Source organism: Delphinus delphis, chromosome 10, assembly GCF_949987515.2.
Source record: "Delphinus delphis chromosome 10, mDelDel1.2, whole genome shotgun sequence".
Lineage (NCBI taxonomy): Eukaryota > Metazoa > Chordata > Mammalia > Artiodactyla > Delphinidae > Delphinus > Delphinus delphis.
The window spans coordinates 45,065,254-45,209,432 of NC_082692.2; the positions used below are offsets into that span (position 1 = coordinate 45,065,254).

Sequence of the window (144,179 nt, forward strand, 5' to 3'; positions counted from 1 at the left end):
CCTGGGAAGTCCAGTTTAGAGCTCAAAGGAGTCTCCCCAACCAGTGCCTACTGAGGTGAGGCTGAATGACTCAGGAACACTACTAGGCTCTGACCTAGAGAAAATAAACTACAACTTATATCTGCCATAGAGTCAGCTTTCAATGACAAAAGCGCCAACCATCTCCAGTCAGACAAAGGTTATGGTCCTTGACACCAGAGGGACCACAGTAAGATGTGATGCAAAGACTCCATGTGGATCCAAGGAGCATAACTAGCCCTAAAGCCAAGAGGTCTCAAGTTTCCCTTCACCCCCAAACACTTAGAGGCAAACTCAAAGAGAGAAGTAGGAGAGAAAGCCTCTGAGAAGCACTTTTGTCCAAAGGAAATTGAGTAATACTTAAAGGTACTAACTAAACTATAGGATCAGACCTCGAATCAACAGATTGGACATGTAGGTTATTTTTTTCTTGCTAAGCAGCTTGAGAGGAAAGCTGATTAATTAAAGACAAATAGAGAAATTACATTTTCTCTGCACATCTGAATTTATTTTGTGAGTTAAATATTTGCTACCCTGCTACTCTGCCTAATGAATTAAAATTAAAAGAAAATCTAAAAAGAAAACCATGTAAATTTTTTGTTGCATTTCAAACTCCCAGCTAATTGGAAAATATTTGTATTGTCCAAAATGCATATATATTTACATCCACTTATCTTGAAAGAATCAATTATAAAAAGTAAAAAGCACTTTTCTCAACATTTGGCAGAGATGTAAATTGGATGTTCTCTAAGCTTTATAATAATACACTTCATAAGCTGACTTTATATACACATAATAGTTTAACTTACCTCCAAAATCCAAATATGTCCTCAAAAATATATATTGTTATGGGAAAGTTTCTTTTCTTTTTATGCAATTGATAGCATCACAGAAAAACGCAAATCACTACACACTTGCCTGTGGTTAACATTGGCTGAAGTCACATGCCACTTTCCACCCTGAAGCTTCCTGCCTATTCTACAGGTAATTACTTTGTGCCCAAGATGGAAATTTATCAGAAAAAAATTCAATAAATATTAAAGAGGGGAAGCATTTTCACGTGAAGTGGGGACGAGGGGGGGCTCTAGGGGTGGGGTCTCCCTGGGGACCGGTTGAGGTTGTCGCTCGCCCCAGAGAAGGGGGCAGCCTGGAGCCCCCTCCCTCGCCACCGTGTCTCGGACCCACTGGATTGTGATTCAATAAAATTCAAATCTTTCGCTGCCTGGACTGGCCAGGCAGCAGGCCCAGAGACCCTTTCGAATCAGGGTTTTTACAGTTATTTTCATCCACAGAGATGCCCGCCTTTCTCTGCCTCACAAAGACAAACAAACCGGTACAAACACAAAGGCTGGTAAGATACAAAGTCTTGAGGAGAACGTGGAGGCAGATTCTCTTGTAGGGGAAAAAAATGAGACCGAATGCATGTATATTGTTCGTTGTGTGAATCTGCTGTGTATTTCAGTTCTCGAGGCCAGATGCAGGTAGCAATGACATAGCAAATAAACGATGGGAGAAGAGTGTAGGCAAAAACACAGCAGCGAGCCTGCAGCCAGCACACTGCTGATCAAGTGACCCTTAATCTACTTAAAGACTAGTTAGAGTCACTTTTTCTTCCTGTTGGACATGCTGGACGCAGGAGGGATGGTTGCCATGATTAGCTTATCTGTGACATCTGGATTCCGCTCAGCTCTGGGTGTCTAAGCATATATGCGGAAGAGCAGTAAGTACACGCATAGCCCTGGATGAGAAGGGCAGCCTGGTGGTTACAACAGCACAGACACTGGGATCAGTCTGCCTGGGTTCAAATCTTTCTTTGTCATGAACTAGTGATGAGAGTCTGGGCCCATTTGGAACCTCTCTGTGCCCTCTGAGATGAAAGAGATGGTAATGACCGTGCCTACAGTGAGGATTTAATGAATGAATATATGTGAAGAGCATAAAGCAGTATTTGGCACATAGCACTGTTCAGAGCGTGGCAGCATCAGCATCAGCTTATTTGAAATGCATGTTCCTAGGCCTTGTCCCTGACCTACAGCATCAGAATTGAATTTCAACAAAATTCCGATTGACATTAAACATTTGAGAAGACTTGCTATGTAAATGTTGGTGTTGGTATTTCTGGCTGGCTTTAACTAGCTGAAGTTATCAAGGTGAGAGGGGCATCCCTGATGGTTTGCCTTTCCCTGCCAGGCTCTGAGCCCCAGGAAGAGACTTTGTCCTCCCTGACACAAGCCCCTGATTATCCTGACTTCTTGGTGGCCAGTGGACTGCACTCCTGGGAGCCTGTGTTCTGTATCGTCCTCAGCCCGCAGGCCGACCTTGAATGTTTCCCTTAGGTCCATATCCTGATGTTTTTGACTCCATCAACTTATTTAACCCCCAGACTCTTTTAGTGCCTCTGCTTGTCAGCCTTGTTAGAGGTCTTAAATTATACACTGCATCCTGAGGCCATTCCAGTTCAGCTGGAAGTTTCTATGCCCACTTGCCCTCTTGAACAAAACAAAAATATTAGGAACATGTTAGGAGGAATAAGAAAGTTGGGATTATTTAACAGTTCCCTCCTAGGCTCCACACTGCACAGAGATATTTGGTTTTTATTGTTGGCTCCAAGACGCAATTTTCGAACTGATTTTATAGCAGAGAAGAGAGCTCGGCCTTTAAAGAATGCAAAGGCCAACAAAGCAAAATTTTCTCTATTTATGGTATCAATGTGACATTTGGACCTCCTAGCAGCCAGTATTCTTTTGGCTTTAGGAAACAGTTCAACGCCACACCTGCTTGCTTTATTTCACGTCAAATTGTCTTTAGTAAAGAGGTTTGGAAGCAGGGACTTTCCATTGGCATTCATGCCAAGCTTATCACAATTCCGTGATGCTTGGCCAATAGCGCAATGAGAACGGATGACACCAAGATGCCAGGGCCCTTGGTGTATGCGAATTGAAGGGATGTAATTGTATGGAAATGGGCAGAAGAAATTCTTCAAGGGTACACTGGCACTGATTCACAGTAGCAGAGCAGGAATTCACAGCAATAAGCTTCGTATCCTGCAGTGGGTCAAATTGGAAAAGAGGAGAGGTTAGTTACTTGTAGGTTGTGAGATTAATGTGACTCACAAATTATTTCACTCATGGATGTCTGATATGCTTGGAAGGATCGCTCGGCCACCCACAATTATGGATGGCACTAAGAAAGCAGCCAAGGGACAGAAAGGAAAAGTGTAACACTTAGATCCTCCCCCTGAAGAACTCAGCGTCACATGTGAAAAATACATATATGTATACGAGATGGAAATAAACTTTATCAGGGAGTAAGTTGAAGGTTCCAAACGAGTAACAGAGGAAAGGTTAATTCAGTCTAGTCTAGAGGGGTCCGGCAGCTTCGAGGAGGTGGGGTTGGAGCTGGGTTGGACTTTGGAGGATAAATTTAAATTTGTTGTGTGTTGCACTCACAATCTGGAAAAAGAAGCTGGATTCTAGGGGGCCACTAAATAACCTTTTTTTTTGACCTCCCAAACTCATATATATGAAGAGAAAAACAGGAGTCAGACTCTTCCAGAGAACATCAGCTTTATTACTGTTGGAAGCTCCGTCGGAGAACATGAGTGGTATGTGGCTGTGGGTGCCTTAAGGCTTTATTGCTGACATAGGCAGAATTAGCTGCCATTTGCTGGAAGATCTGGACAACCACAGCCCATACTCCACAGAGATAGGGTCCTACCGCATGGCAGAGAGTAGACAAGATGCACTCTCTCTCAGGCAGGCAGCCAGGAAAGAGAACCCAGAAGTGGGGTACCATGCTGGCTTAACACTTTCTCCAGGGCTCTCAAGTCAGAAAAGCCATTTCTCCTACCTAACATGTTGATTTTTTTCTTAGAGAGGTAGGAAATAAGCAATTAATAGATGACTAGATCTTTTCCCCCCAGCTTCTGCAGGCAGACTACGTGGGCAAGATAACATCTAAAGAAAGATCACAAGGAGTCAGCAAGTTTTCATGCAATGGAAAATGATGAAGAATCTAACCCTTACCCTAATGATGAACTGAGACTGTTTCCCCCTTTTCCCTTTAAAAACTCAGCGTTCAGCAGAATCTTCGGAGTTGGTTTTTGGATGAGTTCAACCTCTCCCCAGGTTGCCAGTCTCCTGAATAAAGCAGCCTTTCCTTTCTACCAACACTTGTCTCTGGATTATTGGCTTTCAAGTGGTGAGCAGCTGAACCTAAGTTCGGTAACGTTAGGGGTCCCCAGGACCACCCTCAAGGGAAAGCTGTTACACTCATGATTACAGTCTATTGTGATAGGACACAGATTAATATCAGCAAATGAAAAAGGCACAAAAGGCAAAGTTCAGGAGGAGCCAGGTGCCAGCGTTCTCTCCATGGAATTAGATGAGGATGCACTGAATTCTCTCAGCAATGATGAGTGACAATATGTGCAAAGTATTGCCAAATATTGCTTGGGGGGTAAGCTCCCCCAAGCCTTGGTGTCCAGGGTTTTAATTGGGGGTCAGTCAGGCATTTAGCACCTGAGTCACTGACCTTAGCTATTTAGTGTCTGGCCCCCCAGAGATCAAACTGATATAGCATGGCCCAAGTTCTCACTCTTATCAAGTAGGAAATTTCAGGGCTCAGAGGTTTTTTGTTTTTTTGTCCTTGAGTCTAAACTTTAATATGACTTCTGGCCATATACTGAAGTATAAACTTCTGACTACAAGTAAAAAAACACCTTAGAGCACATTAGAAATTAGAACTCATATTCCCGCCAATATAACCATTCACTCCTATGAGGCCTGCTGTCACTAAACGGTCTCCAGGGTGAACGTTCCTCTGGCTAACTTCAACCCTGTCCCCAACCCCATCTTCATGGGCTTTAATAAAGGGGTTCCTTGCTGTCCTGGCAGCTGAAAGATAATCCCAGCAACTTCATGATTCTGCTTCTACCATAATGTCCCTACTAAAATAACACCCAGGAGGAAGTCAAGGGCCAGTCCTTTCTTTGGCAAGCTCAGCGCTTGAGCAACCCAGGCTGCTGAGAAGACCCTTCACTGCACAGGGCTACTAGTGTGGCTTGAGATATCTGACTGACACCTTCAGCCCTCAGGAGGCCAGTGCCCCAGGCCAGGTGCCATCACCATGAACAGTCCCTTTGGGCCTCATCAGGGTCTGATGCAAGGGTTCTAGGAAAAAGTTGAGAAGAACTGGTGTATAAATAATTCTCCTGGTGATTCTGATAAGCAGTAAGGCTTGGGATCTTTGGGAATAGATGATTGTTAAGGATTTCAAACCATGGTTTCTATGATTCTTGGAGCTAAAATTCCTTGGAGATGCCTGCTAAGTGTCTTTTTCTTTCTCTGGTTACTTATTTGATTAAGTTTAGTTTCTGGCTAAAGATACTGCACTTTGGAGAAGTATTTCCAAATAGGAAATGAGGATGAGAAATAGATATGAGAAGAAAGTATCTCAACTATGTGCCCAGAAGAGGAGGTAATGGGAAATCACTGGGGTACTTAGGTTGAGAGGGAGTGGGGTGGGACTAGTTCCCTGATCAGCTTCTACAAAGAGCTCAGGATAAAAGATTCTCATCACTGAAAAATGATGTAATGAAGAGATGTGTAACAAAGTGTTGAACAGTGGAGTTTTTGATTTTGTGGGAACTCCAGCCTGTTATGTGTCTCTCGGTCCCACTTACCTTATTAGCTAAATAGGATTAAATAAAACCATCTTTGCATGATTGTAGTACTAAATATAAAGAATATGTTTGAGAAATTTGCAAATATAAATGTTAATTACTAGATTAAAATTTTGCTTCCCTAAAACTAGTTTATAGCAGATGATCTGCCCACATAGGTGAAATATGCTCTAGAAATGAATTAATTTGCATTTTGGTGTTGGCTTCCTTTGTAATTTGTTACCAGCACTAGATCGCTCTTATTTTGTTCCCCACACATTACTGTGTTCTCTCGCGGCTTCTAAGGTGTCTCTCTTTCCTGGGTTTCTCTCTTTTCTCTAATATTTTTCTTATTTTCGTGTCTGGAATCTGTACTTCTGCCTGCCCTTAAATATTAGTTGTGCCCCAACTATATTTATAAGGGTGTATTTTTAATGCCTTATCTTTTACTTTTATGCTAATTCCTTCAGAAGTATAATTAAATAATACAAGTTGATTGAGTGCCTACTATATGCTAGACAGTGTGCAAGGCACTGAGGATGAGGAAATAGAAGCAAAGACCCAGCTTCTCACACATTTGACCATCACTTACATTCAGCTCCTCTCCTCTGCTGTCCCAGGCCCAAATCATACTGAAACTGAGCAGAACCCTGAGCACTGCCCCCTACCCCCAAATACAAGGGCCCCTCCATGTCTCCTGCCTCTTGTTTGTAGAAAAGTTAAAGTCTTCCAGGCCTCCATGAGTCACAAAAGAGTGGGCTCAAGTAGTTAAGGATTAGAACAATAGAGTCAGAGATTCAGTAAATGGTGCACATTCCTGAGTTGTTTTACAGATACTATAACTGCATGATGACCAGACTGCAACCATGACATAAGCTTCTCCATCTTGAGCAGTACTGAGTCTATGGCTGCGACAGTTCCAAGAACTGGCCTCAAGAGAATGAGATTAACATTATTGCTCATAATAATCTGTATCTATGTGAGCACTAAAATAATTGTAGCTTGCTCTGCCCATATATGTAAGTGAGAACTAAAATTGTCAGCAAAGAGATGCTACAGACCCATGTCAACATCTTCTACTCAAGAATACGGCACCTATGTCAGCATGACAAAGTTACAGAAGATGGACCTTCACTCTTATTCCCACGGAAGTGGAATGATGTCTGTCAAGTGGAGATTTGTAAGCAGCTCTTTTGTCCCTTTTCTGTTTGTCTATTTCTGTTCTCCTTAAACCTTAATTATAATTTTTTTTTTTTTTTCTGCGGTATGCGGGCCTCTCACCGTTGTGGCCTCTCCTGCTGCGGAGCACAGGCTCCGGACATGCAGGCTCAGCGGCCATGGCTCACAGGCCTAGCCGTTCCGTGGCATGTGGGATCTTCCCAGACCGGGGCACAAACCCGCGTCCCCTGCATTGGCAGGGGGACTCTCAACCACTGCGCCACTAGGGAAGCCCAAACCTTAATTACAAAAATGATATCATTAACTAACATTTAACCTAACTCCTGACTTATGCTCTATTAAATGCACACAGTACTTTGACTAACCTGCTGATTCTTTCCCTAGATTAAAAGAAGTAGGAATGAAGAATGACTAGGTCTCTACCTGTAGCAACTCCCTTAGCAATCCTGTAGGCAGACCATGTGGGCAAGACAACATCTGAGGAAAGATCATGAAGAGTCAGCCAGCCTGCATGCAATGGAAAATGATGCAGAGCTTGACCTCCTGCATTGAAGATTCACTGAAATTCTTTCCCCCTTTAAAAAGTGTCATGGCTGAGCAGAATCTTTGGAGTTCATTTTGGGATGTGAGTCTGCCTTCTCCCCAGATTGCCAGCTTTTCTGATTAAAGAAACTTTCCTTTCTACGAACACTTGCCTCTCAAGCACTGGCTTTTGAGCACTGAGCAGCCAAACCTCAGTTCAGTAACAATACACTGAGCATCTCTGCTTGGAATCCTGTAGGCACTGCATACCCAATGTGGAAAGTTACTGAACTCATTATTTTTCCCTGTAAACCTATTCTTCTGGATTCCCTTTCTCTATTAAACAGCATTATCCCAAGCTTCCATTTTAGTAAGTCTTTCATCCTCTCTATATCCGCTCGGTTGCCAGTTCCTGACTACTCTGTCTCTGATGTGTCTCTCAGGTCCGTTTCCTTTTCTCTTTCCCTCATTGGCTCCCATCTGCATAGGTGGACCTGTGTCTTAAATGTGTCCATGTGTCCAGGTTATCACAAGGCTCCAGAGTTTCCTTCTGCTCTCACCTTTCTGCACCTTGTTCTCCTGCTTACTTTCAGTGTAGCCAATAATCATTCCTGCTGTGTGGTCCTGACTGCTTTCCCATCTCCTGCCATTTTCACTCAGGCACGCATGTCCTGGTGGCATCAGACTAGACAGAATTCCCCCCACATTCCTGTGTCTGCCATGCCTTGGTGCCTCTGTTGGCCCTGGGGCCAGGGATTTCCTTCCCTTCCAGCTTTGTTGGTGACTTCAACCTTCAAGGCTTAGATCCTTCTTCTGTGAAGAGCCTTCATCTGTGAAGATGTCTCCACACCTCCCAGTTATTTGTCCATATTTCTCTTAGAACATGTTTCACATGGTATTTTGTATTCCCATGAACTTGTTCAATATCTGGCAGAGGAGATGATCATTTATTTTTTTTGTGGCTGCTGAATAAGCAAAATGAAATTTTTTACACTTTTATATCTGTCTCTATGTGATCCTTAACAACTTATTTTAGCTTTAGCAAAAGACTGGATCATAAAACAGTTGATACATTTAATCGATGTAAATGCAATTGTGAAACATAAGTTTTGACTTGCTGAGTTCACATTTAGCTGGGAATTACATCTTAGTACAAACAGAGAATTAATTTTTTAATATCTTTAGGCTTTTCTTTCTTGAAATATATTCTGATAAATGCATTGCACCTGAAAAATTAAGATAGTACTGTTTGCCTCATGTATTTTCAGCAGAGGCGTTGAAGGAACTGAAAGCATAGCTTTTACAAAGTATAATTGCTTTATATTCCATGCCTACATTGTTCTTAATATTGTACTTTACACTTTAATGAAGAAAATACTGAATAGTGATATGATTTCCTTTTTGTCCTTCATTAGTTATTGGGAATATAAATGATAGGAAGGCATATAGTTAATTTTACTCATTCTATTTATATATTTATTCATAAGGTGGTTATATAACCCATTATCACTATTTTTCATGGTAGGATTATTTGGTCCAGTTGTTATGTGAAGATTTGGGTTTCCCTTTAGTTCTAGGTATTCTAGGGTGATGGCAGGTGAGTTTATTATTGCTGCAATCTGCTCCAGGAGATCATTCTTAGTAATCTGATTCTCTCAACAGGGTGGATTTTGCAGATATATTTCAACTCATTTACAGATCAGGATGACATGAGAGCTGGGGGAAATAAAGATTTAGTGATGCTATTGGCATGTCAGGCTGCATGTGGCTATTTTCCTGATTCTTCTCAAGATTTAATATTATTTCTGAGGGATTTTTCTTTTGCAGTGTTTAATCTAAGATTGTTAAGCGTAGCAAAACACCTGGGATTCTCTTGGACTAAGCATTTAAACATAGAACCACTCAGGATACAGTTAAAAAAAAAACAGAAATAAAAATTGGTGAAAGTGTTAAACTGACTCCAAACATTGACTGTCTTTGGTGGATTGGGTGATACAGAGGGATCTAACAAAAAGGGTACTGTTAAACCAAAAATTAGTTTTAAATATCTTTTTCTATGTTATGACACTTCAGCTACTACTCAGCTCAAACCTAGATCTGTAGCTGTCAGGGAAATGCTCCACCCCGCAGCAGCTTGCTGCACACATGAGGTGGTTTTAGTTCCTTTTTGTCTTTACTGACCCAGTCTCATCTGCTGGAATCTACATAATTCCTGCTCAGTCATTAAGGCTCATAGCAAGAGTTCCTGACTCCATCCAGCATGTTTCTTTGTTACCCTTGGGCTGGGTTACACATCTGTCTATTGCATATTTCTTTCACTGTATTTTTCATCCCATTTTTATAATGATCTGTTCATGTGTCAGTTTCCACCATTAGACTGTGTGCTCCTTGAGACCAGAGGTTGCTTCTTATCATTTGTGCCCAGCACTGTGTCTTCAGTGTAGTAGAGGATAATGTGGGAATGTTTGTATAATGAATTAATGAAGCCAGCTCTTGGGGACTGGAATTTTCTTTGCAGTGCAGCACCATTGAAAGATTTTACTTTGAAAAACTGAATTAAATAAAATATCACTTAAAATTTATGGACACATCTGAATTACTGCATTAAACTACTGTGTTTAATTTCATTCTAAAATAAAAGCAATATCTCTTGTCCTCTAGTTATTTAAAAGGTATAGTTTTAAAATAGAAAGTGGAGGTGAATTAATAAACATAGAGAAGGTCATAAGTGTAAATTGCTTCCCAATATAATCTCTTGAGTTCATATTTAATAAAGATAAGTTACTCAATCAACAGTTACTCCATGTGTGAGGGTATTTGTACATAAATCACTTAGTTGGCTTGGATCTAACATTGATAGGACATAATTGATCTTTAAAAGTTTTATGAAGAATCACAGACTGTGAAATTACAGGAGGTTGTACTGTATAACTTTGCCTTTCCATCAAGGAGACACCTGTTTTCTTGGTAGTGGAAACCTCATTTTATATGTATTATTGATCAGTCCATGAATTAATTCCCTCATGATAATTAGCATCATGTTACTTTCTAGTTTATATCAGGAAAAGCTACCAGAATTTTCTAACCTAATAAACTGCCAGCTAGGACTTTTTTTCTACCCACCATCCCCCCACAATGTTTAAAGCCAACACCAAAGCATGTATTTTATGTTTTCTGGCTCAAGATTTGGTAAACCAGTGTGTCATTTAACCTTGTGTATTGCACAGTGTTGGGATGTGTGATAAGAGTTGGAAAACGTCCAGGAAGCCAGTTTTACTCTGCTTTTCTTAATCTATAACAAGCTGTCCCCCGAAATTTTACTTTTTTTTCCTTTCTTTTTGTTTTATTTTTAGAAACATCATTTTCTGTCAATCTCATTTCCATTTTCTGTTTGGAAGTCTGTGGAAGAACAGCTTAAGACCACTCAGGGGTTGTCTCTCTCCATTCAGTAACCTGAGTCTCCTGAGGCTGGTGGGGGGCTGCCATCCTCAGAGGAGTTGCTGGACAGCACAGAGTGTCACCCCCCACCTCCCATCTAGACCAAGAAGAACACTGACCTCAGGAAATATTACCTAAATGAGTGAACAGTTTATCATTCTCTATTGACTGAAATGTCTGGCCAGCTAGTTCACCTCACAACTCAAAGAATTACATAAGTGCTTTTCCTCAAGACAAACACTGTACTTTGGTACAGAGAAAAAGGGCTTTGTGTATATTTTGTCACATGAAATACTAAGAAAGGAGTGAACTTAAGGATTGAAAGTTAATAAAATGAATACTTTTTACTGATTCATCAAGGACACCTTTAAGTGAAACAGCCTCAAAGCCCCAACTATGAGTTTCAGAGGAACAAGTGACTGATTCAGGCTGAGGTACCAGAAGTTGTTCTCACTAACTCATACTGTTTTGCATTGTAAGTGCAGTTGAGACAGGAGATAGATGGGCCCAAGTTTAGACATTTACAACTAGCCTCCTGTTTACACTTTAAAAATAAAGATAAATAACAGGAACAGGATAAGCAGCTGGACTTTGTCTCCTGTGGATACTTCTAGATAGTGGGAATGGCAGGAACAGAGAGGGGCTGAGCCCTGCTTGGGTAAAAGATAAGGAGACCACGTATTTCTCATTCTTGAGGTCAAGGTCAAGCTATGCATGCACAGAAAGGTTCCTCAGGGGAGGGGGCACCAGACCATAATAAGTTTTGTTAACTTCCCAGGGACCCTCACGCTGAAATCCATCTTGACTAAAAGATGTGTGCGCACACAGGGGAGGGCCCAGAGCCAGAACAGATATGGACTCAAATCCACACAAAGCAAGATGGTTGACCAGAGGAAATCAGGAAGAATTGCTTCCATATAAGTGATTTAATTCACTCCAAAATGCGATTTTATCTCTGAGTCTGCCCATGTGTCTATCTGCACGTAATTTTTCCTCCTAATAAACACTTTACTTGTTTCACTACTTTCCATCTCTTTGCTGAAATTCCTCTCTTCAAAGCAGACAAGAGCCAGGGCCTTATAGTCACCAGCCCTTGTGGTCTAGTGGTTAGGATTTGTTGCTTTCATTGTCTCAGCCTGGGTTCAATCCCTGGTCTGGGTACTGAGATCCTGCTTCAAGCTGCCAGAGCCCTGGCCACCCCACAGCACCCCTGAGATCACTATGTCAGTGCAATGAGAAAGGCAAAGAGCTGCTTCTTATTATTATGAAAATAGGGACCTGATGTTCCCTCTGAAAGGATCCTGGGGACTTCTAGTGGGTCTGTGGACCACGCTTTTGAGAACTGCTGTCCTAAGTGATGTAAAGTCACAGAAGCCCCAATAACAAGGGTCCAGAATGTGTTTACAGATTGCCCTAGTTCAGTCTTCCCATGGTATCTGAGAGGAATTGGTTCCAGGATTTGGTCCCCCCATACCAAAATCAATCCCTTATAGACAATGGTGTAGTATTTTCATGTAGCCTACCCACATCCTCCATACACTTTAAAACATCTCTAGACTACTTACCATAATTTATACAATGTAAATACTATGTAAATAGCTGTAAATGCAATATAAATGCTACGTAAATAGTTGTAAATACAATGTAATTGCTATGTAAATAATTGCCTGAGCATGGTGAATTCAAGTTTTGCTTTTTGGAACTTCCTGGAATTTTTTTTCTGAATATTTTCCATCCGTGGTTGGTTGAATCCACAGATGTGGAATCCCGGGATATGGAGGGCTGACTGTATTAAGTTTGCCCTAGTGGTTCTTGCTTCTAGGGTTGACAATTCAACCAAGTTGAAAATTATTTGTTCAAGTTTCTCCTTAATGTGTTACACTTCTAATTAAGGGGACAGCATTGCTAATTGTTAAATAATTAGCATTTTCTTGCTTTTCACTGTTGGTGGATGCATTAACAGCAATCACTTCATCCTTATTTTATTTTTAATTTTTATTTTCCTTTCTCTGTTCCCTTATCTAGAATAGTGAGATAAGGCAGCCATGGAAGAAGAGATGGAAGTTTGTGATAAATAACCTTCCATGGTCTAAGAAGTTCACAAAATTCTGAGCATCTTTTCCGGGATGCTTTCTGGATGCTTCATGGTGATAGATTGGAGATAGAGTCAAACATATTCTGGCTGCCCTAGATCTGGGAACTGAGAATCCAGCCACCAAATTCTTGATTTGCATTTAAAAGATGATATTCAGAGTTTTGTTGTGGGGTAGCTGGCTTCAGCCATGAATATCACCCAACAATGACAGAAGGGGAAACTGCCAAGCAATTCTGTAATTTGCATTAGGTTTTCAGACTGAATGTCTGTAACTTGTGACAACACTGAAATAATGTATCAGTGGCAGGTTAGAGTTTTGCATTGTCTTAATGTCATTGTCTTTGTTTAGTTTTTCACTGCACCTTCCTTTGGTGATCACTGAAATTCTTTTTTGTTGCAGAAGATTTCTCAGCATGATCAGGTGGCATTTAAAGAGCCTAATGAGAAAGATGACTTGGCTCTTAGTGACAATGTCAAAAAACACATGGCAGCTGCCCTGTCTGCAGGTATGGAATGAGACTGCCATTCTAGTTACTGCCCAGTGCTGCCTGGTCACTGCTGCCTTCCCAGCATCCCCTTCTTCATGCAGGATTCAGGCCCATCTTCATCTGTCCAGTGGGTGCTTTGGTTTGAAGCATTGCACTTTATCTTCCTAATGCATCTTGCTGTCTTTGGCATGTGTGTTTTTTGTTGGTGGTGATGTCAGGACTCAGCTGTTACATGACAGGCTTTGATAGAGTGAATCAATTCTTATTTTTCTTCTTGAAACACTTATCAGACTTTGTATTTCCCCTTTAAAAATGAAGGCTGCTTCATAATATTTACTATTGGGAATAAGAAAAAATATGACACCAGAAATTTATATCATTTCACATTTGATCATGTTGGATGAATTATCAGGAGAAAAATATCTTGATTTTTTCACAGTGTTCTTTGAGATGGGAACAAATTCTAGATGTCTCAGAAATCTTATTTTCTGGAAACACAGTATTAAGAGTATAATGATTTGGCCTTAGCTTTTACAACTCTTTATAAAGACAGAGAGAGAGCTAAAAGGAGAAAGGGAGAGTGTGCATGTTCATTATTTGCAGCTTTCCTCTGCCCCGGAAGAGCAATAGCCCTCCAAGGAGTACTTTCTTGGAGTCTAGGACGTTGCTTTTCACTTAAATGTTATTGGAAATTTCCCGTGGATGGTGGCTCTGAAAAACCTCAGAGTCAGGGCTGAGGATTCGTGATCTAAACATTCTTGACATTGCTTCCCGTAAAATCACAGATTAATATTGCTAGAATTCATTGCTACAGGATAGTTATCCAGCTGTCCAGATAAAATTGAGTAATAAATTCACAAAGTTGAATGTTTCTTGTTTTGAACATTCAAGTTAAACGTTTTATACCTGGTAATGTTATTCAAATCCAAACCCACTCTGTTAAAAAACTATCATAATCAAACTCCAACTCTGTAAGGTTTTTAGAATGATGTTTAAAATAAGGCTGACCCCAACCTCACTAATTATTAGAGAAATGCAAATCAAAACTACAATGAGGTATCACCTCACGTTGGTCAGAATGGCCATTATCAAAAAATCTAGAAACAATAAATGCTGGAAAGGGTGTGGTGAAAAGGAAACCCTGCTGCACTGTTGGTGGGAATGTAAATTGATACAACCACTATGGAAAACAGTAAGGAAGTTCCTTAAAAAACTTAAAATAGAACTACCATATGACCCAGCAATCCCACTACTGAGCATATACCCTGAGAAAACCATAATTCAAAAAGAGACATGTATCACAATGTTAATTGCAGCACTATTTACAATAGCCAGGACATGGAACCAACCTAAATGTGTATCGACTGCTGAATGGATAAAGAAGATGTGGCACTTATATACAATGGAATATTAGTCAACCATAAAAAGAAACGAAATTGAGTTATTTGTAGTGAGGTGGATTGACCTAGAGTGTGTCACGCAGAGTGAAGTGAGTCAGAAAGAAAAAAATGAATACGGTTTGCTAATGTATATATATGGAATCTAAAAAAAAATGGTATTGATGAACCTAGTTGCAGGGCAGGTAGACAAAGAGGTAGACATAGAAAATGGACTTGAGGACATGGGGTGGGAGGGCAAAGCTGCGGTGAAGTGAGAGTAGCATCGACATATATACGCTACCAAATGTAAAATAGCTGGCTGGTGGGAAGCAGCAGCATAGCACAGGGAGATGGCTTGGTGCTTTGTGATGACCTAGAGGGGTGGGATAGGGAGGATGGGAAGGAGGCTCAAGAGGGAGGGGATATGGGGACGTGTATGCATATGGCTGATTCTCTTTGTTGTGCAACAGAAACTAACACAGTATTGTGAAGCAATTATATTGCAATAAAAATCTATTAAAAAAATAACTTGAAGGAGAAAACTAGAACGTACTCATGTCTTACTCTTATCCATGGTTCTCATTCTGTGAGGAAGCTTCCACAACCTTTCGCTGCGTGAACAGGGGTGTGTTGGAAAACAGAAGCTTCTTGAGGTCAGGGGTTCCTATTATCTCTATCAAATGCCCGAATTAGCAATCAGCTAGTTTTACCAGTTATCTGACCTTGGACAAAGGTCATCTGTATGGGACAGATGAGTAAAGATACTAGAACATGAGAGCAGTGCCTGATGTGTAATAAACACTATCTAACTATTAGTTTTTGTTGTGTTGTATAATAGTTGTATAATTGTTGTAATTGAAATAAGATTATGTGTCCAAGAAAAATAAGGTGGGGGGGAAGGAGATAGAGAAAGTGGGAAGGCAAGAGAGAGAGGGTCTTCTCCTCATGAATGGGGGAGAGGAGGTGGGTCACAGTGGGGTGTTCCTTGCATCCTCCAGAACATGAACTCTTTGAGTGATGGATATTTTTTGAATGGGAAGAGTGTGTTGTTCACAAGGGGAGACCTCACCCTGGGCGCAGGTCTCCCCCAGCCTTGCTGAAGACACTGTGTCCAGTGAGAGGTGAGGTCAGCCAGGTATAAGAAGTGATTAGTGAAGATGAATGAGCCAGGACTGGGGGGCATGGAGTCCCACTGTGCCTTGGAGGTTGTAACACATGCAACCTCTGTGCATTCTGGAGGGAGGAAAAACTCAGTAGCCTGGGTATTTGGAGTTGGATTTAAGTATATTTAAAGATAATTTAAAAATTCAATGTTTTCTGTGCACCTGGATTATGGATTGAGCTTTATACCCACAACATTAATTGGTTCTTGTAATGGTATTATTTATAGATGTTTTCTTTGGATAATACACATATATCCTGTTTTCCAAAGTATATTATGTCTTTGATGGCAGGGACCATTCAAAACTAGAATAGAATCACCATCCTCCACCAAGCTTGGAATATCACTCTCTGGGCATAGTTAAGTGTTTAGTGACTATGGATGTGCTGCTTAGGGCCCAGGATGGTGGCTCTCGCCTGGTGTGCTGGGCAGAGGTGGACCAGGTTATTCACCCAATCATATGACATGAAATTTTTATCAGAGTATCACATTTTGTCTTTGCTCTGAGTACTGTCACTCAGGCGCTGTGAGATGTAACGTAGACTGAATCTACTGAATCTATGTAATGTAGACTGAATATCAAACAGGCATTAAGGAAAAAGCACATGCTTACAGAAACAGGTGAGATATTCTGCACAAGCAGGATGTGATAGGATAAGGTCAGGGCAGGAGATGGCTCTGTTCATCCAGCCCCACAGAAAGCTGTGTAGAAAGGGAATGAATGGCTCCATAACCAGGGAAACTGAGAGATGTTACACTCTGATAGAGATTTCTGTGTTATTGTTAGTGACCCTGATGGTGCTGATTTTGGTATTTACTTACTTCAACACTGCTGCCAAACTTCTGGAATTCAAGAGTGTGACAAATACCAAAAATCTGAGAACTACTGCTCTGGGATAACTATATCTTTTTTTTTTTTTTAAAAAGTGAGATGTACTTGAACGGTAGGTTCTTGATTCTTTTGACATCATCCTGTTGGACCAGAAAGAGGTGTCTCAGCTGGATTCCTAAATACCCCCTGTCTATAGTTGAGCGGTTGGGCAGACGCTATGCAGTTGCTGGGTGTACTTGCCTATTCCCACAGCTTCCTTCCTTAAAGAGACAACAAGCCCAAATGCATGTAGACAGTTCACACATCAGAGCTTAATGTTTATATCAGTTTCCTTGTCCCCCAGTCCCATGGGGGGTGCAGGTGTAGGCCCAGAAAGATGCTGTGCATGGGGGTATGTGTCACAGCTGGGTCACCCGAGCATAGGAAACCCTAAGCTTACTGAGATGCTGGCAAACCTGTCCAATCTTCGCTTCCAAGGAAGATATTATTTTTCTTACCTTGGAATGCAAGTGCATCTCCTCTGACGAGGGCAGGAAGACATTATTATCCTGGAATGAGTAAATAAACCTGCTCTCTGACAAAGACAGTGACACTCTCCCTAGCTTCTTTGACTGTCTGTTATGGAAACATCTTTGAACAAAACTGTTATTGAGCAGCCATCTATGTGCAATGCACTGGACTTAGCATCATGGAAGAAACAACAGAGACCATCAGATCTGGATTTGAGTTTGAGGTCCCTACTTCCTAGTTGAGTCATCTTGGGTGAGTTATCTAACCTTTTTGTGAAATGGGGAATAATGGTAGACCTATTGAGAAAATTAAATTCAATAGTGTATTTAAAGCACTAGTGCTTATAAACAAAATCAAAGTTCTGTTGGAGAGTAACAAGGTGGAACGGATGCTGGTGTCATCTGGAAGTGTCTGTGCCCCTGCATTCGAACCATTCATGTTGTAATATGGTCCTTCTGTGAACAACAGAAATTTCCATCCCTGGCAGTCACAGACATGAGTTGCTGTATGCTTTTTATTAGACATTTATATCTAAATTTGAAAAGGCTAATTCTACTTGATCCGGTGGTCAAAGGACAGATCTTCCAGATTTTAGATACTAAGTAGCATATTTGGGGAATTCTAAAATGGAGCCGAATGAACACATTACAGTTAATTAGGCCCTCTGGAAAGCCTTACTGCCCCTAACATAGGCAGCCTAATTACCTTATATTTTAATTTTCTCTTCTTCATTAACAGGTACTGAGGGGCATCATCAATGAAGTGGCTCTCAGCAGTTTGGCTTTCAGCTTCCATTTCCATCTTTATATGATCAAGAATTGGTCAACTGTGTATCAAGTTATTCTGTGTAGCCTAGTTTCTTGGATGTGGATTAAACTATTCAGTTCAGGATTATTTATTTCAGCCATTTCCTCTGGTATAAATGTGTCAAAAATGTATTTCTCACTCTTTAACAAGAGGATACTGAAAATAATTGATCCTGGTTTTGATGATTCAGAATCACCTTTCGAGCATTAGTCATTGTGACATTTCATAGTCATAGATGATGATATAAAACTTCTATCGTCAACTTACTCTTTACTTACTTACCTCCTTCTCATAGAATGAAGCTTGTTTAATTGTGAGACACTCCAAACCAGTGTAACAGGCCCCCTGCGAGAGCTGTCATTACCCTCCATGAAGTCATCAGTGCGGTTTCTCTGCCCTTGACTTCCCACCTCTGTCCAATGACTGCTTTGATGTCTGTCACACCCACAGTTGTACTGCAAGCACCAGGCCCCTGCCCCTTTTCATCTGTGCTCATCTCATTAACGAAGCGAGAAGGGAATCTCCCTTGCCTTTTCCAAGAATTTTGGAGACATTTTGAGTGGACTCACTCCAAAGCAGCGGTTGGCAAAGGTTTCCTGTGAAGGGCAGTTGGTAAACATTTCAGCCTTTGTGAGCCACATACAGTCTCTGCCATGCATTCTCACCTTTCTCTTCTCTCATCCTTAGCTTGGAGGGCCCTGCCAGAGCACACCTGGGGCAGAGCTGACCTGCAGCTCAAGTTTGCTTATCCTTGCTCCAGACACATGGTTCCTTATCATTAGAGCAGTGGTCTCCCAAAGAAAACAAACTTATGGTTACCAAAGGGGAAAGTGGGGAAGGGATAAAGTAAGAGTTTGTGATTAACATATGCACACTACTATATATAAAATAGATAACCAACAAGGACCTTCTGTATAGCACAGGGAACTATATTCAATACTTTGTAATAACCTAGAATGAAAAAAATAGAGCAGTGGTCTCCAAAATTTTCTAAAAGTGGGTACTCAGGGCTATATAAAATATTTCCATTTTTAAATCAAATGAATACATTATGTTCATCGTAAAACATGCATGAAAATAGAAATTTAAAAAGCATGAGATAAAAGGTGGGTATACATAGAAGCTCTAGAATTCTTTCTGTGCCCCAGGAGACAATGTTGTCCACTTTTTGGAGAAACCACAGTGCATCTCAGAGTTCTCTCTATTAGAGGAAAAAGATGACACTTCTCACATGACACCAACTTTACAATTTTCTAGAAATCTTAATATCAGCTTTTACCTTGAGTCTACTTAAACTCAAGAGAACTTGATTCATTGGGACTTGCCAAAATAAAGGTTGAAAAACATTACAAGAATAGACTTTAAAAAAAAATCAGTTCTTTAAAATATTCAGAGAACAGACTATGATCAAAAAGAAGACCATGAAATTCTCCTTCAGGATCTTGATTATTAACCTTTTATCGAGTTTACAGTCTTCTAATGTGATATCTCACTTGAAATGCCAGGGCCACCTTTCAGGAAACAGCACACAACACAGGTAACAACACAACCTTTACTTATAAGACTATTTGGAATTTTCCGTGAGCAATAACTTGGAACTCATGGCACATGCAAATTGTTTTCTAAGAACAGTTATTGAACATGTCCTGCATCAGACGTTAGATTCTTAACCTTGGGTTCAGAGGTTTCATAAATGCCTATAGATGAGTTTCAGTGTATCAGTGAACACGTTACAAGTTTCGTGCAAAATGGAATATGTGGATGTAATAAGTGCATATTTCTGGGAATATGTCCATACCTATCTATTTAGGAGACAGAAATCATACCAGCTATTTTACTAGAGAGTATTTAATAGAAAGAACTGTTAAATAAGTGTAAAATTATTAACAAGATAAGTGAAAAGGCAAAAAGAAAATTCAAAATTATCACAGAAGCAGCAATTGCAGGAGGCTGCCACTGCTCCGCAGAAAAGAAAGGGGCTGGAATCGTTAGCATTTAGAACCTGAAACTCAGATGGTGGAGGAGCAGCAGCCGGGGGTGCTGGGGCCCTGACCTCTCAGGGGGACACCAGGCAGTGGTGTGGGGTCTCTGAGGGGGTGCCCTAGGCTAACTGGGAGAGTGTTGGAATCTCTTTATACTGGACTCAACCGCAACTTCCAAACAAAGTGCTCCTGCTGGGGTGGAAAACCTCCTGGGGCGGTGCTCAGGGAACCCGCAGGCTGGTGGGATGAAGCAAGACCTTTTTTGGTCCTCCCATGTTGCCTCTCTGAGGAGCGCCCCCTATCGGTAGGCTCAGCCTTGCAAAGCTGGGTGGGTTGACTGATTGATTGATTGATGGTTAGGATTTTCTTTCTTTTCTTCCAGTTTTATTGAGATATAATTGACATACAGCACTGTACAACTTTAAGGTATACAGCATAATGATTTGACTTATATACGTCATGAAATGATGACCACAGTAAGTTTAGTGACCATCCATCATCTCATATAGACACAAAATCAAAGAAATAGTAAAAAATTATTTTTCCTTGAAAACTCTTAGTATTTACTCTCTTAACTTTCATAGATAAAGTACTGCAGTGTAAGTTATATTTATCGTGTTGTACCTTACATCCCTAGTACCTATTTATATTACTGGAAGTTTGTACCTTTTTGTTTTGGCTTAGCTGTGTGTCTTGCAGGATCTTAGTTCCCTGACCAGGGATTGAACCTTTGCCCTCGGCAATGAAAGCACAGAGCCCTAACCACTGGACTGCCAGGGAATTCCCAAGTTTGTACCATTTGACTGCCTTCATCCAATTCCCCCTCCCTCACTCCCTGCCACTGGTAATCACAAATCTGATATCTTTTTCTGAGTTTGTCTGTCTGAAGTATAACTGACCTGCAACACGATGTTAGTTCCTATTACACAACGTAGTGATTTGATATTTGTATACATTTCAAACTGATCACCATGATATGTCTAGTTACCACCCATTGTTACTGAACCCAGGTCTGGCTGCTCGCCACTTGAAAGCCATTTCTTGAGAGATAAGTGTTGGTAGAAAAGGAAAGGCTGCTTTATTTCAGAGGCTGGCAGCAGTGGGGGAGGGCAGAGGCCCCTCCAAAGGCCGACTCCCCCACTGACAATCAGGGCGCAAGAGGTCTTATAGACAGAGGGAGGGGGATACATGCAGAAACAATACAGTCAGCTCTGACAGTCATCTTGAAATTGGTCATTGGTGGTCTGACCAGAGTCATCTTGATTGTTTTAGATACAGTTAATCTTCAGTTCCAGGGTCGGTTTGTTTCCATTTCTTTGAGGCCAATTCTTTGGATTGTTGCAGTTTATGTCATGGCTACAGCCTGGTCATCATGTAGTTAACTTCTTCCACCTGGTGGGGGTTTCAGTATCTATAAGACAGTTCACAGAACATGGCTCAGAATATTATCTATAGCCCTTAAGGAGGAAATAAAAGTCTCTGACTATGCTTAACGATTGAACTATTATTCTTTGGTCTCCTTTGACTGCTTTCCTCTGTTTATGCATTTTCTCACTTCTCTGATTAAACTTATTCTTTGGTTAAATTTTTTCCACAGACGAAAGGCAGGCTGAGGACATGGTGGGGGGTGGGGGGTAAGGACCATAGGGTCCTGCTCTGTTTCACCATCACCATACAAAGATATTATTGTTATTGACTATATTCCCCACGCTGTACATTTCATACCTGTGACATATATTTTGCAACTGGAAGTTTGTACCTCTTAATCTCCCTCTCCTATTTCTTTCTGCCCCCTATGCCCTCCCTTCTGCCAAATACCTGTTTGTTTTCTGTATCTATAACTCTGTTTCTCTTTTTCTTATGTTTGTTCATTTGTTTTGTTTTGTTTTTTTAGATTCCACATATAAGTGAAATTGTATGATATTTGAAATAATCGACTTATTTCACTTAGCATAATACCTTCTAGGTCCAAGCATGTTGTCCCAAATGGCAAGATTTCATTCTTTTCTATGGCTGAGTAGTATTCCATTGTTTGTGTGTGTGTGTATGTATGTATGTATATATATCAGATCTTCTTTTTCCCTTCCTCTATTGATGGACATTTAGGTTGCTTCCATAGCTTGACTACTGTAAATAATGCTGCAATGAACAAGGGGATGTATATATCTCTTCGAATTAGTGGGTTTTGTTTTCTTCAGATAACTACACAAAGCTGGGTGGATTTAAAGCTTCAAGATAATAACTTCATCACTGGCCCATAGATTTAATCAAATTCTTAAAGGGGACTGGGACTCTAAATGTTAAAACTTCTACTCTTTATTTCTTTGTATTTGGGGAAGAAGATTATTTTATGTATGGAGGAGCTGCCTCACAGGTGAAGACAAATGAGAATCTGGATATTCTGAAGTGTTTCCTTTTCTAGGTTCTGGTATCATACAAAGCAGACACACCAGTGATTCATCTATTGTGAATGTTCTGGAACTAAACTTCTGAAGTTATATGGTCCCATTTCTTTTCTTTTAATGTCCTGCTTCTTCTCTTTGGCTTTGTCTGCAAAGTGATCTCGTTTCTAGGATGGAATCATGAAGGGGACCAGGCTCCCCCAGGGCCCTCTCTGTGTGGCTCCCTTGCCCTCCTGGCCGTGGTTGATGAAATGGTCAGGGACACCAGAAGACCTGAACTGATCTGAGCAGCCTACCCCGACCAGGTAAGTGGTCCAGGTGTAAGAAGAGGGCACCTCCCTCAGGTGGTGAAGGGGATCTATAGGAGCTGGGAGCTGCTGGCAGCTCCATTCCTTACAGTGAGAAGGAAGCCACTTTGAAGAAAGAGGGAACTGAGCCAACACAGTGAGAAAAGTGGAGAGGAGTGGCAGGGTGTTCAGTCCTTGTGCCAGTGCCCCTGAAATGGCCACCCCCTTGTGAGAACATAGTGCTTATACGAATCAGGTTAAATTTCTTTTTCTTCTTCAGCTTATTCAGGTTGGTTTCCTATCACTGGTACCCAGTAGAGGCCTGCCTGGAGCACCTCCATTGTGCTGCTTTTTGTTTATCCCAGTTAGACAATGAATCTCTCAGGAATTCTGCAGCCACAGCTGTGAAAGGGTGATGGAACTTAGCTCTTAACATTGTCTGAGGAGTGAGTGGGGAATATATGGAAAGCATTTAGCATGGTCCCCGTCATAAAATACACACTAGAAACAACTGTCGTTTACCCAGTATGGTAGCATCAGTAGCCTGACTTGCCCCTAGGCTGTGCTCCATACAGCAGATTCTCCCTGTGGTCTCGATGCTGCTCTGCCACACCGTTGGGCTTGCCCTTCTCACTTCACCCTGAGACTGTCAAGGATCAACAAGGTTGGGGAGACAGCTATTAATCCACAACAGCAATGCATCATTTCTTCAAAGATACTCACCTAAATTAAGTGCAGGTGTCTATGCAGCAACCTTCAGCCTTTTAAGTTATGCAGTTTTCTCTTTATCATCAGCTGTGCATCCCTGCTGGTTTCTTCCGCCCAGGTACCACCATCAGCTGCTGAATCCCTGACGCCATTGCTCATTGGTGATGTCAACGCTGCCCATTGAGCCTATATTATCAAGCTTTTCCTTTTGTTATGTTTCTTCCAAATCTTTTTTTAAAAAACATCTTTATTAGAGTATAATTGCTTTACAATGGTGTGTTAGTTTGTGCTCTATAACAAAGTGAATCAGCTATACATATACATATGTCCCCATATCTCCTCCCTCTTGCGTCTCCCTCCCTCCCACCCTCCGTTTCTTCCAAATCTTAATACATGTTTTTGCTTCTTGGCTCCTCATGTGAATAGTGTATGTATGTATTTCAGAAGATCAGTGTAATACTCTTCAATGAGAATTATAACTCTCATGAAGGCCAGTGTATTCTTACCAGTATGAGATAGGAAGCTAAGTCATAATCAGAAGGCTGCTTGGTGATCCAGGAATCAGTGTAAGAGATGTAAGATGACCCCCTCCCCCATCTCACACACATACAGCTGTTTGACTCAGCTGTCATTGCTGTAGGCTTGAGAGGATAAAAGTAATTTGTTGTTCAGAAATGATTTTTGAACTAATAACAAACCAGACAGCTAAAGGTTAGTATAATGAGTGCTACTTAGAATGAATAATTTAAAAATAAAACAAAATTGTTTTATGTGTCTGAACAACTATCTCTGCCTCATAAATACAAAGAAATAAGGATCGACTCAATCCCAAAACAAAACAGAAACCAACCAAACAAAAGCCCTTACAAAGCAAGTGGGAGCAAGGGTTGTTTGAGAAAGGTTCCTATAATAATCAATAAACACATTATTAATAGGGAAGCAAATGGTTTCATATACATTGTATCTGTGTCAGTCAAGTGTAGCATTATCAATTTTATCCTTTCAGCCATGTGGTCTCCTAGTTTAGAGGAGTTGATCTAAACTGACCTTCTTAGATGAGTGGAGTAACTGTGCTGACTGGTCAGCTGTTCCAATCCCCTAGTCACCATTCGTGACACATTTCAAGCTGCATCAGTGTGTGAGACAGTGTGGTGTCATAATAATACACCCAAGTTGCTCTCTTGTACCCCCACTCTCCCCTGTTTTCTAAGCTCACATATTCAACTGACCACTGGATAGTCCACATGGATGACCAGCTGGTACTTCAAGCATAACACATAAAAAACAGAATCCTTGATTTCTTCCTACAAAACCTACTCCTGCCTCTCTCTTTCCTAGTGCGCCAAATGACACCCATTAGCCACCGATTTCTCAGGCCAAAGTCCTGAGTTACTCCTGCTGTCTCTTTTTTGCTGACAGCCCACAATCTGCTGTACCTTTCCAGTACACCTCATTCCAGACGTCACATGTTAGCACCTACCATGCTTCCACCTGGTCCAAGCTTCCCTCGCCTCTTGGCTGCTCCTGCAGTAGCCCACAAGCTGGTCTCTCTTCTGCCTCTTGGGCCCTAACTACTCTCCTCAGAGCAGCCAGAGGGATAGATTAAAAACATAAATCACCTCTCATCTTTCCCATACTCAAAATACACAATAAATATCGAGTATACTCAAAATAGCATCCTGGTGACGTTTTCTCATTTACATTTTCTATAATTACCATGTGTAATTTTTATAACCTGAAAAACAATTTGGTTTTACACTTTGCTTTTATAAGGAATATAACATTTTGAATACAAATTAAAGAGAGCCTTTCTCGGTACAGTTTTCCTTTCTTTAATCACTTGATTTGATACACATAATCTGATCCTAATTTCAGAGGCTTACTTGTGTTTTGACCACTTCTATTAATAGTTAGATAAAAGATAACACACTAGGAAACAACAGAGTATAGTGAGAAAGGCATGGATTTTTAAACCATAATGTGTAGGATCTAGTTTATTGGACAATGGATTAGAAGAGTAGCTTTAGCCAGTTGACTTAAGTTTTCTGTCACTCATCATAAAAAAAAATGCAACTAACAATATCTGGTCTCCCTACCACACAGGATTTTTGTGAAGATCAAACTGATATTTGAAAGTGTTTGGTAAAGTGTAAAACACTCAGTGAATGTTAGTGAAAAATAATAGAATTACACAATCATCACATGGTGAGTGGTAAAATCTACAGATGGAGTGATGAATTGCCTTACAACACTCACTGAAGTAAATTAAGGATTCCATTGAGTACTGTATTTATCATATGCTATCTTAACCCAATATCCATATGCACAGAGGATGATTAGATTAGTGCATGTCAGATGCTAATTGAATAAAAATGGAAATGACAGATGTAGAGTTGGAGCTGCCCTGCTCACTGGAGGAGATAGTTGTATGAAGCTCAGAGAGAGACTCTGCCTGGTTCCGTCCATGGGATTTCTTATACACCTGGAGTGAGCGGCTAAGAGCACAGATGGAGGTGGGTGGAAACAGTGCCCAGAGCTGAATGGGGGGAGAAAGTGAGTGGGGAGAGAGGTTGTTGCACCTGTAGCCTCAATGGGGCAGCCGTGGGTTTGTTACTGAAAATGAGGGTCCAGCTGCTTGCTGCTCAGAAGCCATTAAAGAGGCAAGTTGGTGGAAAGGAAAGTTTGCTTTATTTTGGATGCCGGCAACCAGGGGTGGGGGAGGGGAGGGCGGACTGCTGTCCAAAGGCTGATCCCCCGCAACTGACAATCAGTGGACAAGAGCTTTTATAGACAGAGGGAGGGGGCTACATGCAGAAATAGTACAGTCAGCTCTGACGGTCATCTTGAAATTTGTCATGTGGTGGACCAATCAGCATCTTCTTGATTGTTTTAAGTACAGTTAGTCTTTAGTTCCAGGATCGATTTTTTCCCATTTCTCTGAGGCCAATTCTTGGAATTGTGGCAGCTTATGTCATGGCTACAGTCTGGTCATTACGTAGTTAACTTCTTCCACCTGGTGGGGGTTTCAGTCTCTACAAGACAGCTCACAGGATACGGCTCAGAATATTATCTATAGCCCTTGAGGAGGAACTAAAAGTCCTTGACTACACTTAATGACTCAACTATTATTATTTAGTCTTGTTGGACTGTTTTTCTTTGCTTCTGCATTTTCTCACTTCTCTGATTAAACTTATTCTTTGGCTAAAATTTTTCTACAGACAAAAAGCAGGCAGAGGACATGGGGAGGGGAAGCGGGAAGGACCATAGGGTCCTGCTTCATTTCAGGTTCACCTTGAGCAAAGGGCCCTGTGTTCAGAGGGTCTCACAGACACTGTGGGCCAGTCCTGGAAGCACAGCAGGTTATAGTGATGAGGCCTAAGGGAAAAGCCCTCAGCTCCCAGGAAAACTTCAAGTTGGAGCCTCAGAAGAAGGAACAATAGAAGTTTTGAGATCTTTATTCAGTTTAAAGCAACCAAAATTTCACCGAGTACCAGGCACATGGCTAGATCCATTTACATATGATCATATTTGATCCTTAAGCATACATTTTTAGGTAGGTATTCTCAATTTGCTGATGGGAAAACTCTAGACTCAGAGGAGTTAGAGAAGTTTTTCAAGATCATCCTACTAGTAGGTGAACAATCTGGGCTTGAAATTCAGTTCTGTTGGCTCCTTTATACCACATCCTCCTGAGCACCAGTGAGCTTCTGTGTAGCAGAGGCCTTGACTCTGGCCAATTAATGATTCTCAGAGACATACCTGTGGACCTTTCCAGGGGTGTTGGCAGAATCTTTGATACCAGGTGTGGTCATCTTGGAAGGAATGCCTCCCAGCAATATGTGGACCTGTGATCTGCTTTCTTTAATAAAAGACACTGAGATTTTGTGGCTCAGCATCTCTGAAAGATTATTGTGAATTTTTTCAAGTCACATATTTTATTGACAAATAAATATTTTGCTATTTTGAAGATAACCTTTACAATACCTCAAAGAACCTCATCAAGTCAGTGTGTATTAATGTAAGAAACTGAGATTTTTGGCTTCACTAAGAGCTTGTGTGATTTCATTCAGATGGAGGTAAATGGCATGTAATTCATGACCTGCTTCATGGACCCAGGGACGTGGTTTGACAAGGACACCACTTCATTATTGTATTTCTGCTCCAAGTCACAAAACAGAACTCATGAGTTCACTGAGATCTTTTCAGTCATGTGTGGCTTCTTTTCAAATGCTTCCAGAGAAGATTTTTGTACTGGGGCAAATCCACAAATCCAAGAGTTAGTAAAATCCCAGTCTTTCCAAATCTAGTTTTCTTTTCACAAAGATTCACATTGTCTGATGTACCAGGGATAGACATAAGGTACTGCTTTAAATATTTTTGGCTTCATATTTTTATTGGGAAAAAACTTTTAACACCTAAAGCACTGAGACTTTTTAATTTATCTTCAGGTATAGAAGTAAAATCTGAAAATATAGACATTTTATCATACTTTATTTTCTTTGGCATTTTATACCTAAACTCTTTAAAACAAATTTGTAAAAATTGTGTGTCCATAAAAATAATGACAGTTTAGGGTCTTAGTAATTCTTTTCAAAGGAAAACTATTCTGTATATCTTAGCAAGGAAATAATGATGGGTGTAAATTAACCAACCATGTACAGAACAGAGAGTGTACTGCTATTCTGTATTATCTAAAGTCAACAAGGCTTTAATAACTTAATTTGTTATAAATGGAATATTTATCACAAAATCATGTTTCAAAGCATCTAAAAGAAATTAAATTTAAAAATTTGGCATCTGTTTTATGTGGCCCCTGACGTCAATCCATGGATCTCATGCCACAGTTTAAGAAATGATGTTTTAGAGGCAAACCAAGCATTTGATTTATTATAGGAAAAGCTAATTTTCATGATCTCTAAGATGGACCCTTTCTACTGTAAGAACCCTTAATTGTGTGATTCATTTGTGTAAGTCAATTGCCTTATCTGATTGAAATCAAGGATAGCAGTTACTTTATTGTATGACAGCATGAGGAATGTCTTTATTTTAGACAATACTGTATAGTTTGCAGTGAGTTTACAGGTTATTTATTTTTATTATTATTTTGTACATGGTAAGGTTGGGTTTCAGTAATCTCTTCTGTGTAACAGAACATGACCACATTTGATGACTTTAAACAACACTGAATCTTTCTTGGGTTTCCTTGGTGATCTTTTGCCACACCTGGATCCATCACAGCCACCCGGGTGGCATTGGGGAGACCCTCTTCAGAGTGGAGTCAGGCCCCTTAGGAGGTAGGGGAGGGAGGAGAACACCCAGAGTGAGAGCCTTTGTCTCTGTCACGCTTGCTGATACCCCATTGGCCATGGCGAGTCACATGGCGGAGCGTAATTTACATGCTGCAAATACTGTGAGGTGAGGTTCGCTGGGGTCTGCAGTGTCAGAGCTCCCAGAGATCACTGTTTATCACCTAGCATCTGTTCACCTTTCCCCCATACCCTAGTAACAAGAGTCCTGGTTTTAAACAGGATACAAGGCCACATAGAATAAAGACTACTTTTGCTACCGTAGAAAAAGGTAGGGATTGTGGTTGGCAAGTTACACTTTTGGGCCATGGGATTCCAGCAAAAGTGTTGTGTGTGGCCTCAGAGGACTGAGGTCAAACATTCCTTTTCTCACAGATTCTGAGAGTCAGGATTTGGGAGCAGCTAAGGTAGATGACTTTGGCTTAGAGTGTCTCCTGTGGTTGCAGTCAAGGTATCAAGAAGGGCAGCCATCCTGTGGGAGTCAGCTGGGGCTGGAGCATCTCGCCCACAGGGGCTCCTGCACTTGGCTGTTGATGGAAGCCTCAGTTCCTCCTCAAATGGACTTTTCCATAGGGCTTCCTGAGTGGCCACTGGCTAGCCTCTTGTCATGGAAGCTAGTTCCCCCAGAGTGAGTGATACAAAGAAGAATCAAAGTGTCTTTTATGACCAAACCTTGTAAGCCATAGGTCATGAGTTCTGTCCTCAGTGGGTCACACAGACCAACCCTGAGGGTGGAGGGGAGCACACGAGGGTGTGACCACCAGGAGGCAGGGGTCACAGGCGGCCACCTTAAGGCTGCCGACCACAGTGTCCTTAGAGGAAAGGTGTATGTGTTCCTTCTTATTCAGAGCTTCTAGAATTCCTCAATACTGTATTCTAAGAAGTCATGTGAGAAAACGCTGAGCAAACTAATTCTATACAAAACATTCTCCACAGTGTAGGCAAGCTCCAATTTATATGTAGTCTTCATTCTCATTAGGGAAAAAAAACAGAAAAGAAATTATTTCCTGGGCTCTTTGGTGGGGCTAATGGCGGACTATGGGAGGGCCCATGTCAAGGAGTACTCCCCAGAACTTCTGCTGCCAGTGTCCTTGTCCCCACAGTAAGCCACAGACACCATGCGCCTCTGCAGGAGACCCTCCAACACTACCAGATTATCTCAAGGTGCGAGCCTCTGGGATTTTGTGATGGAACCCACATACTGGCTGGTCACAGTTCTCCCAATGACCAGCCTCTGTTAGCAAGTCCCACACCTGGGAACATTTGCCAAGCAGTGTGAAGTACAATTTGATTTAGTTGAAGATAAAATATTGGGAGTGGAGTCTCTCTACCCACCACCAGTCCCTCCCATCAGGAAACTTGAACAAGCCTCTTAGATAGCCTCATCAACCAGAAAGCAGACAGCAGAAGCAGGAAGAACTACAATCCTGCAGCCTGTGGAACAAAAACCACATTCACAGAAAGATAGACAAGATTAAAAGGCAGAGGGCTATGTACCAGATGAAGGACAAGATAAAACCCCAGAAAAACAACAAAATGAAGTGGAGACAGGCAACCTTCCAGAAAAAGAATTCTGAATAATGATAGTGAAGATGATCCAGGACCTCAGAAAAAGAATGGAGGCAAATATTAAGAAGATACAAGAAACGTTTAACAAAGACCTAGAAGAATTAAAGAACAAACAAGCAGAGATGAACAATACAATAACTGAAATGAAAACTACACTACAAGGAATCAATAGAATAACTGAGACAGAAGAACGGATAAGTGACCTGGAAGACAGAATGGTGGAATTCACTGCTGCAGAACAGAATAAAGAAAAAAGAATGAAAAGAAATGGAGACAGCCTAAGAGATCTCTGGGACAACATTAAATGCAACAACACTCACATTATAGGGGTCCCAGAAGGAGAAGAGGGAGAGAAAAGACTTGAGACAATATTTGAAGAGATTATAGTCAAAAACTTCCCTAACATGGGGAAAGAAATTACAACCCAAGTCCAGGAAGGGCAGAGAGTCCCATACAGGATAAACCCAAGGAGAAACACATGGAGACACATGGTAATCAAATTGGCAAAAATTAAAGACAAAGAAATATTATTGAAAGCAGCAAAGGAAAAACGACAAATAACATACAAGGGAACTCCCATAACGTTAACAGCTGATTTCTCAGAAGAAACTCTATAAGCCATAAGAGAGTGGCATGATATACTTAAAGTGATGAAAGGGAAGAACCTACAACCAAGATTACTCTACCTGGCAAGGATCTCATTCAGATTTGATGGAGAAATCAAAAGCTTTACAGACAAGCAAAAGCTAAGAGAATTCAGCACCACCAAACCAGCTCTACAACAAATGTTAAAGGAACTTCTCTAAGCGGGAAACACAAGAGAAGAAAAGGACCTACAAAAACAAACCCAAAACAATTAAGAAAATGTTAACAGGAACATACATATCGATAATTACCTTAAACGTGAATGGATTAAATGCTCCAACAAAAGACACAGGCTTGCTGAATGGATACAAAAACAAGACCCATATATATGCTGTCTACAAGAGACCTACTTCAGACCTAGGGAAACATACAGACTGAAAGTGAGGGGATGGAAAAAGATATTTCATGCAAATGGAAATAAAAGAAAGCTGGAGTAGCAATACTCATATTAGAAAAAGTAGACTTTAAAATAAAGAATGTTGCAAGAGACAAGGAAGGATACTACATAATGATGAAGGGATCAATCCAAGAAGAAGATATAACAATTGTAAATAAATATGCACCCAACATAGGAGCACTTCAATACATAAGGCAACTGCTAACAGCTATAAAAGAGGAAATTGAAAGTAACACAATAATAGTGGGGGACTTTAACACCTCACTTACACAATCGACATATCATCCAAACAGAAAATTAATAAGGAAATACAAGCTTTAAATGACACAGTAGACCAGGCAGATTTAACAGATATTTATAGGACATTTCATCCAATAACAGCAGATTACAATTTCTTCTCAAGTGTCCATGGAACATTCTCCAGGATAGATCATATCTTGGGTCACAAATCAAGCCTCAGTAAATTTAAGAAAATTGAAATCATATCAAGCATCTATTCTGACCAGAACTCTATGAGATTAGAAATGAATTACAGGGGAAAAAATGTAAAAAACACAAACACATGGAGGCTAAACAATACGTTACTAAATAAACAAGAGATCACTAAAGAAATCAAAGAGGAAATTAAAAAATACCTAGAGAAAAATGACAATGAAAACACGACAATCCAAAACCTATGGGATGCAGCAAAAGTAGTTCTAAGAGGGAAGTTTATAGCTATACAAGCCTATCTCAAGAAACAAGAAAAATTTCAAATAAACAATCTAACCTTACACCCAAAGGAACTAGAGAAAGAAGAACAAACAAAACCCAAAGTTAGCAGAAGGAAAGAAATCATAAAGATCAGAGCAGAAATAGATGAAATAGAAACAAAGAAAACAATAGCAAAGATCAATAAAATTAAAAGCTGGTTCTTTGAGAAGACAAACAAAATTGATAAACCATTAGCTAGACTCATCAAGAAAAAGAGGGAGGGCACAGTGGTTGAGAGTCCGCCTGCCGTTGCAGGGGACATGGGTTCGTGCCCCGGTCTGGGAAGATCCCACATGCCACAGAGAGGCTAGGCCCGTGAGCCATGGCCGCTAAGCCTGAGCATCTGGAGACTGTGCTCTGCAAAGAGAGAGGCCACAACGGTGAGAGGCCCACGTACCAGAAAAAAAAAAAAAAAAAAAGAAAAAGAAGGAGAGGACTCAAATCAATAAAATAGAAATGAAAAAGGAGAAGTTACAACAGACACCGCAGAAAAACAAAGCATCCTAAGAGACTAGTACAACCAACTCTATGTCAATAAAATGAACAACCTGGAAGAAACAGTCTAATTCTTAGAAAGGTATAACCTTCCAAGACTGAACCGAAAGAAATAGAAAATATGAACAGACCAATCACAAGTAATGAAATTGAAACTGTGATTAAAAATTTTCCAACAAACAAAAGTCCAGGACCAGATGGCTTCACAGGTGAATTTTATCAAACATTTAGAGAAGAGCTAACACTCATCCTTCTCAAACTGTTCCAAAAAAGTGCAGAGGAAGGAACACTTCCAAACTCATTCGATCAGGCCACTAACACCCTGACACCAAAACCAGAAAAAGATAGTACAAAAAAGGAAAATTACAGACCAATATCACTGATGAATATAGATGCAAACATCCTCAACAAAATACTAGCAAACAGAATCCAACTACATATTAAAAGGATCATACACTATGATCAAGTGGGATTTATCCCAGGGATGCAAGGATTCTTCAATATATGCAAATCAATCAATGTGATACACCATATTAACAACTGAAGAAGAAAAACCATATGATCATCTCAATAGATGCAGAAAAAGCTTTTGACAAAATTCAACATCAATTTATGATAAAAACTCTCCAGAAAGTGAGCATAGAGGGAACCTACCTCAATATGATAAAGGCCATATACGACAAACCCACAGCAAACATCATTCTCAATGGTGAAAAACTGAAAACATTTCCTCTAAGATCAGGAGCAAGACAAGGATGTCCACTCTCACCAATATTATTCAACATAGTTTTGGAAGTCCTAGCCATGGCAATCAGAGAAGAAAAAGAAATAAAAGGAATACAAATTGGAAAAGAAGAAGAAAAACTGTCACTGTCTGCAGATGACATGATACTATACATAGAGAATCCTAAAGATGCCACCAGAAAACTACTAGAGCTAATCAATGAATTTGGTAAAGTTGCAGGATACAAAATTAATGCATAGAAATCTCTTGCATTCCTATATATTAATGATGAAAAATCTGAAAGAGAAATTAAGGAAACACTCCCATTTACCACTGCAACAAAAAGAATAAAACACCTAGGAATAAACCTAACTAGGGAAACAAAAGACCTGCATGCAGAAAACTATAAGTCACTGATGAAAGAAATTAAAGATGATACTGACAGATGGAGAGATACACCATGTTCTTGTATTGGAAGAATCAATATTGTGAAAATGACTCTACTACCCAAAGCCATCTACAGATTCAATACAATCCCTATCAAATTACCAATGGAGGGCTTCCCAGGTGGCACAGTGGTTGAGAGTCTGCCTGCTGATGCAGGGGACATGGGTTCATGTCCTGGTCCAGGAGGATCCCACATGCCATAGAGCAGCTGGGTCTGTGAGCCATGGCCGCTGAGCCTGCTCATCTGGAGCCTGTGCTCTGCAACAGGAGAGGCCACAACAGTGAGACGCCCGTGTACCGCAAAAAAAAAAAAAAAAAAAAAAAATTACCAACGGCATTTTTTACAGAACTAGAACAAAAAATCTTAAAATTTGTATGGAGGCACAATAGACCCCGAATAGCCAAAGCAGTCTTGAGGGAAAAAAACGGAGCTGGAGCAATCAGACTCTCTGACTTCAGACTATACTACAAAGCTACATTCATCAAGACAATATGGTACTGGCCCAAAGACAGAAACATAGATCAATGGAACAAGATAGAAAGCCCAGAGATAAAACCACGCACCTATGGTCAACTAGTCTATGACAAAGGAGGCAAGGATATACAATGGAGAAAATACAGTCTCTTCAATAAGTTGTGTTGGGAAAACTGGGCAGCTACATGTAAAATAATGAAATTAGAACACTCCCTAACACCATACACAAAAATAAACTCAAAATCGAGTAGATACCTAAATGTAAGACCAGACACTATAAAACTCTTGGAGGAAAACTTAGGAAGAACACTCTTTGACATAAATTACAGCAAGATCTTTTTTGATCCATGTCCTAGAGTAATGGAAATAAAAACAAAAATAAACAAATGGAACCTAATGAAACTTCAAAGCTTTTGCACAGCAAAGGAAACCATAAACAAAACGAAAAGACAACCCTCCTTTGGGAGATGGGAGAAAATATTTGCAAATGCATCAATGGACAAAGGATTGATCTAGAAAATATATAAACAGCTTATGCAGCTCAATATTAAAAAAACAAACACCCAATCCATAAATGGGCAGAAGACCTAAATAGACATTTCTCCAAAGAAGACATACAGATGGCCAAGAAGCACATGAAAAGCTGCTCAACATCACTAATTATTAGAGAAATACAAATCAAAACTACCATGAGGTATCACCTCACACCAGTTAGAATGGGCATCATCAGAAAATCTACAAACAACAAAAGCTGGAGAGGGTGTGGAGAAAAGGGAACCCTCTTGCACTGTTGGTGGGAATGTAAATTGATAGAGCCACTGTGGAGAACAGTCTAGAGGTTCCTTAAAAAACTGAAAATAGAATTACCATATGATCCAGCAATCCCACTACTGGGCATATACCCAGAGAAAACCATAATTCAAAAAGACACATGCACCCCAGTGTTCATTGCGGCACTATTTACAATAGCCAGGTTATGGAAGCAACCTAAATGCCCAGTTACAGATGACTGGAGAAAGAAGATGTGAATCATATATACAATGGAATATTACTCAGCCATAAAAGGGAACGAAACTGGGTCATTTGTTGAGACGTGGATGGATCTAGAGACTGTAATATACAGTGAAGTAAGTCAGAAATATAAAAACAAATATTGTATATTAGTGCATATATGTGGAACCTAGAAAAATGGTACAGATGAACTGGTTGGCAGGACAGAAATTGAGACACAGATGTAGCGAACAAACATATGGACACCAAGTGGGGAAAGCACCAGGGGTTGGGGGTGGTGGTGTGACCAGTTGGGAGATTGGGATTGACATGTATACACTGATGTGTATAAAATGGATGACTAATAAGAACCTGCTGTATAAAAAAATAAAATTAAAAAATTAGAAAAAAATGTGCACTCTTTTGGGAATTAAAAAAAAATGAAATTATTTCCTAAAACTAGAAACAGTTATTTACTGTTTAGATCAAGACAATATTTACTGAGAAGTCATTCTCTAACCTGCTATGAGGGTTTTTGGATTGCTTGAAAACAATTTAAAGAACATGGCCTGAAACCAAAACATTGCTGTCTTATTCATACTCTTTGCAGAAATAATTACAGATTATTGTTGTCAAACTTGTCTTAAAAAAAAAAAAACTGGGGCAGTGTAAACTGTGTAGTATGAAAATGAATTTTCATATTGACCAGTCTGCTAGTGCTTTCCTGCTGTGCTCATGGTGCAGCTCTTGGGTAAATCCTATCTCTAACATGTCTAAGAAAATGCTGATACTGTTCCCATAATTATTAAAGAAAAAGTCACGTTCCATATTGGTGTTTTGCCCACTGTAAATTTTGATGATTTGATTCTAGCAGTGGATAAAAGCATTTCTTTCAGGTCAAGGATTCAGGGTTTCAGACCCCAGTTTGACCTTCTCCGAATCATGTGTCCTTACATGCTCACCCATAAGATGGGAGTAATACTGCATCAGAGGATTTTGTGTGTAATACAAGGTACATAGGATCATAGTAAACACTCAATAAATTGAACTATTATTAGCTCAATGCTCTTTAAATCTTTATGGATTAATGGCTTTGGTGAATGCTTAGCATATTTCCTATAATAAGATTTTTCCTTTAAGGCAATTTTGTGTGTGTGTGTGTGTGTTTAAAAAGAAGAGATTAAAGCACAAAATGAACTAGGATTAATAAAATGTGTTTCCTTTTAGATGGTCTCTTCTGTTGGAAAATTTAACAGTTTGAGTTATGTTAATACAAGCAAATAACTCAAAACCATCCATCTATCCATTTATCCAGCCAGCTAGTCATTTACCCAACATTTATAAAGTGTCCATTATGTGGTGAGCACTAAAAAAGTAAAGAATAAGATATTGCCCTTGCCTTCCAGGGTTGCACAAGCTAGTGAAGATTTATATCAAAGAGAGATACAAACAAATAATTAAAGCAGAGTGTCAGTCGCTGTATTTCTAACATATCTGGGCTGAGCTTCATCCCACAGAAGGTACTCACCCAGGAAGAAGCCTTAAGTGCCCAGGGGAGGCTTCCTGAGGGGTTAGTGCTTCATCTGGGTCTTGGAAGGTGAAGAATAGCTTCCCAGATGGCTAAGGAAGAGATAGGACTTTCTGGGCAGAAGCTGTAGCCTGTGAGGAGGCAAGAAGGAATGGAAGAACACAATATATTCCAAGGAGCTACCTGGTTTGGAATGGATGCCAGGACTGTGGAGGCTTGAAGGGTGGCAGCCAGGGTGCAGCTGGAGAGTAGAATGGCCAGATTACAAAAGAGCACATATGCCACGAGAAAGAAAGTGAACTTTACCTTGTAGGTGTTGGTGAACCATAAGAGATTTTTTAAGAGAGAGACATGATCAGATTAGTGGTGGCAGTGTGACAGATAGACCAGAGACCTCGACGGAGGCTACTGCAAGCATCCAGAGCAGCATAACCAGAAGCTGAGCTAAGATAGTCGTTGTGGATATAGAGGTGAGAAAACATGTCTGACTGTACTGTGGAGGGGTGAGGATACTGGAGGAAGAATTCTTCAAGGACACCTGGGTTTTGGTTCGGGATACAGAGCATGGCAGTGCCAGTCCCAAGACAGTAACATACAAAGAGGGTAGGGATGTGGGGGAAGAAGGGATGCTGTGTGTCATTTCGGACTTCAGTGACAGGTCTCATGTGCCAGGGCTGGTCCGAGTGGAGGTGTCCTGTACCAGTTGGATACAGGAATGTGACTCAGGGCTGGGCAGAGTCTCAGTTCAAACACCTTTTCAGCAAGCAGCAGCACACACATGGCACCGAACCTGGACACTGCTCCTAGCAGAACTGAAAGAGGAAAGGTCTGCTGATCTCCTGATCTTTACTGCACATAATTGGCTGCTATTTTTAACTGACCCATGTTTAACTTTTTAGCCCCACCTTCTACTACTTTTTCACATTCATCTTTTATACCTGTCACATAAAACCTTGTGCAGGTTTCTGGATACTTTATAACATTTTATGAATATATCATGCTATTCCAAGTTTAGTGTTCATGTCTGTCTTTTCTGAATTCTCTTCTTACTTTTTGCATCTAATCAAAATTCTACTCCATCATTACCTCCTCTAGGAAGCCTGCCTGGATTCCTCATCTTTTTTAGATAACTTCCTATGAACAGCTCTTAAGTCAAGGGCATGACCAACTTTATATCATTCCAGGACAATATTTATAAATATTACATTATAATTTTAATACTTTATATAAATAAAACATTTACTATTTACAATATCCCATGTAAATGATTTACCTGTAAATATTAGTGAGAGTATATTATACTTATTTTTTAGACCTACTTTCTTCAACAAACAATGTTTCATAAACATTTTCCATGTCAGTAAACACATGGCTTCACTCTTCTTTACAGCTATGTGGTGTTTTGTATATTGTGAGCATTTATTATACGCAATGGTTTTTTTTTTAATAGTACTTATTTCCCTATCCTTCTAATTTAAATTCACTTCTCCATCTTTTCCCACAGATGGTAGGGTCCTTGCTCACAGAGGCTAGGTTTCATTGGGAGGCAGTTCCCCATGGGTTGCTGTCTCCTGCACACATTGAGAGCAGCAGTGCTGACAGCCTTCTTCCTGGACTATTTCTGTAAAGAATATTTGCACAGCAGACAGCCTTGGAAGGTAGAGTGGCCCCCTCCGGAGCAGAGGGCAGGCCTGATCACTGCTGAGAATGATGAGGACAATGTTACCCTCCAGTACAAAGTCAGGCAGGCTTGCTTGCAGCTTATAAAAGATTTGGGTTTCCGAGGCTCCGAGTTTCTTTTTAAATTTAATTTATTTTTTATACAGCATGTTCTTATTAGTTGTCTATTTTATACATATTAGTGTATATATGTCAATCAAAATCTCACCCGAGTTTCTTGATTATGACCCAAGCCTAAAGGAAATTAGGGAGTGACTGGAACTGATGTAAGTAGAAAGCTCAGGCTGCCTGCTGTCCTTTAAGTAGCAAGGTCCATTGTCTCCAACTCAGTGGTCTCCTGGCTTCTGCTAGCAACTATGAAACTACCACAGGCTCACCTGTCAGCTTGCAAGTAGGATCATATCTCAGACCTTTCACAGTTTTTCTCTCAGTACTTACTTTTATTATTATTGTTAACAAAGCTAATGCTTACTAAATCTTTACTAGGGGCTAAATATTACATGTATTTTTCTCTCAGTTGTCACACAATTATGAGTAGAATGTTATTTCTCCATTTTATAGATAAGCAAACTGCATGGAGATGTAAAGGATAAAAGAAATGTTCACATATTGAGGTATGGGGAAGTCATTCTGGGTTATACATGAGTTAACTTGAATTGTTTGCTAACTAGAACAGCCGGTTTGTGGCCTATAAGGAATACATTGGACATCTGCTTTAATTATTATTTATTTATTTATCTGTCTATCTATCTATTTATTTATTTATTTTTGGCTGTGTTGGGTCTTCATTGCTGTGTTCTGGATTTCTCTAGTTGTGGCGAGCAGGGGCTACTCTTTGTTGCGGTGCGTGGGCTTCTCATTGCAGTGGCTTCTCTTGTTGCAGAGCACAGGCTCTAGGTGCATGGGCTTCAGTAGTTGTGGTACATGGGCTCAGTAGTTGTGGCTTGTGGGCTCTAGAGTGCAGGCTCAGTAGTGGTGGTGCATGGGCTTAGTTACTCTGAGGCATGTGGGATCTTCCTGGACCAGGGCTTGAACCCATGTCCCCTGCATTGGCAGACAGATTCTTAACTGCTGTGCCACCAGGGAAGCCTCTGCTTTAATTATTGAAGAAAAAGGCTCCTTGACCAGAAGTAAAGAATGTCCATGTTAAAAATAAAAATCAAATGCCTCCCTTCCTGGGATGCCAATGTTTGTCCTCCTTTGATGACAAGACTCCTTTCCAAGGTGCCAGGGCCATACTGACTCGCTGTGTACTTGCTGATCTGGTTTTTGAAATCTTGAAGAAATGTATCCCTGACTTGTTTGATGTTCTTTGTTCTGACAAGACATAAAACTGTGCTGAAAACCATGCTTTTCCAGAGCAGTTCCTCAGAGTAATCTGAGAGGCTGTCTTCCAGACTATAGTACTCAGTTTGGCTCAGATAAAACTCTTTTCTATTACTGTTATAGATTGTTTATTGATTATTTTCATTGACATAAATAACATGCCAAGGTCACATCATCAGGAAATGATGGAGTCCAGAGTCAAACCAGGTCTTTCGGGGCTTCCCAGGTGGCGCAGTGGTTGAGAATCCACCTGCCAATGCAGGGGATGCAGGTTCGTGCCCCGGTCTGGGAGGGTCCCACATGCCGTGGAGCGGCTGGGCCCGTGAGCCATGGCTGCTATGCCTGCACGTCTGGAGCCTGTGCTCCGCAATGGGAGAGGCCACAACAGTGAGAGGCCCATGTACTGCAAAAAAAAACCAAAAAACAAAAACAAAAAAACAGGTGTTTGGGATCCCAAGTATGACCTTGGCATATCACTACAGAATGTCTTAATGTATAAATCAGCCTGGGAAAAGTTACTACTGTAACTGGGCTGATTTCTTAACACAGATGAATGAATTCTTTGATTTAAAGAAAATAAGCAATAAGGTGAACATATGTGTGTGGGTTTATCTTTGGGCTTTCTATCCTGTTCCATTGATCTATATTTCTGTTTTTGTGCCAGTACCATACTCCCTTGATTACTGTAGCTTTGTAGTATAGTCTGAAGTTAGGGAGCCTGATTCCTCCAGCTCCATTTTTCTTTCTCAAGATTGCTTTGGCTATTCAGGATCTTTTGTGTTTCCATACAAATTGTAAAATTTTTTGTTCTAGTTCTGTGGAAAATGCCATTGGTAGTTTGATAGGGATTGCACTGAATCTGTAGATTGCTTTGGGTAGTATAGTCATTTTCACAATGTTGATTCTTCCAATCCAAGGACATGGTATATCTCTCCATCTGTTTGTATCGTCTTTGGAGGCAAGAATATAAAATGGAGAAAAGACAGCCTCTTCAATAAGTGGTGCTGGAAAAACTGGACAGCCATGTAAAAGAATGAAATTAGAACACTTCTTAACACCATACAAAAATATAAGCTCAAAATGGATTAAAGACCTAAATGTAAGGCCAGACACTATAAAACTCTTAGAGGAAAACAAAAGGCAGAACATTCTATGACATAAATCACAGCAAGATCCTTTTTGACCCACATCCTAGAGTAATGGAAATAAAAACAAAATTAAACAAATGCGACCTAATGAAACCTGAAAGCTTTTGCTCTGCAAAGGAAACCATAAACAAGACAAAAAGACAACCCTCAGAATGGGAGAAAATATTTGCAAATGGGGCAACTGTCAAAGGATTAATCTCCAAAATATACAAGCAGCTCATACAGCTCAATATCAGGAAACACCAAACAGCCCAATCCAAAAATGGGTGGAAGACCTGAATAGACATTTCTCCAAAGAAGATATACAGATTGCCAACAAACACATGAAAGGATGCTCAACATCACTAATCATTAGAGAAATGCAAATCAAAACCACAATGAGGTATCACCTCGCACCAGTCAGAATGGCCATCATCAAAAAAATCTACAAACAATAAATGCTGGAGAGGGTGTGGAGAAAAGGGAACCCTCTTGCACTATTGGTGGGAATGTAAATTGGTGCAGCCACTATGGAGAACAGTATGGAAGTTCCTTAAAAAACTAAAAATAGAACTACCATATGACCCAGCAATCCCACTACTGGGCATATACCCTGAGAAAGCCATAATTCAAAAAGACATGTACCAGAATGTTCTTTGCAGCACTATTTACAATAGCCAGGACATGGAAGCAACTAAGTGTCCATTGACAGATGAATGGATAAAAAAGATGTGGCACGTATATACAATGGAATATTACTGAGCCACAAAAGAAATGAAATTGAGTTATTTGTAGTGAGGTGGTTGGACCTAGAGCCTGTCATACAGAGTGAAGTAAGTCAGAAAGAGAAAAACAAATACCATGTGCTAACACATATATATGGAATCTAAAAAAAGAAATGGTTCTGAAGAACCTATGAGCAGGACAGTAATAAAGACGCAGACATAGAGAATGGACTTGAGGACATGGGGAGGGGGAAGGGTAAGCTGGGAAGAAGTGAGAGAATGGCATTGACATATATACACTACCAGATGTAAAATAGATAGCTAGTGGGAAGCAGCTGCATAGCACAGGGAGATCAGCTCTGTGTTTTGTGACCACCTAGAGGGTTGGGATAGGGAGGGTGGGAGGGAGACACAAGAGGGAAGGGATATGGTGACATATGTATTTATATAGCTGATTCACTTTGCTGTACAGCAGAAACTAACACACAAGTGTAAAGCAATTATACTCCAATAAAGATGTTAAAAAAATAAAGAAAATAAACACAGGGGAGGGAGATATGTTGGCATAAGGAGGCCTCCCTCACACTCGTCAAATCAGACCACAGATGCTCTGCATGTATCTTCAGCCCGGCTGAGGAGAATAGAGTGTGTGTTGGGCCTAATCCCTGCTCTCAAGAGTCTTGTAGTCTTGTTTGGAAGGTGAAATTTACCCACAGGGAACAATTAGAAGGTAAAACAGTATTTTTTTTTTTTTTTTTTTTGGTACGCGGGCCTCTCACTGCTGTGGCCTCTCCCGTTGCAGAACAGTCTCCGGACGCGCAGGCTCAGCGGCCATGGCTCACGGGCTCAGCCGCTCCGCGGCATGTGGGATCTTCCCGGACTGGGGCACGAACCCGTGTCCCCTGCATCGGCAGGCGGACTCTCAACCACTGCGCCACCAGGGAAGCCTGGTAAGACAGTATTTAATTAAGCTCCACATTGAATTCACGCAATAAGAAAATCATCACCTGAAAGAGGAGAGGTCACTGAGGGCTGGATTCATTCGGGAGAGATTCACAGAGGAGGCAGGGCCCGGAGAGGGACAGTCAGCGACAGTTGGGATCAAAACCTGAAGAAAAAACTCGAGGAGAAAGTCATGCACTTGCTGTGTGTTACAGGAAAAGTATGTTCTCTTCCTGCTTTTCTCCATATATGATAATAACTGTTTGCACTTTTGTGTCTTTCAAAAAATCACAACATACAAGCACCGGAGAAAAAAATCCCAAACATACTCACACAAAGAAACAAAACCCACCAAGATATTTTCTCATTTGCACTTAACTCAGAGTTTGGGAGCATTTTCTCCCAGTGTGGATGCCGCCACAGGCTCCTGACATTCTGAGCTTGATTGGATTCCTGCAGTGCCTTCTACTTCAGACTACCTTTTTTAGGCCACTTGAACGTTTTTCGATTTATTCAGCAGAATATATCAGCCTGTCAGCTGTGGAGAGTTGGTGCCCGCAGAAGATATATCTTTCTTCTCCAGGTGGCACTGGCTGCCAGTTTTTCTTTGGGATGAGCTCTTGTTCTGAAGAAGCCCTCCATGGTCTAAGCACAGTCACATTTGAGCCAATCTCCTTTCCTGCCCACTGCTCTCTGTGCATAATGACCCTACCTGCTGTGTATGAGGAGAGAGAGCCCATGGAGTTCTTTCTTTGCTTTGTGATTAGCAAATCACTTTTTGCTTAAACTGGGTCATCCCATCTCTTTTTACTTGCCTGAGAAGTTTATCTGCCTCTCTCATTCCCTAGATGTTGATATCAATGTCACTTTGTTTCAGATTGTGTCCCCTGAGTCCTTGAAGCTCCTGCTGTCTTCCCTTTGATGACTTGCCATCTACTCTGCAGAATGGCTTCGTTCTCCTGCTGTCAGTTCTCGTCACAGAGGCAGTCTGGTTCAGGTGAACTACCACGTGCCTTCCCCTCTGGGCTGCAGTGAGGAAGTGGGAAGATGTCCTCGGGGACAGTCAGAGACCTCTGGAAGGTGTCTCCATCACTCCTGGTAGCACATGACAGGGCCTGAAAGCAAAATATACCCACGGCTGTCAGTTTTACTAAGTGAACTTTATAAGGTGATACTGACATCAGAGTAGTAAATGGAAGAAGGAAAGGACTTCTCTTTTCTGGGTTTTCCTCTTCTGCTCTTCCTCCGCTCTTTCTGAATGTCAATTTCCTTTTTTTCTTCTGCACAGCACATTATGAAGAGATTAATTAATTTAAAAAAATCCCCAGATGGATGATAATTCCAGGCTGTTTTGAGGTTTACTAAATTCATTACTAAATTCTAGTAATGGAAAAGTCCAGAAGAGGCCATTGAGCCCCTTCCCCCTATTTGTGGGAGGGAGGGCCCTCAAGAATCCCAGACAGATGGGTTTTGAGGCTATTTATACATATCTTGTAAAACAGGCAACCGGAGGAGAATCTGGCTTATGGTGGATGAGACTGTATTTAACAAGTAACAGTTAGTAGTAATGAGGACTGTACACTATTAATAAAACAGCTAAGAAAAGGACTAGAGAATTATGGTAGCTAATGGTCTGAAGAACATTACTATAATCCTGATTTTATGATACATTTTAGAAGAGCAGTTTGATCATAAATATTCACTCTCTCGTGACACGTTGCACATAAAGTCCGATCCCTGGAACGTTTTTAAAATACCTTTTAAAATTGGAGGAGACAAGCAAAGATAGCTTTCATATGCAAGGGAAGTTCTCTTAGGTTTTTGAGCGTGAACCCTCAATTAAATTATTTCTACTAAAGATATACCCTTAGGGAAACTCATAGTAAAGTGAAAAGGTCAACTCACTGAGAATATTTAAACCTCTATAAAAGGATGAGATGGGGTAAGCAGCTCACAAGTGTCTTGTTTTTGGATTTCATTATAATCACAAGGAGTTTTTTTTGCTATTTCTAGAGTTAGTATTTGGTCTTTTTGTCATATCATCTTGTTTAACTTAAACACAGGTGAAGTTCTTTTCTTTCTTCTGCTCACAAGTGATAGCAACCATTAGCTCAATCTTCCTCGGAGGTGCTAATATTAGTGAAAACTCCTTCACCTACCCACCTCCCACAATATGGGCAGGGCCATAATTTCAAGCATGGCCAGTGAAACTAGCACAGAGGTATTTTCCTGCTAATGCTTTCTTAGTTCTTCAGGGCTTGTTTTAATATGGTATTAAATAACTCTGGCTTCCTTTAAACCAGAAACAGACAGGAGAAACTAATTGTATTGCACCTCAAGTTGCTGTTTTTCTTAGATCTCAAGAGCAATTCCTTATTCGATCTGAATTGGGCAGTGAAGAAACGTGTTAAAGAAGGGAAGATAAAAGGGATATTTAGAACTTTTAAGCTCTAAGTCATATCTTCGGTGTGGGATTTATTATTATTTTTTGCTTTGTGTGTATTCCCAAAACATCAAGCACACTTGTATTCAGAATAAACATGAAAATAAGAAAACACATCCCAACAGTATGTATACCTTATTTGTGGTTACTTGATATTTTCTAATATATTTCTACTTTCTGCCATTTTTGTGGGTCAAAGATCTATAAAATATTTAAATAATGAATCCATTGGTAAAATATTTTTAGTGTGCACTCCTCAAATATCTTTATATAGATTTATTTGCTTACATATTAAATACATTTATCATTATACTAATGTATTATGTACATTAAAAAAACACACAAAGAAATAAATTTAAAAAGTAAGCTAAGAAGAATAAATTATTTTAAATATCTTGCCAATCAATGATAGTATCATTTGTTAATAGCTTATGGCACTACATAGTGTTAAGACAAGGGTAATAGTTAACCTTAGTAAATGTATATACCCACATTTCATATGATCTTTTTGATGAACTCAATTTACTTTTGGTGGCCAGATTATGATTGTTTTCACTTTATAAGGAAAATTTCATGTAAGGAGGAGGAGAATTGGCAGCTCTGCCTTTTACTGTTCACTCATGTTTACATTATTGGTACTGCATTTGATCTGTTGTCTCTGCAGGAGTATTTTTAAACTACTTGTCAAGTTACAAGAGTTATTTAGCCAAAACTAGAAAAAAAATCCATAAATCTAAATAGTCACACTTCAAGTCTACTTCATCTGCTGCATTACAAGCCAACAAGCATGTGAGGCATGACTTTCAACCCGTCTACATTGGGAAACAACTCTCTGCCCTCAAGATACCCCGTATTCTATATGTCATGGTGATATTCTGATACATGGGTAGATGAGTGTGAGTGTTCATCTGAATACTAGGTGTTAGACAATTGGTAAAACTTAATTTTCTTTTTTATGAAAAAATAAATAGAAATTTTAGTATTTCTTCTCAACTCCTATGGATTGACTTGTGTACCTCCTGAAGTGGGTGAGGGGGTCACCATCTTGGAGATCACTCCTTGTGATAATGTAATAGAATTGATAACCTAAAAAGCTGTCTTTCCACTTAAGATGAGTCTTATTTTATTTTATGATAATGAACATAAAGCAAAGATGAGCATCATAGTCAAATCCCAGTAGGTCCTCAATAAGGTAGCTACAACTCCTGCTAACTGTTGAGAATCACCTCATTTAACTCTGCTACTCTATGAATTCCACTATGGACAACATTTTAGGGAAGATAAGTCCAGCAACTAAGTTCTAATTAATCTGCTTAAAGTATAGGTTAGCTCAAATATGCATTTGCTGAGGTAGAGTATAAACCTGTTAACACATAGTAACATCTATGAGAAATGCTGTGAGTCTCTTGTGGATATAATGTGTCAGAACCCAGCTTGTGAGCAGTAAAATGGTTCTAATGAATATACAGCTACGAATGCTCTGAGACTGTTGGAGAGCTGAAACATTTACTATCATAACTGATCTTAGAAGACGGGTTCAAGAAAAATGGGCATAAAAGAGATTAAGGATGTTATTTTTGAGAGAGAACATCTGAAAAAAACTTCTGATTATTTCTCCTTGATTTTAGATTGCTCAGAAGACTTATTTCTTATGTAAATTTGGAAATCACTCTTCTATGTAGCTATAAGGTTAGAATTCACTTCTTTTAAGCATTTTCTTAAAATCTTAGGGTATTATATGTTTAACTCTAGGAAAGATAGAAATGGCTTCCCCTAATCTAGGGATAAATAGGAAACAGTCTATTTTCTGTCTCTTTTCCTCTAAGTATTTTGTTCTTGCCTTCTAATTTTTGAACCATAAGACATAATAGAAGCAGTGGCTGTATGTTATAGAGACACCAAAATCACCCACCCTCTGTGTTATTTGCAGGAGCAATTGATTTAAAACTATCTTCAGATTATGATTTAGAATTTTTGAGATGTATATGAACTATTCAAGTTTATTTGTACAAAAGAAGCTAGCATTTTTTAAAAAATATTATTTATTTATTTATTTTTGGCTGTGTTGGGTCTTTGTTTCTCCTCACAGGCTTTCTCTAGCTGCGGCAAGTGGGGGCTACTCTTCGTTGCGGCGCGTGGACATCTCATTGCGGTGGCTTCTCTTGTTACGGAGCATGGGCTCTAGGCATGTGGGCTACAGCAGTTGTGACATGCAGGCTCAGTAGTTGTGGTTCGCAGGCTTAGTTGCTCTGTGGCATGTGGGATCTTCCCTGACCAGGCCTTGAACCCGTGTTCCCTGCATTAGGCAGGCGGATTCTTAACCACTGTGCCACCAGGGAAGCCTGTTAAGCTAGAAGTCTGTTAAATTATCCTAAGGCTCTTTTTGTGTCATTGTGTAAAATCAGCAAGTGGATTTGGAATAGGTACAATGAAGACTATCTCATACTCAAAAGCTTTTTGATAATAGCATTCTATTCTTTCTGACTTACGTTGTGAGGCTAAGGTATTAAAATGTTGGCTGTATTCCATTCTCACATATTATATATCCCTGGGACATCAAGCAGATTTTGAATTCTCTGGCAGTGTGAGAATCACATCTTTTTTTTTTTTTTCTGGTCAAAGTCTTATTCAGCTCTTGTTCCTTCAGCATTTTCAAAATTTTGTATCAAAATCTATTTGCACTTTCTATGACTTTCCCACAGATGAAGGTAAGGCAACAAAAAGTTTTCCCCCCAAATCAATTATTGCTATGAAACTACTGGGTGAACTACTTTACAACAGGAGCATGTGTTTGATTTTCCAGAAATGAAAGCTTAATTAATAGGCTTATATTGACTATTGATCAGTAGCAAAACTTTAGAAATGTCCATGAATCTTCATATTTTGGAAATTCCTGGGAATATGGAGGAAATTAAGATTAAAAGTCTTAAAAGAGGATTCTTATATACCTAAGATTTCTCTGTAGAGTAGTTTATAGTCTCTGTAGAGGCTTTTCTATTTTTTTTTTTTTTGCGGTACACGGGCCTCTCACTGTTGTGGCCTCTCCTGTTGCGGAGCACAGGCTCCGGACGCTCAGGCTCAGCGGCCATGGCTCATGGGCCTAGCCGCTCCACGGCATGTGGGACGTTCCCGGACCGGGGCATGAACCTGTGTCCCCTGCATCGGCAGGTGGACTCTCAACCACTGCGCCACCAGGGAAGCTGAGGCTTTTCTATTTTAATGGTTAAAAGAAAGTGGTTGTCAAGCATAGTGGGTGGGGAACAAGACCCCAGCCCATCCTCAGGAATTCTGACTCAGTCATGTACGAGGGTGGTTAGGAGGGCAGGAATCAGTAGTTTTAAACCCTCCCCAAGTGATTCTGATAATATACCATATTTGGATTTAAATATAAAGGTGGTCTATAGATTTCCCAGTTAGCAATTAGAAAGGGAAAAAAGAATATCAACTTCATGTCTTTAGAAGGGCAGAATTTCAGGCAATTACAGTATCAATACATGTAATAGAGGACTTTTTTCCCAGGTGACAAGAGCCTGGCGGACTTCACGAGAGGGTGTGAGGAGATGGAACCCCCAGGAGAACTAGAGAAAAGCCTACCCTTTCTGGTCCTAGTGGACGGAGGGCAGGTGGTCAGAGGGAGATGAGAAAGTCAGTCAACAGGGTATCTAATTCTTTCCCCCCTTTACCTTTCCATGTGGAGGAGCTGCTACTTTGGAGCAATCAGATAGTTGTGGGAAGCAGCCCAGGGTCGTTGAAGTGCATGGCTGCTTCTCCGGATGTATTAGGGACACTGCAGGAATAAGGGAAAACCAGCCTTCCTGTCAGTGCTTCAGATCAACACAGCAGCTGTGAGATGCATGAGTCAGAGAAGAACTGTTAGGTAACAGGAAGGTAAAATTCAAGTTTGGGGACTCACGCTATGTGAAATTCCAAAGTGAGGTACTAGACTACCATATATTGAATTTACAAAAGAAATGGAAAATACCAAATTTTTCACCTCACTATTTGACCCCTCACCTCTCATCTAGGGGTCAAGACCACAAAAGGCAGAGAAAGTCGACACAGGGAGAATATTGAGAAGGGGAAATTGGTGTGTATGGGGGGTGGGGGGCGGGAGGGTGTTTCTCCTTCATTCCACGCTGAGTTTGGGAGGTGGCTTCAGTGGAACTACTCAGAGTTTGAAATGCGTTTCCTCCCTTTGGGCAGCAGAGAACCTGCCTGTGGGTGACAGCAGATACAGGGGCAGTGTGAGGACCGGGTGACACTCCTAGAGGACAGAGGGTGTGTGAGGGTACATGGTGGTCCATGTGGGAAGGAGATCTTGCCCAGAGTTGGGAAGATGGAGGGTCTTTTAATTGCAAGAGTCCATATTGAGTGAGCTGCTGTAAAAGTTACGGATGCAGGGAGGGCAGTTGTCCATGTGGTTCTCAGTGAAGGCCACCTCCAAGGAGCCCGGGAGACCTCATGTGAGAATGTGTCCAGGTTAAACACCTTGCCCAGAAGGCCCTCTGACCAGATAACCATGGTGCCTGCCACCGTCTGTGCCCTTTACCTTAATCCTTTAACCTTCTGGGCCCAGCCTGGGAGAATTCAAAGTCTTGCTTACTAAACTGGTAGAAGAAAAGGAGGAGGATGAAACACAGAAAGAGAGGATTCTGCCTCTCCTTCCCCACTGCAAGTGGCCAGCTCAGGCCCCCACAAGAGGAAGGAGATGAGATTCCAGATAAATTCAGGCTTTGAGAGTTGATTATTACATATAACAGATTAATATACCAAATTAGACTGTTCCATGAGTTGTTAGGACTTAAAGATTGCTTATAAGTGCGAAAGAGTCAAGTGGAGGCGAAAAATAGTTTCTTAATCTAAAAAATGTGTAAAGGAAGGGGGATAAAAAATGTGTTTTCATCACACTGGGTTTGTTCAATATACCAGTTTCAATGAGCTGGTTCTTAAAGGGCTGTGGAAGCATCTGCGTGGAGGTGTGGGGAGGGTGGACACTGGAGGGTGCAGAGGTGGCAATGCTCTAACACTGCATGACTGGAGGCCAGTGGGTGAGTTCAAGGACTTTGGTGATGAGCGCCAGCAGGCATCCCTCCCACCAAAAAAATAAAGATAAAAGTGATCTAATACTGACCTGAATAGTCCAAGAAGAACAGACCTGGCCTCTGCAGAAATTACCTGTGGATTCAGACCCCTTTTCCCAATCTCTGATGCCTTGATGCCACCCCCCTCACTTGATGCCACCTTGAAGAGGAGGAGTGCAGGGGTGAAGGGAACACTGAAGATTTAGTGAAGTCATATAAATAGAGACTTGAGTTCCATAAAGAGTTAGGTTACTGGGTTAAACTAAGGTTATAGCACTGGCCTCAATTTTAGTTTTTCCATGTGGTGATGTTAGTAACAACAGTAGTAAAGAGTGGTGGTTATGAAAAACCATACATGGATTTTTTTCAATATCTATGCACTACAGTGTCACACGACCCATGGTGGTTGAATTCTCGGACGCAGAACTGGTGATGTGCAGAGCAGACTGAAAAGTTATTTTTGACTGCATGGGGGTCGGTGCCCCATCCCCACTTTGTTCAAGGCTCAGCTGTGTATACAATATGAAAGAAAGCTAAAGACTTGCTAAAAGCTTAGTGGAAAATTACTTCAAATAAAAATCTATGATAATATCATTAGGAAGTTCTTTCACCTTCTAAAACAAATGATGAAGCAGTACAGGTCCTCACTAATAGCAGAAGCCTCCCTTGGTTGCGGGGCTTGATATACTGTCAGGTTTTGTCCAGGACCAGTGGAAATGGTGAGGCTTTCTCCAGTTTCTTCCTCATCAAAACACTGGGATTCTGGTTTGTTTCCAAGTTATGTTTTAGATTCAAAGGGCACATTTAAATTTTTGTTTTCTTTTCACACACACCTTCCTTTGACCTTCCCTTCACAGGCCACACATCTGCTATTGGTGTCTTTAAAGGGAATTTAAAAAGAAAATTTAGAAACATTGTTCCTGATATAAATGTTAGTAATAATTATTTCAACTACAGTATTTGCCAGAAGATCAAGGCCAGTTTGAAAAATTAAAACAATGTATTGTTCTCCAAGGATTGTGAACTTATTTATGCCTTTACAATTATTCCAAACTCTCTCCTTATTCTTTGCAGGCTTATTCTCAGCCTTTGATAAACTGCTGGTACCATCTGTAGAAATACTACTGGTAATTTTCAGACATTACAACATTCGGATTTAGTTAGACCAGGGGTATTTAAAGAAAATCCACAGGATCATTTTCTGGTTCTTCTAGCTGTACTTTGATAAAAAGTTCAACAAAAAAAATTATGGACTCTATTAATAGCCAGAAGAGTGTTCCTATTAGTACACCCCACAGTTCAGAATGACATCTGCAAAGGAACTTCCAGCTTAAAGGTATAAGCCTCTCACTGTTGTGGCCTCTCCCATTGCGGAGCACAGGCTCCAGACATGCAGGCTCAGCGGCCATGGCTCATGGGCCCAGCCATTCCGCGGCCTGTGGGATCTTCCCGGACCGGGGCATGAACCCGTGTCCCCTGCATTGGCAGGCGAACTCTCAACAACTGCGCCACCAGGAAAGCCACCTTGAGATGTTTTATGACACTTTAGAGGCATGTTGGTGATAGAAATATCCAGGTGGTCATTCCCTTCTCGCTTTCCTTGGTAAGCAGATGGTGTTTAACCCTCAATCTGCTGCTATGCTCTCCTCTGCAGCTGTCTTCATTTAGTGCTGCTTCTACTTCTCCAGTTCTTCCCCAGTGGGAGAATTTGCCAATCATCCAGTTCAGGAGATATGTTTTCTTTTATTAGTCCTGTTATTGTCATCACCACCAGTGAACAAAATGACTGAATCCTGTGAAGCCAACAGATTTTGGAAGCAGGAGACAGGAACCTGATGTACCACAGTGATGCTTCTATTGCACTTTCCTCTTAATTTCAGGCTTCAGTCGCGATGGACTCTTGTTTTCTTTACTACAGGTACAATATGTTGGGGACACACTTATCTCATGGTATTAATTTCAACTGTTTAGACCCGAGGTGGGTATTCTTTCCTTCAGGTTGCTGATTTTACTACTGTGTCTATGCATTAGCATGGGGAAAACATCTTCCATGAACAATCTAGAACATAATGAGGCATTTTGTGTATTTTCACTTAATTTCTAATTATTGCTCAACACGTTATGTCTGATGACAGGGTCTTCCAAAGTATCAAAGCTTCCACCCTTATGTTGTCTTACACGTCTTCATGATGAAATCACCAGAACTAGTGACCCCAGCACATACTCTAAATGTTTGCAGAGGTGACGAGCACTTCAGGCCCCAGGGAGTGCTCCTCTGTGACTCTTGTCCACTACGTTGGATTGAAAGGCAGTGGGGTCCTAACACCATAAAAGTTTGTGGGTTGTGCTATTGCCAGTATAGGAGATACACACTGCTTTGCTATGCAGAAGGATTTGTGTGGCAGAAGCACTTAGGGAAGAGAAACACAAATTAATCAGTTTGTCTAAGCTGCCACCATTTCTCACTACTCTTTGGTAATCTCATCTGCCCCTTCCACTTCTGCCTCTATTTAATCCATCCTCCAAATCTTTATAAGTGTAAATACAGTCCTATCACTTACTTCATTAAAGCTATTTAATGGCTTCAGGTTTTTCCTAACACTCCTGCCCATGTCACCTTGTCTTGTAGGATGTCCCCATCCCCATGAGCACCATGCTTCTGCAGATTGCCCCTCTTTGCTCCTGAAGAAACCCAAGCTCCTTCCTGCCTGAGGGTCCTGAACATACGAGTCCTCTTCCTTGAGATGCTTCCTACTTAGCCCCTCCACTTCTCTGAACTAACTCCTTCCTATCTTTAGGTCTTAGCTTAAAGCTCGGTTCCATGAGATCAGGGTTCTTTCAAGTGTATCACCCATTCTTAGATTGATGTCTGGCACAGAGAATACACTTGGTTTTTCTTGAATGGAACAACAGTAAATTGTGTTGCTCGACCATGCCACTCTTAGACCCAGGCCAGGTGGCCTAGAGAAATGAATGCATGCAGAATGCCACTAAATATGTCATGTCTGGGTGTCTGTTACTTTATATTTTTATTGGAGATGATAATTCCTGTAAAATAGCTACTTTGTGGAATTGTTAGAAAGAACATTTGAAACTTCAAACACACACACAAAGATATTTTGATTAATGATAAATGTTTATACCTGTGCCATCAAATATGTAGGTATAGTTGTAGTTTGAAATGAGCATATGTATATATCAGGGTGAAATATCGCTAAACTGGATTCAACTGGGTTTTAAAAATACCAGGATTCTTATCTCTCTGAACAGGAAGTCCAGTGGTGGGGCAAGCTCCAGGTACAAGCTGTCACTACTTTGGTTCTGTCTCCTTGTCATTTGTCCGTTTCCTCCTTCTCTGTGGTTAAACCTTGCTTCCAGACTCAGCATGATGGTGGTAGCAGTTCTGGACATAGTATCCCGACATGACAGCATGCAGAGAAAGAACCTCTATTTCTGTGAATCTTAAAAAGGGAGGAAGGCTTTCCCAGATGCCCTCCAGCCCAGGATACTTCCTCTCTTTTCAAAATTGTTTCACATTCCTAGCTTAAACCAACCCTGGGCAGGGGAATAAGACCATTATGCTAGGCCTCAACTTTATAGTTGGCAATGGTGCCAACCTCCCCAAATCCTGTGGACCCATGCAGAAGGATGGATAATAGAACAACACTGCAATTGCTTCCAGAAGGAGGAAGGAGGGATGTGGTGGTGAATGTAGGGTAGGCAACTAACAGTACCTGCTATACAATATGTCAAATATATGAATTTAAATTATTTTTCTTGTTCATGAAAGTCAGAAGAGTGAGGTCCCATAGGTAGTGTGGAAAGATAAGGTATTGTAGTATTACATAGTGCTTTAGAGCAGGGGTCCCCAACCCCTGGGCCATGGACCAGTACCAGTCCGTGGCCTGTTATAAACCGAGCTGCACAGCAGGAGGTGAGCGACGGGTGAGTGAGTGAAGCTTCATCTGTATTTACAGCCACTCCCCATCGCTCACATTACTGCCTGAACTCCGCCTCAGATCAACGGTGGCATTAGATTCTCATAGGAGTGCGAATCCTACTGTTAACTGTGCATGCGAGGGATCGAGGTTGTGCGCTCCTTATGAGAATTTAATGCCTGATGATCTGAGGTGGAGCTGAGGCAGTGATGCTAGTGCTGGGGAGTGGCTGCAAATACAGATTATCATTAGCAGAGAGGTTTGACTGCACAGAGACCATAATAAATCAATTGCCTGCAGACTCATATCAAAACCCTATCAAGTAAGTGGCAAGTGAAAACAAGCTCAGGGCTCCCACTGACTCTGCATTATGGTGAGTTGTATAATTATATCATTATGTATTACAATGTAATAATAATAGAAATAAAGTGCACAATAAATGTAATGCGCTTGAATCATCCTGAAACCATCCCTACCCCCTGGTCTGTGGAAAAATGTGTCTTCCACAAAACCGGTCCTTGGTGCCAAAAAGGCTGGGGACCACTGCTTTAGAGTACACGGTGTTAGGATTATTAGCAAATGATATCACTAGCAAACCAGCCCACTCTGGTATGCAACAATGAAGAAAGTTTCTCTGCTGTGTAGGTTGAAATCACATCTGATTATAAGGCAGAGGGAAATACGAAATAACAAAGGGCTCCATGGCAGTGACAGCTGTCAGGGATGATGTGCATATTCTTCACCCCTCTTGTACTCATTGCACACATGGCTAATCAATCACAGCACATTCCTCACTGAGGGTGGACATGGTCTGGAGTCATTTTCAGACCAGTCCTGACTGTCAGCTGGCATTGTACCTCCAAAGAAATCCTGTCCACCATCTATGACACAGACATGTTACAGAACTATATTTTTATACAGAGAAGAAGAATGAAAAAAGTTCTATGTAATTTCAAAATAAAATCATTAAAAATATGAACCCAAAGCAGACGGAATAGAAGGATGAGTGGTAGTTATAAGCACCATGACTTCTGGTATAAGTGGCCTTTGCACCTGGCCCTGCAGGATGAAGAGGTTTTATGGATTGATGGATGGAAAAAGGAAGAAAAGAGGAGACAGGTCAGGGCATCAGCAAAGACAGGCAGGCAACAGACCAGTGTGGTTCAAATACTGAGGTGGAAATGGGTGTGTCCCCCACCTCCTTTGCTCTGTGCCCTCTTCGTGTGTCTTCTGGCACTTTATCCTCATTCTGTTTACCCTCAACAAATCCCTCTGTCAGCAAGAGATCTGACAAGTCATTCATACCAAACATCACACGATTGATAAATCTCAATGAGAAATCTTCCCCTGAGCTATTTTGAATATTTGTTAGAAGCAAAGCCTTAAACCAGAAGGTAAGAAGTTAAAGAGGTGGAATTCCACAAGCTAGTGAGACAGGAGTAGGGAAAGGGCAAGGGCAAAAGATATTTTGGACACACAGAGGCTTCCCCCAAGTCTGTGAAACCATACCAGGGAGAGAAATACGGATAAATATTGACAAAAAGTATAATGACAAAAAGACAAATATTGGGGTAAAGACAATTTATTTTGCCTATAGTGCCTAATGCTTTAAAAACTGGCTTTATTGAGATATAATTCATATGATCCAAACTTTTACAGTGTACATTTCAAAGGTTTTTAGTAGATTCACAGGAGTCTGCAACCATCACCACTATCTAATTTTAGAAAAAAAAGAAATACTTTGCCCATTAGCACAGGATTCTTCCTCCCTCCAGCCTGTGGCAACCATTAATTGGTTTTGTCTCCATGGATTTTCCTGTTCTGACCATTTCATGTAAATGGAATCATACAATAAGTGATCTTTTGTGACTGGCTTTTTTCACTTAGCTCAGTGTTTTTGAGGTTCATGCATGTTGTAGCATCTACCTGTACTTCATTCCTTTTTATTGTTAAATAAAATAAAATACAATATACAATAAATAAATAAAATACGATATTCCATTGTATAGGTATTGTACATTTTGTTTATCCATTCATCCATTGGTGGACATATGGGTTGTTTCCAACTTTTGGCTGTTTTGAATCATGTTGCTGTGAACATTTGTGCACAAGTGTTTGTGTCGACATATGTCTTCATTTCTCTTCGGTATACACCTAGGAATGAAATTGCTTGCTCCTATGGTAACTCTATGTTTATTAACCTTTTGAGGAACTGCCAGACCATTTTCCAAAGTATTGGCACCATTTAAAATTCCCACCAGCAACGTGTGAGGGTTCCAATTACTCCATGTCACAACACTGGGTTTTACCTGTCCTTTTTGAATATAGCCATGTTGGTGGCTCTGAAGTGGTGGCTCATCAGTGGTTTTGATCTGCATTTCCCTGAAGCCTTGCCAAACACTTTTGCATCTCATCCTTCAGCCACAAGATAGACATGCTTCCATTGTTTTTGTCATATGAAATTTCTTCTTTTTCCCTTTTCTATCTAACCATGAATAGGTATTAACATAGTGGATGGCAACTTCCCTTTAAGCGATAATAATCCTCTTCCTGATTTGGACAGTCGATGTTCAAGATATCTTCAGGTCAAGAACAGTACTGACCAAAAATAAAAACCTCACCTTGTGTGTGAGAGCAGATGCCAATGAACAGAAATTGAAAATCGCAGCTGTGCTCCACATGGCCTTCAACCTCGTATTAAATATATTTCTGAATGGCCCTTCTGTTATTTGAAATTGTAGCAGAGCCATGACTGTCCTAAAGCTCCTGTAGGATCTGAGAAAGATGAATAGTCTACTCAGTTTTCTTAGATCTTCAGAACATTAGTAGCATTTCAGCATTGCAGAAAATCATATTTCTTTCATTTTCATTTATCCCTAGTCGGAAGGCACTCAAGTGCAAAATGGTCCCAGAATCCCTGGTGCAGGAGAGTCTTTGTTTCCTGAAGTTTGCTTAGCTGATTTCATTGTGCCATTAGGCCTGAAGCTGTCCCTAAGCACTTTAGGCAAGTCTCAATTATATCTATTAACTTGGAGGAAGTTCATTTTCATCTTTATTATTGTTGTTATTGCTGGTTTTATATATTATGTGTATTATGTTTATTAATTATGTTATAATCTTCACAGTTATCCCAGAAGTATTAAGCTCCAGGCAGGAATCTTTGTTTTGCTGAAAAACATATCCCAATCCTCTAGAACATGTAAGTGCTCATAGATATTCGTTGAATGGATAAATTCATGAATTGAATGCTTCTTACACCTGGCACATAAGAAATGCTCGGTAGATGTTAGCTGTCATTTTCATGTTCAAGTTTCAGGTTAAGCACTTCACAATGGATACTTCACTTCATTCTCCTACCAACCAAGAAGGAGAAATATTATTATAATATTAATTTCACAGATGAGGAAAGAAGGAGCTCGGAGAGTTAAGGAATTCACTCAAGGTCACATGCAAGGCTGGTTGGTGGCAGTGCTATGGCTGGAACCAGCTGGGATGGACTCCTGAGCTGGTGCCCTTGTTCCCGTGCCCCTCGCTTTTGCTATTGAAGAGTAAAGGGAGGAGATATGGGAACATATATATATGTATAACTGATTCACTGTGTTATAAAGCAGAAACTAACACACCATTGTAACGCAATTATACTCCAATAAAGATGTTAAAAAAAAAAAGAGTAAACAATCAAAGCCTTGCCCTTTAATCGCCCGGCAGCCCCAGAACAGAAGAGGAGTGCCTTGTGTGTGAACCCCATCTCCTCGCTCACTAGCAATAGCCCTTTGAGATCAGATATTCCGGGAATAGAAAAAGGAAACGTCAGACTGCTTGAGTTTCATATGAAAAGTTGTCAGTTAGTGGTATTGATTCACCCCATGTGTAGCAGCTGGTAAAATGTTGGTTTTAACTTGCTTTTCTCCTGATGCTTGGAAGTTTTGCTGCACTATGGTCAGAATTGAGAGACTGCTTATGCTCAGACTAATCCTTCTGATGTGTTACTTGAAGAATTTATACTAATGCTCCCTTCTGATAATAATAGCTCTTCTCAAGGGGTGAAAAGAGGAAAGCTCATGGGGTGGCTTATTCCAGGAGAAAAAACCAAATACTTTTCCTGAGAATCAAGAAAAACATAAAAACAGAAATCAGTGTTGACTTGTCATCTAGAGTTTCTTGGAGCTACTCTTATGCTAATAAGCCTTAGTGACTAATTATAGCCAAGAAAAAATGTGCTATGCGCCAGTTTGAAGAAATGAGGCCGGACATTTAAAAAATATATGAGGCTGCTGGCAAATGAGATTTTTAATAAAGGTTGAGAACAGTTTCTGTCACAAAGGCTGATCTGTCTGGAAGTATGATTGAAAATTTGTGGGTTGGTACGAGTTTTTTTTAAAAGCTGAAAAACTTAAGGACATTCTGTAAGTCCAGATCTAGGCAGTGTTCTTTGAGTAATAGTTGATTATCTGCTATCTGCATTCCTCAGCTTCATGGATGCCAGGGTGAAGTTACAGTGAGGGCTGCATGGCTGAGGAAAAGCAGAGTATTTAGCAATTAGCAAGAGAAAAAAGAAGCCAAGCTGGGGTGATGCTTTTCTAAGTTCATTTCTTTATCTCAGTTCATTTTCCATATGGTTGTTCAAATGGGAAATCTGAGGGTAATGGAAATTCTCGTGGGTCTGCCAGGCCTCCATTCTTCTTCTTATTATTATCATTATTATTAATGCTGTCTGGATGTGGCTGAGCTTGGCATGCAGCCTGAGACAATCAGTAGAGCTTCTGTCCTCCTGGCCACAAGCATTGATTTAGGAATAGGTACAAGACCCAGTTTGGGCTTGGAATCAAGGTCCAGGACTTTTGTTCAGTCTGCCTGGTGAGAGAGCTCATCTTTTCTGTTTTGGTTGAGATGAGAAGAGTGTTGGTCTGAGACAGTATTTGTCCTTGCTAAATCGCCATGATGGGTGGAAACGCACAGAGGGAAGCAGAGCCAGGGCTGGGGAGAAACCGGGTCCTGGTGATGTGGTTTCAACACTTCGATCCAGCTGTGTTCTAATTCATCCTTGCCCTTTGACTCTTAAGTTCCAAGAGGCAATAAATGTCCCCACCCCACTACTTCTTAAAACAGTTTGACTTGGACATTCTGTTCCTTGCAACCAAAAGCATACTGACTGATCTGGTGAGATAACTTTTTGCAGAGTACAGGCTCTGGATGCGCAAGCTCAGTGGCCATGGCTCACAGTCCTAGCCACTCTGTGGCATGTGGGATCTTTCCGGACCGGAGCACGAACCCGTGTCCCCTGCATTGGCAGGCAGACTCTCAACCACTGCGCCACCAAAGAAGCCCATAACTTTTAATTTAATTGACCCCTATACTCTCCCCAACCAAAGAGTCACACACATGCTTACACACTAAGGCTATTTATGATGGATTTTATAGCACAATCCTGGTCTTTTGTAAAGGGTGCATTTTTTTACTGCTAGGTTTCTAATTAGATAAATTATTTCATCTGAGTATTTGGGTGTGGGTCTCTTTTTTGGAAAAATGACACAGTGCCTTGTTAATAGTATCCCAACATAACTATTCTGTATAGGTTTTCATTTAGTGGCAAATTAAGTAAGAGCAGTCTTTATTTTGGGGTCTCAGACAAAATCAGGATGTTCTTATGTCTCATCTTAGGGTCTATCATAGCCTTGTAGATAGTTAGTGTTATGGACTAAATGTTTGTGTCCCTCGTAAATTCCTATGTTGAAATCTTAACTTCTAATATGATGATGTTAGGAGGTGGGGCCTTTGGGAGGTGATGAGGTCATGAGAGTGGAGCTCTCATGACTGGGATTAGTGCCCTTGTAAGAGAGACCCCCGAGAGCTCTCTTGTCCCTTCTGCTTTGTGAGGACACAGTGAGAAGACAGTCATTTATGAACCAGGAAGTGGATCCTCACCACTTAGTCGATCTGCTAGCACCTTGATCTTGGACTCTCCAGCCTCCAGAACTATGAGAAATAAATGATTGCTGCTTAAGCCACACAGTCTATTGTATTATTGTTATAACCACCCAATTGGACTAACACAGGAAGAAATCCATAAATATATGAGTAAGTATTCATTTGTTCCTGTCAATTAAAGTAAGACATATTTTCTTCTCTCTGTTTGGGAAGAAATGTCTTATTATCGAAAGAAAGTCCATTTTAGCATTGTCAGAATACTTTTCTGTTTGTGCTTTGGACGAAACAAAAGACCAGAAGACTTACCTTCCTTAGCATTTACTTATTCCTTAGGTCAAAATTGTTTATTAGGGTTTATACCCTGCATGCTCTATTTTGTCTTTGAAAATATATTTAATTTAAAATACTTTAATAAATTTATATTTTATTTAAAAATTTATTCTTGCTGTATTGGTGGGGCTTCAATCATAGAAGCAGAACCACTGTGGGTGATGGAATAAGGAATTTATTATGGGAATTAGAACCTACACCCTTGTGGGAAGAGCTGGAAGAAAGAAGGTCAAAAAGAAATTGAAGGATCAGAGAAAAAAAATCATCATCCAGTTAATATGGAAAGACAAAGGTGTCCAGCTACCAAAATGAGGCTGTGAGGGGGAGGATCACGAAGAACTTGTAGGGAGAGTGGGGAGCTGTGACTGGCTAACATTTCTGTGCATCCACCACCAAATGTCAGGGGAGTGGGTAGGGGGCTGGGGCTGCTGTTGAGAAGAGGTGAATGCAGGGCAGAGGAGAGCAGAACAAACTTACATTCATTGGTTATAGCCTTTTCTCCCTAGAAATGCCATTGTGTGGTCAGTAAATATTACAAAGGAAAGGTTTCTGGCCAGCCTAGTGTTATTCCTTGATAGAGAAGCCAGTTTGCTTGTTTTTCCAGCCTAGAGACCTTGGACTTTGTGTTAGCTTGTTAATTGGGCACTTTAAAAGAATATGTACATGTTTGGTCTGTTGGTTGAGATTTACCTGGAATATAGTTGGGCTTTTATACTGAATTATAAGATCTTTTCTCAACTTTTGCAAATCTCCTTCAATTCTATCTCTATTGTTTCTGTTACATGTTTTCAGGTTGCAACTTTGGGAAAAACTATGATTCTTAACTTTGTTTCTTCACTGATTGGGCTCCACATCTATCATATTTTCATTTTTTAAAATCTCATCATTTTTTTGTGAGTTTCAGGCCTCCTTTTTGATCAAGTCTGTGGTCAAACCTAGCACAAGCTAGGGTTTAAGAGTCAAAGTCTTCCTCCTTTTTTGGTATTTTATATTTACTTTTTAAGAAAAGTTATTTTATTAAAAATTTTTTTTAAATTAATTTGTATTGGAGTATAGTTGCTTTACAATCTTGTATTAGTTTCTACTGTACAGCAAAATGAATCAGCCATAAATATACATATATCTCCTCCCTTTTGGACTTCCTTCCCATTCAGGTCACCACAGTGCATTAAGTAGAGTTCCCTGTGCTATACAGTACATTCTCATTAGTTATCTACTTTATACATAGTATCAATAGTGTATATGTGTCAATCCCAATCTCCCAATTCTCCCCCCACCCCTTTCCCCCTTGGTATCCATACATTTGTTCTCTACCTCTGTGTTTCTATTTCTGTTTTGCAAATAGGATCATCTGTACCATTTTTCTAGATTCCACATATATGCATTAATATACAATATTTGTTTTTCTCTTTCTGACTTACTTCACTCTGTATGACAGTCTCTAGGTCCATCCATGTCTCTACAAATTACCCAATTTTGTTCCTATTTATGGCTGAGTAATATTCCATTGTATATATGTACCACATCTTTATCCATTCCTCTGTTGGACATTTAGGTTGCTTCCACGTCCTGGCTATTGTAAATAGTGCTGCTATGAACATTGGGGTGCATGTATATTTTTGAATTATGGTTTTCTGTGGGTATATGCCTAGTAGTGAGATTGATGGGTGATATGGTAGTTCTATTATTAGTTTCTTAAGGAAACTCTATACCGTTTTCCATAGTGGCTGTATCAATTTATACTCCCACCAACAGTGCATGAGGGTTCCTTTTTCTCCACACCCTCTCCAGCACTTATTGTTTGTAGATTTTATGATGATGGCCATTCTGACTGGTGTGAGGTGATACCTCTTTGTAGTTTTGACTTGCATTTCTCTAATAATTGGTGATGTGCATCGTTTCATGTGTTTGTTGGCCATATGTATGTCTTCTTTGGAGAAATGTCTATTTAGGTCTTCTGCCCATTTTTTGATTAGGTTGTTTGTTTTTTGATATTGAGCTGTGTGAGCTGCTTATATATTTTGGAGATTAAACCTGTATCAGTTGCTTTGTTTACAAATATTTTCTCCCATTCCTTTCATCTTGTTTGTGGTTTCCTTTGCTGTGCAAAAGCTTTTAAGTTTAATTAGTCCCGCTTGTTTATTTTTGTTTTTATTTTCATTACTCTATGATGTGGGTCAGAAAAGATCTTGGTGCAATTTATGTCATAGAGTGTTCTGCCTATGTTTTCCTCCAAGGTTTTATAGTGTCTGGTCTTACATTCAGGTCGTTAATACATTTTGAGTTTATTTTTGTGTATGGTGTTAGGGAGTGTTCTAATTTTATTCTTTTACATGTAGCTGTCCAGTTTTCCCAGCACCACTTATTGAAGAGGCTTTCTTTTCCCTATTGTATATTTTTGCCTCCTTTGGCATAGATTAGGTGCCTATAGGTGCGTGGGTTTATCTCTGGGCTTTCTATCCTGTTCCATTTATCTATATTTCTGTTTTTGTTCCAGTACCATACTGTCTTGATTACTGTAGCTTTGTAGTGTAGTCTGAAGTCCAGGAGCCTGATTCCTCCAGCTCCATTTTCCTTTCTCAAGATTGCTTTGCCTATTCAGGGTCTTTTGTGTTTCCATACAAATTGTAAAACTTTTTGTTCTAGTTCTGTGAAAAATGCCATTGGTAATTTGATAGGGATTGCACTGAATCTGTAGATTGCTTTGGGTAGTAGAGTCATTTTCACAATGTTGATTCTCCCAATCCAAGAACATGGTATATCTCTCCATCTGTTAGTGTCATCTTGGATTTCTTTCATCATTGTCTTATAGTTTTCTGCATACAGGTCTTTTGCCTCCTTAGGTAGGTTTATTCCTAGGTATTTTATTCTTTTTTTTACAATGGTAAATGGGATTGTTTCCTTAATTTCTCTTTCTGATCTTTCATTGTTAGTGTATAGAAAAGCAAGAGATTTCTGTGTATTAATGTTGTACCCTGAGACTTTACTAAATTCATTGATTAGCTCTGGTCGTTTTCAGGCGGCATCTTTAGGGTTTCCTATGTGTAGTGTCATGTTGCCTGCAATCGGTGACAGTTTTACTTCTTCTTTTCCAATTTGGATTCCTTTTATTACTTTCTCTTCTCTGATTGCCAAGGCTAGGACTTCCAAGACTATGTTGAATAATAGTGGCAAGGGTGGACACCCTTGTCTTGTTCCTGATCTTAAAGGAAATGCTTTCAGTTTTTCACCATTGAGAATAATGTTTGCTGTGGGTTTGTCATATATGGTTTTTATTTTGTTGAGGTAGGTTCTCTCTATGCCCACTTTCTGGAGGGTTTTTATCATAAATTGGTGTTGAATTTTGTCAAAAGCTTTTTCTGTATCTATTGAGGTGATCATATGGTTTTTATTCTTCAATTTGTTAATATGGTGTATCACACTGATTGATTTGCATGTATTGAAGAATCCTTGCATCCCTAGGATAAATCCCACTTGATCATGGTGTATGACTCTTCTAATGTGTTGTTGGTTTTGAAATTTGCTAGTATTGTGTTGAGGATTTTTGCACCTATGTTCATCAGTGATATTGGCCTGTAATTTTTGTTTGTGTGTGACATCTTTATCTGGTTTTGGTGTCAGAGTGATGGTGGTCTCGTAGAATGAGTTTGGGAGTGTTCCACCCTCTGCAATTTTTTGGAAGAGTTTGAGAATGATAGGTGTTAGCTCTTCTCTAAATGTCTGATAGAATTCTAGTGTAAAGCCATCTGGTCCTGGACTTTTGTTTGTTGGAAGATTTTTAATCACAGTTTCAATTTCAGTGCTTGTGATTGGTCTGTTCATATTTTCTATTTCTTCCTGGTTCAGTCTTGGAAAATTGTACCTTTCCAAGAATTTGTCCATTTCTTCCAGGTTGTCTATTTTGTTGGCATATAGTTGCTTGTAGTAATCTCTTATGATCCTTTGTATTTCTGCGATGCATGTGGTAACTTCTCCTTTTTCATTTCGAATTCTATTGATTTGAGTCTTCTCCCTTTTATTTCTTGATGAGTCTGCCTAAAGGTTTATCAATGTTTTTATCTTCTCAAAGAGCCAGCTTTTAGTTGTATTAATCTTTGCTATTGTTTCCTTTGTTTCTATTTCATTTATTTCTGCTCTGATCTTTATGATTTCTTTCCTTCTGCTAACTTTGTGTTTTGTTTGTTCTTCTTTCTCTAGTTGCTTTAGGTGTAGGTTAGGTTGCTTATTTGAGATTTTTGTTGTTTCTTGAGGTAGAATTGTATTGCTATATACTTTCCTCTTAGAATTGCTTTTGCTGCATCCCATAGGTTTTGGGTCGTCATGGTTTTGTTGTCATTTTTTTCTAGGTATTTTTTGCTTTCCTCTTTGATTTCTTCAGTGATCTCTTGGTTATTTAGTAGTGTATTGTTTAGACTTTATGTGTTTGTATTTTTTACAGTTTTTTTCCTGTAATTTATTTCTAATTTCATAGCACTGTGGTCAGAAAAAGCATTGTGGTCAAAAGCTTGTTATGATTTCAGTTTAAAAACTTATCGAGGCTTGACTGCTGACTCAAGATGTGATCTATCCTGGAGAATGTTCCGTGAGCACTTCAGAAGAAAGTGTGTTCTGCCACTTTTAGGTGGAATGTTCTATAAATATCAATTAAGTCTATTTAGTCTATTGTGTCATTTAAATTATGTTTTTTTTATTTTCTGTCTGGGTGATCTTTCCATTGGTGTAAGTGAGGTGTTAAAGTTCCCTACTATTAATGTTTTACAGTCAGTTTCCTCTTTTATGACTGTTAACATTTGCCTTATGTACTGAGGTGTTCCTAGGTTGGGTGCCTGAATATTTATAATTGTTATATCTTTTTCTTGGATTGATCCCTTGATTATTATGTAGTGTCTTTCCTTGTCTCTTGTAATAGTCTTTATTTTAAAGTCTATCTTGTCTGATATGTGTATTGCTACTCCAGCTTTCTTTTGGTTTCCATTTGCATGGAATATCTTTTTCCATCCCCTCACTTTCAGACTGTATGTGTCCCTAGGTCTGAAGTGGGTCTCTTGTAGAGAGCATACATACAGGTCTTGTTTTTGTATCCATTCAGCCAGTCTGTGTCTTTTGGTCGGAACATTTAATCCATTTATACTTAAGGTAATTATCGATACATATGTTCCTATTACCATTTTCCTAATTGTTTTGGGTTTGTTCTGGTAGGTCTTTTTCTTCTCTTGTATTTCCTGCCTAGAGAAGTTCCTTTAGCATTTGTTGTAAAGCTGGTTTGGTGGTGCTGAATTCTCTTAGTTTTTGCTTCTCTGTAAAGCTTTTGCTTTCTCCTTTGAATCTTAATGAGATTCTTGCTGTGTAGAGTAATCTTGGTTTTAGGTTTTTCCCTTTCATCACTTTAAATTTGTCCTGCCACCCCTTCTGGCCTGCAGAGTTTAAAAATGAGCTGTTAACTTTATGGGGGTTCCATTGTCAGTTATTTGTTCATATTCCCTTTCTGCTTTTAATATTTTTTCTTCATATTTAATTTTTGTTAGTTTGAATAATATGTGTCTCAGCATGTTTCTCTTTGGGATTATACTGTATGGTACTCTCTGTGCTTCCTAGACTTGACTATTTCCTTTCCCATGTTAGGGAAGTTTTTGACTATAATCTCTTCAAATATTTTCTCAGACACTTTCTTTTTCTCTTCTTTTTCTGGGACCCTATAATTCGAATGTTTATGCATTTAATGTTGTCCCAGAGGTTTCTGAGACTGTCATCGTTTGTTTTTATTCTTTATTCTGCTCCTTGGCAGTTATTTCCACCATTTTGTCTTCCAGCTCACTTATCCGTTCTTCTGCTTCAGTTATTATGCTATTTATTCCTTGTAGTGTATTCTTCATTTCAGTTATTGTGTTGTTCATCACTGATTGTCTGTTCTTTAGTTATTCTAGGTCTTTGTTAAACATTTCTTGTATCCTCTCAATCCATGCCTCTATTCTATTTCTGAGATCTTGGATCATCTTTATTATCATTACTCTGATTTTTTTTCAGGTATATTGCCTATTTCTTCTTCATTTATTTGGTCTTGTGGGGTTTTACCTTGCTCCTTCATCTGAAACGTATTTATCTGTTGTCTCATTTTGTCTAACCTGCTGTGTTTATGGTCTCCTTTCTGCAGGCTGCAGAGTTGTAATCCCTCTTGCTTCTGCTTTCTGACCCCTGGTGAGTAAGGTTGATTCAGGGGCTTGTGTAGGCTTCCTTGTGGGAGGGACTGGTGTCTGGCACTCTGAGTCTTTTCCTTTTGAAGGGCAGGGCTGCATCAGATTGTGTATTTTGGGGTGTCTGTGAGCTTAGTACAACTTTGGGCAGCCTGTCTGCTGATGGATGAGGCTGTGTTCCTATCTTGCTGGTTGTTTGGTGTGAGGTGTCCAGCACTGGAGCCTGCAGACAGTTGTGTGGGGCTGGGTCTCGGTGTGTGCATGCTGATTAATATTCCCTGAGCCTGGAAATTCTCTGTTGGTCCCATGTCCTTGACTCGGTGCTCCCACCCCGGAGGCCCAGGCCCAACCCCTGGCCAGGGAACCAAGAGCCTGCAAGCTGTACCATGTGACCAGAGTAAAAGAAAAGAAAAGAAAAAAAGAAGAAAAGAGACAGACTAACAACACCCAGGACAAATGTCAAAAACAAGAGTAAAGAAACAAAACAGCAGCAACAACAACACAACACACACACGCGAAGAGAAAAAAATAAAAAAATAAAGAAGAAAAACAAACAAAAAGCACAAAAGGACAAACAAGCAAAGAATTCAATAATGAGAACAGTCAATAAGAACTAAAGTAACAATAACAAAATGAAATTAAAACTGAATGCAAACAAACAATAAAAGAAGTGAAGAAAACACAAAATATACACATAAAAACCAAGAAAAAAATAAAGTAAAATAAAATAAAATACAAGAAAATCCCATAAAACCACAAAAAAGTAAAAACAGAATAAAAAGATAAATAAAAATATAATATATATATATATAAAGAATAAAAATAAAAGATAAAAAATAATAAAAGCAACAACACCAACAACTGAACAAAATGAAACAAAAAAAGAATAACAGTAATAAGAATATTTTCCTGGGACTCTGCTGTCAGTGTCCTTGTCCCACAGTGAGCCAGAGCTAAACCCTGCCTTCCAAGGAGGCCTTCAAATACCTCTAAGTAGGTCTCTGGACTTGCTGTGGGGACTGTGGGGTCAGCTCAGACTCTGACCTGGCCCAATTCCCACGTGTATTTGTCCTCTACGTCCACTGTTGCAAAGGTTAGACTGGTCTCAATTGTGGGAACACTCACTGTCTATTCAGATATTCCACAGACACAAGATTTATCCAGACAATCTTGGAGATTTAATCTGTGGCTTGTGCAGCTGCATGCAACGATTTCTGTTCCTCTTCCTTAGTCATACAGACCATGGGGCTCAGCTTTTGTTTTGACCCCACCTCTGCATGTGTGTCACCCTCAGGCCTTTGTCCCCTACCCAGGCAAGAGGGAGTGAAAGCAGCAGCTGCTTGGGGCACACTTAGACTGGGGTGTGCACGAGTTGCCTGCAGTGGTGGGGACTGGCAGGCAGTTGTAACCAAGTGTAGCATCTTGCTCTGCTGGGAGTCCCTCCCAGTGCTGGCAGAGGCAAGAGCTGGCATGTGGTGGTGGTGGCGGCCACACCCCCTGCATGCCTCTCAACAATGGCACCTCACTTTCCAGGCAGAACACACTTTCTCTAGGGGCGTTTCCAGCCATGCATCCCCTCCCTCTTGTCCCCCCATGCAGCCAACAGTGTTCTCTCCCCAGATCAGTTCTCCCAACTCCATGCTTTAGCACTCAGCCCCTGCCAACATCAGCAGATTCTCGTCCCAGGCAAGTGTGCCCAGGGCTGTTTCCCAGGAAGGCTTTGGGATGTGTGGCACTCAGGCCCCCACAGCCCTTGCAGGTGGAGGATACTGAGGATCAGGGCTGCCCCACCCAGAAATGAGCCCCTCCCAGTGTCCACAGATGCTGAAGAAGCTGGCAGGTGGGTGAAGGAGTTGTAATGGTAACTCTGTCCCTTGTGCACCACTCAAAAATGACACCTTGCCTCTATGGTGTCTTGGGCTTTTTCCTCAGACCTTCTGGGTTGTGGAGCTCATTACTCCTGTCCCTTCAGGCTGTGTTTTCACAGCCAATAGCTGTCTCCTCCCTGGGTCCTGCTCCAAACCCCACTTTCCAACACCCAACCCCCAAAGAACCCAAAGGTTCTTTTCTGTCCTAGTTGACTTCCCCACCATGAGGGAGTTTTTCTGAGTGTGGGGACCTCCCTTCACCTTCAGCTTCCTGCCAGGGTTGCTGGTCCCTTTTTAATTTCTCTTTTCTTTTTTTCTTCTTTCTTTCATCCTACCCAGTTTTGAGGGGATTTTTCTTGTCCTTTCAGGTGTCAGAAGTCTTCTACTAATGTTCAGCTGGTGCTCTTTGAGAATTGTTCCATTTGTAGATGCATTCTTGATGTACTTGTGAGAAGCAACAAATTCTACGTACTCCTATTCTGCCATCTTGACTCCTTTCTTTATTTACTTAAATATTTTTTAAATAAGGTATTAATTACACATAAGAGAAAACATAGGAGAAAATATTAGTAACCTGGTATTTAGCAAATATTTCTTAAACGTAACATAAAAGCACAAGCTACAGAAGAAAAAAATTAATAAATTGGACTTTATCAAAGTTAAGCATTTGCTCTTCAAAAGACACTATTAAAAAATGAAAAGGAAAACTACAGACTAGGAGAAAATATTTGCAAACATATCTGATTATATATGACATATATCCATTGTGTGATATACATGATATGTCCACAAAACCACATACTAATCTCCAACTTAAGGACAAGAAGACAAATAACCAAACTAAAAGATGCACCAAAGATTTGATTCATCCCTAAAGAAGATATGAAGATAGAAAAAGAGCACATGAAAAACACTCAGCATCATTACTCATAGGGAAATGCAAATTAAAGCACAATGAAATGTTACAACACTCATTCTTGAATGGGTAAAATTTAAAAGCCAGATGGTACCAAGTGTTGGCAAGGATGTGGAAGAACTAGAACTCTTGGATTTTGCTGGTGTGATATAAAAGGGCAGTAATGTTTGGAAACACTTTGGAGAAGAGTTTGGCAGTTTTTTAAAAAAAGTTAAACATACACCTACTGTATGACCCAACTGTTTTATTCCTAGATATTTACCCAAGAGACATGAAAGCATATGTCCATTTAAAGACTTGTACATGACTATTCATAAAAGGTTAATTGGTAATAGCCCCAAATGGGAAAAATCCAATGTCCACTATCTATTTACCTGCTATCTATTTAACAGGTAAATAGATAAACAACATAAAATGGAGTACTATTCAATGATAAAGAGGAATGAACTATTGCTACATAAACTTGGATGAACCCCAAATTAATTAGGTGGAGTGAAGAGAGACAGACAAAATAGTATGTAATCTATGCTTTCATTTACATAAAATTCTAGAATATGCCAAATAATCTGTTGTGATAGAAATCAGATCAGTGCTTGCCTGAGGATGAGATAAGGACAGAGATGTGAGAGGAAGGGGTTATGAAGGGACATGAAGAAACTTTGGGAGCTGATGGATATGTTCATTGTCTTGCTGTGTGGCGATAGCTTCAAAGGTGTATGCTTATGTCAAAACTTATCAGACTGTATATTTTAAATATGTGCACTTTGTTGTATGTCAATTATAGTTCAATAAAGCTCTAAAAAGAAAAAAATAGGTAAGAGCAGTTAAAAGTAAATGAATAAAATAGCTATAAATCTGATATAACAGATACTCAACATTAATCATTAGAGAAATACAAATCAAAACCACAATGAAATATTACTTTACAGCCACTAGGATACCTGCTATCAAAAGAACAGAAGACAAGAAGTGTTAGTGAGGATGTGGAGAAATTGGAACCCTTGGGCATTGCTGGTGGGAATGTAAAATGGTGCAGCAACTGTGGAAACAGTATGATGGTTCCTCAGTAAATTAAACACAGAATTATATGATCTGGCAATTCCAGTTATGGTGGATGCACAAAGAAATTGAAAGCAGGGACTTGAACACGTATTTGTACACCAGTGTTTATATCAGCATTATTCACAATAGTCCAAAGGTGGAAACAACCCAAATGCCAATCAAAAGATGAATGGATAAACAAAATGTGATATTTACACACACAGAATGGAATATTATTTAGCCTTAAAAAAGGAATGAAATTCTAGTACATGCTGCAAAATGGAGGAACTTTGAGGCCATTAAGTGAAATAAGACACAAAAGGACAAATATTGTGATTCCATTTATATGAAGTAGCTGGAGTAGTCAAAATCATAGAGAAAGTGAGTAGAGTATTGGTTACTGGGGGCTGGGAAGAGAGGAATGGGGACCTATTGTTTAATGGGTACAGAATTTTTTTGGGGAATGGACAGTGGTGATGGTTATACAAGAATATGAACATACCTAATGCCACTCAACTCTGCACTCACAAATGAGGAATGGGAAATTTTATGTTATGTATATGTTATCACAATAAAATTTTAAAAAATCTGATATATCAACTAGGATCCCTAAGGGGCAAGCAAATTTTTGTGTCTAAACTGAATGAGTTTTGTAAGAATTATTAGAAGATGCCCTGGGCAAACAAGCTACATTCCTTTGGGGAAGAATTTTCTGGGAGGCTGGCTTATAGACACACCAAAGTTGAAGAGGTGAGCACACACCCTTTTAGGAATCATCTTAGGCCAAAGGCATTTGATGCTAAAGTGGGAACAGGAGATTCTTCTTGAAAGGAAGCCTTTCTTAACAGTTGGCCCTGCCAGTGGGGTGCATCTGAAAGCAGCAGCATCCTGTTCTGGTCTGGAGCATCGCTGAATTCTTGGTACCTCGGCCTGCAAATGACTTCATTCACTCTGCTGCTCCCAAGCCTCATTTTTCCCTATTTGTCATGCTATGATGATGCAAGGTGTGCTTCCCTACAACTTTATAGTATCATGTGAAGATCGGCTAAAGTTAAATCCACCTATAAATTCCCTTTAGTCCCTCTGAGACTAAGTGGTGTGATTTCTGTCTGCTGCTTGGCCCATGTGAGTTCAGCAGCCATCACTGGAGTCCCACTGCCTTTCAGTTCACAGTGTGTCAAGATGACAGTGACAAATGACCCAGAGGACATTTATCAGGGGTTAGGGCTAAAGACTTTCATTTAGAGCACCTCTCATCTCTACAATCTTTTAAAGATGCATCCTAAAAGCAAAGTACTTAGTGGAAGGAAATATAGTAAAGACGCCACAGCTAAGACAGTCTTAAAACTGTTCATAATTTCCTTCTTCCTTGCATCATGTCATTACTATAAAAGAAAAATGCCCATTTTCTGGGGCATTTTGTTAGTTTTTCCTGAAGAATAAACATATGACTGTTATTGTGGTTAATAGTGTAGGAGAGTAAAAAACTTTTCCTAATACTCTCCTAAGTTCAGAAGTGGGGCCTGTGAATTAAACTGACAAAAGACAAATTAACAAGAGAAAAATTTTGTTATACATGCACGCAGGAGCTTCACAGAAAAGAAGTGATTAGGCTCAGGGACTTATATACCACTTTTTTTTTTCTTTTGCGGTACACGGGCCTCTCACTGTTGTGGCCTCTCCCGTTGCAGAGCACAGGCTCCAGATGCGCAGGCTCAGCGGCCATAGCTCACGGGCCCAGCCACTCCGCGGCATGTGGGATCTTCCCAGACCGGGGCACGAACCCGTGTCCCCTGCATTGGCAGGTGGACTCTCAACCACTGTGCCACCAGGGAAGCCCTATACCATTTTAACACAGGGTGATACATTGTGGAGAAGTGACAAAGGGAAAGGGATTTGGGATTCTAGGGGGAGTAAATTGTGGGAAGGTGAATCTATGGGAAACTAGTGGCAGATAAGGGTTATTTTAGTCAGGTTAGGTTCCTTTATGCAAACTCAAGTCAGTGCCACCTCCCTTGTAAAGGAGAGGGGAGGGAGATACCTTCACAAAGGGAAATTTATGCCCTGCTTTTAGGCAGGAAGGGGGAGGGTAGAAGTTCCTCCTGTGTCTGCTATGTCTTAGTTGCATTCAACTCAACATAATTGCTCTGCCAAAGTGACATATTTTGTGGGCTATATTCTGATCCCTCTCATAAAAAAAAGAGAAGATGTTTTTCCTAACTAGTTTACTTTTTCTCATATTTGTAACAGAGGCTAATTTTGGATTATCCATAATTTGAGGAATATTATCCCAGATATCTGTATGTCCTTTGTTTGGACATTGGTCTCCTGTGGTGTAACTTAGATCCTTTGTGGTCATCATTTACTCAAATGTTAGAGAATGCACACTTAGGACTTATAACTCCTTGGGGGGCAGGCAGCTCTGCTCCCCATGTGGCTGGGTGGTTTCACAGCAGGGGTAGAGAGGTAAACAGGGAGCACCAGAAGTCAGAGTTTAGAACTGTTAATCCTCCTGGGGGTCTTCTGGGAAGGTAGGGCTTTGTTTCTCTCTAAACTGGGGTTTCTGCAGAGAGTCTGCTGCATCCTGTAGAGAATGAGAATTAGAAAGATGTGCTCAATCAAATCAGGGGTTGGCTGGGGTGGATCCATGACCTGAAACTCCCCTGCTGGGAGGATGGCCTTGGAAGATGTGAGCTTGATTCAGGAAGCAGTTAACAGTCAGGGATGGTGAAGTATCATGGCAAATGAGCTGAACAGCATCGGAATAGTTTAGAAGAAAAGAACAGTGGTGTCAAGGAAAGCAGCAACTGGAAAGCAAAATTCAGGAGTGTGTGCACTAGTCACTAGATAGAGGTGCTACAGATTAGAACAGGCAGCTTGCAGGAGAAAAGGAAAGCAAGCCCTGGGATGTATGGGTGAGAAAGCAAAGGTTCTGTGTTGTAAAAAATAGTGAACATTACCTATCTCTGAAGGTGCTTGTAAACCTGTAATAATAGAAAAGAAGGTCTAAGTGAGGAGGAAAGTTATTTGATAAAGATGGGGGAGGGGGGAGGGATTGAACCAATGACTTTGTCAGATCCAATTTGGAGCATACTTTTCCCTTTATTTGAGGAAGGCTTGGGAGGTCAAAGGTAAATTGAAACAGTAAAATATATTTGCTACTAGATTAAAGTTTCTTGAACCATTTAGTAATCTCAGTCATTCATGAGACTGTCATTCTCACGCATATTATTCAAGTGACAAGTTGATGTTCAAGGGTCCTAACGAAGCAATGATTATACAAACACATCTTTAACCCTGTAGTCCTTGTCACCCATTGGCCCAGTCTCTAACGGTCTTTCTCTATTTGAGTTACTGAGCTGGCAGTCCAAGGAATGTGCATTTATCTTGTCTTCATAAGGAAAAAACCATGGTTAAGTAATTTCTTTAAAAACATTCTTGATACTTCCTTTCTACCAAATTAGCAACTTTGAAAGTTGTCTCAACTGGACGTTTGCTATTGAAGGGCACATAGGCCCTGGAATAGAGATTCATGCTGAGTATAAGCTTTCCTGTCCTTGAAGATCTTGTGCATCTACTTTATACCATATGGTCTCTGAAAATATGATGCACTTTCATGTGAAGGATATTTCCAACTGATTTGGTTCACAAAACTGTCAGTTGACTTCATACATCTAATTGAAATGTTTCCCATCTAAAATAGGGCAATTTATAGAAGTGTCTCTCTGGTTAACTTACGTTGCCTATTCTCCATAAAGCAGGAGGTTTGCAATAAAACATTTGACACCCCCATGGTATTTTGAAAAAACAATATGCAATCTGGCACAAGTTAACCCTGGTGTGAGATGGCAGATTAGGTAGATAGTGTAAACAGTAGCAACTCTAAAGACTAAATGAAGTGTCATCTTAAGGAGTCTGCTGTTAATGCAATTTAAATTACTCACCTGAAATTAATATTCTGCTGAGAGAAATAAAGCAATTTAAAGGGCCACATAATTTCTGATCACTGTAATGACATTATGTGGTCATGGACTGTTCCTTTATCTAATATGGTAACATTTCAATTTCTTTGAACACTAAACACATTTTTCCATTTTAATTATTGGCTTCTGGAAAAAAAAGATCCACTTATTCCCTGTAGATGGTTAACAATTTGAGATTTATGTTTTGCTTCATTAGAGTTAGGTAAACATGACCTTGACATACTGAATATTGTACCTAATATTCACTCCTATGGAGGAGGGTGGAAATCAAAGAACTGTGGTCTATGGTGTGCTTTCTCCAGAGGTTAGTTTCATTTCCCCTCTCTAGTGAGAAGCAGTTGGGAACATGCCCCATCTCACTTTTCCCATTTGGGCCCTAAACGTGCTAAAGAAAGAACCCAGTTTTTATAAATAAAGGCCTAGTTCTCTGGAGGAAAGAAGAAGACCTGCTGGATTCTTTCTAGGTGAGGAAGAAACTTGAGGTGTCCAGGTTTCTAGGTTGTTGGATTGCTTGGATGGGATAACAAGAGGACAAGTGTGTTGATGGTTTACACACGCTGGAGTATTCTAGTTGAGCAAGGATTAAAAAGAAAAAGAGCAGCCCTCATTGCAGAGTTGGTTTGAAAAAGAAAGAGTGAAACATAGCTAAACATTCTAAGCCTAATGAACCCCCCATTTGTTCCTGTTTTCCTAATATTCTTTGCTTTTAGCCCTATGATCATGAAAGTTTATGCCCCCAGCAGGATGTAAAGGCTATGAGGCCATTGGGTCCTGGTCGTGGTTCTCAAAATTGGCTGCACATAGAAGCACGTAGGAGCTTCTCATCCCGACGTCCAAGATGCACCAAAAACAATGAGATCCGTAACTCTGAGGGCAGGATTTGCTATTTTATATGCATTTTTAATGCTCTGCATGGTGATTGCAATTGCAACCAAGATTGAGAACTGCTGCGGTAGAAAAACTCTTATGAGGGCAAAGATGTTTGTGTTGGCATTATTACCTTGTGAAGAATTCGATTATCTGTTTAATCTTACTATTGACTTCTAGTTCAAAGAGAGAAGAGATTCTATTTATTTAGATTTGGTCAAAACGACAGTGAAATTCTCTAGGACAAGCGTTCTTCAGATTTTTTTTTAGCTCAGTCTTTAACAAAATGACTGGCATCTAGGGGTTGTCTATATAAATAAATGCTTAGCCTGCCTGTTTAAGTTTATTTGATGGAAATTATTTCTTGTCATTCAGGGACCTTGTTAACAGACATAAATATTTAGGAAGAATACCTTTCTCACTTAGCACATCACTGCCTGCGGTGAATAAATAAACTTCTTCAGTAAAAATATATAGAAATATTTTCCCCCAAAGAACTTCAGCATTAGGTAGAATAAATCTTCTTTATGGGAAGAGGTGAGTTCTATGTCCTACTACTCTGCCATCTTGATTCCTCTTTCAGGATAAATCTTCTTTAAATGACTTGAATAGAGTTAACTTTTGCATTTGGAAGCTGATTATATTAAAAACTAATCAGTAATCTAAGCTTATAGTAGGCATTGGTCACATGTTTGAATGAGTGAAAGAATCAGTGGTTGACAGATAATTCTATAGAGAATTAATATTGCTTCTGGACACTGTGATTTATGGTATCCAGGCTTCACAGAGACTGACCCATTTAATGAATGATGTCAGCCTATGCTTATCAGGGAAAAATAATTTCCAGGCACCTCAAATAAACCCTTATGATAGAATAAGGCTTTTTCCTCTCTCTCTCTCCCTACCTACACATCCATCCATCCCTCCACCTATTTACCTACCTATCTAGCTGCCTACTGTTACCAGAATTTTTCCTTCCTCTTTTAAATCTACATCTCTGCTTTCATTAAAAGTAGAAAAGCATTCTACTTTTATCTTATTCATTAGACTGAGATCTTGGATCATCTAGCTACAGATATCCCTGATTTCTGCCACACAGATTTCTGTGAAAACCAGACACATAAGAAATAAATACTGTGCATGTTCTGATAATTTTTATGATGCCATTGTCAGTAAATATTGGGTAACATTAGTGGAAACTATTAAATATTCTACTATGTATTAATAGATTAAGCCAATAATGATTTTTTTCTCTTAAAATTTAACAGAGGGATTGAAATTACATTGTACCTTAAGTTAAAATGAAAACTTTAAGGAAGAATGTTTAAATCATAATAAAATGTGGAGAAAATAAATATATATCACTGAAATTAAACATATATTAACAATTTACCCCTATTTGTCCTTTCATTCACCCTCTCCCTTCCTCTCGCTCCCTCTTCATCACCATTAATAAAAAATTTGCAACCATAACTAAAGCTTCATCCATTTCTCCTGCTCCTTTTTTACCCCCTTGGGGTCACCATACTTCTGAAGTTGATGTGTTGTGTTCCTGTGCATGTTTTCTACTGTCTACATATGCATGTACACATGAATGAAATAGACACTATTGTTTGGGTATTTATTAAAATGCATAGAAATTTGTTTGCCGTACTGTTAACATTGGTTTTTGAAATTTATTCGTGATATGCAGAGAGCTAGTTATTTGTTTTAATGGCTGTGTAATATTCCATTCTCTCTAACAATTTGCAATTTAGTTTATTCATTCTCTAATGGGGGTCTCTTAGGATTAGAGATAGACATGGAAATGTTACCTGGAGTTGATATTTGCATTAAATCCTGATCAGTTCCTTTTGTGGTTCCATACAAACTTTAGGATTCCAGTTCTGTGAAAAATGCCACTGGTCTTTTGATAGGGATTGCATTGAATCTGTAGATTTCTTTGGGTAGTATAGATATTTTAACAATATTAATTCTTCCAATCTATGAACATGGTATAGCTTTCTATTTATTTCTTTCTTCTTCAATTTTTTTCATAAAAGTCTTACAGTTTTCAGAGTATACATCTTTCACCTCCTTAAATTATTCCTAGGTATTTTATTCTTTTTGATGCAATTGTAAATGAACTTGTTTCTTAATTTCCCTTTCTGATAGTTTGGTATTAGTGTATAGATATGCAACAGATTTCTATATATTGATTTTGTATCCTGCAAGTTTACTAAATTCAGTATTACTTCTAATAGCTTTTTGGTGGCATCTTTAGTGTTTTTAATATACTGTACCATGTCATCTACAAACAGTAACAGTTTTACTTTTTGGTCTCCAATTTGGATGCCTCTTATCTCTTTTTCATTTCTGATTGCTGGGGCTAAGACTTCCAATACTATGTTGAATAAAAGTGGTGATAGTAAGTATCCTTTTCTTCTTCCTGATATTGGAGGAAAGATTTCAGCTTTTCATCATTGAATATGATGTTAGGTGTGGACTAGTCATTTTTGGCCTTTATTACATTGAGATATATTGTCTGTATACCCAGTTTGTTGAGAATTTTTATCTTGAATGTATGTTGAGTTTTGTCTAATGCTTTTTCTGCATCTATTGAGATGATCAAATAATTTTTATCCTTTGTTTTGTTAATGCAGTGTATCACATTGATTGTGGATATTGAGCCATCCTTGCATCCCTGGACTAAATCCCACTTGACCATGGTGTACGATCCTTTCAATGTATTATTGAATTCAGTCTACTACTATTTTTTTGAGAATTTTTGCATCTATGTTCATCAGAAATATTGGCCTATAATTTTCTTTTTTGGTAATGTCTTTGTCTGGTTTTGGTATCAGGTTATGGTGACTTTGTAGAGTGTGTTGGGGAAGTGTTCCCATCTCTTCAATTTTTGAAATAGTTTGAAAAGAATAGATATTAGCTCCTCTTTAAATGTTCTGTAGAATTCACCTGTGAAGCTGTCTGGTTCTGGACTTTTGTTTACTCAAAATTTTTTGATTACTGATTCAATTTCATTACTAGTGATCTGTCTGTTCATATTTTTTATTTCTTCCTGATTCAGTCTTGGGAAATTGTACATTTCTAAGAATTTATCCATTTTTGGGGTGTCCATTTTATTGACATATCATTGTTCATTGTAATCTCTTATGATCCTTTGTATTTCTGTGATATTGGTTGTAACTTCTCTTTCATTTCTGAATTTACTTATATGGGTCCTCTCTTTTTCTTGATGAATCTGGCTATAAGGGTTATCAATTTTCTTAATCTTTTCAGAGAACCAGCTCTGAGATTCACTGATCTTTTCTATTGTATTTTTAGTCTCTATCTTATTTATTTCTGTTCTGATATTTATTATTTCTTTCCTTCTACTAAATGTGGGCTTTGTTTCTTTTTTTTATAGTAAGGATAGGTTTTTTATTTAAGATTTTTCTTATTTCTGAGGTAGACCTGTGTCACTATAAACTTTCCTTTTAGAAGTGCTTTTGCTGCATCCCATAGATTTTGGAACACTGTGTTTCCTTTTTCATTTGTCTCAAGGTATTTTTTTCTTTTTTTCTTTGATTTCTTTGTTGACCCATTTGTTGTTTAGTAGCGTGTTGTTTAGCCTTCATGTGTTTGTATTTTTTCAAGTTTTATTCCTGTAATTGATTTCTAGTTTCATATCATTGTGGTCAGAAATTTGCTTGATATAATTTCAATCTTTTTAAATTTATTGAGACGATTTATGGCCTACTGTATGATCTAACATGGAGAATGTTGCATGCTGCTGTTTTGGGATGGAATAATCTGCATATATCTGTTTGATCTAATGTGTCATTTAAAGCCAAAATTTGATTATAGATTTTCTGTGTGGACGATCTGTTCATTGATGTAAGTGACGTGTATAACTTGTCCCCTACTGTTATAGTATTACTGTCAATATCTCCCTTTTATATCTGTTAATGTTTGCTTTATGTATTAAGTGCTCCTATGTTGACTGCATAGATATTTACAAGTGTTATATCCTCTAGTTGGATTGATTCCTTTATCATTATAGAACATTTTTCTTTGTCTCTACTTACAGTCTTTATTTTAAAGTCTATTTTGTCTGAAACAAGTATTGCTACCCCCACTTTCTTTTCCTCTGTTTGCATGGAATGCTTTTACCATCCCCTCACTTTCAGTCTGTGTGTGTCTCTAGATCTGAAGTGAGTCTCTTGTAGGCAGCATACATGAAGACTTATTTTTTAATCTATTCATCCAACTTTTGTTTTTTGATTGGAGCATTTACCCACTTACATTCAAAGCAATTATTGATACATATGTGCTTATTACCATCTTGTTAATTGTTTTTTGGTTGTAGCTTTGTTCCATTATTCTTCCCTTCCTCTCTTTCCTGGTGATTTGATATCTATCTTCACTATTGTATTTGGATTCCTTTCTCTCTCTCTCTCTCTCTCTCTCTCTCTCTTTTTTTTTGGTAACAAAGGTTTTTGATTTGTGGTTACTCTGAGGTTCATATATAATAACATATATATTGATGACCTTTTAAGCTCAAGCACATTTTTACAGCCATACATTTTTAGTGATTTCCCTATGTTTTATTTATTTATTTATTTATTTATTTATTATTTATAATAATAAATATTATTTATTTATTTTCCCTAGTTTTTGACTCATATTTTACATCTTTTTATTTTTGTGTCCCTTAACTACCTATTGTAGGTATGGATGATTTTGCTACTTTTGTCTTTAACCTTCCTATTCACTATATAAGTGGTTAATCCATTACCTTTATTTTATGTTTGCCTTTCCCAGTGACATTTTTCTTTTCATAATTTTCTTATATCAAGTTGTGGCCTTTCCTGATTAGAGATGTTCTTTTTACATTTCTTATAAGGCCAGCTTAGTGGTGATGAAATATTTAACTTTTGCTTGTTTTGTAAAACTCTTTATCCTTCCTTCAATTCTGAATGATAACCTTGCTGGGTAGAGTACCCTTGGTTGTAGGTTTTTTTCCTTTTATCACTTCAAATAAATTGTGCACCTTGCTTCTGGCCCACAAAACCTCTGCTGAAAAGTCAGGTGAGACTCTATGGGAGTTCCCTGATATGTAACTAGTTGTTTTTTTCTTGCTGCTCTTAATATTCTCTCTTTATCTTTAATTTTTACCATTTTAATTATAATGTATCTTGGATATGGACCTCTTTGGATTCATCTTGTTTGGGACTCTCTGTGTTTTCTGGATGTGGATGTCTGTTTCCTTTCCCAGATTAGGGAAGTTTCAGCTATTACATCTTCAAATATGTTCTCTGTCCCTTTCTCTCTCTCTCTTCTTTTTCTGGGACCCCTTTAGTGAGAATATTAGTAGAAATGTTGCTCCAGAGTTCCCTTAAACTATCCTCACTTTTAAGAGTTCTTTTTTCTTTTTGCTATTCTGATTGCTGTTCTGATAGGGTGATTTCCACTACCCTATTTTCCTGATCACTGATCCATTTCTCTGTATTTTCCAAACTATTTATTCCCTGTAGTGTATTTTTTATTTCAATTATTATATTGTTCTGTATAATTGGTTCTTTTTTATATTTTCTATCTCTTTGTTGAAGTTCTCACTTCATCCATTCTTCAAGAGTTCATCCATTCTTTCCTGATTTTGGTGAGCATTTTTATGATTATACTTTAAGACTCTTTATGTGGTAAACTGCTTATTTTCATTTTGTTTAGTTCATTTTCTGAGGTTTTGTCTTGTTCTTTTACTTGGAAGGTGTTCCTTTGTATCATCATTTTGCCTTTTTGTGTGTTTGTTTTTAATGTATTAGGTATATAATCTACATGTCCTGGTCTTGAAGGAGTGGCCTATGTCAAAGGTGTCCTGTAGGACCCAGTGGTACAATCCCCTCTGGTCACCAGAGCCAGGCGTTCCTGGGGTATCCTCTGTGTGGGCTGCATGTTCCCTCTGGTTGTGGTTGAGCTGTGATTGCTGTGGGCATGCTGGTGTTCAAGGCTGGCTCCCAGGATGGGAAGCACTTTGAAGGGGTGCTGATGGGGGCCATCCACTGTGTGAGATGGGGCAGAAACCAAATTTGGAAGACAGGAATGTTGGCTGGGGCTGGTCCTCAGGGGAATGACAGGGACCAATAGTGAGAGCTATGCTGATGGAAAGTGACAGAAATGGCACCTACCAGCTAGGTGGAAGAAGAGTTAAAACAATGGTGCCCACAAGTGCTTCCTTTCCTGGAGTAAGTTCCACCAGATCCCTGTCCCTCCAGTACAAGCCCTGACATTGGTGAATGAATCTCCTTTTTATATGACTTAGGTGCTTTTCAAGCTGCTGCCTCTGTGCTGGGACTTGGAGTGAGAAAATTTGTGTGTGAGCCCTTTAAGAGTGGAATCTTGGTTTCCCACAACCCTCTAGTTCTACTTGTTGTAAGACCTTCTGGTTTTCAAAGCCAGACGTTATGAGGGCTCATCTTCCTGGTGCAGGTCCCCGGGCTGGGGATCCTGACGTTGGTCTCATACCCCTCTCCTCCTCATAGGGGGCTTCCACATTAGTGATATCCCTCCCACTGTAGGTTCTGACTAGATCATGTCTCTATCCCTCCTACCCATATGATGTGTGGCCTTTTAAAAATATCTTTAGTTGTAGAAAGTCTGTATTGCTAGTCTTCATGTTGTTCTCAGAGATATGTTTTATATGCAGTTGTGGTTTTGATGTGTCCGTGGGAAGAGGTGAGTTCAGGATGTTCCTACTCTGCCATGTTGATCTGGATTCCTAAAATGGTGGTCAGTCTTATTATATGTTAACTATGTATATAGATTATCTGATTTTTTTATCATACACATATGTAACACAGATAAATTTGAATTTGTTATAGTTGTAGCAAAATTTTAATTTATATATTCTGCAAAATTATTCCTTTTTGGATTTGGAATTTTTAAGATCTTTTTCATGACTTGTTGATATACAGAAACATTATTAAATTTATTATGTTTAGGTCTCTTAAATCTTAGAATATGACAATAATTTTCATATGTTCTTTCATATATTACCATTTAAAGTGAAAATTCAATTCTTTTAAAAAACAATTTATACAAATGCACTTTTTTTTGAGAAAAAAATTAATTGTTTTTTCTTAAGCATATTGATAATTTCCTTGTAGAGAACATAATGCCAAATATGTGTTCATAACAGAGTGCTTGTGGAGTGACAAATCAGGGAATGAAATTGACTTCACAATGCATGTTATATGCCATTTTTTTGTCTTTATTTTTGTCTCATAATCAATTTTAACTTTTATAAATTAACTTACTGTAAAAAATAGAACATGTCATTTAAAAATCTTTTTTTGAAGATAGTAAAGTTATTTCCCCTGCATTCAATAGGCAAGAGAACAAACATGAAACTGAACTGATAGATAATATTCGAGCTCTATCCTTGTATATATTATGAACATATGTAATTATGCATTTAAAAAAGCCATTGAGCTTTTAATGGGCAGTCCATAATCTTGAAATGTTAGTCCATGTAATCCAAAGAACTAAGCTTAATTTATTGAAATGTTATAACAAGGGTTAATGATGTACATGTTTTTATACACTCTTAAAAAGGAATGATATTGCTAAGTTTTTTGTAATAGTCATTTCCTATTTCTAATCTTTATTTTCTTCCTTTGAAAAAAATGATTGCTGAAATCTTCCACACTAGTAATTATCAATCTCATTATGGGGTGGAATAAAATAAATCATAGAATTGATGTCCAAAGGAAAAGTTTAGCTAACCTTCCTCAAGGAAGGTTATGTGGTTATATATACATATATACGGTCTCATTAGGTAATGCAAGATTTAATAAGGGCACAACACATGCTTAATGCATTATTAGAAATTTCTAAGAGCATGTAGGAGAGGCATACATTAGACAAAGATGAATTGCTGAATTTTTGTCTTACTATACTTGATTTAGGAATTTTCAAATTCTGAAATATTGTTCTAGATATTGACTTTCAGGGATGACATTGGAAATGAATTCAATTAGATCCGGTTTTATTCTGATACCCAATGTTTCCAGCTATATTTTTATTCTGCTTTAAATTTTTTAAATATTATTTTGAATTTTCTTATATTGTGACACTGTTATGAACCCCTCATTAGGTTTACTAAGAAATATCTGCAAATTTCTTCATTCCCTAGGGCTGATTTTTTTTTTTTTTGGTAACATCTTTATTGGAGTATAATTGCTTAACAATGTTGTGTTAGTGTCTGCTTTATAAAAAAGTGAATCAGTTATACATATACATATATTCCCATATCTCTACCATCTTGCATCTCCCTCCCTCCCATTCTCCCTATACCACCCCTCTAGGTGGTCACAAAGCACTGAGCTGATCTCCCTGTGCTATGTGACTGTTTCCCAATAGCTATCAATTTTACATTTAGTAGTGTATATATGTCTATTCCACTCTCTCACTTTGTCCCAGCTTACCCTTCCCCCTCCCTGTGTCCTTAAGTCCATTTTCTAGTAGGTCTGGGTCTTTATTCCCATCCTGCCCCTAAGTTCTTCACAACAATTTTTTTCCATTTTTTTAGATTCCATATATATGTGTTAGCATATGGTATTTGTCTTTCTCTTTCTGACTTACTTCACTCTGTATGACAGAATCTAGGTCCATTCGCCTCACTACAAATAACTCAATTTCTTTTCTTTTTATGGCTGAGTAATATTCCATTGTATATGTGTGCCACATCTTCTTTATCCATTCATCTGTCAATGGACACTTAGGTTGGTTCCATGTCCTGGCTATTATAAATAGAGCTGCAATGAACACTGTGGTACATGACTCTTTTTGAGTTATGGTTTTCTCAGGGTATATGCCCAGTAGTGGGATTGCTGGGCTGTATGGTAGTTATATTTTTAGTTTTTTAAGGAACTTCCATACTGTTCTCCATAGCGACTGTATCAATTTACATACCCGCCAGCAGTGCAAGAGGATTTCCCTTTCTCCACACCCTCTCCAGCATTTATTGTTTGTAGATATTTTAATGATGGCCATTAAATGATGGTGTGAGGTGATACCTCATTGTAGTTTTGATTTGCATTTCTCTAATAATTAGTGATGTCGAGCATCCTTTCATGAGTTTGCTGGCAATCTGTATATCTTCTTTGGAGAAATGTCTATTTAGGTCTTCTGCCCATTTTTGGATTGGGTTGTTTGTTTTTTTGATATTGAGCTGCATGAGCTGCTTGTAAATTTTGGAGATTAATCCTTTATCAGTTGCTTCATTTGTAAATATTTTCTCCCATTCTGAGGGTTGTCTTTTCATCTTGTTTATGGTTTCCCTTGCTGTACAAAAGCTTTTACATTTCATTAGGTCCCATTTGTTTATTTTTGTTTTTATTTCCATTTCTTAGAAGGTGGGTCAAAAAGGATCTTGCTGTAATTTATGTCATAGAGTGATCTACCTATGTTTTCCTCTAAGTGTTATATAGTGTCTGGCCTGACATTTAGGTCTTTAATTCATTTTAAGTTTTTGTGTATGGTGTTAGGGAGTGTTCTAATTTCATACTTTTACATGTAGCTGTCCAGTTTTCCCAGCACCACTTATTGAAGAGGCTGTCTTTTCTCCATTGTATGTTCTTGCTTCCTTTATCAAAAGTAAGGTGACCATATGTACGTGGGTTTACCTCTGGGCTTTCTATCTTGTTCCATTGATCTATATTTCTGTTTCATACTATCTTAATTACTGTAGCTTTGTAGTATAGTCTGAAGTCCGGGAACATGATTCCTTCAGATCTGTTTTTCTTTCTCAAGATCGCTTTGGCTATTCAGGGTCTTTTGTGTTTCCATACAAATTGTGAAATTTTTTGTTCTAGTTCTGTGAAAAATGCCATTGGTGTTTGATAGAGATTGCAATGAATCTGTAGATTGCTTTGGGTAAGATAGCCATTTTCACAATGTTGATTCTTCCAATCCAAGAACTTGGTATATCTCTCCATCTGTTTGTATCATCTTTAATTTCTTTCATCAGTGTCTAACAATTTTCTGCATACAGGTCTTTTGTCTCCTTAGGTAGGTTTATTCCTAGGTATTTTATTCTTTTTGTTGCAATGGTAAATGGGAGTGTTTCCTTAATTTCTCTTTCAGATTTTTCATCATTAGTGTATAGGAATGCAAGAGATTTCTGTGCATTAATTTTGTATCCTGCTACTTTACCAAATTCATTGATTAGCTCTAGTAGTTTTCTGGTAGCATCTTTAGGATTCTCTATGTATAGTATCGTGTCACCTGGAAATAGTAACAGATTTACTTTTTCTTTTCCAATTTGGATTCCTTTTATTTCTTTTTCATCTCTTATTGCTGTAACCAAATCTTCCATAACAATGTTGAATAATAGTGGTGAAGTTGGGCAACCTTGTCTTGTTCCTGATCTTAGTGGAAATGCTTTCAGTTTTTCACCATTGAGCATGATGTTGGCTGTGGCTTTTTTATGTATGGCCTTTATTATGTTGAGAAAAGTTCCCTCTATGCCTACTTTCTGGATGGTTTTTATCATAAATGGGTGTTGAATATTGTCAAGAGCTTCTTCTGCGTCTATTGAGGTGATCATATGGTTTTTATCCTTCAATTTGTTATTAGGATGTATCACATTGATTGATTTGTGTATATTGAGGAATCCTTGTATTCCTCGGATAAACCCCACTTGATCATGGTGTATGATCCGTTTAATGTGCTGTTCGATTCTGTTTGCTAGTATTTTGTTGAGGATTTTTGCATCTATGTTCATCAGTGACATTGGCCTGTAGCTTTCTTTCTTTGTGACATCTTTGTCTGGTTTTGGTATCAGGGTGATGGTGGCCTCGTAGAATGAGTTTGGGAGTGTTCCTCCCTCTGCTATATTTTGGAAGAGTTTGAGAAGGATAAGTGTTAGCTCTTCTCTAAATGTTTGATAGAATTCACCTGTGAGGCCATCTGGTCCTGGGCTTTTGTTTGTTGCAAGATTTATAATCACAGTTTCCATTTCAGATCTTGTGCTTTTCTATTTATTCCTCATTCATTCTCAGAAGGTTATGCTTTTCTATGAATTTGTCCATTTCTTCCAGGTTGTCCATTTTATTGGCATATAGATGCTTGTAGTAATCTCTCATGATCCTTTGTATTTCTGCAGTGTCAGTTGCTACTTCTCCTTTTTCCTTTTTCCTATTGATTTGAGTCTTCTCCCTTTTGTTATTCATGAGTCAGGCTAATGGTTTATCAATTTTGTTTATCTTCTCAAAGAACCAGCATTTAGTATTATTGATATTTACATTCACTTCCTTCATTTCTTTTTCATTTATGTCTGCTCTGATCTTTATGGTTTCTTTCCTTCTGCTAACTTGGGGATTTTTTGGTCTTTTTTCTCTAATTGCTTTAGGTGTAAGGTTAGGTTGTTTATTTGAGATGTATCTTGCTGCTTAAGGTGGGATTGTATTGCTATAAACTTGCCTCTTAGAACGGTTTTTGCTGCATCCCATAGGTTACCAGTCATCGTGTTTTCATTGTCATTTGTTTCTTGGTATCTTTTGATTTCCTCTTTGATTTCTTCAGTGATCACTTCATTATTAAGTAGTGTATTGTTTAGCCTCCATGTGTTTGTATTTTTTACAGGTTTTTACCTGTAATTGAAATCTAGTCTCATAGCCTTGTGGTCAGAAAAGATACTTGATACAATTTCAATTTTCTTAAATTTACCAAGGCCGGATTTGTGACCCAAGATATGGTCTATCCTGGAGAATGTTCCATGAGCACTTGAGAAGAAAGTGTATTCTGTTGTTTTTGGATGGAATGTCCTATATCAATTAAGTGCATCTTGTTTAATGTATCATTTAAAGCTTGTGTTTCCTTATTTGTTTTCATTTTGTATGATCTGTCCATTGGTCAAAATGTGTTATTAAAGTCCCCTACTATTATTGTGTTACTGTCAATTTCCCGTTTTATGGCTGTTAGCATTTGCCTTATGTACTGAGGTGCTCCTATGTTGGGTGCATAAATATTTACAATTGTTATATCTTCTTCTTGGATTGATCCCTCAATAATTATGTAGTGTCATCTTTTGTCTCTTTTAGTAGTCTTTATTTTAAAGTCTATCTTCTCTGATATGAGAAATGCTACTCCAGCCTTCTTTTGATTTCCATTTGCATGGAATATCTTTTTCCATCCTCTCACTTTCAGTCTGTATGTGCCCCTAGGTCTGAAGTGGCTCTCTTGTAGACAGCATATATATGGGTCTTGTTTTTGTATCCATTCAGCCAGTCTATGTCCTTTGGTTGGAGCATTTAATCCATTTACATTTAAGGTAATTATCAATATGTCTGTTCTTATTACCATTTTCTTAAGTGTTTTGAGTTTGTTATCGTAGGTCTTTTCCTTCTCTTGTGTTTCCTGCCTAGAGAAGTTCCTTTAGCATTTGTTGTAAAGTTGATTTGGTGATGCTGAATTCTCTCAGCTTTTGCTTGTTTGTAAAGTTTTAATTTCTCCGTCAAATCTGAATGAGGTTCTTGCTGGGTACAGTAATCTTGGTTGTAGTTTTTTTCCCTTTCATCTCTTTAAATATGTCTTGCCAGTGCCTTCTGGCTTGCAGATTTTCTGCTGAAAGGTCAGCTGTTAACTTCATGGGGTTTCCCTTGTATGTTATTTGTTGTTTTTTCCTTGCTGCTTTTAATATATTTTCTTTTTTAAATTTTTGATAATTTGATGAATATGTGTCTTGGCGTGTTTCTCCTTGGTTTTATCCTGTATGAGACTCTCTGCACTTCCTGGACTGGAGTAAATATTTCCTTTCCCATGTTAGCGAAGTTTTCAACTGTAGTTTCATCAAATATTTTCTCAGGCCCTTTCTTTTTCTCTTCTTCTTCTGGGACTCTTATAATTCGAATGTTGGTGTGTTTAATGGTGTCCCAGAGGTCTCTATGACTGTTCTCAATTCTTTTCATTCTTTTTTCTTTATTCTGCTCTGTGGCAGTTATTTCCACTATTTTATCTTCCAGGCCACTTCTCTGTTTTCTGCCTCAGTTATTCTGCTATTGATTCCTTCTAAAGAATTTTAAATTTCGTTTATTGTGTTGTTCATCATTTGTTTGCTCTTTAGTTCTTCTATGTCCTTGTTAAACATTTCTTGTATTTTCTGCATTCTATTTCCAAGATTTTGTATCATCTTTACTATCATTACTCTGAATTCTTTTTCAGGTAGACTGTCTCTTTCCTCTTCATCTGTTTGGTCTGGTGGGTTTTTACCTTGCTCCCTCATCTGCTGCATATTTCTCTGTCTTCTCATTTTGCATATCTTACTGTGTTTGTGGTCTCCTTTTTGCAGGCTGCAGGTTCGTAGTTCCTGTTTTTGGTGTCTGCCCCCAGTGGGTAAGGTTGGTTTAGTGGGTTGTGTAGGCTTCCTGTTGGAGGGGACTGGTTCCTGTGTTCTGGTGGATGAGGCTGTATCTTGTCTTTCTGGTGGGCAAGTCCGTGTCTGGTGGTGTGTTTTGTGGTGTCTGTGACCTTATTCTCATTTTAGGCAGCCTTTCTGCTAGTAAGCGGGGTTGTGTTCCTGTCTTGCTAGTTGTTTGTCATAGGGTTTCCAGCACTGTAACTTGCTTGTCATTGAGTGGAGCTGGGTTTTGGCATTAAGATAGAGATCTCTGGGAGATTTTTGATGTTTGATATTACGTGGAGCTGGGAGGTCTCTCATGGACGATTGTCTTGTGCTCAGCTCTCCCACCTCAGAGGCACAGGCCTGACACCCTGCCTGATCACCAAGATCCTGTCATCCACATGGCTCAGAATGAAATGGAGAAAAAAAGAAAGAAAGAAAGAATAAAATAAATTTATTAAAATAAAAAATGAAAAATAATTATTAAAAAGTAATGTAAAAAAACAAAGAAAGAAAGAAAAGAGCAACCAAACCAAAAAACAAATCCATCAATCATAAGAAGCACTAAAAACTATAACATAAAACAAAAAGAACCCCAAAACGGGCATGCAGAACCCTAGGACAAATGTAAAAGCAAAGCTATACAGACTAAATTACACACAGAAGCATACACATACGTACTCACAAAAAGAGAAAAAGGAAAATAAATATATATATCATTGCTCCCAAAGTCCACTGCCTCAATTTGGGTTGATTCGTTGTCTATTCAGGTATTCCACAGATGCAATGTACATCAACTTGATTGTGAAGATTTAATCCGCTGCTCCTGAGGCTGTTGGGAGAGATTTCTTTTTCTCTTCTTTGTTCATACACAGCTTTGGATTTGGCCCCGCCTCTGTGTGTAGGCGGCCTGAGGGCATCTGTTCTTCACTCAGACAGGATGAGGTTAAAGTAGCAGCTGATTGGGGGCTCTCCCTCACTCAGGACGGGAGGGAGGGAGTGGTATGGAATGCAGGGCGATCCTACAGCAGCAGAGGCCAGCTTGACATTGCACCAGCCTGATTCGTGCTGTGTGCTCTCCCGGGGAAGTTTTCCCTGGATCACGGGACCCTGGAAGTGGCTGGCTGCACAGCCTCCTGGGAGGGGAGGTGTCAACAGTGACCTGTCCTTGCACACAGGCTTCTTGGTGGCTGCAGCAGCAGCCTTAGCATCTGATGCCTGTCTCTGGTGTCCGTGCTGAGAGCCGCAGCTCACACCCATCTCTGGAGCTCATTTAAGCGGCACTGTGAATCCCCTCTCCTTGCGCACCACAAAACAAAGAGGCAAGAAGTGTCTTGCCTCTTCGGCAGTTCCAGGCTTTTTCCCAGACTCCTTCCAGGCTAGCTGTGGCACACTAGCCCCCTTTAGGCTGTGTCCATGCAGCGAACCTCAGTCCTCTCCCTGGGGTCTCTGAAGCTGGAGCCTCCGAAGCCCAAACCTCAGCTCCCAGCCCCCATCTGTCTGATGGGTGAGCAGATAAGCCTCTCAGGCTGGTGACTTCTGGTTGGCACTGATATTCTGTGTGGGAATCTCTCTGCTTTCCCCTCTGCAACCCCGTTGCTGCTCTCTCCTCCATGACTCCAAAGCTTCCCCTCCCCACCCCCCTTTTCTGCCTGTGAAGAGGCTTCCTAGTGTGTGGAAATTTTTCCTCCTTCACAGCTCCCCCCCACCCAGTGGTGCAGGTCCCATTCCTATTCTTTTGTCTCCATTTTTTCTTTTTTATTTTGCCCTACCCAGATACGTGGGGAGTTTCTTGCCTTTTGGGAGGTCTGAGGTCTTCTGCCAGCATTCAGTAGTTGTTCTGTAGGAGTTGTTCTACATGTAGATGTATTTCTGATGTATTTGTGGGGAGCAAGGTGATCTCCACTTCTTACTGTTCTGCCATCTTGAATGTCCCCCCCCCCCCCCCGAGGGCTGATTTAACAAAGTGCCACAAACTGGGTTGCTTAGAACAACAAAAATTTTATTGACTTAGTTCTGGAGGCTAGAAGCCCTAAATCAAGATGCTGGCAAGGCCATGCTCCCTCTGGAGTTAGCAGGGGAACCTTTCTTTTCCTCTTCCTGGCTTCTGGTGGTTTGCTGGCCATCTTTGGTGTTCCTTGGTTTGTGGATATATCACTCCAATTCTTCGTCTTCACATGGCATTCTTCCTGTGTCTCTGTCTCTTCACATCATCTTCTTTTTTTTGTAAGGGCCCCTGTCATGTTGGATTAGGGGCCCACCCTATTCCAGTATGACCTCATCCTAACTTAACTAATTACATTTCAATGCTCCTTTTCCAAATAAGGTCATATTCTGAGGTACTGGGGGTTAGGATTTCAGCATATGAATTTTGAGTGGACACAATTTAACCCATAACAATCTCCCACTCAGGTAAAAACCTGAATGTCTTATTTCTGAAACCAAGTACAGGCCCCTGTCCTTGTCTTTTGGAGTAAAAGACTGACTCAAGAGTTAATGATTGGGAAGTATGAAGATGTAGAAACAAAGAATAGCTATTGGGCTGGGGAACTGGTAACAATTTAGACTATAAATCTGCCACATAGCAGAATTACAAAACTCCCAGTTCCCTGAAAGATATAGATAAAGGCCTGACATGGATTCTTAAGTTGTTTTTACAGGAAGCACCCCTCCACCAGATGAAAACTGCTGACTGCAAGAATATAGAAACCAGAAGGTTGATGATGCTTGAAACTTCACCTTGATGCCAACCAATCTGAGAATCATGCGTGAGCTGATCATGCACCCTACAGCTCCTTCCCTTGCATGGTCTTTAAATTCCCTTCCCTGAAAGCCATCAGGGAGTTTGGGTCTATTGAGTATGAGATGACAATTCTCCTTGCTTGGCACCTGCAATAAATGCTGTACTTACCTTCACCACAACCTGGTGTCAGTTGATTGGCTTTTCTGTGCATGGGGAGAACAGACCCAAGTTTGGTTTGGTAACATTTCCAAATGAACTTTTTAAATGCAGGATGGTGCTTCCAGCTGACAATGATCAGTGCAGAAACCCTGCTTCTTTGGGAGAGACAGCAGTCACTACAAGTGTATCAGAACTTGACCTATCTCTTCATGCTTTTAGGAAGCTGGTCTCATCAGTTATCTAATACTGTTAATATATATGTAGACAGCTCATCATTTAATTGTCTATCCATGAAAGCCTGGACTGGCTGACAGGACATTTGCTTCTCACTAAGCACAACTTGAAATTATTTAAAAACTTCTGTTTTTTCCAGATACAAAATATTAATATTTATTAGAAAAGATAGTGTACAGAGTTTTTATTTTTAGAATCTGGTCTAATTGTATTGTAGGAGAGGATTTTAGTTATTGGGAACATCTACCAGACTTAGAAAATCATAAGTCCTCTTCTGCAGCCTGTAATCACCAGGCTGACTCTGTGTCTGGAAACCAAGTTTGTCTGGACTATGGTCTAATTTTCCTGTTCATTATTATGGGTATGGGATTTTGTAATTTTTCTGCTTTATGTATCTCTGGATTGGGTGTATGTCAATAATACTGATCTAAGATAAATCACAAAAATCATGTACACAAGGAAAAAAATATTCTTTTAAAGTATACATTGATGACATATTGATTCACAAGTAATGTCAACAAATTTCAAAAAATAGGCATCATATGGAACATTTTCCCTCATCTTAAAACAATCTGATTAGAAATTAACAATAAAAGATGTGTTTGAAAACCAAAAAACAAATTCCCAAACTCCTGGCTTACAAATTTTTTAGAATGGAACAGTAATGAAAGTACATATCAAAACCTCTGGGATGCAGATAAAGTGGTATTCAGAAAATGACCACATTTATGATCTTAAATAAGTTTATTAGGAAATAATATTTTATAGGTTTTGTGTTGGTTGTTTTCTACTTATTCATCTTTTGAAAGAGACGCTATGTATTCAGACTATATTTTTCAATAGACAAGATGTTAGATGGTCTTTTTCTATCATCTCTTTGTCCATTGAGTCAAGACTGAATCCACTTCTCAGATTTACTTGGAGGACAGGCTGAGATAAAGCAGACTCAGTCTTCCATTTCAGGGCAAACTGAATTAATCCCTTCTATGCTTTGTGGAGAGTCTTTCCAGATGTTTGCTTTAAGTTGTCTGTCAATCTTAATTTTGGGTGATGGTATGTTTTTACCTTTTCCTATAGCTTGATAAGTACCTTAGTGAAAAATAGGAAAGACCATATTAAAGGGTGTTAACAAACACCATTTTAAAAAAGAATCCTGCTGTTTGTTCCTTTGCTTTTGAAGCAATGAAGTTATGAGCAAGTTAAATTAGTTTACCTATGCCATACTTTGATCAAATTCAGGCAGAATTCAAGCAGATGTCAGGTTAGTTCAAGTCTATAATCACTGCTTTGCTGTTTCTGTGCTGGTTTTGTAATTTGCTTAGAGAAGGAGCCCTCCTTATTCTTTGTGTTCCTGAGTGACATATACACCAATGATATAATTTTCTTCTCCATTTTACCTTAAACAGATATCCCTTATCTGCTTTCATTCTGAAGTTTGCAGATTTCTTAACAGGTTTATTCACTAAAAGCCCCAGTAGACTCTAAGATAATTGTAAATAACACACTAAATAAAAGCTGAAAGTTTAAGCCAGAATGAAAATAGATACAGATGCACAAATCCTGTCTCAGACTTTTGAATCAGAGTTTTGGTACTGGGATTTTGTATCTATGGTTTTAAAAAGTGGTTCTAATTCCTGCCCCTGGTGGCAAAACACTCAAACGAATGAACAAACAAAAAATAAAAAACTCCCTCTGCTTTAATTTGTTATATGCAAATTAACTAATTACTTATATGGTGGGTAGGTTCTAAATTGTATTCCACCTGGCTTCATTTCTTAAGCATGAATCGCTACAGTGCAGTTCAAACAGATCAGGGGTTCAACTGGACTTGGGCCAAATCCCACTCTGCCTCTTGTGAGCAAATCACATCCTGTTGCTCTGTGCCTTGGGCAAGTCATTTACTCTCTTTGAGCCTGTTTTCTTATTTGGAAAATGGGGAGAATATCATCTATAACAAAGGATTCATTTAATGGGTAAGATCTTATTTTCTAGAAGTCTCGTTGGAAACTCAATACTGAAAACAATAGGTGACAAGATCCTGGACATTCTAAATGGAATGATTTGCTAAAAAGTGTCCGAAGCTGCCTTGAGACAGAAAGGCCACATATAAGAGAAAAGATGCAGGGTAGACTGATCAGAAAGGGGATTTATTTGAAGAGATTTGTTAGCCTGGAAGGCATGACCAACACTCCCCATACAGATTCTCCCTGATGCTGTGGCCTCACCCTGCAGGCATCCTCCAAGGACAGGTTCCTACTAAGATGGCTCTGTCTGTAGTCCTTCACGGCAACCCTGGCCAATAGGAAACACTCTGTTCCCACGGTTGTGAAGTAGGAGCTTGTCTCCACCACAACCCGCCAACAGGGATGGGGGATACAATGGAACAGATTGAGAAACAATGGTACAAAGAAAAAAAGACAGTTTTTAGGTTGCGCTTTACTTCACAAGCTTCATTATTTACATATATTTAACCCACATGACTCCCTCTATCAACTCTGAGTACATTTTTGATAATCTCATTGGGGTACCATTTGCTGAGTTACCAAAACCTAGCATCTTCTCCTTGAGCCTTCCTCACCCTAAAACTGCCAAAACTCTGGGATCTGTTTGGTTCAGGGTAGGAGATCGGAGGAGTGTCTCCTCTAAGCTGAAGATCTGGAGTCCAACACCCCTGACAGAAATTCTTTGGGACTAGTTAGGTAGAACTGGTTATTTGTGCACAGACTTTTAATGTTGAGGTCACCAGGGTTCCATCTTGTTTTCTTTGGCCACACGCTTTCCTTTGTAATCTCATGCATTGCCACAGCTTTCAGGACCACTGTTAGGCAAACAACTCAAATTCCTATCTGTAGCTCCATCCATGGTTCCATGCTCCTGATACTTATATTACTCTCTATATTTTTGTATTTCTCACAAGCATCTCACATGTAATATGTTCAAGACTGAACTCCTGAAATTCATCCCTCTGCTGTATTTCCATTTAGTAATTGGTACCATCTCCCTTCCCAGCTTCCTACACAAGAAGCACCCTTATAAAACCTCCAGCATCCCTTGCCTAGAACACCCATCTCATTTCATACCTTAACTACCTCCATCCATCTTCCACACAGGAACTGGAGTGATCACTATTGTTTTCTGTGTCTTTTAATCTTTCAGCTAAGCTTTAAAATCATTTTGTTAAGTTCTAAGTTTACACATTAATTTAGGGAGATTTGAAACCTTTGTAATATTCATGCAAGAACATGATTATGTGTGTCCATCTGTTCAAGGCTCACCTACTTCTCCCAACAAAGTTTTGTAGTTTTCTTTATATAGGTCCTGGAGATTTCTTCCTGTTAGAAGGATTTTTTTTTCTATCTTGTTTTCTAATTAGTTATTGCAACAATATATGAAAGCTATTGTATTTTGTGTATTTGTATAAAATAATTTATGAGTTGATCTGTCAGTTAATTCACATATATTTTCCAAGCAGAACACCAAAATATTTTAAAATAATGATCATTTTATTAATATTTCAAATAGTGCTTCTCTCTTAATGTTCTTGTCTTTTATTTCTCAGAATCTAACTACATGTATGTTAGATCTTTTACATGTAGTACATGCCCTTTTAGGCTTTTCTATTCAAAAAATTTGAAAAAAATAGTGATCATTTTGTCTTTTTCAAAAGTGGAGAGTTTCCATTTATGTTGCATTGACTGGAATTGCTGAAATAAAATAAGGATTATTTTTCCAATGATTATACCACTCATTTCTATCTCCTACTTTGTTGTATTGGTTAAAATATTCTCAGAGTGCATTGCATCAAAATTTATCTTCCTTTCCTGAAGTAGATGCATTTAGGGACATTTTTCAACTGTGCTAGTGAGGCCTCTACTTATTTTTTTTTTTTTGCCTCTACCTATTTTATCTCACTTTACATTGCTCAAAATTACTTGAATTATTATTATTATTGCCATTGTTATTGTTACTCACAAAACAGTAAGATGACAGAAAGTTAAGTTTGGAAAAGAGAACAAACCAACTAGAATTCCATTACTCTTACTGTTAACAATTAGAGTTGGAGAGATTATTTTCTGTTTTTAATTGAATGCATACTTATTTTATTTTTATATACTGCATTGTTGAAATTTGAATGTTCTTAACATTTGATAATTTATTTAATTTTTATAATTACAAAAAATGTCTTACAAATACCAAACTTCTTGTGTTAGACAAGGGTATTTAATTTGGAAAACTTTAGCTCATTTGGGTTACACAAAAAAGGGATAATATAGTGATATTAAATTTTTATTTAAAATTAATTGATATATGGTTAGGGATAGTAACACCTAAGTTATACTTAATAAAATCACATTACTTAGTGTAAATAAAATAATTTAAAGGATCTTGGATTTATTTTAAAATATGCTATTCCTAAAGCTTATATTTTCATAAAAGGATCACAATTGATAAATTACAGTAGAGAAATGAATGTAAATGTTCTCGGTTTTTGTATGATGTGCCCAGACAGACTGACATTTTGATTGTTACTTCAGAAATCTTGTGTGTTTGTATGTCATTGGCTCAGGTTAGAGGTTGAATGCTGGTCTAAGTTTTTATCTGTAAACATACACATTATAGGATAATGCTGTACATACAATAATGATGTCTCAAGCATACATGAATGACGAAATCCACTTACGTTAAATCTCAAGAGATGGGGAGAAACTGGGATTTTTGTTTCCTTCTTGACAGACACATTCATCCTATTCATCTTGGCAACCCCTGGTTCCTGCAGTGTCTCCAGGCCAGCAGTGCTGGATGTGCAGAATTCAACCATGGATGGCAAAACATGGGTAATATCAGTTTTGATGTAATGGTATGAGCTCACGAATAAGGAAGATAAGGGATGTTTCTGGGTACTGAAAGACAATTATCTGCTTATTTTAACCTCATATACCAGATATTTCCAGATATTTTTCCTTGATGGATATTCGGTTTCCCCTTAATAATTTTTCCTGACTCTTCCTTTTCATTAGTCTTGTCTGGGAAGTTTAGATAAATCTGTCAACATAGCAGCTGACTTTATGTTGTATGTTGTGTCTGATATATGCTTGCTTTTGTGATCACTCTGATTGCTATTATTGCCGCCAAATAATTTTAATACTAGATTCTCCTTGCTCTGTAAAACTAATTATTTTTATATCAGTTCTGCCTAGGAAGTTGGGTTACAACCCGCAGAACACACATGAATAATAGAACTGCAGGTTTACCCTTACAAAATAAATAGTTTCTATATAGGGAAGAAACGGTCATAGCACACAGAGAGTATGAGTTTTGAGGGTGTTCAGATGTTTATGGAAAGCAGGGAAGTTCCCCTCACTCTGTCCTCTTTAATCGTTGGTTGATAGCTTCAAAAAATTCTTTAAATCTTCATCTCTTTTGTTTTAAGGTGATAGTTTATGTAAAAATCAATTCCCGGGCTTCCCTGGTGGTGCAGTTGTTGAGAGTCCGCCTGCCGATGCAGGGGACACAGGTTCGTGCCCCGGTCTGGGAAGATCCCACATGCCGCGGAGCGGCTGAGTCCGTGAGCCATGGCCGCTGAGCCTGCGTGTCCGGAGCCTGTGCTCTGGAACGGGAGAGGCCACAACAGTGAGAGGCCCACGTACCGCAAAAAAAAAAAAAAAAAATCAATTCCCGTGCCATCATATGACTAGGACAAATTTAATTCAGCAGAGCAGTTCTGTTATAAAATAACATTTGTTGATCACCCCTGTGTCTTATGAACCAGAAGTACTATGTCCTGGACATATCCCAGTAAACTAACTGATATCCAAGCACTTGAGAGAATCTGGTGGTTTCAAATACTGGACAATAAAAATTCTCATATGTAATGTAATAACTGTATACACGAGGGAAAGGACGCTTAATAATATTTAAAGTTTACTATAACAAAGAGATGCTCTGTAAATATTAATTGTAATATTAGCCGTATTTGTCTTTAGATCAGATAAGCTGCTTTTCATTAAAGAGAGAAATGATTACTCCATTTTAATATTATATTTAATGTTTTAAAATAGCAACAACTTATTGATTTGTTTTTCTATGCCCAGTACTTTACATAAAATCTTTGTACTTTTTCCCCTATTACATCAGTTAATGCATTCTTATTGTAATAATTCTGGAAATTTCTTGAAAATATAGTGAAGACCACAAAAATCACCAATAACTCCATCACTGAAAGAGACTCATGATAAAAATTTTGGTATAGCTCTTTCAGGTACTTTTTCCATGCATAGTCTACACATATATTGGCAATTTAAATGAAATTAGTAACACAGTGTACTGTATTCTACTGTTTTTCATTGAATCAATTAATCATTTTTTCCATTAATTTACTAAGTATTTTTTGAAAATGCTCCTGGGTTTAAATATTCTGCCACATTTTTAGTGGCTGCATGGTGTACTATTTTCCGGAGGCATGGTAATCTGTTCAATCAGGTACTGTTGGTCTTCTCTGGTGATCACACTTTGAGTCACTATGAACAATGCTGGGTGATTTTCTAAAATTGGAATTGCTCTGTTAAGTGTGTACATATTTTAAAGATAGTAGAATATGTTTCCAAAAAGCTTTCCAAGAAGGTTGTGTCAAGTTAAATTGCATGAAATTGTCTATGAAAGTATCCATTTCCCAGTAGTCTAGTAAATATTGTCAATAAAAAGTATTTCCATTAGTCTTAATTCATAGTTTTATGCTTAAAAGCAGGGTTGATTATTTTTCATGTTTAGCACACTTAAGATTTTCTGTTAGTGCTTACTTGATTATATGTTTTACCCATTTTAATTGAATTCATCTTTTTCACAGTACTGTGAGAAATATCCTGATGTATTAAGTATCATATTAAGCCCTCTAGCACTCTTATATATGGGTTTAATATTTTCAGTTTATTTGCTTTTAGCTCTTGATTTTTAATCCATTTGGGGGTTATTTTTGAGTATGGTGTTAGGGAGTGTTCTAATTTCATTCTTTTACATGTATCTGTCCAGTTTTCCCAGCACAACTTATTGAAGAGACTGTCTTTTCTCCATTGTTTATCCTTGCCTCCTTTGTTATAGATTAGTTGACCATAGGTGTGTGGTTTATCTCTGGGCTTTCTATCCTGTTCCATTGATCTGTTTCTGTTTTTTGTGCCAGTATCATATTGTCTTGATTACTGTAGCTTTGTAGTATAGTCTGAAGTCAGGGAGTCTGATTCCTCCAGCTCCGTTTTTTTACTTCAAGGTTGCTTTGACTATTCAGGGTCTTTTTTGTCTCCATACAAATTTTAAGATTTTTAGTTCTAGTTCTATAAAAAATGCCATTGGTAATTTGATAGGGATTGCATTGACACTCCCTTCTGGCTTGTAGACTTTCTGCTGAGAAATCAGCTGTTAACCTTATGGGAGTTCCCTTGTATGTTATTTATTGTTTTTCCCTTATTGCTTTTAATACTTTTTCCTTGTCTTTAATTTTCGTCAGTTTGATTACTATGTGTTTCAGCATGTTTCTCCTTGGGTTTATCCTGCCTGGGATTCTCTGTGCTTCCTGGACTTGCGTGGCTATTTCCTTTCCCACGTTAGGGCAGTTTTCGACTATAATCTCTTCAAATATTTTCTCAGGTCCTTTCTCTCTTCTCCTTCAGGGACCCCATAATGCAAATGTTGGTGCATTTAATGTTGTCCCAGAGGTCTCTTAAGTTGTTTTCATTTCTTTTCATTCTTTATTCTTTATTCTGTTGTGAAGCAGTAAATTCCACCACCTGTCTTCCCGGTCACTTATCCATTCTTCTGCCTCAGTTATTCTGCTATTGATTCCTTCTAGTGTATTTTTCATTTTAGTTATTGTATTCTTCATCCCTGTTTGTGCTTCAATTCTTCTAGGTGTTTGTTCTTAATTCTTCTAGGTCTTTGTTAAACATTTCTTGCATCTCTTCAATCATTGCCTCCATTCGTTTTCCAAGGTCCTGGATCATCTTCACTATCATTATTCTGAATTCTTTTTCTGGAAGGTTGCCTATGTCCACTTCATTTAGTTGTTTTTCTGGGGTTTTATCTTGTTCCTTCATCTGGTACATAGTCCTCTACCTTTTCATTCTGTCTATCTTTCTGTGAATGTGAGTTTTGTTCCACAGGCTGCAGGATTGTAGTTCTTATTGCTTCTGCTGTCTGCCCTCTGGTGGATGAGGCTATCTAAGAGGTTTGTGCAAAGCTTCCTGATGGGAGGGACTGGTGGTGGGTAGAGCTGGTTGTTGTTCTGGTGGGCAGAACTCAGTAAAACTTTAATCTGCTTGTCTGCTGTTGGGTGGGGCTGAGTCCCGTCCCTGTTGGTTTTTTGGCCTGAGGTGACCCAACCCTGGAGCCTACAGGCTCTTTGGTGGGGTTAATGGTGGACTCTGGGAGAGGGCTCACGCCAAGGAGTACTTCCCAGAACTTCTGCTGCCAGTGTCCTTGTCCCCGTGGTGAGCCACAGCTGCCCCCCGCCTCAGCAGGATACCCTCCAACACTAGCAGCTAGGTCTGGTTCAGTCTCCTATGGGGTCATTGCTCCTTCCCCCTGGCTCCTGATATGCACACTACTTTGTGTGTGCCCTCCAAGAGTGGAGTCTCTGTTTTCCCCAGTCCTGTCAAATTCCTGCAATCAAATCCTGCTAGCTTTCAAAGTCTGATTCTCTAGGAATTCCTCCTCCCATTGCCAGACCCCCAGGTTGAACTCCAGGTTCTGAGCCTGGTGTGGGGCTCAGAACCTTCACTCCAGTGGGTGGACTTCTGTGGTATAATTGTTCTCCAGTTTGTGAGTCACCCACCCAGCAATTATGGGATTTGATTTTATTGTGATTGCACCCCTCCTACCATCTCATTGTGGCTTCTCCTTTGTCTTTGTATGTGGGGTATCTTTTTTGGTGAGTTCCAGTATCTTCCTGTCGATGATTGTTCAGCAATTAGTTGTGATTCCAGTGCTCTCACAAGAGGGAGTAAGCACATGTCCTTCTACTCTGCCATCTTAAACCAATCTCCCCTTATGTTGGCTCTTGATTTTTAAATATACAAGTTAATTTTTGTAAGTAAAGTCTATCAACCTCTTTTGTTATGCTTTCTGTTTCTGTGTCTATGCTTAAAATGTCTTCCTTATCAGATCAGAATAATAGAAATTAACACTTTCTTTTAGTACTTTTTGATTTCATGGTTGTACTTTTTAATATATTGGAAATTGATTTTAGTGTGGGTGGTAGAGTATTTTCTGAGTTCACAGTAGGGGACTGAAGAATACATTTCTGTTGACATCATTTGTGAATGTCAGCAGGACTAAGTACAGACTGCCTGGGTTCAATTTTTTTCACTCAAAATTCTGTAGATGCTTCTCCATTATGTCCTACTCTTTAATGAAGATAGCTTGATTTTCCTTCTTTTTTTTTTAACATGAAATCTATTTCCTCATTGGATACATATGAATCATCATTTATTTTTAAAGTTGAAAAATTTACCAAGATATCTTCATGTGCTGGCCTATTTTCATTATTTTTGCTTTAATTATGATAAGTTCTTTTTAATATGTAGATTCATATATATTTTCTAGGTTCAGGAAAGTTTTCTTGTATTATAAATTTTTGTACTATTTTGGTTCCATTTGTTCTTTTCCCCTCCAATTATATGTAATGGTGAATCACTTTCCTACATATCTACTACTTTCTTTTATAGTTTTTATCTCTTAATTATTTTTTCTGAATTATAGGTAAAATTCTAAAGTTTTTTCCAATTAGATTTTTTGCTCTGTTTATTCTGATCTTCAGTACTTCTAGGACCTTCAATTTAAATTCAATGACTATTTTTTTATGTCTTTAAAATCTTGCTTTAACTTATCCAGCTACTTTACCTCTCAGCAAGATGGCCTTGCAGTTTAGACTGTTTTCTTATCAGTTCATCTTTGGTCTCCTCTCTTTTTGCACACATTTACATTAAAAAAAATTGAGGACATAAAGACAACACATACCTCTGTTTCCAGTGACATGGTTATGCTTTTATTTTATGCTATCAAATATTTTTATTTGTTCCCCTTTTTTTCCCTTTTCTTTAAGAAAGAGCAATACTATTTACAATAGCCAGGACGTGGAAGCAACCTAAGTGTCCATCAACAGATGAATGGATAAAGAAAATGCAGCACATATATACAGTGGAATATTACTCAGTCATAAAAAGAAATGAAATTGAGTTATTTGTAATGAGGTGGATGGACTTCGAGTCTGTCATACAGAGTGAAGTAAGTCAGAAAGAGAAAAACAAATACCATATGCAAACACATATATGGAATCTAAAAAAAAAAAAAAGGTTCTGAAGAACCTAGGGGCAGGACAGGAATAAAGACATAGAGAATGGACTTGAGGACACGGGGAGGGGCAAGTGTAAGCTGGGATGAAGTGAAAGAGTGGTATGGACATATATACACTACCAAATGTAAAATAGATAGCTAGTGGGAAGAAGCTGCATAGCTCAGGGAGATCAGCTCAGTGCTTTGTGTCCACCTAGAGGGGTGGGATATGGCGGGTAGGAGGGAGGCTCAAGAAGGAGGGTTATGGGGATATATGTATATGTATAGCTGATTCACTTTGCTATATAGAAGAAACTAACACACCATTGTAAAGAAATTGTACTCCAATAAAGATGTTACAAAAAAAAAAGGAGCGATATATCTAGGGCCACCCTGTACTCCAAATGGTCAGTGATAACACAATATGTATACCAGAGATATCTCCAGTTCAGACTGAAGAAGAGATGCCTCTGAGTTATGTACATCTCAGAGAACATGGAGAAGCTGAGGTTTGTCTCTTTCATTGACCATCCATCTTGGCATATCCTGGAATGGGATCACTAATCTCAGATTCTTCAAAGGCCAATGGTTCAGACTGTACAACCCCAAGGCTGGATTGATTAGATTATACCAGTATTGTCATAAGTCCTTGAATCTGGTATAAACCCAGCAGCATCATGTCACATATTTTAGAAAAGGGTATACAGTTTACCTGTGAACAACACAGGTTTGAACTGCATGGGTTTACTTAATATGAATTTTTTCAAAAAATACGCACCATGGTACCACATGGCAGATCTGTGGGTGGTTGAATCCTGTGATGCAGAAACAGGATATAGAGGGCTGACTGTAAAGTCATACTCAGATTTTTGAGACTACATGCGTGTTGGTAGACCTAATCCCTGCATTGTTCAAGGGTCAACTTTACTTGCACATTTGAGACCTAACTTCTAAGTTAGGTCTTCTAGGACCTAAAACTTCTAAGTTTTAATGAGATTACTTAGCACTTTCAGTGACTTACTATGGTCTTTCAATTTAATTATTATATTGTTATATTTTGTTATTATATAATAACATATTATATAATATTGTTATATAAATTATATTATATATTTTTGTTATATTGTCATATTATATGGTTATATTATACAATGAATCATTATATAATATATTATACTATTGTTATATTATACTATATATATTGTTATATATCCCCCTTTCTATTGTTTCCTCTGCTTCTCATCTTCCCCTGTCTTGAAGTACCTATCTGATTTGGGTTTGGTTTACCTCATATTGTAAGGTAAGGAGGTTGTAAGATTTTTTTCCTTCATTCTTGAAAATCAGTAATTTTACCACAGTGTGCTTAAGTATGTGTCAAATATTTTTGGAATTTGATGAGCCTTCTTAATTAGGGGACTCAAGTTTGTCTTCAGCTCAGAGAAATTTTGTCTATTTTCTATGTCATTATTATATTTCATTTTCCCCCTCTGAGCCACCTATTTTTGTGATCTGCACTTGAAGTCCCTTGTCTTTCACTGAAGATATTTAGATATTTGTCTTTTCGGGATCTGCATTAGTGGCCCAAGAGATTAAAAAAAAAGTCCATCATTTTCTTAAATTTATTTCCTGAATTTTTAATTTGAAAATGATGTTGTTTGTTGTTTTCATGCTGAATTTCAATCTTCTATGTCTGTTTATTGTTTTTGGTTCAATAGCCATCTCTTCCTCTGGGGTTCTGCTTGACAAGGTTACAGTGGGCCTGTTCGGTTTCTCTGGCTGCTCGCAATGGGTGGTATAAAGAGAGGAAGGAGGAGATGCTCTGCTGGGATATGCAATTAGTAGTTGCATTGGCCTCAGGAGGAGGAAAACAGCAGCTCCCACCTTCAGAGAATTTCACATAGTCTTAGCATTGGACATCTCTGTCTGTAATTGGTAACATATCTTGTAGATTTTATGTTAGAAATCATGGGCTACTTCTTAATCATAAAAATTCTGTATTATTTTCAAGACAACAACAACAAAGTAGATCAATTTAACCTCTTGATATTTTTCTTCTCCTCTTTACTAGGGCTGTTTTGCAGGATTTTGTCACCCAAAATTTATTTGGAATAATGTCAGAATTTAATAACATTACATACTCTGACAGGTTGTATTTTTGGCAGTAAAGGTTTATAGTATAATTCTAAACAACATGCTGTTGTCCAAATATTAATGATGTGTGAAGAAAAATACACATTTTACTTAAAATTACTTTTTATCATCTTAATTTCTACATTTTATTTTGTTCACTCTGTTCCATGGCTGAGTGTCAGAGGAGCACTGTTTGGGGGCATTTCAGAAACTTTAGGACCATGTTTCACTTCTTGTACATAAAAGTATATGTCTGTGTGAGCATTTTGACTACTTGGTGCACAATTACGTATAATCTTCCAATACAGGTCCTTTTTCTCCTCTCATTCCTTCCTTTCCTGCTGCTTCCTGATATCTGTTTGATGTCAGTTCAGTGTACATTCATTGAGTAACCTGATACATAGTAAATGAACACTGTAGGTGTTGGGATACATAAATAAGTATAGCATGGTTCCTGGGTGCACACATAATTTGTTTGTAACCACACAGCAGATAAATCCTGTTAAAATATTTAGTATGCTTATCAGGTCACAATACTTTTTAGAAAAACCAAATAAAAATCTAACATTTATTAAGCCTTTAGCAAGGTAGCATGGTATTACATTTGGGCCACATGTAGGTAAATTATATAGAACTCTGGACAGGTGAGGAAATGGGAATTATTCTCTTTTATTTTATCCTTTAATCCTGACCCAGGCACAAAAATCAGTTGTCTATTTCCTGGACAGGTTAAAAACTATCCTAAGGCCCTAAAAATAGTCATCAGCTTTGTTACATAAAATTATATCTGACTTACAAAAATTATAGACTAATGGAAAGCATATTATGGTGGGAAAGAAATGTACGAATTTAGGATCTTTGTTTATTGAACCCAGTAATAGCTCAAAATTTATTTCAATGATATGATGTAAAATACATCTCAAACTTTAAATCAATGGATGGACTTCCTGGTGGCCCAATGGTTAAGAATCCGCCTGCAAGTGCAGGGGACACAGTTTCAAGCCCTGGTCAGGGAAGGTCCCGCATGCCACGGAGCAACTAAGCCCATGTGCCACAACTACTGAGCCTGTGCTCTAGAGCCTGTGAGCCAAAACTACTGAGCCCGAATGCCACAACTACTGAAGCCTGCGTGCCTAGAGCCCATGCTCTGCAGCAAAGAGAAGCCACCCAATGAGAAGCCCGCGAATTGCAATGAAGAATAGCTCCTGCTCGTTGCAACTAGAGAAAAAAGCCCGCACGCAGCAACAAAGACCCAAGACAGCCAAAAATAAAAATAAATAAATAAAAACAAAAAAATAAACTTTAATTCAATGGAATGGAAAATCTGTTTTTTGAATTAGTTTAATCACAGGAAAACTTTCAAGAAATTTATCATCTTTTGTAGAAATCAGTACATAAACTATAATTTGGCTGTATCTAAAAAGATACAAATGGATGATATTTGAGTTTAATATATATGTCCATATGTTTGTAGGAAAAGCTTAGTTTCAGAATCACTAACATGTGTAATAGATTTTCTAGACATACACTCATTTGAAGGATTCACTTGTAATCTAAAATAATATGTAATTGAAGGAGTTAAGTAATTTTAGAAACAATAATTTGAGTAATCTTTGTTAAAAGTGATATTATTCAGCCTTGATGAAGCAAAGTAGATAATGAGTCAAAGTAGAGCCATATTTAGAGATAAAACATTTTTCAGGAGAATCGTTTATAAGCTAAGGTAAATATTTTCGAAGATTCTTATACTGTCAAAGTGACAAAGAGAGCTGGAGCCCCTTACACAAGAAATCTGGTTAAAGACACATGTGTCAGGGGCCTATTCTGAGGACGTCTGTGCTGACAGAGGGCTGAGGCAGAGCCAGACCATCAGGGAGACCCTGGCCCCTTGGGGCTTGTATCTAACTAACATATCTGATTATAAAACCCAAGATTCTTCATTCTGTGTGAAAAGCTCATAGCAGGAGAGGCAGGAAGTGTACTTGAGCCTTTTATAGGGACAGAGCCACATGAACCTCTGTGTGTGTGTGTTTGTGTGTGTCTGTGTATGTCTGTGTGTCTATGTGTGTCCATGTGCATGTGTGTCTGTCTGTGTGTTTGTGTGTGAGTGTGTTTTTGTGTGTATTTGGGTATGTCTGTATGTGTTTATGTGTGTGTGTGAGTGAGTGTGAGTCTGTATGTGTCTGTGTATGTGTGAGTGTGTTTGTGTGCCTGTGTGTGTGTGTGTGTGTAGAGGAGGGTGTCTCAGATTGGGAGTGGTTACAACACAAAGCCCCTGTCATGGTGTGTCCTGGGTAAGCGGCTGTAGCTCAGGGAACAGGAAGTGGGGAGTCTTCCCTAGTGCTCTCAAGCAGCAGCCAGTCCAGAGGCTGAAGGAGCCCTGACTCCCTGGGGAGGTAAATTGTTTGCACTTGTTGTTGAGGCCAATGATGTCACAGTTTGCTTAGGTCAAGTTAAAAGCAACTGATTGGACTGGAAATGGATAGTTGGTCATTTGCAAAACACTTTGCTTTTAGTATTTATCTTAGAAATTTATTTTAAATTTAATCAGTATGATTTTTCCAAGCTTATGTATATAAATGGCATAATCTCAGCCAAAATTACTTCAGATTTGTGAAAATAACTTTGACTTAGTTAAAGAGGGGAAAAAGAATATGCAGTAATGTATATTGTTAGAGTTCTTTAAAAGAAATCTCACAAGCTATCCATAATAAAATATTTTCAGAATTTGGGCATTAAACCATTTATCTGAAATCTTCCTTCATAAGTTACGTTTTGGCCTAAAGAATGAAATGATTTATCTCAACTTAAAGCCAAATAATTGAGCCATATTTGACTTAAACCAACTATATATTGTTCCTATTACCTAGGAATTGAGAGTGATTAAAATATTTGAATCAGAAAAGTGTAGTGTTTTGCATATTAATTTGGTGAATGGCAGCCAAGTACTTGTCTCTCTGTCTTTTTTTTTCCTTTTTCTTTTTCTCCCTTCCTTGGTTCTTTGTCAATGGACCAAGTCATGCCTTCCTCATAGATCTAGAGAGTTGTTTGCCTTTGAACAAGAACATACAGAAAAGACATCGGGCATTTCCTTTCTTAGATTTTACAATACAGAGTCCCAATATTTTCAGGGTCAATTTTAAGGTTTATGGCCCTGAAAATTGCAAGTTAAAAAGCACATTAGCCATTATTTCTGAAATGCACCAGAAATTATGAACCAGTTCAAAACAGATTGTTGATGTTCTAATGTCACTATAAGTGCAATAGAAGTCTTTTGCAATGGAAATTTTTGTTTATGACTATATCCTTGCCCTATATCCCTTTTCTGCAATATCATTGCTTTTTCCTTTTTAAGAACTTATTAAAAATAATCCCTAAGGATATAATGTTGTCTGCTCCTCAGACCAGGTTAACAAAAATGGAAAATTTTGTTTTCTATGTCTGAGCATTGCCCATAGCAATTTAGGAGCAAGTTCAGTATCTGGGTCTCCCCATTACAAATAATAGATATTTAATTATTATTTATCCTCAAAGATACTTATCAGTAGGAAAGATATGATGTATTTAGTGATCTTCAGAGCAAAGCAATGTGAACATAACATCACTTTAACAACATGCAGGTGTAAACACTAAGAAATTACCTTTAGTGTGAGGTTCGTCTCTCTACTCTCTCTTCTGACTTTGCTCAACATGCATGGGTAACCTAGATACTGATGCGGAGATGCACATCCATTTGAGGGAGGGAAAATTAATTTTGCCTTTTGTTTTGTGTTCTGCATAAAAGGAATTGCAGATACTTTGTAGATGAAAGGTTTTATTCATCCAAGATTCCTTTGAACTCATACCATTTTTTGGCCAAAATTATTTAGAAGGTTGTGTATGGGGGAAAAAACCCAATCACACTGTAACTGGAAAGTATCATTGTCAATAGCACTTAAAGGACAGTAAAATGGATAACATGTAAGTCTGAAAGTGGAAATAAAGTGCTTGCTTTGAATGAATAGTTATCACTGGCTTAACTGTGTATTTCATTACATGCAGTGATGGGCTTTTTGTTCATTATCATGTCTGTGAGTTCTCTTGAGTCTTCACACAAATGAAAAACTTCTGAGTAAATGAATGTGTCTTTTAAAGGAGAATTTATGTTGGACTTTGAACACCATAAGCAATTGTTTAGCTAATAAATATATGAAAATACAGGTATTGTAATAATGCTTTTTCCTCTTGTTTTTGATCTCCCACTTGCTTTCATATTTTAGCCCTTCGGAGTGAATACTCCAGTGATTACTTCTACTTTCCAAAGTCTCCTATCATTCTGTTCTATCTTCTTCTGTTATGTTATCTGGAAGGTATTTAACTCCAGTTTTCACAGTCAATTATTAATGAATGCTTCATTTTATCTGTAGTATTAGTTTGCCAACAAAACTCCTGTGAAGTTAATTACCTGGCAGTTTTTTAAAGGATAAAATTGAAAGAAATGGCTTTTGAGGTTAAATTGTCCTGCAGACCCACTTTTGTCATTACAGGATAACAACAGATCCCTTTGATGACTAAGCCAAGTAGGTCAGCTGCTCCCTATTGCTCAAATGGTTGATAAACTATCCACAAAACCGAAGTCTGGTGGGTCTGGAACTTAGGGCTTTGCAATGTGGATGGGCATTTGATTCTGTCCTTTGTAGATTGTTCGTGTTCTTTGAACCTGGTTGAAAAGAAATGTTTATATTTTGACCTGCTGAACTCCTCACATTTAAAAGAGAATAAGTGGCTTCCACAAATCAAGGCACCCCAGGTACCAGAGGGTACCTGGTAAACAATGGCTGAGAGACCCTGGCCACAGATATATCACAGGCTGCATTGTTATTGCAGCTGAATGGTGAAGAATGATGTTCAGGAAGGTTACTGTGCTTATAGGGTAAGGTCTCATTTAAAAATTCTCCTCCATGAAAATACTGAGGTAATAACTTTAAGGTGTTTAATTAGGAGCTTTCCATGTGATGTTGGGGAGAGTACAATGCCATCTCCATCACAGGGTGTCCAGGTTTAGTGACTAGAAATACATTATGCCCAGTTAAAAGTGAATTTCAGAACCCAAGTATGTGCCATGTGCTTTGAATCTGCTCTGGAAATCCTACATTGGGTTCTCTTTATTTAAAATCTCACATGGAAGTTACACCTGTCACAGATAGTAAGGGGATAATTCATGAACACGAATGAAAGTCAAATTGATATTATTATTATTTTTTTAACATCTTTATTGGAGTATAATTGCTTTACAATGGTGTGTTAGTTTCTTCTTTATAACAAAGTGAATCAGTTATACATATACTTATGTTCTCATATCTCTTCCCTCTTGCATCTCCCTCCCTCCCACCCTCCCTATCCCACCCCTCTGGGTGGTCACAAAGCACCGAGCTGATCTCCCTGTGCTATGCGGCTGCTTCCCACTAGCTATCTATTTTATGTTTGGTAGTGTATATATGTCCATGCCACTCTCTCACTCTGCCAGCATTCTGTTACCAAGGCTGTCAACCCAGAATCATGCCCCACCCCTCCCTCAAATGGAAACCAATTACTCTTATCTACATTCCAGGAGGAAGCTGCAAAGAGAAAAACAAGAGCTGGTTAGAACCAATGAGGCCCAAGATGGTGGAAGAGTTGACTTCCAGCGGACCTTGGGCCTCATTACATGCTCATTGTAATACATTAGCTAAATAACACACCTACTAGTACCAGACAGTTGATGATTGCCATGACAATGACCAGAAAACATCACACAAGGACTGGAAAGGAGAGTTGATTCCGTTCCTGGTCCAAACCACACTCTTATTCTCAGATAACTTATGAGTACCCCTCCCACTCTTTCCAATTCCCTCCCTTTTACATCGACCTTCCTATATATTTGGTGTCTCCACCCAAATTGGGTTGAGAAGTTGATTTGTGAACTAGGTTCCCACTTCTCCATTCTTTGGCCATTGAATGAAGATTGTGTTGTTCCAGTCTCAGCATCCAAGCAGAAAAAGAAGCTCCCTGGCTGAGACAAAGGGTCTTGGCCTGGGTTAGGACCCTGGTGTGGGTCCAGGAAACCAGTTTGTTAATGATTCCATTTAATTTAGTTTGGGGAAGTTTTGAGAGTTTTTCTAAATGTTTCAAACCTGAGTGCCTACCAATTAGATTCTTACCTGGAAAACTAATAAAACTCACTGAGGTGTGATCAAGACAACCTTTACATTTCCCTTCAACCTGACTAAACTTCAGGAGGCTTCTTTGTGACTCCACGATTCTGATACTGACCCAAGTTTGAGGACCACTTTAGATTTAGCAATATTTTTAAAAATACCACCGCCATCTTGAAATCTATTTGTAGTTAAAGTACAATTTGTAGTGCTCTGAGATATGTCATTCCCTTTCTCCAACGGCATCTTTTTAAATGCAAAGAAAACAAAGTTGTCATTGCTTAGTTTGTTCTTTTCTCCAGCTCAATCTAGTCGTGATTCTCAGTCTTTTAACCAACTTTACCTGGTTCCTGAGGAACATGGCCTGTGTCCCTCAGTGAGCAGTCACTCTGAGGAGGCAGAAATTGGGGTGGGGTTGAGGAGGGTGTTAAAGCCTCCTGCTTCCTCCAGCCCACTCCCTCACAGAGAAAATCCTGCTCACATCATTCTTGGGTGGTCCCTTGGTTTGTCTGAGTGGGTTGCTAAGCAAGGAGATAACATCCTACTCACCTTTCTTTTATTTTTAAAAAATATTTTATCTATTTATTTATTATTTTTAAAAAATTCTTTTTTGGCTGCATCAGGTCTTCATTGTGACATGCAGGATCTTTTTGTTGCGGTGCGTGGGCTCTTCGTTGAGGTGCATGGTCTTCTCTCTAGTAGTAGCATGCAGGCTCCAGAGTGGGTGGGCTCTGTAGCTGTGGCAGGTGGGCTCCAGAGCCCATGGGCTCTGTAGTTTGAGGCACGCTGGCTCTCGCATAGAGGCGCATGGGTTTAGTTGCCCAGCGGCATGTAGGATCTTAGTTCCCTGACCAGGGATCAAACCCGTTTCCAGTGCACTGGAAGGCAAATTCTTTACCAGGGAAGTCCCTCACCTTTCTTTTTTTCCCAGCACAATGTCTGGCAATAAATAAAAGCTTAATAAAATATTCTTTTCTTTCTCTAGCCTTTGCAGGATTTTTCCCACCTTCTCAGTGTGTAACCTAACCAATCTTTCTTTTATGCCTGGCATGATATAAAATTAATTTAACTTTGCATGTGAAATTTTTCTGCAGACTTGGTTTATTGATGGGGCAAAGAGAGTATTCCAAATTAGAACAGGAAGGAGATTAGTAACTTTGTCTTTTCTTTTTCTAGCAAAATAATTGCCAATTCTAAATGACTTAATGTATTTAAAAATATCATTCATCAAATCTAATTATTTCCAGTCAAGGAAACAAACTCAGAATATCACAACTACCCCAAGTTATACAGCCAAGTGGTGCTAAAGTTATGACACATAGGCTGCCTCCTGATCATTCAGTCCTAATTTATCTGTTCACTGAACAGTTACTTAGAGCCTACTATGTGCTGTGCACAATACTAGGTACTAGAAATACAAAACCAAATATTATGTGGCTTCTATACATTATAGTTTAGATGAGGAGACACAAGAAAACAAACCAATGCAATAGTATTTGATAAATATTTTGACAAGATAAGAGCAAATGTTTCTACTCCACTTCGAATTACTGGTCTTTCTCAGAGACTTTATATTAATATTTTGCTTTTAAAAAACAAATGTTAATATTCACAATTATCAAAATTTGGAAGAAACTCAACCATGTTATCCTTCAGTAGGTGAATGAATAAACAAATTGTGGTATATCCCCAAAATGGAATATTATTCAGTGCTCAAAAGTAATGATTATTGAGCCATTAAAAGACCAGGAGGAAACTTAAGTATATAAGACTAAGTGAAAGAAGCCAATCTGGAAAGGCTACACATTATATGATTACAATTATATGACACTGGAAAAGGCAAAACTATGGAGACAGTAAAAAATCCATGGTTGCTAGGAGTTGGATGGCAAGGGATGAATAGATGTGGAGCACAGAGGATTTTTAGGCCAGAGAAAATATTCTGTATGATACTATAATGATGAACAAATGTCATTAAATTTTGTCCAAACCCATAGAATGTACAACCCTAATGTAAACTATGGACTCTAGGTAATGGTGAAGCATCCATGTAAGTTTATCAGTTGTAAAAATTGTACTATCTGGTGGGGGATGCTGATAATGGGGGGTGGTATTCACTTGTGGGGACAGAGGTTTATGGGAAATCTGTGTACCTTCCTCTCAACTTTGTTGTGAACCTAAATTTGCTCTAAAAAATAAGTCTATTAAAAAAACAAATCTTAAGCAAGACTTTTGCATTTGGTTAACTTTTACTCCTGGTTAACTTTTACTCCAAATCACTATTTTAAAAGAGCTTCATTGTTCCTGAGTATGAGCTCCTGGCAAGTTGTGTCTGGCCTCTTGGCAGCTCAAGCTTTCTGCTGCTGCTCTTTGTACAGATCCACCTGGCCCAATGTAGGGGGCCTGAAGTTTGAAAACCAGCAGTGTCCCTTGGCGTGGTACAGTTGGACCATAAAAATGACCATGCAAGCTGAACTACTTACAAAGCAACTATGTTAGATCACATGGATTCTAACATTCTGCATAAAGACTACTGAATGGATTTGGAGTAAGATAGGAAAATGGGGAGGTAAAAGGGAAAGAATATTCACAAATTATCCTACATCCACTGTACTAGAGGAGGGTTTCTCAAAATCCATACTAATGACATTTTGGTTGGATAATTCTTAGGAGCTGTCCTGTTCATTGCAGCGTCCCTGGCCTTTACCCACTACATGCTAGTAGAATTCTCCAATTTGAGAAACAAAAATGTCCCCTGGTGAGGAAAAATCACCCCATATTGACAACCACTGTGTTAGAAGAAATATTTAGATGAGACTCACAGAGCTGAAATCGTAAAGAATCATTATATTTAGAAGTATCATTTAGGTCTTATTAGAATATTCTATCTATTAAGGGCTATACTTTGTACTTGAGTAAGAAATAGTTGAGCTTTACATACAAGAAAAAAAAAGCAAGTGTATTGACAATTTTAAAGAATATCATCTGCTCATTGAACCATTCAGAAGGTTACATATGTGTTCATCTAGTCACTAGGAAATTTATAAATTTGTTATGGGACAACAATTTGTCTCTCAGCACCAATTTGCCATTTTACCTTCATCTGGGTCTATAATCACCTTCCAACTCCGTCCCCAAGTTTCAGGCTTCTAGAGATTGACTTGATTAAAACCGATGTGTGTGTTTGTGTATGTGTGTGTGTGTATATGTACATATTTTGATTAACAAATTATTTTAAAAGCAAGGTTCATTTTTTAATTTTTATTTATTTTTATTTTTTTAACATCTTTATTGGGATATAATTGCTTTACAATGGTGGGTTAGTTTCTGCTTTATAACAAAGTGAATCAGTTATACATATACATATGTTCCCATATCTCTTCCCTCTTGCGTCTCCCTCCCTCCCACCCTCCCTATCCCACCCCTCCAGGCTGTCACAAAGCACCGAGCCGATATCCCCGTGCCATGCGGCTGCTTCCCACTAGCTATCTACCTTACGTTTGTTAGTGTGTATAAGTCCATGACTCTCTCTCGCCCTGTCACAGCTCACCCTTCCCCCACCCCATATCCTCAAGTCCGTTCTCCAGTAGGTCTGTGTCTTTATTTCTATCTTACCCTTAGGTTCTTCATGACATTTTCTTTTCTTCTTAAATTCCATATATATGTGTTAGCATATGGTATTTGTCTTTTTCTTTCTGACTTACTTCACTCTGTATGACAGACTCTAGGTCTATCCACCTCATTACAAATAGCTCAATTTCGTTTCTTTTTATGGCTGAGTAATATTCCATTATATATATGTGCCACATCTTCTTTATCCATTCATCCAGTGATGGGCACTTAGGTTGTTTCCATCTCTGGGCTATTGTAAATAGAGCTGCAATGAACATTTTGGTACATGACTCTTTTTGAATTTTGGTTTCATCAGGGTATATGCCCAGTAGTGGGATTGCTGGGTCATATGGTAGTTCTATTTGTAGTTTTTTAAGGAACCTCCATACTGTTCTCCACAGTGGCTGAACCAATTCACATTCACACCAGCAGTGCAACAGTGTTCCCTTTTCTCCACACCCTCTCCAGCATTTATTGTTTCTAGATTTTTTGATGATGGCCATTCTGACTGGTGTGAGATGATATCTCATTGTAGTTTTGATTTGTATTTCTCTAATGATTAATGATGTTGAGCATTCTTTCATGTGTTTGTTGGCAGTCTGTATATCTTCTTTGGAGAAATGTCTGTTTAGGTCTTCTGCCCATTTTTGGATTGGGTTGTTTGTTTTTTTATTATTAAGCTGCATGAGCTGCTTATAAATTTTGGAGATTAATCCTTTGTCAGTTGCTTCATTTGCAAATATTTTCTCCCATTCAGCGGGTTGTCTTTTGGTCTTGTTTATGGTTTCCTTTGCTGCACAAAAGCTTTTAAGTTTCATTAGGTCCCACTTGTTTATTTTTGTTTTTATTTCCATTTCTCTAGGAGGTGGGTCAAAAAGGACATTGCTGTGATATATGTCATAGAGTGTCCTGCCTATGTTTTCCTCTAAGAGTTTGATAGTTTCTGGCCTTACGTTTAGGTCTTTAATCCACCATGAGCTTATCTTTGTGCATGGTGCTAGGGAGTGATACAATCTCATACTTTTACATGTAGCTGTCCAGTTTTCCCAGCACCACTTATTGAAGAGGCTGTCCTTTCTCCACTGTACATTCCTGCCTCCTTTATCAAAGATAAGATGACCATATGTGCGTGGGTTTATCTCTGGGCTTTCTATCCTGTTCCATTGATCTATATTTCTGTTTTTGTGCCGGTACCATACTGTATTGATTACTGTAGCTTTGTAGTATAGTCTGAAGTCAGGAAGCCTGATTCCTCCAGCTCCATTTTTCGTTCTCAAGATTCCTTTGGCTATTCATGGTCTTTTGTGTTTCCATACAAATTGTGGAATTTTTTGTTCTAGTTCTGTAAAAAATGTCAGTGGTAGTTTGATAGGGATTGCATTGAATCTACAGATTGCTTTGGGCAGTATAGTCATTTTCACAATGTTGATTCTTCCAATCCAAGAACATGGTATATCTCTCCATCTATTTGTATCATCTTTAATTTCTTTCATCAGTGTCTTATAATTTTCTGCATACAGGTCTTTTGTCTCCTTAGGTAGGTTTATTCCTAGATATTTTATTCTTTTTGTTGCAGTGGTAAATGGGAGTGATTTCGTGATTTCACTTTCAGATTTTTCATCCTTAGTGTATAGGAATGCCAGAGATTTCTGTGCATTAATTTTGTATCCTGCTACTTTACCAAATTCATTGATTAGCTCTAGTAGTTTTCTGGTAGCATCTTTAGCATTCTCTATGTATAGTATCATGTCATCTGTAAATAGTGACAGCTTTACTTCTTCTTTCCTGATTTGGATTCCTTTTATTTCCTTTTCTTCTCTGATTGCTGTGGCTAAAACGTCCAAAACTATGTTGAATAAGAGTGGTGAGAGTGGGCAACCTTGTCTTGTTCCTGATCTTAGTGGAAATGCTTTCAGTTTTTCACCACTGAGGACGATGTTGGCTGTGGGCTTGTCATATATGGCCTTTATTATGTTGAGGAAAGTTCCCTCTATGCCTATTTTCTGCAGGGTTTTTATCATAAATGGGTGTTGAATTTTGTCAAAAGCTTTCTCTACATCTATTGAGATGATCATATGGTTTTTCTCCTTCAATTTGTTAATATGGTTTATCACATTGATAGATTTGCGTATATTGAAGAATCCTTGCATTCCTGGAATAAACCCCACTTGATCATGGTGTATGATCCGTTTAATGTGCTGTTGGATTCTGTTTGCTAGTATTTTGCTGAGGATTTTTGCATCTATGTTCATCAGTGATATTGGCCTGTAGTTTTCTTCCTTTGTGACATCCTTGTCTGGTTTTGGTATCAAGGTGATGGTGGCCTCGTAGAAGGAATTTGGGAGTGTTCCTCCCTCTGCTATATTTTGGAAGAGTTTGAGAAGGATAGGTGTTAGCTCTTCTCTAAATGTTTGATAGAATTCGCCTGTGAAGCCATCTGGTCCTGGGCTTTTGTTTGTTGGAAGATTTTTAATCACAGTTTCAAATTCAGTGCTTGTGATTGGTCTGTTCATATTTTCTATTTCTTCCTGATTCAGTCTTGGCAGGTTGTGCATTTCTAAGAATTTGTCCATTTCTTCCAGATTGTCCATTTTATTGGCATAGAGTTGCTTGTAGTAATCTCTCATGACCTTTTTTATTTCTGCAGTGTCAGTTGTTACCACTCCTTTTTCATTTCTAATTCTATTGATTTGAGTCTTCTCCATTTTTTTCTTGATGAGTCTGGCTAGTGATTTATCTATTTTGTTTATCTTCTCAGAGAACCAGCTTTTAGTTTTATTGATGTTTGCTATTGTTTCCTTCATTTCTTTTTCATTTATTTCTGATCTGATTTTTATGATTTCTTTCCTTCTGCTAGCTTTGGGGTTTTTTTGGTCTTCTTTCTCTAATTGCTTGAGGTGCAAGGTTAGGTTGTTTATTCGAGATGTTTCCTGCTTCTTAAGGTGGGCTTGTATTGCTATAAACTTTCCCCTTAGAACTGCTTTTGCTGCATCCCACAGGTTTTGGGTCGTTGTGTCTCCATTGTCAATTGTTTCTAGGTATTTTTTTATTTCCTCTTTGATTTCTTCAGTGATCACTTCATTATTAAATAGTGTATTGTTTAGCCTCCATGTGTTTGTATTTTTTACAGATCTTTTCCTGTAATTGATATCTAGTCTCATGGCGTTGTGGTCAGAAAAAATACTTGATACAATTTCAATTTTCTTAAATTTACCAAGGCTTGATTTGTGACCCAAGATATGATCTACCTGGAGAATATTCCATGAGCACTTGAGAAAAATGTGTACTCTCTTGTTTTTGGATGAATTGTCCTATAAATATCAATTAAGTCCATCTTGTTTAATGTATCATTTAAAGCTTGTGTTTCCTTATTTATTTTCATTTTGGATGATCTGTCCATGGGTGAAAGTGTGGTGTTAAACTCCCCTACTATGAATGTGTTACTGTCGATTTCCCCTTTTATGGCTGTTAGTATTTGCCTTATGTATTGCGGTGCTCCTATGTTGGGTGCATAAATATTTACAATTGTTATATCTTCTTCTTGGATCGATCCCTTGATCATTATGTAGTGTCCTTCTTTGTCTCTTTTAATAGTCCTTATTTTAAAGTCTATTTTGTCTGATATGAGAATTGCTACTCCAGCTTTCTTTTGGTTTCCATTTGCATGGAATATCTTTTTCCATCCCCTTACTTTCAGTCTGTATGTGTCTCTAGGTCTGAAGTGGGTCTCTTGTAGACAGCATATATAAGGGTCTTGTTTTTGTATCCATTCAGCCAATCTGTGTCTTTTGATGGGAGCATTTAGTCCATTTACATTTAAGGTAATTATCGATATGTATGTTCCTATTCCAATTTTCTAAATTGTTTTGGGTTCGTTATTATAGGTCTTTTCCTTCTCTTGTGTTTCTTGTCTAGAGAAGTTCCTTTAGTATTTGTTGTAAAGCTGGTTTGGTGGTGCTGAACTCTCTCAGCTTTTGCTTGTCTGTAAAGGTTTTAATTTCTCCATCAAATCTGAATGAGATCCTTGCTGGGTAGAGTCGTCTTGGTTGCAGGTTTTTCTCCTTCATCACTTTCAGTATGTCCTGCCACTCCCTTCTGGTTTGTAGGGTTTCTGCTGAGAGATCAGCTCTTAACCTTATGGAGATTCCCTTGTGTGTTATTTGTTGTTTTTCCCTTGCTGCTTTTAGTATGCTTTCTTTGTATTTAATTTTTGACACTTTGATTAATATGTGTCTTGGCGTATTTCTCCTTGGATTTATCCTGTATGGGACTCTCTGTGCTTCCTGGACTTGATTAACTATTTGTTTTCCCATATTAGGGAAGTTTTCAACTATAATCTCTTCAATATTTTCTCAGTCCCTTTCTTTTTCTCTTCTTCTTCTGTAACCCCTATAATTCGAATGTTGGTGCGTTTAATGTTGTCCCAGAGGTCTCTGAGACTGTCCTCGGTTCTTTTCATTCTTTTTTCTTTATTCTGCTCTGCAGTAGTTATTTCTAGTATTTTATCTTCCAGGTCACTTATCCGTTCTTCTGCCTCAGTTATTCTGCTATTGATCCCATCTAGAGTACTTTTAATTTCATTTATTGTGTTGTTCATCATTGCTTTTTTCATCTTTATTTCTTCTAGGTCCTTGTTAACTGATTCTTGCATTTTGTCCATTCTATTTCCAAGGTTTCGGGTCATCCTTACTATCATTATTCTGAATTATTTTTCAGATAGACTGCCTATTTCCTCTTCATTTGTTAGGTCTGGTGCATTTTTATCTTGCTCCTTTATCTGCTGTGTGTTTTTCTGTCTTCTCATTTTGCTTATCTTACTGTGTTTGGGGTCTCCTTTTTGCAGGCTGCAGGATCGTAGTTCCCGCTTTTTTTGATGTCTGTCTCCGGTGGCTAAGGTTGGTTCAGTGGGTTGTGTAGGCTTCCTGGTGGAGGGGACTAGTACCTGTGTTGTGGTGGATGAGGCTGGATCTTGTCTCTCTAGTGGGCAGGTCCACGGCTGGTGGTGTTTTGGGGAGTCTGTGGCCTTATTATGATTTTAGGCAGCCTCTCTGCTAATGGGTGGGGTTGTGTTCCTGTTTTGCTAGTTGTTTGGCATAGGTTGTCCAGCACTGTAGCTTGCTGGTCGTTGAGTGAAGCTGGGTGCTGGTGTTAAGATGGAGGTCTCTGGGAGATTTTCGCCATTTGATATTATGTGGAGCTGGGAGGTCTCTTGTTGACCAGTGTCCTGAAGTTGGCTCTCCTACCTCAGAGGCAGAGCCGTGACTCCTGGCTGGAGCACCAAGAGCCTTTCATCCACACGGCTCAGAATAAAAGGGAGAAAAAGTAGAGAGAATTAGTAGAAGTATGAAGAAAGAAAGAAAGGAGAGAAGGAAGGAAGGAAGGAAGGAAGAAAGAAAGAAAGAGGCAAAGAAGGAAAGAAGGCAAGAAGGAAAGAAAGGAGAGAGGGAGGGAGGGAGGAAGGAAGGAAGGAGGGAAATAAGGAAAAAAGACAGAAAGAAAGAAGATACAGTAAAATAAAATAAAGTATAATAAAGTTATTGAATTAAAAAATTCTTATTTAGGAAAAAAAAAGGGATGGATAGAATCTTAGGACAAAATTTGGAACAAAGCTATACAGACAAAATCTTACAGAGAAGCATACACATACACCCTCACAAAAAGAGGTGAAGGGGAAAAAATCATAAATCTTGCTCTCAGAGACCACCTCCTCAATTTGGGATGATTCGTTGTCTAAAGGAGGGAAAGAAAGAAAGAAAGAAAGAAAGAAAGAAAGAAAGAAAGAAAGAAAGAAAGAAAGAAAGAAAGAAAGAAAGAAAGAAAGAAAAAAAGAAAAGTATAATAAAGTTATTAAAATTAATTATTAAGAAAAAAATTTAAAAAAACACCATGGACGAATAGAACCCTAGGACAAATGGTGGAAGCAAAACTATACAGACAAGATCTCACACAGAAGCATACACATACACATTCACAAAAAGAGGAAAAGGGGAAAAAATCATAGATCTTGCTCTCGAAGCCCACCTCCTCAATTTGGGATGACTCGTTGTCTATTCATGTATTCCACAGATGCAGGGTACATCAAGTTGATTGTGGAGCTTTAATCTGCTGTTTCTGAGGCTGCTGGGAGAGATTTCCCTTTCTCTTCTTTGTTCTCACAGCTCACAGGGGCTCAGCTTTGGATTTGGCCTTGCCTCTGCGTGTAGGTCGCTGAAGGGCGTCTGTTTTTTGCTCAGACAGGACGGGGTTAAAGGAGCCGCTGATTCGGGGGCTCTGGTGCACTCAGGACGGGGGGGAGGGAGGGTCACTGCATGCGGGGTGGGCCTGCGGCAGCAGAGGACGGCGTGACATTACACCAACCTGAGGCCCGCCGTGCGTTCTCCCGGGGATGTTGTCCCTGGATCCCGGGAACCTGGCAGTGGCGGGCTGCACAGGCTCCGCGGAAGAGGGGTGTGGAGAGTGACCTGTGCTCGCACACAGGCCCCTTGGTGGCGGCAGCAGCAGCCTTAGCGTCTCCCGCCCGTCCCTGGGGTCCGTGCTTTTAGCCGCGGCTCGTGCCCGTCTCTGGGGTCCGCGCTTTTAGCCGCGGCTCGCGCCCGTCTCTGGAGCTCCTTTAAGCAGCTCTCTTAAACCCCTCTCCTCGCGCACCAGGAAACAAAGAGGGAAGAAAAAGTCTCTTGCCTCTTCGGCAGGTGCAGACTTTTCTCCGGACTCCCTCCCGGTAGCCGTGGTGCACCAACCCCTTCAGGCTATGTTCAAGCCGCCAACCCCAGTCCTCTCCCTGCGCTCCGACCGAAACCGAAACCCGAGCCTCAGCTCACAGCCCCGCCCGCCCCGGAGGGTGAGCAGACAAGCCTCTCGGGCTGGTGAGTGCTGGTCGGCACCGATCCTCTGTGCGGGAATCTCCCCGCTTTGCCCTCCGCACCCCTGTTGCTGTGCACTTCTCCGCGGCCCCGAAGCTCCCCCCTCTGCCTCCCGCAGTCTCCGCCCGCGAAGGGGCTTGCTAGTGTGTGGAAACTTTTCCTCCTTCGCAGCTCCCTCCCACTGGTGCAGGTGCCGTCCCTATTCTTTTGTCTCCGTTTTTTCTTTTTTTCTTTTGCCCTACCCAGGTACGTGGGGAGTTTCTTGCCTTTTGGGAGGTCTGAGGTCTTCTGCCAGCCTTCAGTAGGTGTTCTGTAGGAGTTGTTCCACGTGTAGATGTATTTCTAGTTTATCTGTGGGGAGGAAGGCGATCTCCACGTCTTACTCTTCCGCCATCTTCAAGGTCCCCCAAAAGCAAGGTTCTTTAGAGCAAAGTCTATGTTTAAAAATAGCAACAACAAATCTTCATAAATCTTTCAAATAGAGTTATAGGCATCTTGACACATCTTTTTCTCTAGAGAGATTCCAGGTAACAAGCAGTTTTTTTAGATAGTGTTATGAATCCTGCAAAGACTGTTTCGTATTCTCCATTAATCCATTTCCTCAATCACATCCTGATTTAATAGAGACTTTTCTTCCTTTTAGGTGTGTAACACATTAGGCTTCCTTGTGGCATACTTTCCCCTACACCCCATTCTATACCAGTAGGTAAGATTCTCATACCTATCAGAGATGTTAGTTTCCTGCCAGACTTTGAGTCAATTTCAGTAAACCAAGCACATGCACATTCATTTTAATTATCAAAAGAAAGACCTCTCCCTGCACCATGATTTTAGACATCATCAAGTTATCTGGAGATGGAGGAGAGATGGGTTCCCTGCAACCAAATGTTGGTGGTTTCTTTTGAGCACTTGTTTTACAATTCAGTACAGAAGTCTGATTCTAAGATGAGAAATTTAAGCCACATGAATTCTTCATGACACTTTTTCACAAGGAAGGGGTAGTCAAAGGAAGAGAACAACTCTACATCCTGGTTTCTCTGTGCTTCCCTCCATGGGCAGCAAGTGGTGGTAACATGGTGTGTGTGTGGGGATATGTCCAGCTTTCTCTGGTAGTTTTGGGCCAGTGTGTTCCAAGGTAAATCCCTGTGGTCATGTCCGGGGACTAGATGGGCTGTGAGGATGGAGGGCATGCAGTGGTGAGTGTTGAGGTGATAAGAGAGCCTTTTGGAAGGTTTTGGGGAAGTGGAGGGGTGGAAGTGAAGCTAAATCTGGCATCTGTACCCCAACACTGAATTAAATCTCGGAGACAGAGTTTTGGGTGAAGTAGAAAAGAATAGCTTTATTGCTTTTTCAGGCAAATGGGGCCACAGCACACTAATGCCCTCAAAAACTGTGTGTCCTGACCTGGAGGGGGTAGTGAGGAGTTTTATAGAAATGGTTCAAAGAGGAGGGTGGGCGTGGTCAGCTCGTGGACACTCTTCTGATTGGTTGGTGGTGAGGTAATGGGAGTCAGCACCATCAACCTCTAGTTCCAATCAGTTTGCGGTCTATGAGCTTGCGGGCAGCATACAGTTAACGTATCCCACCTGGTGGGGGCTTCAGTATCTGCAAAACAGCTCAAAGATATTGTTATCTGTATCCCTTGAGGGGGAACCAGGACCCTGCTCCAGGGCTGCACTATTGTTTCTTGACTACTCCTCCCTTATCTCTTCATCCCCTCCCTTCCCTTATTAGCATCTGTTTGAACCTGCTCTTTAGACCTCAGGAAAGGTCAAGGAGGCTGAATGAAGTCTATCTCTCATAATCAAGAAATGGGGGACACAGAAAGGCTTTTGTGCCCAGGAGTCCCACAGGGTCCTGCTCCGTATCAGATGCTCAGAGTGGGAAAAAGGAGAGTTTAGGAAACAAATCCTGTTCATTGAAAGAGTGTGGATGGGGCCAGTGATGGTGCAGTTGTTAAAGATTATTGGATGTACATTAGGAAAGTAAGTCAGCCTCTGGCCTTCTTTTCAGGAGACTGAGTAGAGACTGGTGTACGTTCAATTAACTTTTGTTTGTTGGTCATACCTTAACAGGTTTTTCCACATGGAATGGGAATAATTATTTGTGTTCTAGAAGTTATTGGCGATAGAGGAGGCTTTGCCTACTTATCACTCTGCCCCGGGGCAGCCCCACAATTGTCCTCTCTCTTTCTGTTGCAGGAAGGGGGACCCCTTCCAGGGCCCGAAAGTGGGCTCCTGTTTAACACTCGGAAATGAATTGTCCGAGGAGACATACATTCTGACAAAGCAAAAGACTTTATAGGGAAGGGGCGCCTGGGCGGAGAGCAGCGGGTTAAGGGAAACCAGGAGGACTGCTCTGCCATGTGGCTTGCAGTCTCGATTTTTGTGGTAATGGGGATAGTTTCCGGGTGTCTCTGGCCAATTATTCTGACTCAGGGTCCTTCCTGGTGACACACGCATCACTCAGCCAAGATGGATTCCAGCGAGAAGGATTCTGGGAGGTTGGTTAGACATATGGACTGGCGTTTCCTTTCTCCTTTTGACCTTTACGGATTTCTTCCACTTGGTAGTAGCTTGTTAGTTCCACATTCCTTCCCAGGACTTCCTGTTTAAGATAACTCATGCAAGTGGTTACTATGGTGTCTGGCCAGGGCGGGCAGTTTCAGTCAGCGGTTCCCCTAACACTTCCTGGGATGGGATAGGTGGGACATTTCTGTCACTTTCTCCAAACATTTTCTCTTTTTCTTTTGGCTCAGGATTTTCAGGAGAATCTGTATTTTTAAAGCACATTTAAAATTTCTTTAATTTTTCATTTTTTTCTTAACCATAAACTTCATTATCTTATCTGATGTCTATTCCAGTGCCTTAAAGAGTGTATCAACTTCTACCTCTAATAACTCCCTAATAAACTGTCATTGAAATTCTTTTTATTTTTAGATACAGCATTTTAGTCAGTTTTGATGAGTGCATGACTGCAAGCTCCATTTCCCTTTGGTTCTAGAATTTTAGACTTGAGGGGTCCTATCATTTTTTTCCAGTTCCTTGAAACTCATCTCAAATGAAATAGGCCCTGCTTTTGTTATATAATGAATACCTTGAATTTTATTAATATTTCTTTTAAAATAACCTCTAATTTTTCCTAGAATAATACTTTGTTAATTTATAGATGCTTTCTTTTCTAACGATTTGCATTTGGAAGATAATTATTAAACATATATTTAGGTTTTTGAATGGACCCAGTTAGTGAATTGGGTCCATATTTAAATTTATTGAAATTGAGTCCATTAATCCAAATGAGAAAAACTGACTACCTTTAATTTTAGAATTGTATGTAAATTTAGAATTGTGTGTTGAAGAACACATACTCAAGAGAAACTTTTCTTACTCCTGGTAAATTTAAATATATAAATACATATGTACATGGACATACATACCTATGCATATATATGCCTATAAAAAGAAAGCTACCAAAATTTTTTGAGTTTGTATTTTAGGCTTTTATTTGATTGTTTCTATACATGCATATATGTATACTTACACTGCAACTTACTTCAATAATTTTGTAATTTGCCTCATAGTAAAATACCTCTTTCTATTTTAAATAAATTACCTTCGCCTTTTAAAAAAGCATGCAAGGAAAATATTGTCTTTTTGTATTTTATCCCCAAAGCACATCTAAAAGACGATTCACACACAAAGGAGCAAGCATTTACTCAGAAAGCAGATCCAAAGAAAAGAGGATTTATATGAAACCAACTAATCAAGCAGAAGGTGAATTCCAAATTCAGGGAATTTTTTTAAAAAGTTATTAAAATATGGCAGCTCATCATTTGCAGACCGTGTTTTTGAAATAACCAGTGGCCTTCCTTCAGGTGACTTCAGACAGGGGTTCATTTTCTTTAAGTTAATAGGATTGGATAAATAGAGAAAGAGACATTTCTGGCTAATATTTAATCCCTTGATGCTGGCATGCACCAGTGTGTTATGTAATATGTTTCTACTTATGGTTCGAGTATTTGTTTTGTTACATTTAAATTATGAAAATAATTTCAGTCCATGACCATTTAAAGTGGATTTTAGCTGAGCTCCAATTGGAAATAAGCATCTTTCTGTTTGCTGAGCCCGTGTGCTGTGACCCATAAGGACATCTATTAGCATACATGGATATGCTTAACAGATTTTGCTTTATGCTAAAGCAGAAAGAATTTTTTAAATTGCAGGAACACCTGGGGGTGGGGTAGGGAAATAGGACTAATGGTGGGAACGGGATGGCTACAACCCGCTTGGACTTTTGAGCCCTGATAGACCTGATGGAACTGCTTTCCGGAGAAGTGTGAAGGGAGCTAGGATGCTCCAAGGACATTGATGACACTGCAAAGAGCGTTTCTTTCAGCCTCAGAGAGCAATGGGCATGGCTCTGTCTCCTTGGAGACTGGCTACTTTGGGGACACAGGGAGGTGGCACCTTGACCTGGGCACAGATATTTCCCAGGTCACATGAAGCAATGACTAGAGGTTTCCATGCAGGAAGGAGACCCCCTAGAAAGAACAGTCCAGAGCAGATAACACAGCAGAATTAGTTTTTCCCTTTCAGGGATCCCGGAAATATCTGGCCAGGGGACCCTCCTGGAGACTGGAGTCCTTCTTCCATGGACCAGTAGGGACAGTGACCCAGTGAGTTTTGCATATCTACTGCTCATGCAGCTTCTTCTTTCTTCACAGGCTGGTGAGGTCTGGAAACATCCACATCATCTTTATCTATGGAGTTTTGAAATCACCATTATTACCCTCTTTGAAAGAAGGGTGCATCTAATTACAAGCAAACAAATGTTAAAAAATACCCAACTGATATTCACAAATATAATTTTGTTTCCACAGTCTGGGTTCATTATAAAACTTCTGAATTGTCTTTGTGCATATTAACGAGTTTAATAATTAGATGAGGAATGAGGGAGAATGTGTAGTTTAGAAGCAATTAGTCAACATGATTAAAACACAATCTGTTTCTACATTTATTGAGAAACATTGCATTTTTGTACACTGTTTCTATGTTTATTGAGAAACATTGCATTTCAGTTTCAGAATTTAAGATTACATATTCAATTATCAGATAACTTATTTTGATAGTAAAATTAGGAATACAATTCTATTTTTATTTACTCGGTGTTAGAACACAGCATTGAATTAGAACACATTTTACTTCGGTGCACTATGCTGAGGATTGGAGGTGGGTTAGTGGGACAATGACTAGGTTTCAGCATGCCCTGTGCTATGTTATTTCACTTTAGACCTAAAAAACCCCTCAGACTGGGGAACACTATGACTGTTCTATGAGATATCGTGATTCAATATTAATATATTCAATTTAGAGGTCATTCTTTTGTTCTATTTTGTAGTAATTTGGGGTTTTGTAGCTGAGAAAAATTTCCATTCTTGTCCAAAAATGTATTTTGAAGAGCTATTTATTTCATTTGCATCCTATCATTACTAACAGAGCAACAGCATGTTTCCACTCATTGGCTGAAAGATAATGAACAAGTCATTTATTTTCTTTAGTCTCAGTTTTGTCATCTGTAAAGACTGGATGAAAGAAGCCCTGAAGTTTGTTGTTAAGAACTTAGAGGCCATGGCCCCCCGCATCTGCTGCTGGGCATTTCCCTTCCTTCTTGTGACACAGTTCTTATGAACAGCAAAGTCTTGGCTTTAAATTCTGATCTATGGACTCTTTTCTACCCAGTGTCACAGGCTTATAATTATATTGTTTTCATATCTTAATTATTAAAAAAAATTTATTTTATTGAAGTATAGTTGATTTACAATGTTGTGTTCACTTCCGCTGTACAGCAAAGTGATTCAGTTGTACATATATATATATACATTCTTTTTTATATTCTCTTCCATTTATCACAGGTTACTGAATATAGTTCCCTGTGCTATACAGTAAAACCTTGTTGTTTATCCATCCTATATATAATAGTTTGTATCTGCTAATCCCAAACTCCCAATCCATCTTACCTCCTCCCACCTCCCCCTTGGCAACCACAAATCTGTTCTCTATGTCTGTGAGTCTGTTTCTGTTTCATAGATAAGTTCATTTGTGCCATATTTTAGATTCCACATATAAGTGATATCATATGATATTTGTCTTTCTCTTTCTGACTTACTTCACTTAGTCTGATAATCTCTAGGTGCATCCATGGTGCTGCAAATGACATTGTTTCATTCTTTTTTATGGCTGAATAGTATTCCATTGTATATACGTACCACATCTTCTTTATCCATTCATCTGGTGATGGACATTTAGGTTGTTTCCATGTCTTGGCTATCCTAAATAATGCTGCAATGAACATTGGGGTGCATGTACCTTTTTGAATTATAGTTTTCTTTGGATATATGCCCAGGAGTGGGATTGCTGAATCATATGGTAACTCTATTTTTAGTTTTTTGAGGAACCTCCATACTGTTTTCCATGGTGGTTACATCAATTTACATTCCCATCAACAGTGTAGGAGCTTTCCTGTTCTCCACACCCTCTCTGGCATTTGTTATTTGTAGACTTTTTAATGTTGGCCATTCTGACTGGTGTGAGGTGATAACCTCATTGTAGCTGTGATTTGCATTTCTCTAATAATTAGCAATGTTGAACATCTTTTCATGTGCTTCTTGGCCATCTGTATGTCTTCTTTGAAGAAATGTCTATTTAGGTCTTCTGACCATTTTTTGATTGGGTTGTTTGTTTTTTGATATTGAGTTGTATGAGCTGTTTGTATATTTTGGAAATTAATCCCTTGTTGGTCACATTATTTGCAAATATTTTCTCCCAGTTTGTAGGTTGTCCTTTCATTTTGTTTAGGTTTAGGATTATTTTCTTAAAAATTACATAATTCCCCTCATCAACAAAAGAAGTTTTTAGCAGGTTGATAAACATTAAATTATATCATGTCCTAATTTCTTTCCTAACTTTGATGGCTCTTTATAACAAGAGCACTTTCCCCATCCCACAGTGGCCCTTTTGTGTATATTCTTGTCACTCCAGGAAGGAGGATTTCTGTTGTGGTTTGCTCCAGCCTCTCTGCCTTTGTGTGCACTGTTTCCCTCATCAGGCATGCTTCTTCCCCACCCAGGCTTCAGGGACAAGCCAAGATTTTCTTTACCCTTGAAGCTTCCCATCCAAGTTACATGAAAACTTGCCCCAAAATTATGCCTCTAGTACTCCTGTACCAGTGACTTTTTATGCATACAACAATTAATTGACCCTGACTTTTTTATATTATGGTAAACTACTCATAACAAAATTTACCATTTATCATTTTGAGTGTAAAATTCAGTGGCATTAAGTGCATTCACATTGTTAGGCAACTGTCACCACTATCCATCTCCAGAAGGTTTTCATCATCCACAACTGAAACTCTGTACCCATTTAACAATAACTTGCTATTCCTCCTTTCCTCAGCCCCTGGTGATCATTTTACTTTCTTTCTCTGTGAATTTGGCTAAGTTAGTTACCTCTTATAAGTGGATTCATGCAATCCTTGTACTTTTGTGACTGGCTTATTTCTCTTAACATCATGTCCTCAAGGCTCATCCATGTTGTAGCATGTATCAGAATTTCACTCCTTTTTAAGGTTGAATAATATTCCATTGTGTGCATAGACCACATTTTGTTTGTCCATTCATCTGTTGATGGACTATTGGGTTGTTTACACATTTTGACTATTGTGAACAATGCAGTTATAAACATTTGGGTTCAAATAACCGTTTGAGTCTCTGCTTTCAATTCTTTTGTGCATCTACCCAGAAATGGAATTGTGGATCATTCTATGCTTAATTTGTTGAGGAACTGTCATTCTGTCTCCCACAGCAGTTGCCTTACTTTATATCCCCACCAGCAATATACATGGGTTCCAACTTCTTCATGTCACTTCTTCATAACACTTATCATTCTCTGATTTTGGGGTAATAGCCATCCTAATGGTTATAAAGTGGTACCACATTGTGGTTTTGACTTGCATTTCTCTAATGAGAGTGATGGTGAGTATCTTTTACAGTGCTTATTGGACATTTTTATATCTTCTGTGGAAAAATGGCTATTCAAGTCTTTTGCCTGTTTTTGAATTGGATATATTTGCTGTTGTTGTTGGAGAGGACCCTTTAAACAGTATATACTCAAAAAGTTTTTGAAGGCTTAAGTCATCACAGGAAACATGAACTGTGTGTAAAATGCACTGGGAACCACTGAGGAGGATGGGACTTTCCGGTGGTCTCATATGCCTTGCTTATTGAGTATGTTGTTTATACATTTTCCATCAATTTGTTTGTGTATAACAGCTCTTCCTTCAGTGTCAGCATGCTTGTGGATAAGAATTTTTCTTTCTAACTTGACGTCTTAAGAGGATTTTTTTTCTTGAAAACCAGAAGATCCAATTTGTTAGAGTTATACATAAATGTAGACTCCATAAACTCTTGTGAAGAGCTAAGGGACTCACCTACGGGTAAAGAGAAGAAGATTTATTGAATGGAGTTCACAGTGCCAAACATATTGCTTGCTTTTTTTCTTACTAATGGAGCTCGGTAAGATTTCTTGGTGGTCTTTTTCTGTAGAAGTGAGGTGTAGCAGCCATATTTGGTTGTTTACCAACCCTCTATTTATTACTATACTTATCATGCTATGTATTATTTGGGTGTCTAATGAATATAGAATATATTTTATTTGCTTTGTGATGGATTCATTCAAGCTGTATCATAGGGCAGTCTTTATGGCTATTTTAATCAAATTTTTCATTGATTAATTCATTCTAAAATTATGGCCATTATCAAGGAGAGATCTTGAAATTTATTTTGATGCTTTAAAATATATCAACTATATCAATAGGTTTTGCTGTGTTACAAATAACCCCAAATCTTGGTTTAAAAAATAACCAGCTCATCCATTCGCAATTCTGGGGGTTAACAGTTTGGGCTGGGGTCAACTGGCTAGTTCTTTGGATGGTCTGGCCTGAGTTTAATCCTGTGGTTAACTGGCAGGTCAGCTGAGATCTGATTGGTTCCAGATGGTGTTCCTCACAAGGCTGGGTGGCCAAAGTGAGTGGGCCATAGACCTCTGTGGGCTAGCAGGCCAGCCCAGACTTTTCACAGGGCTCCAAAAGCAGCAGGAAAGGGCACACTCCCATGTGCAGGTATTCTTGATGTTTCAGCTTGTCCAATGTTTGCTAAGGTTCTTTGACCAATGAAGTCACATGGCAAAGCCCAGATTCAGGAGAAAGAGGAATAGATTATATCTCTATATGGAAGAAGCGGCAAATTACTGTGATTATATTTTTTTTTGTTTGCTTTAAATGTACCATAACATCAGTATCAACTCATGGCCTTGATTTTGTCGATGTAGTATAAGTCCCATGTGAAAACTGTGTTTCCAGAATATAACATTAACCTATTCTATATAGATTGAAGCAATAAATATAGGATTCTGAAATGGTCTGAGGCTTGGATATTTTCTTGGTTTGAATTTATAGTTTAAAATATTTTTCAACAGGTGTTTAAAAAAATCAATTGTTTCCTTTTTTTTTATCAGAGTTTCCAAGGTAAGAAAATTACTAAAATACCAAAAATCTCTGTGCATTAATCATATAAGACAAATGAATGCCAAAATTTTAATATCATATCACTCCCTAAAGGAACTTTGTCTTTTTAAATTTTAACTTCTATAGAAGAGCAAAAAGGGGAAAAAGGGAGTTTTAAAAAAACAAACATAGAGTAAAATTGTAGTCATAAATCTACTGAAGTTACCTAAGTTATTTGGAAGCTAATTATGAGTGTGTGCAAAGCAAATGATGTGAGAACTGAATTAATGAAGACTAGATACCTCCCACAAGCTAATGAGGCATGCTTTATACCAATAGTGGCACAAATTGAAAAATTAAACTCCTGTGGAGAGAAAAAAGGAGCAGCCCAAGTTAAGGACAGCATGCAAGGCCAAAGGAGTTCCCAAAGGCATTCTCTGGAATTAACAGTCCTTGCTGACTTTTCTATGATACAGAATATAGAGTCCTTGGAATTCCCTCATCTTTTCTTTTTACTCCCCCTTCCCGCAAAAAGAATTCATAGATGTGGTAGCTTGTTTAGCCCCACAGAGTCAATAAATGGTAAACGTGTTCATGTTCAAATGGATTTCTATTTCTCAGGTGTTGGCACTTAACTACAGTGCAATGGTGGTCTTTCTTCTGCCTCTTCTTGGCATGAGCACATAGGTGATTTTCAACCAGATTCTTTTTATGTGTCTTTCCTTCATTAAACTCATATATATATGAGGTTTTACTTTTAATTTTTAGAATTATAACACTGTTGATGTCTGTTGTACAGTTATTAATTCTTCAGAAGTTCTCTGAGATGTCAATTATAATTTTTTATCACAGGGTTAAAATATTTAATTAGACTTTGCTGTAACACCTGCTCTATGATTCACTATTACTGTAAACTCTAATTAAATATTTTAACTCTGTGATGAAAAAAATTATATATTTTTATATTACATATAATTTGAGTTATATACAGATTCCAAAGGACTTTATATGTCATATATGTATGTATATACATTTTGGAATGTTTTACGTCCATGTTTCAAGATCCCCAATCTTACTGTCTTGCAGGTACTACATTCAATATATTTCCCTTTCACCGTACATCTCAAATCATAATTTTTTTAGGAATTCACTAAGGTACACAAAATAAATATTATTTTTCTTCATTAAAAATACTTTTATTGAGAATGTACATATGCATGCACTATTTTGAAAATACTTTAATTTTAACCTTAAAAATGTCATTAATATATGTAATTCAAGTAGTAACACACACATACATATGATATTTCTTAAGTGTTGACAATTATGAACTTAGAGAAATGAGAGTAAAGCGATTTGATCAAGTCTTAGAAAACTTTGGAAGCTGGTAAAAAATGGTATGGGAGGAGTTGAAATGTCTTATTTGCTTAGGTTTTGCCCTCTTAATAGCAAACAAGATCAACTATTGATGATTTAAAGCAACAAAGCTTATTGTATGAGGAATGAATAGAATTAATAAGAATAACATGTGAAAGGTTAGTTATTAACTATTCAAAAATCTCATTCCTTTTCAAGGAAAGTAGAATTTAAAATTAATTTTTTCCTTTACCTATGGAGGAAAATGTTTTAATCATTTAGATTGTTTCTTTTCCATGCTTTAAAAAGTACTAATGAGGGCTTCCCTGGTGGTGCAGTGGTTGAGAGTCCGCCTGCCGATGCAGGGGACACGGGTTCGTGCCCCGGTCCGGGAAGATCCCACATGCCTCGGAGCGGCTGGGCCCGTGAGCCATGGCCGCTGAGCCTGCGCGTCCGGAGCCTGTGCTCCGCAACGGGAGAGGCCACAACAGTGAAAGGCCCGCGTACCGCAAAAAAAAAAAAAAAAAAAAAAAGAAGTACTAATGATTCAAAACTTTTCTGATTATCAAAGTAAGACATGTTAATATAGAAAATCATAAGTAGTAAATAAACATGATCTATAATATCATCACCTAAGAAATACCAGTTCATTTTTCGGCATATTTACTTCTTACTTTTCCTATGTGTATGTATGATATTTAAATATAATTTTATACTTTATACTGGGTTGGCCAAAAGGTTCATTCACTTTTTTTTTGCAAGATGGCTCTAGTAGCACTTAGCTGTCTTTAACTTCATTCAAAACAATTTTGTTAGATTGTATGTGACAGCTGTCACATAGGTGTGCATTTAAAAAAAAGACATCAAAATTGGTGAATTTTTGTGAAGCCATTTTAATATTGAAGATGGAAGAAAAAAAGCAACATTTTCAGCATATTATGCTTTATTATTTCAAGAAAGGTAAAAACGGGACCGAAACGCAAAAAAATGTGTACAGTGTATGAAGAAGGTGCTGTGACTGATCGAATGTGTTAAAAGTGGTTTGCAAAGTTTTATGCTGGAGATTTCTCACTGGACAATGTTCCACGGTCGGGTAGAACAGTTGAAGTTGATAGCAATCAAATTGAGACATTAATTGAGAAAAATCAACAATATACCATGTGGAAGATAGCCAACATACTCAAAATATCCAAATCAAGTGTTGAAAAACATTTGCACCACCCTTGTTATGTTAGTCACTTTGATGTTTGGGTTCCAAACATTTCGCTTAACATTGGGTTGAGTGAAAAAAACCTCCTTAACTGTATTTCTGCATGAGATTCTCTACTTAAAAGTAAAAAAAAAAAAAGTTCCGTTTTTAAAACAGATTGTGATGGGCAATGAAAAGTGGATACTGTTCAATAATGTGGAAAGGAAGAGATTGTGGGGCAAGCGAAATAAACCACCACCAACCACACCAAAGGCCGGTCTTCATCCAAAGAAGGTGACGTTGTGTATATGGTGGGATTGGAAGGGAGTCCTCTAATATGAGCTCCTTGGGAATACCAAACAATTAGTTCCAACAAGTACTGCTCCCAATTATACCAACTGAAAGCAGCACTTAACGAAAAACATCCAGAATTAGTCAACAGAAAATGCTTACTCTTCCATCAGGATAATGCAAGACCGCATGTTTATTTGATGACCAGGCAAAAACAGTTACAGCTTGGTTGGGAAGTTCTGATTCATCCGCCGTATTCCCCAGATATTGCACCTTCAAATTTCCATTTATTTAGGTCTTTACAAAATTCTCTTAATGGAAAAAATTTCAATTCTCTGGGATTCTGTAAAAGGCACCTGGAACTGGAACAGTTCTTTGTTCAAAAAGATAAAAAGTTTTGGGAAGTTGGAATTATGAAGTTGCCTGAAAAATGGCAGCAGGTAGTGGAACAAAAGGGTGAACATGTTGTTCAATAAAATTCTTAGTGAAAATGAAAAATGTTCCTCTTATTTTTACTTAAAAACCGAGGTCACTTTTTGGCCAACCCAATACAACATATCCTCCATATACATATATATATATATATTCTGCTTTTGCACTTAAAGTCATCATGAAGAGTTTTCTATGACATGAAATATTTTTCAGATATGCATTAAGTATACTCCAAAACCATTATATTAATGGTGTCTAATATTCTGTTCTATGGATTTACTATAGTTTATTTAAATCACTGTTCTACTGTCTATATTTCAAATGAGTATATAAGTAATAGCTAAATATTAATTGTACCAGTATTAGACAATAAAATTAGGGATCTGATATTTTCTCCTTCCTCCCTCCCTCCTTCACTCGCCGTCTCTCTCTCTCTCTCTCTCTCTCTTTTTCTTTCTTCTACAACAAGTTCCATTCCAATAGAAATACTCTGGCCGTATTTTTCTATCTGTGTTTTTCATGCCTTCCAAGTACTTATCATCCCTTTTACCATTTAATTCTGTACATCCTGTTCTGATACAACCTGGTAATTATGTTTTTAGGAAAGTTATGAATTACAGTTTCTGATTTCCAGTAACAAATGTATAGCTATAACTATGCCTATTTACCACCTAAACACCACTCAGTCAAGTGAGTATTTGATTCCATCCACCTTTTGCTATCATAAACAAAGCACTTCTTAATCATTCTTATCTCCTTATCCCCTGTGTTTAAGAGAAACAAAGCACCAAGCCACTCAAATGGAGGGTTTAGGCTTTTAATGTTTGACACCAGTTCTGAATCTTGCTTATCTATAACACCTGGCAGAAAACAGGTTATTTCCCCTAACCAGTGGCTCACCAAAATCTTTACAGTTAGCTGTGGACACTCCTGACTCAGGAGAAATGTGGATGCATTGTGCTTCTAAATCATCTACATCCTCCTAGTTACCATGAACATAGTTTATCTCTGGAGAGTTTTGGGACACTTCTCTCAAAGCTGAACTGTTCATGATTTCATTAAATAGCAAGAAAGGAAGATGTGACCTGCTTCTTGAAGGCAATCCCACAGGTGGGTAATGTGTGGTAAGTTATGGTTATACATGATGTGTAGTTATTACATTCTAGTGTTCATCCACAGACAACTGGCATGATTGTGACTGATTCATCAAGAACTTTATATGAACCAGAAACTCCTCTAAGCAATTTATTTGTACTAACAACACTAAATGAGGAAGCTGAGGTACAAGTAACTTAAATGTTTAAACCAGGGACACAAGGCTAGTAAATGATGTCATCTGATTCCAGAGCTCACATGTTAACTACTAACCGTACTCCATCTTTACATGTAAAATAGTCTGACTCATTCGAGAGAGATGGTTTTATTAAATACAGAAGAGAAACATTAATAATTCAACCATGGAAATAAAATACTTTCTGGAATAATTAAACATTATTTTTGAAATGAGAAGATAAAAGGTTAGATCTTATCTCATCTACCCAATAGTTGTATGGACTTGTTTAAGACACTTCAAATAAACATTTCAACTAATGCTTTAAGAGTTGTATATGGTTAATTGCATGATAATCCATAGAGAAATATTAAGATTATATTACCATTTGTAAAACAGGGCATTGCACTATAAATTGGAAGCCAAGTCTAATTCTTATCTTGCACTAGTTGGTTATGATTGGATAAATCACTTAAAATTCTGTCTTACTTTCCTATTTATAAAATAACAATTTTAACCATATCCTTTGAAATTATCACAGAAATTTGGGAAAGAAAAATGAGAAAGTAAATGAAAGTACTTTGAAAAGTGCTATAAATTCAAACTGGTGACATTGCTGCAAATAGAACTCCAAAATATTAAGTTCTATGGTCCTTTTAAAGGTGTCTTTTGTGTTCAATGGGTGTTGGTGTTGAGAAAAGTCAGTGGTTATTGAAATCATACAATTCCTCTTTTGGGTGGGAGCCTTTATGTGATGTCCTTGGTGTTTCCTTCCTTTATGATTTTTTTATTAAATTTTCTGAGGTTTCCAAGTATGAGGGAGACAACCATAACAATGTTTTAAGATATTTCACATAATATATAATGTAGATTACATGTACACATACACACACATAGATATTTTTTTTGCCTTTAGAATCATAGTGATTATTAGAACTGGAGGCATTTTGGGAAGCTGATTTCTTTCAGGCCCCATGTTTGTGACTGACAATAATACAACTTCTTGTCTTTTAACCACTGTTCCCAAGTTGGGAGCAGAACCACATCTCCCGAGACAGAGTCCAGGGCATTTCCCACCACTCCTATCAATGTTCCCACACATCAATTTTCTTTATTTAATCTTATCTTTCCTTTTCATGTCTTCCCATTTAGTTCATTCCTTCTTTTTCTCACTTTCAAATTTCCCCTCTGCCTTATTCTCATCACTTCCAGGTCAGAAATTTAAAAATTAGAATCCAAATTGATCAAATAAAATGAAGTAATTCCCATCCCATTCATATTTTGGGTAAAAAGATACTTTAAGTTTTACTGTATTCACTTAAATATGTAGCATCTGTTAGGTGCTCAGACTGAGTTTAAGTACTTAGGTTTATCTATGACCCTGGGCTTTCCCCATATGACTGCAGATTTTATTAAGAAGTGTGTATAGCATGTGGACTCCACATATATTTTTGGCTGCATTGGGTCTTCTTTGCTGCACGCGGGCTTTCTCTACCTGTGGTGAGTGAGGCTACTCTTCATTGCGGTGCACAGGCTTCTCATTGTGGTGGCTTCTCTTTTTGCGGAGCATGGGCTCTAGGCACGCGGGCTTCAGTAGATGTGGCATGCAGGCTCAGTAGTTGTAGCACACGGGCTTAGGTGCTCTGTGGCATGTGGGATCTTCCTGGACCAGGGCTCGAACCCGTGTCCCCTGCATTGGCAGGCAGATTCTTAACCACTGCTCCACTAGGGAAGCCCCTCTCACTAGTTTTCTGTGTGTTTTTCCCATTTTTAATCCAGCCCTTTCCCCACCTACCCACACCCCAGTGCTCTCATGTTGCCCATTCTCTCCTGTAATGGGGCAGATAGAGACTAAAGCAAACCCAAGGAGTTAGTGACTCAGTAACATCCCTTTCTGCTCACCCATCCCAGGGAACTGACCTTAAAATAAGAGCAGACAATATTTTCCTCAAAAGAGACAAACAGTAATTATAGTATTATACCCATTTTGCATTTTAGGGAATTGAGATTGAGGGAGAATAAACCACGAATTCAAGATGACACAGTAGAGAAGTTGAAGGACCAGAATTTGGTCACACCTGGTTGACTCCAGGCTGTTGAGTGCTGCGCTCTGTCTCCCCATCCCTGGCAGACGGTTGCAGGGACTTCCTTATGTGGGACGAAGAGGCAGAGCTCCTAGTGTCCCACAAGCCCAAGCTTTGTATCCCCTCCTCTGCCTGCACAGGAGGGCTGTCCATCTGGCCCAGGTCTCCTCTAGGAGCTGTCCGTGGTGCTGACTTGTGGCTATTCACGCAGCTTTTTTTTTTTTTTTACATCTTTATTGGAGTATAATTGCTTTACAATGGTGTGTTAGTTTCTGCTTTATAACAAAGTGAATCAGTTATACATATACATATGTTCCCATATCTCTTCCCTCTTGCGTCTCCCTCCCTCCCACCCTCCCTATCCTACCCCTCTATGTGGTCACAAACCACCGAGCTAATCTCCCTGTGCTATGCGGCTGCTTCCCACTAGCTATTTTACGTTTGGCAGTGTATATATGTCCATGCCACACAGCTTTTACTTCAGCTTGGGTCTTCCTTTAAATTCACAGCAAGATTTTGCTGCTATGATTTTGACACCTAAATATCCTTCATTTCTTCTCATTACTTCAGGTTTCTGCTCTCCTGAGGTGATCAGGCCTCCAATTTGCCCTGATGGTTCAATCCCGTATCATGACTTCATGAAACGTGTGAAATTCTGAGGGTGCAGCAGGGGCAGAAACAGAGGGCCTAGGAGGTGATTTTGAAGTGGTTCATTCTTATTGATGAAGTTATACACTTCAATATCCATGTAGATGGGGCTTCCCTGGTGACACAGTGGTTAAGACTCCACCTGCCAATGCAGGGGACAGGGGTTCAAACCCTGGTCCAGGAAGATCTCACATGACGTGGAGCAACTAAGCCCATGTGCCACAACTACTGAGCCTGTAATCTAGAGCCGTGAGCCACAACTACTGAAGTCCATGCACCTAGATCCCATGTTCTGCAACAAGAGAAACCATCACAATGAGAAGCCCGTGCACCGCAACAAAAAGTAGTCCCTACTCGCTGCAACTAGAGAAAGCCCACACACAGCTATGAAGACCCAATGCAGCCAAAATACATAAATAAAATAAATAAATTAAAAAAATAGAGATCTTATTACCAAGAAAAGAATCTAAAAAAATAAAAATACCCATGTAGAAAGTATGATACATAAGAATTTAATTACTTGGGGATTTGTCTTTATCTGTTTTTCTCTATCCCATGTTCAGCTAAGTCCAAGGCTTTAGTTATCTTGGATAAGTCACAGTAACTTTTGGGGAAGGTTTCTTCCACTTCAGAAGGGAAGAAAAAGTCCTCTACAGAAGGAATAACCTTATAGAAATGACTTAAGATATTGTTTGCTTCTCTTATATTTATTCCTTTATGAGTAATTATAAGTAATGCATCAGTCAGGGTTCTCCAGAGAAACAGAAGCAATAGGGTGTGTATATATATATATATATATATATATATATATATATATATATGTCTTTATACATACAATTTCTATTTATGAAGAGATTGATTGTAAGGAATTGGCTCACATTTTTATGGAGGCTGACAAGCTGCAGATCTGCAGGAGTTGGCAACCTGGGAACCCAGGAGAGCTGATGGCTTAGTTCCAGTGTAAGTTGCAAGTCCTGTCAACCAGGACCTAGGGATGGATGTTCCAGTCCAAAGGTTGACAGAGTTGGGACTCAGGAAGGGCTGAGCCTCAGTCTGAGTCTGAAGACAGGAGAAGAGTGATGGCCCAGCTCAAGGCAACCAGGCAGGAAGAGCTCCCTTTTACTCATCAATGGGTCAGCCTTTTTGTTCTAGTCAGGCCTTCAACTGATTGAATGAGGCCCACCCACATGAGGGGGGGCAATCTGCTTTACTCAGTCTGCTGATTTAAATGCTAATCTCATTTTAAAATGCCCTCAAAGAAACAGAATAGTGTTTGACCAAATATCTGGGCATGTGGTGGCCTAGTCAAGTATACACATAAAATTAACCATCGCAAGTCATGTTTCTTAGTATGAGTGATGTTTCTTCACTTCTGTGCTCAGCCATTTCTTGTGGCTATATGTCAGACAGGCACTCGTCCTAGTTACCCAGGGTCATAGACTTGGTAATGCTTGTTTCCTGACTATTAATAGTGTCTCCTTTTTCTTGCAAAGTCTAGATGATATGGAGATCCTGCCTATATAGGAGTTTTGCAGGTTTAAGCTATTTTACAAATAAACAGCTTAAAATAATTTTTCACTTTCTTCTCCAAGTGAATCTACAATACAGCTCCTGTCACGCTTGCAGTTTTCTCTCCATTGTTCTCTGAGTTTGTTGTCCCAGCTGCCTCTCTGTGATTGTGGAATTTCTTTCCTTTTCCTTTCTCATTCTGCAGGAATCTATTTAATCAACATTTGTCATTGAGAGGACATGACCACAGAGTGACCCTTGGCTGGACCTGGGCAATCAAGACTCCCCCTGCACCCCTGTCCTTGCAGTGTATGTTCTGCCCACTGTTCCCACATGAGAAGCTGCCCAAGGACACAGCCTTGAGAGAGCTCTGCATTGCTAAGACCATCTAGACTGTGTAAGTGACTGAACCCAGTTAAGGCCTCTCTATAAACTCTCAAGATTCTGGTGGTTGTGTGCAGAGACCTCATCTTGCCACAGCCCATGACAAGCCTCATATGTGTGTCCCCTGCTTATTAAGCCTGTCACCTACCAGTCTGGAGTGGTTGTCTCTCCTTGCCCTCCACGTACAGGGACCAGTTTCGAATGTCATTCTGAGAACTCCTGAGGTCGTGAACCAACATCTGTGAACTCCAGTCACTGCCAAGAGATTGGTTCTCTCCATGTCTGTTAATGACACTTATAATTTCCCATATTCAGTCAATGCTAGAAAAGTTTGAGGATGTAAGATTAACAGACACATGATGACAATTAACCAGATTTTAAAATGTATGATGCTTATTTTATAGATGTTACAGAAAAACATCTACACTTGTCTCTTGAGTTAATAGCTGATTAGTCCATGGAGCTAATGAAGCTGACAGCATTGTGTCCCTTCCTAAGGCTGCCCATTACTGTGGCCTTATCTCTAGCCAGGCTTGCATCTGTGGTCCTCTCTCTCAACAACCAACTATGTTGCTATTGGTGGTCTCAGGGAGCTGTGGTGAGACATAGAGGACCAGCTTCCCCCCTGCTAGCAGCAAAACAAAGTAGAGCACACACTGGAGTAGGTGGGTGGGGCTGCAGGACAGTCATTTTATGTGAAGGTCAGCAAGTGATTAAATATTCTCTGTAAGGAGGTGATTGCATTAAATAATTAGTGAACGTAAAGTGCTGTAAACTGCTCTTTATTATGCCTTGTGGGTCTGCTTTGCAGATGACCAGGGGATTTATGTTAGGGGATTTATCATGAGGCATGGAGCCAGGGATGATGCTCCCAGTCACTTATCTCCACTCCCCACGAGTGTCGATAATTGTATCACGGATGAATTCTGGTATTTACAACATTTACAAATGTAATCTACCATAGTGACTTCTCAAACTTTGGTACCTAGGAAAACAGGGCAAGATGGCTAAGGAAACCTTTTCAGAAGAAAAGGAAGATTAAGGACAGGAGATTAGCAAACCACTCACACTATTAATCATGTATCACCACACCAACATGAGTACTCTAAGCTTGTGCCCTGTAGGAAAAAAATAGAAATAGAGCTCAACTACTGATAAGTCTCTTCTGGGCTACTTGTTCCAAAAGTTCAATTTAATCTGTTGTAGTGTGGGGTTTCTAAAGGTAGAGAAGAAATTACTTCTGTCCCTGGGAGACCACGTGTTTCCCCATTAAGGAATTATAGCAGCTCTTGAAAAGATTTAAGAAGCTATCTGACATATACAGTGTAAAATTGAATAACCCATAGTCAATCATGTCAGTATGGTTTTCAGTAGATTTAAAATAATGTATCTTTGTTAATGAGCTTGCTGTGTTTAGTAGCCCCACCTTTCCTATGCAGACCACAAGAGAACTTAATAAAATTTAAATATGTGGCACTCACTCCAAAATTGGTAGGGAATTAATTAAATGCATTTGGCTCTATCGCTTTTAAGTAAAGATCTTTTGAATATTGGTAAGAGAGAGGAGGATAAAGTTAAAAGCAAGTGTGATGTACAGCATGTTATTGCCTTATATATATGAGGGCAGGATGAAGTGAATTATTAGAAGTTAACTATGTTAAGATAAATGAGAATGAAATATTTCAAAATATTTGTTTAAGGTACATAACTAATCACTTGAAGAGAAGAGGATTTCTGGAAACAACCTTCACTTACTCCCTTAGCCCTTCATTGTTCTATCTCTTTACCATGTCTGATTTGAAAGGGAAAAAACAGATGGATAAGCCATTTGATGTGTCAGCCTGTCCACAAATGACTGTCCATTTGTGCTGGCCTGAGCCTGAGGAGAGCCCTGGTTCTGTGTGCAGCATCTGAAGAAATGGAATCTCTGGAGGCTTCCTGTAGAGAGAGAGAAGGAAAAAAAAGCCTAACTTTTTGCAACTTGCCAGAGAAAAGGGAGCAACATCACAACCTTAGAGACAGTGGAAGGGCTGGATGGGAGCTGGGAGGTAGTGTCTGCAATGTTGGCAGCAAAGAGTCTGAATCCAGACCACCACAGGTCCTGAGCCCAATTCTCTCAGGTACTGCCTGTGTGTCCTTAAGAAGATTACTTAATCTTCCCCAGCTTCAGTTTATTGGTCTGTAAAATGGGGTTTTAGATTGCTATGAAAGTTAAAATACCTAGAACAAGTTAAAGTTCCCAAGACATTACAAGCACTACCTAAATGTTTGTTATTATAGAAAGTGATGCTAAAATTACTGTTGTTAATAAAATGAAATTACTGTTGTTCACTAAAAATATAAGAATTACTATTATTAAAGACCATGAAAGATATGCCAGATCTAGTTTCTAATCCGTAGTTGAGAACAAATTAATAGTGGTTAACTATTAGGCAGTTTATTATTTCTTAATTAACTCTTAGGAAAGACAGTGTCATTCAGGGAAAAGAGAACTGAGCTTTAGAGACCAAACATCAGAGCTCACTTAGGGCTCAGCCATCAGTGCCTTCCGGGTCGGAGGCTTCCACTGCTCCCACAGACTCTCTTCCTCCCCCCAGCCCTCCTTCAATCAACCTTGACTTCCCCTCTCCCCCTGAGTTCAGTGCTTGCCAGGGGCACTAAGGTGCCACCTGAGGACCCTCATCCTGTGCTATTGTTCCACTTGACTCTCCAAACCATTCCTTATTCTGCTGCTGGACTCATTTTCTTAAAGCACCATTCCTTGTGTTTCTATTTCTCCCCTGCTTGGCAACCTTCCATGGGTCCTCATTTTCTTTTCTTTTTTTTTTTTTTTTGCGTTACGAGGGCCTCTCACTGTTGTGGCCTTTCCCGTTGTGGAGCACAGGCTCCGGTCGCACAGGCTCAGCGGCCATGGCTCAAGGGCCTAGCCGCTCCGCGGCATGTGGGATCTTCCTGGACCGGGGCACGAACCCGTGTCCCCTGCATCAGCAGGCGGACTCTCAACCACTGCGCCACCAGGGAAGCCCTCATTCTTTTTCATGGATAATATTCCAATGTATATATGTACCACATCTTCTTTATCCATTCATCTGTCAATGGACATTTAGAATGCTACCATGTCTTGGCTATTTTAAATAGTGCTACAAGGACCTACTGTGTAGAACACGGAACTCTATTCAATGTTCCATAATAACTTATATGGGAAAAGAATCTGAAAAAGAATAGATGACTATATATGTACAACTGAATCACTTTGCTGTACATCTGAAACTAATACAACATTGTAAATCAACTATACTCCAATATAAAATTTTAAAAAATTAAATAAAAAAAGAATGTTATGATAGGGATGCCATTTTGAGTGATCATTCAGTTAAATAGATGGATGCATGAGTTGGAATTCTTGACTTAATATGAAATTTCTATTTCACTTGACACTTCACTGAATATTTGAATTTAAAAAGTTTTATTACCTAATACACAAGCAAAATAATTCCAGTACTTATCTTGCTTCCTACTTGACAGAGACAGTAAGAATTTCTGCCATGTATCTACAGAAAGACTGGTGTTTTGAGGTCATTTTATCACATGATTTGTTCTTTCTGCCTCTGTGACCCTCCATGTATAAGAAATGTTTGTGGCCTTATCACAGAAGGGTTGCCATTGACGATTCCAATTCCTCTGGAGGTTGGAAGAATTCAGCATTCAGATTATAATTGCTTCCTTGGTTTGCATTACAAGAATGATTCTCTTATAGTTATAACTGTAGTGCTATTTTGCTATTCTTGCAATTTTTGAACCCTCTTAAGCATCAGGTATTTTGTAATATATAGCAGAGAGAACAAATATTTAACCAACTATTTAAACTTTAGTTCTGAGAACATTGTTTATCATGTATAAATTATTTTAAAAACTTCTTTATATAGTCAAGATCCTTTCGACCCTTAAGCTTACTGAACCATCTAATATAGTGAATAACATGGGTAAGTTTGACCTTGCTAACATTTATCATTTTTCAAAATACTCAAGCAAGTTCTAGCTGGTGGGGAAATAACTATTTTCCCCATCATTGTCTTCAGATCCACATCCTTGGGGCTCCCTTTCAAGGCCCAAAATGAGGTCTCTGGCAAATTTCTTCACTTTTTACCTACTTTGAAATACAGAACAGTCTCTTTTATAGGTATTAAGTAGTCCTGTCTAATCCAAATAAAAATTTTCATTCTGAGACCTTCAAGATGGTGGAGGAGTAAGACGTGGAGATCACCTTCCTCCCCACAAATACATCAGAAATACATCTACATGTGGAACAACTCCTACAGAACATCTACTGAACACTGGAAGAAGACCTCAGACTTCCCAAAAGGCAAGAAACTCCCCACATACCTGGGTAGGGCGAAAGAAAAAAGAAAAAACAGAGACAAAAGAATAGGGACAGGACCTGCACCAGTGGGAGGAAGCGGTGAAGGAGGAAAGGTTTCCACACACTAGGAAGCCCCTTCACTGGTGGAGACCAGAGGTGGCAGGAAGGAAGCTTCAGAGCCATGGAGGAGAGTGCAGAAACAGGGGTGCAGAGGGTAAAGTGAAGAGGTTCCCTACAGAGGATCGATGCTGACCAGCCCTCACCAGCCTGAGAGGATTGTCTGCTCGCCCTCCAGGG

The 144,179-nt window shown here is 39.0% G+C and overlaps 1 pseudogene; it reads right to left on the reverse strand.

The window, feature by feature from the left end:
- Positions 1–50,731: 50,731 nt before the first annotated feature.
- On the reverse strand, positions 50,732–53,535 carry LOC132431910 (sentrin-specific protease 6 pseudogene; annotated as a pseudogene).
- Positions 53,536–144,179: the final 90,644 nt, after the last annotated feature.